The sequence below is a fragment of the Centropristis striata genome, chromosome 3 (assembly GCF_030273125.1).
Source record: "Centropristis striata isolate RG_2023a ecotype Rhode Island chromosome 3, C.striata_1.0, whole genome shotgun sequence".
Lineage (NCBI taxonomy): Eukaryota > Metazoa > Chordata > Actinopteri > Perciformes > Serranidae > Centropristis > Centropristis striata.
The window spans coordinates 13,005,915-13,140,099 of NC_081519.1; the positions used below are offsets into that span (position 1 = coordinate 13,005,915).

Sequence of the window (134,185 nt, forward strand, 5' to 3'; positions counted from 1 at the left end):
CTCCAGTTCTAGTCTTTTCACGCAACGGGACTCTCAACCCACGGCCTTCCCCTTGCCTCTGGCTGCACTCCACATGCTCGCCTGCACGCTTCTTTGTATGCGTGTCTGACTTTAAGTGCCGTACACCTGAACATGTGCATCCCAGACGTATGATAGCACTTGTGTGGTTCAAGTTATCCAAAAAATTGCCCATTAAAATCTTGCTCAGCATCGCTCCCTAGTGGAATGAGAGTTAAAGACTCCTCCTGTCTTTTTTAATCCCACTTTGCTGGGGAAGAGATCAGAAGAATTAATTAAGAATAGTATGATAATAAACCTTGATGTGTCATTTTAGCTCTTAAGGCGCTGAGGATTTGTGTGTCATTCATAACAACACATTCAGATGTTGTGTTTATTGGCTTAACAGGGATGTGTGATATCAGGACTTTGAACAAGCTAGAAAACAAAAGTGATACTTACAACCAACTAAACCAGGGGATGTTTATAAACAAATGTCAAACACAATGAGTAAGAAATAAAGATTTCATTAACCTATGAGTTGAGATGGAGATAATATCGCCATGGTGATTTTGGTCACCTCTTGAATAATTCATGAAAGAATGAATATGAGTCGGAACAGTCTGAATGAAATGGTTGCTGTGTGTGACAATAATGACCCCCGAGAGTTCAGCTGAGGGAGTAAAAATGTAAACTACATTCATACATGATATGACCTAAAACTGACACACATAAACCACCTCCTCCCCCGTCTCCCCCTGAATGCAGCCAGATTCTCACCTTCACTGCCTTAGCAACCATAAGCACACATCAAATGAACACAAACATAAACACACACACACACCATTGGATTGTGACTAAATAAATGCACAGCTGGGCTGTGAGGTTGCGTGCATGTCAGGCAAGGAAATGTACGATTCAATGGACTGTTTTATGTTTTAAAGAAAGATACAGGGACAGATAAACACACACACAAGCGCACGCACGCACACACACACACACACACACAAGCGCGCGCGCACACACACACACACACAGACGGAAAGCATCTGAATTCCTTCAGCGTGAACCACTCTCATCCTCTCTCATCCCCATCCCTTTTATGCTAAACGCTTCAAAACCACTCATAAACCAGCTGCTCAGGGGAAACGCTGGCAAGCGTCGGACGGTGAAAAACTACCCTATCCCGACTCACTCACAGCCTACCGACGACGGGACAACTCTCCTTCCGTTATTTATTTGCTGTCGGTTAACCGTGCTCCACACAGTCGCTGGTTCAGCACCAGCGTCCGTGTTTTCGGGACAGGCTAGAAGAAAGGGAAAGCCCTGCCGTTATCTCTCTCCCCCTCTATGCCTCCGTCCCTACATCGCCTCGTCTGAACCCCGAATAGCAAGACTCTGCCACCTCAAATAAAAACCCTTATTTCTCTCTTACCTTCCGGCTTGTTTTCGGCAGCCATTTCCCCTCCGCCGCGCGCCTCATCCCTCCTCCTCCTCCTCTTCCTCCTCCTCCTCCTCCTCGACTCGACCTAGTGGTGGTGGAGGTGGTGTTGGGGGGAGGGAGGGAAGGGGGGGGACCACGCGCGTGCACAGAGAGGACAGCTCAAGGAGGGGGGCGGGGCTGAGAAGAAGGGGTGGGGGGGGCGAGCCTGCCGCGTTCAGCGCCGTGATTGGTCCGTGGGGTGAGGATTGACAGCGGGGATCCGTGATGGTGACTCGCGGAGCTCTCCATCCCTCCGTTTGTTCCCGTTGGCCACGCCCCCTCCCGAAACGTTCACGCGCACTCTTCCTCGCTCTCTCTCCCCTCTCACGTCACTGAACGACGTCTGTATTCGAGGACACCTTGACAGCCTCCCACAGCATCATCATCATGCTCATCATCGTCTTCTCTCTCTCTCTCTCTCTCACACACACACACACACACACACAACGTAGGCCTACACACACATTACACACACGCACACACACAAACGTACAAATGCGCGCGCTCATTTCTCCACATGCAAATCTATTTGACAAAACGCGATGTAAGGTCGTGTCTCGCCATAAATTATGAACCCCTCTTGAATCTAAATGACAAGAACTGCCTGAAACAGAGAGTGGGATTTTAGATTTTTCGATGGTGCTGTCATCCGCTGTGGTGCTGAAGCTCGCGGTGCTGAAAGGACAGCTCCTAGCGCGCCTACACAGGCTGTGCGCACTCACTACCTGCTTTCTTTGAGCCGTGTTATTGAATTGAGGCGATGATAGGTCAGGGGGAAACTTATACAGGGTGAAATTAAACACATGCTTCCCCTTGTTGGCTATTTTGTCTCTAGCAGAAAATCGTTGTATCCTCGCTGCAATATTCCTACGCAAAGTTAAGTTTTAAACGAGCCTTTAACAATATTCTCACTAATGGGCTATTTGTCATTCTACCGTTTAATACTGGGTTATCCCATCTAAACAGTGAGGTTCAACCGGGACCATTATGTTCATGTTTCAAGCCCACACTGTCACTCTGTGCCTCGGGGCAGAATATCGCCTTTGCACCAAAGCCTTGTGTTTGACAGAGACGATCCTCTCCGTAGACACGCTTCACGGAAAACTAAGCTTTTGAATGGTTCGTTTTCAGCTACGTATGCTTTGCGTGGCCTCGAAGTGCAGAGGCACACAGGCTTGGCATCCGACAGAGTTCAATCAGGATGAATGACAATGAGGAACGTTTATAAGATACGTAGCCAAAAAAAGACTTAGTTTTAATTTAAACCTTCAAAATGTTGATAAACGTGCAAGAAAGTCGTCATTTAATATAAACAATAACAAAGCTATAGCCTATAATGCAAAACATTATGTTTGGCAGATACAAATTTCAAATACAAACTACATGACATATAGACCTATAAATTGCACACATCCAGAGAGATGTCTGCCATCTGTCGAATATAATGGAACTATATAGCAATACACTTGCTGTGCTTAAAGTGCAAACATATATATTTTATGAAAAGCTCAACAACAACGTTGCTTTCCAGAAATCATGACCAGGTTACTTAAAATAATCCACAGACCTTGTTGTGAACACTTTCATGCAGGAACTATACAAGAAAGAAAATAGTTCTTATGGTGAACTGTCCTTCTAAGTGTTATTTTAAGGCAATGCACTTTACCAAATGAGAATGGTCTAATGGTACAACTGATATCCACAAAATATTCTGTGCGCTATGCCATTGTAACTCTGAAATTGATGTGGAATTAGGTCTATTCAAAACAACAAAAAACTGCACATTTCATCCAAAAATAGAACTGAATATAATGTATATAAAACAATTCGTATATAGATTGGGCTCCCTAACAGTAACAGTAATATCAACTCCACCATTACTGGTTTACATACAATATTATGATATATATAGAGGGGTGGAAGATGTTTTGTAGAGATTCCACAAAACATAGGCTACTCCATTACATGTAAAAGTCCTGCATACAAAATGTAAAAGTATTATCAGGAAAATGTTTCACTCCTGTCATAATTCACTATGTTTCTGATCATTATTGATGTATTTACACGTGAGCAGCATTTTAACGTTCTAGCTGGTAATGGGGAAGGTCATTTCAATGTTATTCACCTCCAAAATACCACTCAAAGAGATGCAAAATGACCACAAAGAAACATAAAATGACTAAAAAGGCTAAAAATATAGAAACAAAACAGCTGTAAACTCTAAAGTTTGTGTCTTGCTAGGGAAGGTGGTGGGGAGTCTTGCATGTCCATGCCCCTACCTAAAGAGAGGCTTTAAGTGTGCCATTATTTAATTTGATAGGGTTTACATGTCCTATATTCCTAAATCAATTTATCTTTAATCAAACCTGGGGCCAGGTAACTAGCATCCCAGGAATAATGTACAAAATGTAGGAAGGGGGCCAGGCACAGAGCATTGATGGAGGCCCTGCAGCTCATTTTTGCCCAGGACCCTCAGATCTTTAGCAGGTAAAGGGGAAACACATACCAACACAACAGCTAACGTCATGTGGATAGCTGGTGATGAGCTGTTGGCTGTGTAATTTAGTGAATGGCAAATGAGTTGCTTCAAATACACCTGGTAAGAAAGGTATAAGGGAACAGTAATGCCATTGTAACATAAATTGTGATATCATTTTCTTACCAGTGAAGTTATTGAACTTGAAAATAGCCTAACTTTTCTGCTTAAGATAAGCTAGTCTTAGTCAGTCTTGTCAATAAACGGTGGTTGCTCAGGCAACCAGCAAAGAGAGCCGTTGTTTTGCCGTTGAATCAGACGACAGACTACTGATTCTTTTCAATGAGAAAGAAAGAAAGTAACCCTTTTTTATTTAATAACAAATAAAGTGCTTTACCTTCCTCTTGTATGGAGGTTTCACATCATTTTGGCGCTGACTTCAAACTCGGACACAACCAGAAGAGGGCGACAGAACAACTTCCGCTTTCAGTACGGCGGACCAATCAGCTTCCGGAACACTGGACGAGTGGGCGGGACCGCACCAAACGCAAACATGGCGGCGTCCTTAGACGATGATTTTGAGTTTGATAACCAGGACTACTACTCTCTACTCAACGTCAGGAGAGAGGTAAGGTCCATTCAGTTTTACAGTGAAGCCGAATGGTGGCGGACCTTTCGCCGTGACAGTCGGGTAAATGTTTATCGAGATACTGGTCTGCAGTCGGTGCATCCTCATCCAGTTGAATAACGGTCTTCCTCATCAGCACCATCCTCCTCATGGAGGGTTAGACCGGTTGGTGCTGCAGAGGCATGGAAAGCAGGATATTTCTACATCCACTTCACTAAAAATACAGCAAGTGTTTTCACGTTGAAGTGGGTGTTTGCAAAACTAAAATGCACCGATGAGCACCTTCAAATCTCGGATCTCAATGAACCACAAAGACCTGGGAGGCCTGACAAGGACATAACAGTCTAGACGTTCAACCAGACAACCTTAGTATCATTAGGTGGTTAATGTGGCAGATACCATAATCTAACAGGATCTACGCGGTCACACCTTTAATTCCTTGTCTAAGGTCAGTGGACTGGTAGCTGTTTTCCAGTTACTTGAAGCCCTAATGCAGCAGCGTTGTGTCAGCACTCAGCTGGAATAATGAGTTGATTCATTGATTATATCAACATTATCAAAATGAATCTGCATAATAGCTGGTTCCAGTTTCTCATCTACTTTAAAGAAGACATGTTATTTACATTTTCAAGTTCATACTTCTATGTTGGGTTCCTACTACAACATATTTACGTGCTTAAAAAAACATAACACTTATTTTTTTATACTGTATGACTGAACATACACCGTCTGTCTGAAAAGCTCTATTTTAGCACCTGTCTCTGTGAGCCCTCCCCTTAAAAAAATGCCCAGTCTGTGTCTTCCTTCTGTGACAAGCAGGGATAAATAAAAGGAGAAGTCAAGTGGTGTCACATCATTGGGGTACAACACTAAAACCAGTAACACCTGGTCTGCACTTACCACAAGGCTCAATATGTGGCGCATTAGCAATTTGAAGGCCTCACCTTTTCTGTATTCAATTATTTGGCAGATTAGTCAATAACCTGTCCTCTCTCTTGTCACAGGCTACATTGGAGGAACTAAAGGCGTCATATCGGAGGCTGTGCATGCTCTACCATCCTGACAAACATCGAGACCCAGAGCTGAAAAGTCAGGCTGAACAGCTTTTCAACCAGGTGCACCAGGCATATGAGGGTAAGGGTATACTCCAGTTAGAATTTAAACTTTTAGTTCAATATTCTTATTGGAAAAAAAAGTAGATGCAATTAATCAGGGCATGGAAACAGACAATATGCCATTAAAAGCATAAAAAAAACCCCCTCAAAAACACTTAACATTTATATAAACAGAACTGTAATTTATCTCTTCCCCCTCAGTGCTGAGCGATGCTCACTCCAGAGCCATCTATGACATCTTTGGAAAGAAAGGGTTGGAGGTGGAAGGCTGGGAGGTATGCATTGTAACAAACTTTTTGTGGTTTTGCTGTTACATTATACTATACGTACCCTACATTAACATATCTTCATTATGAATGCCTTATTGTGATGATTCTGTGTAGGTGGTGGAGAGGAAGAGAACTCCAGCAGAAATTCGAGAGGAGTACGAAAGGCTGCAGAGAGAAAGAGAAGAGAGGAGACTGCAGCAAAGAACTAACCCCAAGGTTTTCCAAGTCACAGCTAAACTACAAAAATCTGTCAACTTCACTACTTTCACTTCATTTCCTGTGTGGGCCACCACCTTTATGTTGATATTACTCAAAACATTGTGTAACACAACTCATTTTTAGTGTGGATGCTTCCCACATTCATTTCATCATGACTCTCACCCTTTTGCTTCTGACTTAATTAATTCTGTCAGTCTCTCCCCTTCACTCCCTCATTATTCAGGGGACCATCAGCGTGGGTGTGGATGCAACAGACCTGTTTGACCGCTATGATGAGGACTTTGAAGAGATGCCAGGAGGAGGATTTCCTCATATTGAAATTAACAAGATGCACATTTCCCAGTCCATAGAGGTGCAACAAAACACACAGTCACTTAGCATTTCCCTTCCACACAGCTATACCTGAGTCAAGATCACTGTTATATTCTCTGTTTTGTCACGCACAACTTTCCTGTCTTTCGTTAGGCTCCTTTGACAAACTCTGACACAGCCGTGCTTTCTGGTTCGCTCTCTACGCACAATGGAAACGGAGGGGGCAACATTAACATGACCGTACGAAGGGTTACGTCAGCCAAAGGCTGGGGAGAGGTACACACAGATCATGCACACAAACTACAAAGCGTGTGTGTTAAATGTTAGGAAGAGTGAATACAGATTTTCTCTGCATTCATCTGTGCAGGTGGAGTTGGGTGCAGGAGACATACTTGGACCTCTCATTGGATTAAAGGTGTTTCGTAACCTCACTCCACGGTGGTAAGGCCTGATTGCTTGATATAGGGGAATATAAAAAGGGCTATTAAATGACCAGCGTGTTGTTATTATGTTTTATTAGTATATAATCACTGTAAACTAAGAAGAGAGCGAGAGTAGCTCATGATCGCAAATATTGATTGAAGAAGTAACATATTAGATTTCTTAATTGTGGCCGTGTTCTCCTCTAACATATGAGTGTTATTCTCAGTCTCTTTTAATGTGCTCCCTTTTTCTCTCCTCTGTGTTCAGTTTCTTGACAGCCCAGTGCGGTCTGCAGTTCTCTCCTCGAGGATTGCGGCCGAGCTGTTCTCTGATGACAGCACGCCACCTGGACCAGAACACCATGGGTTATCTGCAGTGGCGCTGGGGGCCCAATAGCGCCATGACCACCAGCCTTGTCCGAGACACAAAGAGCAGCCACTTTACTCTCGCTCTGCAGGTACAAACAAACACAGATACACTGTGGCAAAGCAGGCTTAAACGGTACACAGCCACCTGCTCTCAACATGATTTCTCTCTTTGTACTGAATGCATGTTGTATTATTCTTGCTCTAACCCAACCCTTCCAGCTTGGTGTACCTCACTCCTACCTGATGATGAGCTACCAGTACAAGTTCCAGGATGAAGACCAGACCAAAGTGAAAGGCTCTGTGAAGTACGTCTGTCTGCTTATCCTGTCTCAAAGGACTTTCTTTTCTGTAAATCAGGTTTTTTTTACCAGGCAGGTGAAGAATTTCCTTGTCAAATCAACTTAACACTAGCTGAAAATATGGTTTCTCTGGCTGGTATTGAATTCTTCTTTATGTGACTAGACACATTTAACATGCTTTTTAAATTGTAAAATGATTAGGGACAGAGCACTGAAGGTGCGAGGACCCTATTGTAATTCGTCCATCTATTATTATTATTTTTCTTCAGAAAAGAAAAAGCCTTTAAATTATGGCGTCTCGCCATCTAACAAAGTGTGGCCACGGTACCAAATATGAAATTAGACTGCCACCACAGTGCTTCCTAGGGGCCGATCAATAAAACCTTAAAGGATTATCCTCAGGAGGGCATTGACAATAATTGTACCAAGTTTTGTATAATAATGCACAAACTATCCCTTTAATCCTCATACAGTGTCTGAAGGAGGACTCTTAACTGATATGTATAAGTTAGAAGAGGCAGGTAGCAATGGTGGAAAGTAACTATGTACATTTACTCAAGTACTGGACTTAAAGTACAATTGTGAGGTACTTTTATGTACATTTTATGTAACTTTATACTTCTACTCCACTACATTTTGAGACAAATATTGTACTTTTTACTCCTCTACATTTAGCTGACAGTTTTAATTACTTTTCAGGTCAAGATTGAAAATGAAAAACATGATACATTTAGAATTATTACCCATTTTTATAAATTAAACCACTTAAAAGTTTATTAGGTAGTTAAAATGAGCGGGGTGGAGACATTTCACAGTGTGGTATTAGTACTTTTACTGAAGTAAAGGATGTGAATGGTTCTTCCACCAACTTTTTTTAGTTACCTTTTTTTTTTTAGTTTTTTTTTTTTAACTTTTCAGGTCGAGTACTGCCCATGCGCCGCCCCGCGGCATACTGCGCATGCGCTGCACCGCGGTGTTCTGCGCATGCGCGGCCTTGCTGTTAACTGCGCATGCGCGGCCCCGCCGCTTATTGCGCATACGCGGCCCCGCGGTGTTCTGCGCATGTGCACCCAAGGTTTTATTGATCGGCCCCTAGGTGGCACTGTGGTGGCTGTCTAATTTCATATTTGGTACCGTGGCCACACTATAAAATTAAGGCAATGAAATTCATAGGGGTGGTATAGACTGGCCCCTGTAACGCACACACCCCAACACGCGTGTACTGCGAGAGCCCGTTCACTACTGCTTGCAGTCCTAGTTTTAAATGTTATTTTAAGAGCAAACTTTCAAGAAACGCAAAGTGCTTTCTAGAGCCAAGACAAATACAAGACCATTAAAGAAAACATAGTATTAAGAGAGCTGCAGGAGATAAAAAGTAGTGAGACAGCATTAAAAAAAAAAAATTCATAAGTACTTAAATAATTTTAACAATATACATATTTTATATATAAGCTGTAAAAAGAAAATTAAGCCATTTGCTACACATATTTGTTCTTTAAGCATAATTATCACTGGTTGTACTGGCTGTTTTATATATTTATTCTCAAGGACAACAGGGACAACGCACAACACAACTGTCCCAATGTTAGCCAAAATGCTAATTTTTAAATGTTTTCCCTCAACTTTGTGTTAAATTGGCCATTACATTTTGCTCTGTCTATCTTTATGGGTCTCTGTTCATTGTTGTGTTCCTCCCTTTCCAGGACGGGTTGGTTTGGTACTGTGGTGGAATATGGAGCAGAGAGGAAGATCAGCCGACACAGTGTCCTGTCAGCCACTGTCAGCATTGGGGTCCCTCAGGGAGTCACACTCAAGATCAAGTACTGGCCAACCCAAAATATGACATCACTTTCTCATGGATCCTTATCTCCCTGCATCATTATCTAATGTGTCTGTATATTTGTGTTTCCATGCAGGTTGGCACGTGCCAGTCAGACGTACCTGTTTCCAGTTCACCTAACAGATCAGCTGCTGCCCAGTGCTGTCTTCTACGCCACTGCGGGACCCCTGCTGATCTACATGGCCGTCCACAGACTGATCATCATCCCATATACACGAGCACAGAAAGAGGAGTCAGTACATCTCATGTCCAAAATTTGGCAGTGAATAGATCTTTCCTTACAGTTTACAAAATCCAGGTTTATTTTTCCCCTGTCACATTTTACTCACTGTGGCCTCGTTTTTCTCTGCAACATATAAGGTCTGCACCTCTTTGGAAACAGCAGAAACGTGGGAAGAAATAGGGACAACCCAAATATGTTTCATCTGCAGCACAACAGTTACTGACATAAATCATAAAGAAATAATAGATAACAAAAAATAGAATCTATATTTGGAAATTGTTTATTTTTGGCAAAGTTTTACACAAAATCTTCCTCTACCTCTAAGCTTAAATTTTGTTGAAAATGGCACATGATTCATTCAAGGACTATCAGAATTGGAATAACCGTTGATAATTTCAGTTTTTACAGTTTCTGGCTACGATGAATGGTGTAATTTTGATTATTTTTGTTATTTTTTAAAAATGGCCTTCTCGGGGTTCACAGGATTAAGCTTTGCCATTTTTAACACATTTATATTCACCATATATATTAGATACATTATATATACATATATACATATTGTATATATATTTTATTCAATAGTTTGAGTTTGAGTATGAAGCTTCATGTCCATTAGCTGGAGGGAACTACACAGCCCTGAGCTGGGCAGAAATGCAAAAGTTTGATTATGGGCATCCTTAATACTACCAGGGTGCTTTCTTTCACATTCTGGCACTGTCATCATAGAGAGCCTCCACAGTGAATCCCAGTGGGTGATTGTTGTTGTCTGCTTTGTGCTTCTCAGAGAGCTGGAGCTTCAGAGGAAGAGCTCAGCCACAGACATCGCCAAGAAGAAGCAAGAGGCAGAGTCCGCTGTGAGAACTCATACTTGCGTGCAAACACAGTTATTCATTGTGTGTGGGGGGATCATTGATCATTGTTTCTGGGTTCAGCTGTCCTCATCTCATCTGAAAACCTCTCTCCTATCCTATTCTATTTTGTTCTCCTCCACCCCTCCTCCTTCTTCTCTTTCTCCCTCGGCTCCTCTGCAGGTTCTGCTGATGCAGGAGTCTGTGAGGAGAATCATAGAAGCTGAAGAATCCAAGATGGGTGAGGGAACACACACACATACACACAGACGCTACGCCAGGGTGAGAAAGTGAGAACCCTTTTTCTGGTTTGCTGCCAAAAATTCCAAATGTGTAATTCAAACACATTACTCATGGTTGCGTTAACTGCGTGATATATTTTAGCTCCAGGATCCTGTTTTTCTAAGTCTGACTTTCATCATCGACCGCTGTGCAGCAAGTGATGATGATGTAGCTCATCTCCATGCTGCAATGTTTACATAGGTTAAGCTTGTAAGTCTGTGCACAGAACAGAGAGTGTACACTGGCGTAAATCAAGACTATAATTTCAGTTTGCTAATGGATTTCCTGTTATATTTGTGTAGAGGGTGCATGTGATTATTTGAAGAGGCACTCTATGTGATGAATTCACAGCAACTTCTAGATGCGCAGTCTAAGAAATGAAGGTATAAATCATTATGTAGTAATGATATCAAGATAAAACAGTAGCAATGCTGTTATTGCATTATCACAGTGTGACATAGCTGACAAAGGTTTTATGTTTTTAGCAGCGGCACTCCTCATGTCTGTCATATTCTTCATCCTCACTGCTGTCTGTTTGAAACTGGGCATCATATTTTATATATATAATGTACACACTCAAAGCTAAATGAAGCAGGAAGAAAAAAATGGAGTAAAAGTGTTTCTGGGTCTGTGTAATAATCACAGACAGATGATCTTTGGGTACTTCAGGTGCATTGCATGAGTGCAAACATGATCTCCAAAAATATAACATGCAAGTCTCCTTCAAAAACAAAAAAATGAAAATGCCTTTATTTTAAATGGCAAAATGTCACAACAATGATCTTGATGAAGACCTGTGTCAATGAACTAGATTAAATGAAACAGAGTTCCCACAGCTTCTTAAACATCAAATTCAAGGATGGCATAGTTTGAGACACAGATCAAGGTTAATTACATGACCAATGTATTTTTTTCAAGGAAGGTGGTGTGTGAAACTACAGGAGAGACAGTCAGACAGCTGAATTGAGCCTATTTGCTAACATCAAGTAAAAAATAAATAAATATGAAAAGAACTTCAGATTCAATTCAAAATTCAGAAATTCTAAACATTTTCAAGGTCAAACTTTCCCTTAACTCAATTTTATTTTTCATTTTGTGTACAAACAGAAAAATAAACTGTTCTGTTTCATCAAACATAGGCAGTTTGTGCACATTTGTTTTTATCTGATTTACACTGCCACTCACTTTGCACGTTCCCTTAAAGGGACAGTTCCACAAATCAATAATACATATTTTTTTTACTCTTACCTTACTAGAAAGGAAATAGTTCCTAGATGAAACTGCTCACAATAAGCTCTGTGGGTTGTCTTGAATATCTGAGTCATGATTTATGAAAAGAGACATTGATGTGAAGTTTTTCCTTTGTTTGCACATAGCAGATTGAGCTACGCAACCAAAGTGCCATCTAATTCCATTATATTCAAACAAAGGCTACTGTATAGACGATATCTACAACACCTGTCAACTCACACCAAAACAGTCTATATTAATAAATAGCACTGTAACATTGTCTCCCCACCTTACCAACACCTCACTCATCCATCCCTACTATAGTTAAACTTTCAAGGATTTCAAGGACCCGTGGGAGCCATGATGAAAGCACTGACCACTGACACTGTCTGTTCCTGTCTAGGTCTGATCATCCTGAATGCCTGGTACGGAAAGTTCGTGTCAGACACCAGCCAGAAGCAGGAGAAAGCAAAGGTCATCGATGTCACTGTGCCTCTGCAGTGCCTGGTCAAGGACTCCAAACTCATTCTCACCGAGGCCTCTAAGGTGTGTGTGTGTGTGTGTGTGTGTGTGTGTGTGTGTGTGTGTGTGTGTGTGTGTGTGTGTGTGTGTGTGTGTGTGTGTGTGTGTGTGTGTGTGTGTGTGTGTGTGTGTGTGTGTGTGTGTGTGTGTGTGTGTGTGTGTGTGTGTGTGTGTGTGTGTGTGCGCGCATTTCAGTGTGTCCATTTGATTATCCACAAATCTGCATGCATGCATATGCATCGTCTCTCTGTGTGCAGGCTGGGTTGCCAGGCTTCTTCGACCCCTGTGTAGGAGAGGAGAAGAGTCTCAAATTACTGTACCAGTTCAGAGGTGTCATGCACCAAGTCATCTCTGCAGACACTGAGTCACTACGGATACCCAAGCAATGTTAGTATGCAGCTTCTTTACTTGAAACCCAGTGTTTTCGTAATACAGCTGCACACGACTGCAGTTAAGCACACATCCAAGTTCAAATTATATTTATTTTGTCTTTTCAGCTCACAGAATTGAGTCCGAGTCCTAGGAGCCCAGCACTGATGTAGCACCAGAGGGCAAAATGCACATAAAACAGACTGTGTAAACAGAAGAACAAGAACGGAGAGGGGCACATCAACAATAAGTCTGTTTCTCTCCTCTGGTGCTCTTCTGTCATGGTAGTAGTGAATCTGTTTATCCTCCACTCCTCCCTCTCCTGTGGGCCGTCTCCGAGGTTCAGCAGAATACAGGAGTCAGCTCAGAGTTTCTACAAGGTGTTGCCCTTTGTGTCTCTAGTCTGCTACATCTGACAGGGCTGCTCGGATATCTGGCTGCTGCAGGAGATCAGACACTGGCCCTGAACATAGTTTTTTAGTTCTACACAGAGGGACTGATGTCAACGGTGAGCTAAAAGTGCACATGAATTTAAAGATGTTTCTTGACAGTTGACATGTCAAGTATATACAGATGAGCTGTGCTGTAACTTTACCCCACATATCATTGTTGTCTGTGTCCTGGATGTGTTTCATCCCAGTAGGTTTGAATCTAATAATGTCCCACTAACTCGTGCAAATGTTTAGAGTAACACTATGCAGGATCATGTCTCAGTGACCCTGAGGCTGGCCAGGACTGAGGATTAATTGCATTACTCATGTTTTTTGTCTACTTATTGAAATGACTCATCCTATTTTATCATGCCTTTTAGTGACATGTCTGCTGCTCAGGTGGAAACCGGTGCTCAAAACTTATATCCCTGAGGATATGGAAGTTGGAGGAGGGAAAGTGATGGAGATGCCCTTTGATAGTAGCGATCCAGCCGAGGAGAGACAAGCTTGAATTCCTCATACAGATTATTTTAATTATTCATGCTGGACTGCAATTTAAAGGCAGGAGTTCCTTCGATTTTATTTGCGTCAGTGTTTATTGATTGTTGCTGTGCAGTTGCAGCCTAAACAGAATTTCATGTGTGAGTGAAGGTTAGTACATCACTGGTGTACATGCAGCCCCTGATACCACTAACTCCTGGTATGGGTTTGAGATAGGAATTAAGATTATTTATGGTTGTGATGTAACAAGTAGAGGGCATAGGTCAAGACTTTCCCTCAGGTTGTGTTTGTTGTTGAAATGGTCACTGTGACTGGAGCTGACCTGAGCCATACAAAAACCATTCTACTGATAGCGGCACGTTTATTTGCACACCAGTCCTGTGCCATATATTTGATTTGAATTCATCTGTTAATGCCATGTCACTTGATATAGTTGATAACGTATAAGATTTCTAAAACCATGCTCGTCACTTGGCTGTCTTTTAGGTGATAATCAACACACTAACTTACCTCTACTGCAGCTATTTTCTTGTCAGAGTGGTGAGGTTGACACGAGGGGAATTTAATATCCTATGACGCACTTTATGTGTCGATAGAGCCCATTTCATTAGGTTGAAATAGTGACGTAGTATCTAAAAAAAATAGTCAGCTATCTCAAAATAATGAAGTAGTACAGTACAGGCCAAAAGTTTGGACACACCTTCTCATTCAATGTTTTTCCATTATTTTCATGACTATTGACATTGTAAATTCATCAAAACTATTAATGAACACATGTGGAATTATGTACTTAACAAAAAAGTGTGAAATAACTGAAAACATGTCTTATATTCTAGTAAGCAAAGGGTGGTGACTTTGAGGAATCTAAAATACAAGACATGTTTTCAGTTATTTCACACTTTTTTTGTTAAGTACATAATTCCATATGTGTTTATTCATAGTTTTGATGCCTTCAGTGAGAATCTACAATGTAAATAGTCATGAAAATAAAGAAAACGCATTGAATGAGATGGGTGTGTCCAAACTTTTGGCCTGTACTGTATATCGAAATGACAAACTTTCTCAAAAGAAAGACTTAATAATGACTTAGTATCTTAGCAATAAAAGAAAACTTTCCTCAAAAATAATATGTCACTATTTTAAGATACTCTATTTCATTACATTGGCAGAAATGGGCTTCCATAGATCGCTGTTGATGCACAGAACATGCTAAGTTTTAAATATCAAATGCACATTACAACTATGGTCTCCTGTTAGTGGATTGACACCTACCTAAAAGGGAAACTGGAGAGCGAATTAGTAAACTTTTCCAAACTTTGTCGAGAGACCCCATCACGGGCCATGAGGAATCCCTAAAACACTATAAAACCTCTACTGTAAGAGGTTGGTGGTAAACAGTGCTAAAATGGTATTTTATTGAATACAAAGGTAATATTTTGCACAAAATGTTAAGTATTTAAAATATAGGCTGGTTGTCCCTCTTATTAAAGCTGTACACTTCTACTGAACTTGAATTTACATCTAAGAAGTTATGACTCGTCTGGCTGACTTTATATGGTGCCCTCATTTGTTTTTTTACCCCATTGCTGTGATTGACCTGCAACTTGTGGGTAAGCAATGAGATGGATACGTTTTGGTATTTAGTTGGATGGATGCGTCTCTGAAGAGAAATCCACATTCCTATGTTGGGGTCACTATTACAGCAGCCATTTTGCACTGATTCCTTTTGTAGTATTTGTCTTCTCTCATTTGTTTTAAGTGATGTAAAATATTCTGACAGGTCAGCTGGTCACCTTTGCTCTTGTGCCACCATGAGGCCAACAGAGAGACTGCTCCCTGCTGTTACACTCCAGCCCATCACCCAAACTGACCCACATTAGTGTGTAAATATACTGTATGTTTGAGGAGCCTGTGTTCTCTGTCCTGTAAAGACTATAATAAATATGAAGCAATCGGATTTTTGTTTGATTTCAACAGCATTATAAATGGACCAGCCAGTTTGAAATAAATGAAATGTGATTTAAAGACAAAAGCGACAAGTTAAAATGGTAACTCTTTATTTACAATAGTTTACAATAGTTTCACAGAAACAGTTTGCACGACAGTACAGACAACGCTTTCTCAATAAGGGGATAGGGCAACCCAAGATCAGAATAAACGAGCTGTATCACAATGAGCATTGCTAACATTAATTACACTGATGTCTTAAAGACACAAGCTAAAATTAGAAATTTTCGCCTAAAGGTGTCTCTTCAGGTTCTCTTCAAGACATGAATTGTCCTGAGCAACAGCAAATTATTTTAGGTCTTGAATCGTCTGAAAAACATCACTGATGTTTTTTTTTTTTTGAAGATCTGGGTATGAACCAACATTTGTAAATGCCAGAAGACAAGAGTGCAGAGATGAGCTTAACCACTTTAAACTCTTAGAAAGTCTTTTGTTCTTTACATACCAAACATTCATTGTGTGTTCCCCAGTAAAGTCATTGATTCTGCATTGTAAAATCCCATTCTGGACTAATATAAAGGTTCTGAGTCTAAAATCTGTCACTACAGTATGGCTTTTATATAATCAGAAACGACAGCAGATGGCACATAAAACGAAGCTTAAAATCCAATTTCAAGCAGGTTTTAGGGAAAAAGTTCCCTAAAAAAAACATGTTTCTCCATTATACCTGCTGCATGTGGAGGTAACTGAATACTGCTGTGAAAACGTTAGTGAGAGGTGATAAGAGACCGAGATCTGTTCTTCTGATCTGACCCTTCAGAGACAAACAAAACAAACCCACCCGGTCCATGGTACTTTGCAGATATCAATTTCTCTATCTTACAAAAGACCAAAAACCATGGAACTTTGTTGAGCCATAGCGTGACATGCATTGCCAACTCTCACACAGTGTCGACCATTCAAGCAAACACACACTCACATGCATAATTTTAACTTGACAGAGTCGTTCGAACAACACTATTCCAGTAATAACAGCTTTTTCTTCTGTTGATACTTAAACAGGACGGCCATAGGAGTTCCCTTCTATAAATATACTTGTCTCTGAAATCTCTGTTATGAACATGAAACAGTTAAAAAGGAGATTAAATAACGGTTTGGAAAATAAAAGTATTTAGGAACAATACCACTGTTTGAATCCATCATAAAATGCAGCAAAACACTGACCAGAGGCAACAAAAAAACACCTTTAAACACCTGAAAACTCATCAGTCATCTGAATCTTGTCAGTTATCTGGCTTTTTTTTAAATCTGTGAAATAGCATGTTAATTATTATGAAAAAAAATATCAAGAACAACAGAATTCTGGTGAAATGAGAACATGGTTTAACCGTTTTGAAAAGCAACCTGTGTGAGAGCTTCATGTGTGGTAAAATAACATCTTGATTCAGAGTAGAAGCCGAGGCTGGAAGACAGTTTGTGAAGTAGACGGAGACGAACAAGCGCTTGGTTCAGCTGTAAGGGCTTCAAGCCTCAATGATATTCTTTCACAATGTCTTAAAAAAAAACAGAACAGCAAACAGATGAAGCAGATGCAGACTCTAGTTTCTTATCCTACATCTTTGTTCTATTGGATTATACCTCAGCTTAATACTATAGCACCATCTGAAGCAATTACCACAAGGCTTAACTTGTCTAATTTTTAACGGTTAACTGTGTAACATTAATAGAGGCATTTAAGATAAATCAAATCCAGTTTTAATCAGAAAGACATACCTGTCCCTATGACGGAAAGGTCATATGGATTCTTTTATTTTTTAAAAAGTGAGAAAAGTGCAAACTGTCTTTCCCACAAATCCCAGCATGCACCATAGTGGGTGGCAGTTGTGAGGGTTTTCTCTCTATATGGCAGTTCAAATGTTTCCAGTGTTCATGAGACACCAAGTCCCAACAGTAGAGGTTTGCTGCTATGCTAATGTCATCTACAGACAGACATCCATTCAGTGATTGCCTTACGCACAGAATCTGTAGGGAAGCAGGACCAAACCTTAGTAAATCTAAAATAGCACTCAAACTGTTTTCAAATGGGATAAGGTCTTGGGATAGGTCCATCAAAGTGTTTATAGAAAAATCTGGGTTCATGGCTGACCAGGGAGGACAGAGATTGAAGGGTTCAAGACCTGAATTCGGGGGGAAGGGTCAGTCCAGCAGGTGGAAGGGGGGAGCAGGAGTGGATCAGAGTTTAAGGATCAGCCTGGGGTCAGTCAAGCAGATGCTTGCGTGGGCCAACGCGCGAGCGGTGAGATCGGCGGGCGTCTGGGGTTCCGTCTGACTCTCGGCAGCTCTGGCACACATATGTCTCTGGCACGTGGCTCTTGCGGATCTTAGCGCACGACAAGTGGATCCAGGTGTTGCACTTGTTACACTCGATCATGGCCCGGCCCGCAAAAGGCTTCATGCAGAAACACGTCACCAAGTCCCATGAGTCGTCATCTGAGAAAACAGGAGATCGTGAAGCTTTGTCACTAGTCAAACAATGTACATGTAGCGGCAATGTATTATACATTTACCAAGCTTTGACTGACCCCTCATATTACATTACATGTACGCTAGTGTAATAATTACATTGTGCATAGTACAGCAACTACATTTATTCTAGTGCAACAACTACATTTATTCTAGTGCAACAACTACATTTATTCTAGTGCAACAATTGCATTTATTCCAGTGCAACAATTGCATTTAGTCTAGTGCAACAAATGTATTTATTCTAGTGCAACAATTACCTTTAATTAATTAATTTGGTCTTGTGCAATAAGTACTCTTATTTTGGGGGCAAAATTACTTTAGAGCTGTTTATTTCATTTATTATTTTAGAAGCCGTGTTGTCAGTGGTGGATGCTAATTTGTAGAAGTGTTTTGTGCCGTTTCCCTGTGTCTGTTTTTGCACTGAGGTGTAGCAACACAAATTTCACTGTGTTCTGTACAATGACAATAAAGACTTTCTAATCTAGTCTGATATGAAACCTTACCTGAGTCTACCATGATGTCCTCATCCTCTCCTGATCCATCTTCGTCTCTAAACACCACCTGTTTCCCCTGGCGGAACACTGTTCGGCTTCCTGGTAAGCCCTCCACCTTCTGTACCTTTACCACACCTTCGGCCATATCTTGACCGTCCCAGCTTCGACGCTCCTCCTTGGGCTCCTCCTTGCAGGAGGCTTGGCCAGGCAGACGCGGGGGGTGGAGGGGAATGCTGAGATCATCTTCAGGCTCTTCTTTGATCGTTCGGCCACCAAAGGAGTCGGGGTAGGGCAGCTCTGGGACTGCTGAGTGGGCCGGCTGAACTACGCTTTCCTCACCAACCAAATGCTCCCTCTCCTTTCTCCTTTTCTTCTTCTTCAGCTTGTCAGCTTTCCTGCGGTCGTCTGGGTGCAGGGTGGTAAGTGTGTGCTGCAAAAGAGAAAAAGGGGCATGTATGTTAAATAAGGACGAAGGTGGAACATGTGAGGCTAATAATGCGACATCAATTCAACTCACATCTTTCTTGCCGTGACTGGACAGTGGGGCTCCTGGCTGCGGACGTTTCCTGCTCCTGTCCTGGGGGACCTTGGGAGGGCGCTGGGGGCAGGAGGTTGGCGGTCCCGGGGTCCAGCCATCACTGTCAGCTGTGCTGCCTGTACTGTTGGGAGGACTGGAGCTACTGCGCAGTGGAGAGTCCTGGGACAATAAATGGGAGAACTAAGAGTCAGTGAGTGCAAACTCACATCCAGAGATAAAGCTGGTGATTAACAGATTCATCCACCCAACAATAAGACAATATCCTTTCATATTGCAGATTACCAATCAATAAATTGCATTTGTACCAAGGATTAGCATTATATACTGTACCAGTTTAAAGATGTGTCTGCAAATGAGGTGCACCTTCAGACTATATGGATTTGGCTGTCTGGTTATAATTTTAATTTGTATTTACTGAAAGAGAGTCACTGTCTCCTCAGGAACTCCAATGTGTAAAAATGCAACATGGTTGCAGTCACGTATCCAATGCCAATCAATGACCAGTTATCAGACTGCAGGCAATGCTAAAGTACTCTCATGACAGCTTGAATGTTGAGCTGCATTATTTAATATATTACATTTTTCAACTCTAATTCACACCTCTATGGGCTCTCATTCTGATGTGACAACAATTTAGCTGTATTTGATTTAGAAAGGAGATCTGGGGCATAAAACCATCAAGGAGTATCAACAAAACAAAGCTACACAGTAACAAAAAAACCACCTTCAAAAAACAACTACAACTTGAACAAAATGAGTCAGATTCTAAAACTATTTGTTGCAAATGGTGGGGAAGAGGAAGTAAATCTGTACAACATGAGTTTTGACAAAATAAATTGTTTTCATATTCATTAAAAAAGTTAAAACCCAGTTTGTTCTTGGTTTAAAACAAGGACTACATTGATAACTACATATTTGAAACAAAATCAGAGCTGGATGGCATTACCACAATCTATAATGAAGCTGTAAAGGTCATGAAAACTTTACCAGAATATCCCTGCCACCTAGAGGGTTGGGATTTTGGGAAAAATATGGTGTGTGTAACTACGGACAGTAAATCCGACTGTAAAAGCAGCCAAAACATAATAGGGCTTAAATGTTTTGGTGAGACACATGAGTATGAATTAATTGACAGTGAACTAGGGTTACTTGCCATACAATGAGGGGCTTAATTAATGAGATGACAAACAGCAGTGTAGGTGTAGGAGGACATGGAGCCTATGACGCCATAGGTTACATTAACAAAAGAGTCACAACTGAAATCTTGAAAAAAGTACTCCTACCATGTCAATGGTGAGGAAAACGTTAGTTCTTTGCAGAGGGCGTGTTGAAACTAAAATAAACAGTTGGGAGGCAGAGAAACTACAGAGACAAAAGAATCAGTTTAAGATAATCTCATTGACTGGCTACCTGCATCCTGTCCCCAAACAGATGATGTAATTCAATAAGAAAAAGAGAACTCAACGTCTCATATCCAAGTTACAGAGTAGACACAATTCATGATTGAGTAAAAAGATGAGATTTACCTTTCAGACATTATGCCAACAGTTTCACTAGAGATTTGCAGACAATGACATCCAACACAAAGTCTACCCTGCTCTGTTGACCACAATAGATATGCAAGATTTAGATTAAATGATTATGTCGATCAATAAATATCTGCTTTAACTTTCACACTACTTTTTTAAATGATTTTCCCTAGGGGCAAAAAGTCCATTCAAATTATATGCAAATGTTTTGTGTTACTTAAAAGATTACATCTGATGCATGCCTCCAGACAAACACCGCCTCAGGTACTCACCTCTTGGGGGTATGGGATGTAACCGGCATAGGCCAAGACGAAAGTGCAAAACTTGTTAAAATCCTCTACTGTCCTCCTCCTCCTGTATGGCGGACTGAAGCCCTGAAACACAGACATTGAGACATTAGCTGCATCTAACCTACACATCCCGACATGGCGTTGACTGACATTAGCGACAACTGATCGGATTCAGCACACTACCACAACGTTACCATGCAAACTGACAACCAGCTCAACGCGACGTGACAAAAATGAACGAAACTAAAAAATAACATGTTGACAAACGTGCTGAAGTTTGATTAATCGCACAGACACGTTTATCTTTGGAGTCATCAGTGAACCTTCCTCGCAACCCCCACTGATTAACTAACCAACTCAAAGCGACAGCTAATATTAGCTAGCTAGGTCGACTAGCAAATAAGTAACTAATGCTAATGCTAAGAAGCTAACTGCTGGCTGGTGTCGGTGGAGTTCAACTAGCAAAACAAAAATCATGATGCAATAAATAAATTCGACTTTAAAGCTGTGAAAGAGTTGCCGAGAGTCATAAAACCATCAGTGGTACAACTGTTAAGTGACGATAAAAGCAGATGGCGTGAATACGAAGCTTACCGAGCCATCGTTAATGTTAGCAATGATGAAGGAATGTTTTCTTTTCGATGAACCGTTAAGCTAGCTTCAGCGTCAACAATCTTACAAATTACCACCTGAAGTAAGGCTGAAGACTCACACTCACACACAAAGTTGACAATATGGACCGAGGTTGTTTGCATGCTTAGCGTGTGCAACTTATTCCTGCACTAATAGCTAACATTATAACAAAATTAGCGCAGCAGGCTAACGCTAACTAACCAGCAGCTGCTACACCGTGCTGTGCTGACAAGCTCGATCAAGTTGACGTTTTGCTAACGTCGCTAGCCATGTCTGCATACTACTCACTGTAAAACAGTTACATAAAACACTTACCTCCGACTGAAAGGCATGGGATGTCGATGGGTTTATGTCACCCATCTTTACCAAGTATCCGACCACTTGGCGTTTTGTTTAGATTAGACTACCAGGCTACTCGACGTGATGGTAAACACTGATGTTACCGAGCCTTTTCTAGACACCTAACGATGTAGCTTCAGCTAACGTCAACGTTACTTGTGCTAAAACTCGAAGCAACAGTGTTCACTCAGTTTGCCCTCCGCTCCAACATGGACTGGCGCCGAGAACCGTCCAACCATCTGCTCAGAGTAGTGAAACGTGTCTCCCGTGAATAGTAGACGGTAGCTACTACTGTATTTACACCGAGCTGTCTGGTCCGGTAATGTCTTCTGTTGCTCCAGTATCTGCTGGGGGAGCGGTTCACTTCGGCTGTCACCAGCTGCCTGCCTGCCCCCCTCCTCTTCTTCTCTGGCAACTAGTGGACCACAAATGGGGAATTACCGCCCTCTTTCGGTGTCTGGTTTATGTTGTAGTTCTTTAAAATCAAGACATGGAATAATGTTAACCCATAAGAACCCAGACCTAGAAGTCCTTAAACCTCTGAAGTCCAGGAGATTTTGGTTCAAATTTTTCAACTTCCTATGCATTCATTTCTGTCTCTGTTTAGCATCTTCCAGTCTGTCCTTACATCACATGCATTGCACCTTTTTCTCGACACAAACTTGGCTATCAGTCAGATTTTTCAATTTATTTTAATTAACAAAGTATAAAGCTGCCAGGAACCGAAAATACAAATAAAAGACACAGGTTTCTATGGAAATGGTTTTTTTTTTTTTTTTTTTTTTTTTTTTACCATTTATACACACAAAAACAGCAGAAAAAAATAATAAAACTACAAAACAGTCTATTTGCATGTCAATTAAATATAGTAATAGTTTTCATTGTAGAAAGAAAATTCACATTTTAAAAATGGTTTAGAAACATAAATGGCACACTGTGAAAGCTCCTATGATTGCACTTTCAACTGGCTTTCTCAGCTTGTCTACATATCATAATATAATAAAGTTGTTAGTGTAAATAAAACATGTATTTTCAATCAATAGATGGACTCCAGAGGGTTATAGGAAATTATGGGGGATATACCACAGACCAAGTGGACCACGTAGAACACATTTATGATGTTTTTAAAAAAAAAATACTACCCCTAAATGTCAAAGATCTGCAATGTGACATATATACAACATTGAGTTTATTGTATTTATGTTTACGATATTTGTTATTTTAAAATAAAAAACTAGACACATTTTCTGCTTACAGAGACACAAATTTGGCTTTTTCTTTGCATCTCATTTATCATTTATCAAACATTTAACAAAATTGTGACATTAATAGTGCTATTTAACAACAAATTATTTTTCAGATTTGTTTTTAAGTAACAAAATAATAATAAATCAACAATAAATAAAAACAAATAACCATTTGCCTTTTGTTTGCATCTCCATAACATATATCAAAATTGTGACTTTAATTTGTTCAGGAAATATGGTCAGAACAAGTTAAATGCGATACAGGACATCCTATTAATGGATTAGAATGGTTAAATGTGTTTAAACTTAGCATCGTAACAAAAAACTAGGACATTTCTAAAGAAATTTTGATTGTGTGCTTGCCTCTGGACCGTCATTCTCATGGCTTAAATCACCAGTTAAACAGGGACTCTGTCCTGAGTTCATAGACACCTCATACAAGTATCTAGGACAAACGGTTCATTAATTAGTTAAAAGGGGGCGTGGCTAATCAAAAGGAGTGGTGTAATTAATCAACAGTTAAACAGGGACTCCATGCCGAGTAATCTGACACCTTATACAAGTTTCTAGGACAAATGGTTAATTAGTTATGAAAGGGGCGTGGTTAAAGCATAAGGGGCGGGACTTATATTTTTATGTAGAACTGGTCAGTGATGAGCCATCAACATGCATGTCAAGTTTGAGGCAGATTGGACAATGTCTGGTCAAGTTATAAGGTCTCGTGTTTTATGAAAAAAACACCATGTCTGTAGCCTGGCTAACACCAGACAAATCTCAAATGAGGTTTGGTCTGGAAACCAACCGTTTAGAGCCTCTTAGCCAATCGTATCAGTTATACCAGATGACGTAGTACAGCGACAGAAATGGATGTTTGTTGTGTGTGTGTCTGTGAGAGAGTGTTGCTTGCTGCGTTGCTTCTCCAGTTCTCGCTTTCTGCAAGATTTATTTTCACGCTTTATTCCCCCTCATGTCATTCAGCCACACACATCCACTGATTTTATGGGCAATCAACAAGCTGCTGCGGGTCTCTCGGCGGCTCTGCTGTCCCCTGGCTCGTAGCCAGATCACCGGCGAGACCGCCGGCTCGTAGCGCCACTAGCGGCACTAATCACCGGCGCTACCGGTGACCTCGCTACGAGCCGGGGGACAGCGGAGCCGCCGAGAGACCTTTCGCCTTTCAACTTTCGCTCTAAACTATTTAAAACACCGTCTACAGCTAAAGAGAGTTTCGCGTCTGCAGCAGCCATGTTGGATCAGTAAGAAAACTACAAGCTTCCAAGTGCCGAGTAGTACGCGTCATCGTCTTGCCGTCCCTCCCCGCTCTGTGATTGGATCCCTAAAACAGGGCTAAGAAACTGCCCTGGTTGCCAGACCGCCTGGAGGTTCGAAATTAAATTAGAGCGCGCAAGGCAGTCTGGGTATACCCAGGCTACCATGTCTGTTAAGTTAGAGTCAACTGACAGTTTTCAGTTAGAATGGCCTTGGGGGGGGGGGAGGCTTTGGTAGCTAGCAAACAGGTGGCCAGGTGGAGTTGACTAATCAGAGCAGAGAAATCAACAGAATCAACTGCCGGTGTAGAATCTTCGGCAGTGGCAGTGACAGTGACAGCAGCCAGAGGTAGACAGACTGGAATTTCTGGCCTCGAACAGAAAGCATTTTTGGCAAAACCATAATACCTGTCATTGAGCCGACTTCACTTTGAGCATCCTGAGTTCTTCCTGAACGTCTACATATGTTTTTTGTGAAGAAAAATCAAGAAATAGCTTTGTTAGAGTGATCACAAAATCTTAAATAAAAGCACAGAGAAACGTATGACAGAAGCCTAATGCATTCACTTGTGAGGGAAAAAATGTACTCTGTTTTTTTCTGAAATAACAAGATTTTAAGACTGTCTCAGAATTCTGAGGAAAGTTTTAATGGAAAAAACAAAACAATTGTGCTCTTGTTTTCCTGAATTAATGAGCTTGTTTTATTAACTTAGAAATACAGAACCATTATTTTCAAGCAAAAAGTCTTTTTTTCTTTTTTTCCCCTCTAAAAACTTTTCTCAGAGTTCTGAGATAAATATTTCATTAATTCAGAAAAACAGGGCAAATGTTATTTTTTCTCCCCTAGAGTGAATGCATTATGCTTCCCGTACTTTCGACATAAAAAAACAACAACTTTCCAATTCATCAAAGGAATGTGAAAACAGCCAGTGTCAAACTGCCATTCTGCACAGTGGAGGGGTCAAACATCAAAATGAAGCAATAATAACATAACACATTTTTGAGAGCAGTAGGGCTATTAAAAAAACATCCGCTCAATCAACATAGTTTTCCTAGGATGAAATAAAAGCAAATAAAATCACCCAAACTCAGGGGGGAAATGTTGATTGATTGTTGACGGGGGGATCCTCAAAGGCACCTGCCTCCAAGAGAGCCCCAAGTTTACTGTACGCCTTTTAGTTTCCTGTACAATTTGATTAAACATTTAAGAACATGCAGCACTAAATTACTAGATGACATAAAATGATAGGGCCTTTTGCTTTATTATTATCTAGTTTTGAGGCTCTTTCATGTGATGGGTCCTGTGTCAAAATATAAAATTACATGGTGTATATAACTAAACACATTTGTATTTGATTTATTTGTATGAAGAAAAAATCTGCACAGAGAGGAAGAAGACGAGTGGGTCAATAGGGAGCCCATAGTTGTTTTTTCCCCCCAGTGATGTAAGAAAGCTTCAGACCATTTACTTAAAAGAACTAATACCACACTGTGAAAATACTCCACTACTCCCCCAAATTGGTTGGTACAAATTAATATCGGGGATGATGCTCCCAGGGTAATGTTCCAGTGAACAGTGATTTTTCACCATCAGCAGGCAAGTTTAACATCACCATCTCAAGATCATAGGTTAAACCACCTCAGCTCAGGTCCGACTCGCAATTATGCGACACACTTTGGGGTCATCCAGGTTATAAATATATTATTCATGTATTCTCTGGTAAGAGTCCATGGGGCACCACAGCCCATTATCATGGTCTTTAAGGGCTGAAGTTCCACTCTCCATCAATAATAAGTCCAAGAAGTCCTTCGGCCTGTTGTGTATATAAAAGCAATCTAATGGCTTTTTACTATGAGGAAGGCTAGTGTGACAATGTTATGTACATTTTTGCATGTAATATTTTCCATTCTCCTTCCCAGCATGCATGCAAAAGGGAATGTGAGCATGCTGCTTTGGAGATGTACACATGTTGAAGAGGAGGAGAAGGTGGAGGAGGTGGAGGAGGAGGAGAAGCAACATTGCAACTGGGTGAGGCCGCTGTATTGAATCTATAGAAGAACTGGTTGAGTTCATCAGCTCTTTCTGCATCACCCGCCACTGGCTGTCTTTCCTTTTTGTTCTAACCAGAGATGGTGTTGATTCCTCTCCACATTTCACGGATGTTGCTGTTCTGTAGATTTCTCTCCAATTTCTTCTTGTATTCCACCATTGCCATCTTTAGTCTCTTTTTCTCTGCCTTCTTCTCATTGAGAATTGTCTTTCAATCACTAGTAATCCAAGGTATGTTATTGTGGAAACAGTGTACAGTCCTTGTAGGTATGACTGTGTCTCTACAGAAGTTGATGTAATCAGTAAAACAGTCAACCTGTCTGTCAATGTCCATACTGTTCTCCTCTGTTTCCAGCAACACATTGCAGTTTGTACATTCAAAGCAGTCCTTTAGAGCCTCAGTAGCCTCTGGTGTCTGTTTCCTTACTGTGAGTGTAGTTGTAGGCTGCCTCCACACACAGGGTTTGTAACAAGTCTCCAGAAGAACTAAGTTGTGTTCTGATCTTCCAATTGGGGGCAAGGCAGTAGCTATGTAAGCTTCTTTGACATTACCATACAGCAAATCAAGGGTTTTATTTTCTCTGGTGGGACAATTAACAAACTGTGTAAATCCAGTCAGGTGGGAGGAGTGGGAAACATGATTGAAGTCTCCTGATATTATCAAGAATGCTTCTGGGTGATTAGTCTGTATCCTAGCAACGAGGTCATGTAGAACTTCACATGCAACTTCAGCAGTTGCCTTGGGTGGAATGCACACAAGTATTGTTATGATGTGACTGAACTCTCTTGGTACATAATATGGTCTCATACTAACTGCCAATAATTCAATGTCTGGACAGCACATTTTCTCTTTGACAGTAACATGTGCAGGGCTGCACCATCTCTGGTTCACAAATAAAGTCAAGTCCCCACCTTTTTTCTTGCCTGTAGCTTTACAATCTCTGTCTGATCTTATGAGAGTGAAGCCAAGTAGATCCACATTGGAGTCTGAGATGTTTTGATTCAACCACGTTGAACAAGAGACTACACTCACGGTATACTTTCTGAGTCTTCACCAATATCTCCAGTTCATCAGTGTTGTTGGGCAGAGAGTTGACATTTCCCATGATGACTGATGGCAGAAAAGGCTTATATCTCCATTTCCGAGCCGAAACTTTTGCACCAGCACGGCAACCACGAAAACACCTCTTCAACTCAGCTACAATAGGGTGATGGTGTTTCAATAAAAAAAGCTCCTCTCTTGAATAAACTCTTCTCTCCATAGAAGTATCCATTAAAAATATTATAAAAATACATAAAAACGTAGCCTAGCAAATTTGAGCAAAATCAGAGAGCTACCAAACTATGCTGCTCCATCAAGGTGTCTTCAAGAATACGTCCGCAAGAATACTATTTTTGTAAATATGTGCCTGCATTTGATTATAGCTGGGAAATTTTTACTTGAAAACACAATGGGACCAAAGGAGAAAGTCTTACCTACCCCTAGTTCAAATTTGATGGTGATACTTATATAATTAGTATTTTACACAGGTTTTTGTAAGATTATGCCCAGGCATTCTAAAAAAAGGACATTTTGGAGACCCTTGGTAACCATGTTGCCTTACCTTGGATAAAATGGCCATAACTGTTTAATGCTTCATACAGTCATACTTTTGGGCACTAATGAAAGGTGTCCATTTAGTTTAAGTGATGCATAGCCATTGTGGGGAAAACACATTTTTGGGCAAATTTTTCACTTTGAAACCAAACTGTATGCATAGAAAATAGTCCAGTAAAGTAAGTAGTAAGTAAATAGCTTCTACTACTGTTTTTTTTTCCAGAAGCAGGTTTATCCAGCCATGTCATCAAACTGCTACCTTCATCCTGTAATGTCTGCTTGATAAAATTCCTAATTCCAATCTTGCTATTATAGCCTATTAAGGTATTTACTCCCACATGAGCTGGTATCCTATACATCCATAGGGGGTACAACTCCACTCAGATGTTAATTGCTGAACGTCATGAGGAGGGCGCTCATGTAACAAATTGAATGCGAAGTGCTTAAATGTTGAAGAAGAAGAGTTTTCTACCGGAAGTCTCTTTTTTCATGTTCCGACTAATATCTCTTTATTGCGCGCATCATTCACGGCTGCCGAGTAGCAGTCAGACTTTAAATTATTTTTAATCTAGTAAAACACTAACATTAGTGTACAAGATGTCGAACACCAAACTACAGAATTTCCGGGGCTTTTTGACTGAGCGGTTTACGGCCGTTGCTGTGGAGATATTTGGAGAAATTGAGAGTATTGTGGAGGCGTACTACGAGGAAAACAAACGGCTGCGGAATGTACTGCACATGGTGCTCAACCCCGAGATAAAGTTACCCAAAATAGGTTTGTCACCTTTGGTTAACTTACGAATCATAACCGGCTTACGGTAGTTACCTCAATTCAACTTGAATTATTGACGTAAATTGCAGCAATGTGAGGTTTTGAGCCGGTCTGAAAATGAACTAGCTAGCTAAACGACAGGACGAAACGTAGACAGTTTAACCGTCTAAATTAGCATTTGTTGCTGTTTTCACGCACATACACGCAGTGTCTTTGCTCTGAAGGACTCTTTGCATGCTATCATTTGAGAAGAATATGGATTTCATGTAAGTTATATATCCACAGCAGTCTGTCCAATACGGTTCTCTCAATAACGCATACATCTGATGTAAGTGTTTAGTGAACATTTGATTTAGAAAATAGAATAGAATAGCCTTTATGTCATTATATAACAATGTAAAACGAAATTTGCAGTGCTGCTCCTCATTTGGTACCTTTGAGACAAAACTAGTGTAAATAAATCCATGAAAATATTCTTGAAGGCAATAATATACTAAAGGCAATATAACACACTAAAAAGGCAATGATTTAGGAATTAGGATATGTAAAGTAATTTAAAATATGTAAATTGCACAGTGGATTTAGAATAAATACAAGGACACAAGAGTTCCATGTATTCATATAGTCAAGTATGTAGGAGGATGTTTATTACAGGAGAACATATGCAAGAAGACTGGGATGATGTGGAACAGATGTATAATAGTGCCATTGCTATTGCACTGAGTACTGTATGTGTATGTTTAGCTTTGTGGGCTTTGTGCTGTGATCTTCAATACTTAATGTAACTTTACTAACAGATAATTATGCTTCATTTTACTTTTTGTGTGTGCTACTTACATAAAAAAAACTGCCAAGACATTAGGGAAAAAAGCATCAAGAAAAAATAACATCTCAAGTGTATGGGTGCATCCAAACCTTAGTGCTTTAAAATATATGGGCATGATCAAATAAAAAAGAGAAAATAGCAAAGCGACTAGAACTTTGTTTATTGTTGTATGAAAAGAATGACAGCTTCCAGGGTCCAGTACTGTGACTTTATACTTTCTATACTCAATTGGAGCATAGTTCTTAAGTATTGGTGTTTTCCTTTGCCCCCCACGATAGATGATATCCAAAACACAGGAGCAACTGCAGATGCCAGTGCTGAACAGCTGAGCGCAAGGGTGGACCTGGAAAGAGCAGAGCCTTTGCCTAAAAAACCGAAAGAAGAGCAAATTGATTATGACATATGTTGCGAAACAGAACAACAACAAGTGCAAGTGGAAGCGGAAACCTTTATTAGCCCAGACTGTGTGAAAAATGACCCAGAGGAAGAAGAAGACACAAGCATGCCCTGCATATCTGACTCATTCCATATTAAAGTGGTTGAGGTCAACCCCAACTCTTCTGGCACGCTCACAGCTGATGAAGAAGAGGACTGTTCTGCATCAGACTCAGACGCAGTCTCAGATTGCTCACAGTCATCAAGGAGTGACGAAAGCATGAGTGAAAGTGCAGAAGCTCAGACACATGATGCAAAGTCCATCCATCCATCGGTAAGATTGTTTGTTCATGGATAAATCTGATTGCAACAGGCTGGAGAAGCTTTGTGATGTAGTTAAAAAAAAAAGGCTAAATATCTGGATGATAAATGTCTTTAATCAGCGTGGGTCACAGGTCACAAAATGTTGCAACATTCTTGATTTATGAAGCACTTTTGTCACTGTATTTATTAACCGTTGTTCCTGCTGGAGTAGGACAATTTTCTAGAAAGCAGAAGTAAGTAGTTGTTGAGCTTTCATCAGAAACACAATTTACACCGATGTCCCTGACCGACTAAGGCACACCGACTAAGCGAGGTTTGGGGGTCTGTTCGGTGCATCTTGGTGCTGAAATGATTAACCCTCTCAACCTCAAGCAGTTTCAGGGTGGTTTAATTTGCTCCTGGCTGTCCCCTACGTCCGTGGGAACAGTACAGTCATGAATAGAAGGAGGGAGAACACAAAAATGTCTTGTGCAACAGTTGCACCTTCTTCTCTGCCCTGTGAAAACAGCCTGCAGTTCAGTCAAAGATTCAATAATAGTTGCAGATACCTAATTCTGTATAAATAGAGGTTTTTCCTCTCAAACTCTTGGCTGGTTTCGTTGTTGACTTAAATCAACCAAACTCTGACTCGATCAAATGAGACTGTTACAAATAGATGGCTTTATGTAGTTTGAAGGTTGGGAATCAACAGAGGCCCTAAAATAAAATCTTATCACAATACTTAAGATTTGAACAGTTTGCAATATGCTGGGAATTGTGATAAAATGCTATTGTTAAGTTATTGCCTTTTTTTCACCTGGACATCATTTACTCAAAGGAAAACTCTGCGAACATATGATTAAGCTAATAATGTTAAATTTTAATTTAAAATATGATCTTACTTTTTTGCAATAATAAAATAAGTATCCCTCCTGTTGCTAGTTTCTAGGTCTGAAGATTTACTGGAAATATTCAGGAAATTAATTATATAAAACCTGGGGAAACATACTGGTGCACTTAAGACTGCAATAGAATATTTAGTTTATATTGTCTCGTTTGTTTTGAAGCACGAAATAATGAGGTTTCCTTTTCTTGCTACAAAATAGAAGAAGCCAAAGTTGATCCTGCAGAAAACCATGCTAGAATTACCAAGGTAAGACTCTGAATGACTTATAATCATATTATTATTTATTATATAACTAATAGTATTATGCATATATTGCCTATTTTATCCATAACTGAAAGACAATAAAGTCTGTCTATAAATCTGTTTTAAACAGGATGGTGCCCCACCAATCTTTCCTTCCTGACCCAAATGAATTCCAGTCCTTTTTGGCCAGACTCACTGAAGCCTTCAAGGATTTTCCAGATGACAAGAAGCCTCTGATCACCAAAATGGGCCTCACAAAGAATGTAGATTTAGTGGATTGTGCTTTTGGTAAAGTCCCCAAAGGTTCCCCCTTGTCCTACCAGTGCCCTGTACCATCACAGCGGGATTTCAAGAAAAATGATGATGCTCCTCCTCGGCCACTGCTTCCCCTGGCCCATCACAAGCTGGAGCCAATGACGGGTATTCCTACCCTCAGCACCGAAGAGCTGGAACATATGAACGTCATGGCGATCTCCTGGGAGGCAGCACAAAGTCTGGAGGAGACGTCACGTGAAAGCAAGGAGTCAGTGGAGGAGCTACGGAATCTGCGCTTGACCGGTCATTTCAAGGAGATCTGCAAACTGAAACCAGGACGAAGCAACGCGGAGCACCTGATATTCAAGATAAAGAAGAGATTCATCAGGTGCAAGTCTGTACAGGTAGAGGAGGAACTGAAGGCCGGCGCACTCCGGGAGTACTGTAAGCATCTGTGTGTTAACTGGTCCCCCTGCGGTTTGGTCATCCATCCCAATGCTCCATGGCTGGGGGCCCTGCCTGACGGGTTGGTGTACGACCCCAACGAGACACCCAGTTACGGGCTGGTGCACGTCAAATGCATCGGTTTACGCAGCTTCACAGAGTGCCGCTTCCTGATCTGCCGGGACGGAGCTCTGCAGCTGAAGAAGACCCACTCTTCCTACTGGCACATCCAAGGAGAGATGATGGTGACGGGCACGGAGTGGTGCGACATGCTGGTGTTCTCGAGAGAAGACATGCTGGTTCAACGCATCTATCGAGACGCGACGATCATCAAGGCCATGAAGAAGAAGTTGGATGATTTCTTTTTCTATTACTACCTGCCGTGTCTGTTTTGAGCTGACGGCACAGCTTGAGCGTCGCCACACTGCTGTCATACACTACTTGCACCTGAATGTGATCAGACCACTAATGTTCTACTGGCGTTATTAGATATTAGGGCTGAATGATAAGGAGAAAAAAATCGTGTTGTGATTATCTTAACTGATACTACAGTTGCAATATTATTCATAATGTAGGAGGAAATTATAATTTCTGCAGCATTATTCTCATTGAAAAAATGCATTAAAATGTTAACGATGTGACCTTTACCACACAGATTGTAAAATACAATGTATAGCCTTGTGCATCTTGCAGCACCACAATACTTCATTAGGAATTGTATTTGAACACGTTTTGCCTACAACACATATTGCACCTCCTGCGATTTCTAATCAGTTGTTCAGCCCTGTTGAATATATACATCTTCTTATGGGTTTCCTTCAGTCTAATCTAAGAGGAAGATCTTGGTTTTTTTTTGTAAACATTCTGTTTTGTTATTGATTAATCTGCTGATTATTCTATTATTCATTTCTTCTACATATTTAAGAAAAGAAGTGAAACACGTCTACCTCATGCCCACGCTTACATAGATTATTTCTGACAATATTTTGTTTGCTATCATGCAAGAAATAACAAATGGCCTAATGCATATTTTAGAAGCGGCAACATGGGATTAAATCACATTTTCCCTGAAAAATTGCAAACATAATCAACAGATTGCAATTGAGTGTTGTTGTTTTTTTGCTCTGTTTTGTCAATTTTTGTTTTGTTTTTGTGTTTGTTTTTAACACATAAGCATTAAAGGTTCAAATGCTTAATCCAGTGGTGTTACTGTTGTTCTGAAATAGCATGACTTCAAGTCTTTGAATGTTCAAAAATAAAAATACATTAACCATATTAACTCTGTGTCATCTGAAATACTTTAGTAGTCTCAATCCAAATGTTCTGCTTGGTTCCTTTATACCTCTCAGCACCTCCAAAACAAAACAGAAAGTTTGTTTAGTCCATACAGCATATAAAACAAGCTATTTCTTTATATAACAATACATGTCACCATCAAACATGAAGGCTTGTTTGTGTCAAAGGGAAGTGCATAATAAGTATATTTGAAGGAAAAATATTAAAATGATTCATTATTTTTAAACATACAGGCCTGTGGAATAGAACCACAAATAAAGAACAGGTAAAGCCAATGTCAGTGCAATCGGGCAATCTGCAATATAATTACGCACCTAACACTTTAACACTTAAGCACTCTGCACTTTGATCAACCCTTTGATATAATAAACATAGCGTTTAACACTAGTGAAATACGTTTGGTCCCCTGACCCCTGACCCCTGGCCTGTATGTTCCATGATCCACTATACTTTTCATTGTTCTTGCTTCTCTTTTTCTTTTCTGTTCTATTGTGCTCAAGGACACGTTTTCTCTCCTCCTGCTCATTCTGGCAATGAAGGCCAGCTGCCAACTTGTTATCGATGTTTTATTGATTTTATTGTTATGGTTATGGTATTGACATCGACCTACCAAAGGGACTAAAGATGGAAATTAGCTGTTGGCTATAATCTTGCATATTTACATGTATATGTTCATTAATATGTATTGTCCCTGTTTTAAATAAATAAACTCAAACTCAAACTCAAAAACAAGGACCCCCGTGGAGGTTGACGTGTTTACTTTGACCTGTGCTCCTGTAGGGGGCGCTGTGGCCACCCACGATGTCAGGTAGCTGCAAGGTTTCTTTGGTCAGTACCAGATGACGTAGTGCAATGTTTTTTTTGTGTGCAGCTGGACAGAAATAAAGACAGCAATCCCGACTAGAAACGCTTTGTCATGTTTCACAATCAACTCGCGCGCGTGTGTGGCAGCGGTCATTAGTCAGCAGGACTCCCATAGCTCGTCACATTTTGTTCTCTCCGGCTCGTTTGCAGATTGACCGGATGCAGTTGTTTTGAAATTATCACCTCGCTGCTCGCGCTCAGACTCTCACTCGGTTCTCGTCTCTTCGGGCTCGTGTCTCTGCTTACCTAATCATTAGTTTTTTGTGTGAAAATGGCTTTCAATAAAACCTACATCAGTATCGGCTATGCCTCGTTTGGTTTGCTCATGGGCTTTTCTGCCTTTCTGGTGTGGAACATCGCGTTCAGACAGCCGTGGACTGCAGCAATGGGAGGACTGTCAGGTACAGTAAACACTGTAAATACCCTGTTTGTCCGCAACAGTCTGTTATTTATAGCGTGTGTTACAATTAACCACAGGTGTCCTGTCATGTGCACGTTTTTATGTGATCGCCAGTGACCCCCTCCTCAGTTCAGGCTGAAGGTGTCCTGCTTACTGATTGCAAAATGAGCCTCTATTTAGACTGAGATCACAGGTCAGAGCTGTGTTTGAAGGGCTGATGTCAACTGATAAACAGTGTCATGCAGTGAATTTAAATTATTATTATTATTTTTAATATCAAGGAAGTATATACTGCAGTGTTTTTAATGGAAATTATTTCAGCTTGTCATGTAAACAAGGCTCTACTTTTGATCTTTGAGGAATTTAAAGCCCACTTTAGGAGTAATAAAAGTATTCTATAGTGTTGTATTATAAAAACATGGGTCACACAATTTGTGATACATTGTGGCTGATTTTTTTGTTTTTTGCAACTTTTTATTGGGATTTTCAGAGTGAAACATTCAGTTGAGCAATGGGAAGGAAAATTTGAAGTACAACAAAATCTTAAAAATAGATGTAAAAAAACATATATTTTCATCCACATATGAGGACACAATTGTGGCAATGGTTGTAAAATGTTAAACAGAAAATATTTAAAGGACCATCAGTGTGTTGCTCATTTCACCCACATAAAAAACAGCCTATTTTTAATATTCATTTATTTATACAACTTTCGAAGAGTGTTGTAGTGTTTAAGAGTTCTGAATAATATTTTTTCCACTCAACCTTTCAATGAGCTGTTGGGTATCAATACTTTTAAGTATCTACTAGTTGATTTTTATATTTTGCTTAAATACATGGACACCACTGGTTACTTGGAAAACAAAAAAATGTGTAAAATTTAGGACAAATGTTTGGTATTATGGTAAGTCAATTTTAGGACTGAGTCTGGAGCCATTTCTGGTGCACTCTTCTCAGTGTGCTTCTGATTTTATTATGCAATGGTTAGTTAAGTTTTGTTGGATCTGACCTTTGAACTGCTGCTAAGGTTTACAAGTTCATATCTTTATAACCTCTGCACTCATCCGGTAACAGGATGTACCCAAGAACATGTTTCCAAAGATCGTCTGGGCTCTTTTGAAAGTGTCATCATTCTCTCACACAACTCAGATTAGTGACCTGCATTCATGAAGTCAAACCCATTCCCAAACACACTAGCACCAATAAGAAATATTGGTGGTAATAATAAATTTTTCTGGTCGTGGACACACTCCCTCATTCTGTATTATCATTTTACAAAAGGGAACTGGCTGCAACCTGTTCCATACCTGCTTTAATGATGCATGACATAATATTTTATAGCATACACACATCAACATGTCTACCATCTGAAGTACAAGCTGCTGTCAGTTCCTCCTGTTACATGATCGGACTCGGTTAGGATTGTTAGTTTGGTGAACTCTTACATGTGGCAGAGATTCAAAACACTGTTGCTGTTTAAAGAAAAAAAGGGGAACATGAAGACAGAAGTGTGTGATTCATTAACCCAGTGATTGGCAATGTGCTGTGTCATGATGTGTCTGAAAATGCACACTCACTCACAGTACCACCATAAGGTCAAGACCATACAAACTCAGCTCAACGGCTGTTACATATGAGCAGTTAACATCAGCTATATGTGCTGTCTTTAAAGATGCTTCTGCTTGTTGTAGCACATTGTGTACTTTACAAGCAAACCATTAGATTCAGATGCGGCCACTAGTTACCATTCATTTCTATAATGTATGAGACTTGCTTTCTTAGATTGAGTCATTAATCAGCAGAGCGTTTTTGAAAACATTTCTGCGTGCATTCAAGAAAACTATGAAGTGTTACTTGCTACTTATTATTTGGGTTTGTTATGAAAAAACAGAGTTCTAATGTTTAAAATATTCAGAACTTATAGGGTCTTAGCTTCGATGCCAAATTGGGCCAGGGGCTTAAAGTTGTAGGGCAATGTGCAGTGCAGGTTCTTGAATGCATCTTGCAGGGTTACGATGCTATCACATGAAAAAATATATTATATAAGCCATTATCACACACACACACACACACACACACACACACAGACTTATACCAATAACAATACCAGCCACACGCTGTCACAGCTGGTATCTAATAGGGCACTCTGAAAGAACAGACCTTTGCCATGGCTATACCCTATCTCACACACACAATGTTAACAAAACTGAAAAATAATTTGGGTATCTACCTGCGAATTTGATCACAGGTTCTTCCTTGGCCGTGCTACACCCTTCCACTACATCATGAAAATTGGACTTGTACTAGTTTTTCTATAATCCTGCTGACAAACAGACAAACGAACAAAAGGAACCAAAATCATAATCTTCTAAGTGAAGGTAACAATATAAAAAATTACAGTGAGACATGTAAATCAGTATAATCTGTAGTTTAGTGACTACCCAAACCCAAAACAAAACCAATCTGAATACTGCTAGCTGGGAGGAGAGAACAAGTGAGAACTGACATACCTTATATAGGAACCAGGAGTTTATTTTACTGTGGCCTATCCTCGTGACTCTCGGACTGCATCTTAAACAGAAACAGGAAAACTAGAACGGTGCGTGGAGTGTTGAAGGAGTGTCGTCGTTTACTTATTTATTTATTCTTTTGGCATTGCCTCTTGTAAAAAATGCATAAATGTGGCAGGATGAATTGAATATGTGATGAAGCTGTTAATATTTGTAATTTCATAACCTGCAATAAAGTAAAAAGTAAAAAAAACAGAAACAGGAAAAACTTGCAGTGGGAGTGGGAGCAGGGGTCATCACAGTGTGCTTAAGAAATCCTATATCAAGTTTCGTAGCTATTAGGTGAAAACAGAATGCTGTCTAAAAGGCGATTTAGTCTTGTGAAAGCTGACCCAGCAGTTGTGTTCGTCCCTCAGGTGTGCTGGCGCTTTGGACCCTGATCACTCACATCATGTACCTGCAGGACTACTGGAGGACCTGGCTGAAAGGCCTCAAGTTCTTCTTCTTTATGGGGGTCGTCTTCTCTCTGTTAGCAGTCGTGGCCTTCATCGCCTTCCTGTCTGTTGCCATCCACAAAAAGGAGTGTAAGTTCTTTATATCTCTCTCATGTCTCACATAATGAGGCGTGCTCTCTGTTCTTCACCTCACATGTTTATGTTCTGTGGTGTGGTATAATCAGGCCAGCTGCTGTTTGCCTTCACATTAAACACACAACCAACTGCCCCCAAGTGTAAATTTCGAATACTTATTTGAAAGTTTGGTGGAGGACGTCAGTGGCCTAAATATTTTTATATATTTACTGCTGCTTTTCAGCATTTTAGCATGCAATAATGTACATACTCACAATAAACAAAAGATGCTAAAAGATGCAGGACAAGACAAAATGAAATAATATTAACTGAGAGAAGCTGGATAACCTGATGAGTCAGATGAGGGTTGGAGGCAGAGTTTGGTGTCTGTTTCCACATCAAACTGACTCTTTTAGGTTTACTTCATGTGCAGATTTACTGCATTTCCCAGAATGCCTGAGGGGACTTGGTGGTAGAGTTCTTCGATTAAGAAAACGTTAGAAAGTGTTACTTGTCGTACACAAAATGCAACATGCAGTTCCTTCAGGCTACAAATAATGAAAAATTGCTACCTAGGTTTCATACTTTTGTGTCATTTTCAACCAAATGGTTTGGACCACATTATCAAACGTTGCAGCAAGTTTAGGGAAGAATGCTTTTATTCCTAAGTTTGACCTATAAAGCTGGAGTCAGAGATTTTGGAGAATGATTGTTGATATTTGAACTTAACACCCACACCAAACTAAACCCCTCCCCTCCCGCTCCCAATGCGTTTTCTCTTTACAGAGCCAGGACTGTGTATGAACCAGGTGTTTTAGAGCACAAAGAAACAGACAGCTAGAAAACCATGTGGAGATATTTGCTGAATTTGACAAAAAGTGTACACTTTTATAGCTTTCTGAATTGCAATTCTTTATATAAGAACAAGCCCAGGTTTTATTATGAGTGGCTCTTTCGGCTGAATGGGACAAAATCCCTGCACCCGTGTTCCAACACCAAGAGTGGAGGTTGTTCTAGCGGCAGATTAACGACCATGGTGTGTGTCTCTGCCTCCCACAGCGCTGACTGACCCTCGGAGTCTCTACCTGTCGTGTGTGTGGAGCTTCATGAGCCTCAAGTGGTCCTTCCTGCTCACCTTGTCCGCTCACCGCTACCGCAAAGAGTTCGCCGACATCAGCATCCTCAGTGACTTCTAAGGGCACTCGAACATCCCGCAGTGACTACACAGACTTTGGAGTACACTCGCTGTGCTGCCTTCTCAGCCTGAGAGTCCAAAGGTAATGGAGGACATTTGAAGAGGAACCAGAGGAGAGGCTGAAATACTTTGTGTTGTGGATAAACACCCTGATCCTGGTTGCTCCCTGGCCTTCTTGGCCCAAAACCTCCTCCTTCTCCTCCTTTTTTTATTATGTGTGCAGGGTTTGTTGCTGACTTGGCCACTTTACACACAAATCCGGCCCTATTTTATATGATCCCTGATAGATTTTACATTCTCACTTCCTCAGCACCCTGCTTAGTCATGCATCTGCACAACTTCTTCATGACGAAGTGAATCCAAAATATGGTAACGTTTTTCATGATTTAGTGAAGGGAATGGCTGTTCTACACACACACTCCTCAGTGGTAATTATCAGCTGCAGTTTCATGCTGCAGCCACTAGAGAACGCCATCCTTCCAGCAGTTAAACGCCATGTACAATATGTGTGCTTCACATCCCGACTTACATCCTCTATTTAATTTTTTCTGCTTCAGTGAATGATGAAGAATTGCACATACAGAAAGTCTGCACATCACGATGCATCAACCGTGTGGTGAACACATGATGTACATCCAAGCACCGCCTGAACACAGTGTCAGGGTCTTGCAGAGGGCAGGTCACCCAAAATCCTGCAGCTGAACGCTTTCATGTAATAAGCACCACATGTCCTGGTTTTGATGTATTTGTGGACCATGAAGGGGCATTTTTAATGTAAAGAATTATTTTTTTGTATAATTTTTTATCAACGTGACAAACGAAAGTAAGCATAAGTGTGAACACGGGCCTCAGTTACGGCTTTAATTCATGACTCAGTAGTGACACCACTAATGTGCATGCATGGTGCTTATATTGTCCCCATTTGAACCATTTATCACATTTATATTGTTGCTTAATGAGATTATTTTGCTGTATTTCCTTCATCTCTACATTATTACAATGTGCATTGTGTATCCACATGTATCACTTGTCTGAATGCAGGAGTGTGTGTTTGTATAAGAGCGTGTCAGAGTCATGTTAATAAAATATGTTTTTTGACATATTCTGTGCTTTGGTGTGTTTTGCAGGGAAATCTCAAAATAGACATATCTGGCTAATTACAGTTCCTCTTTTTTTGTGAGAAGGAATGTGGTTTTCTTCACACTTTCTGTTCCTCCAAAGAATTTGTTCCTGTGTGCTTTGCAAAGAAACTACAGCAGCAAAAATGCACTTTATTATTTTCCTACATGAGTCTTGTGACTTTCATGTAACATGAGAAAGTGTCACAGCGGCAGATTAAAGGTGCTGCACATCCTTCTTCCTACTAAACCCGGGTCAGGAGGGTCAGTGTTGGGCATTAGAGTGGGATTTGCGCCATGAGAGGAATGAACCACTTTTCCCACCCACCCACTCTAGCCACATTTTTTAAGAAGGAAAAAAAAAACCACCCCACAGCATTGAAATCGCAACAGTAAATGCAGGTCAATAAGCTGCACTTTGAAGTCAGGCAATTATTCCATCCATCCACATTTTTATTTTGCCCCTCAAAGGGAAAGTTTGGGGGGTGGGGGTGGAGAATTTTTAGTGTATGATTTTGTTGAACCAGCCGCCTGATAGAAGGACTTTGAAGTTGATGTGAAAAATATGTGACTGAAATATTACAGCGCTATCAGTGTTTGGTGCGTTCTAACTCATTAAGTTATTCATTTTCTGGGCCATATCTGCTGCAGAAATGCGTTCCTTCAATCCTGCAGGAAATAACTAATTCAAAGTGTAAAGGAAAGTGTTTTATTATTTACTAGAAGTATCAGTAACTTTGATCCTTAAAAAGCCACTATCATTATTTCACTCTGTTGCTTTCCTGCATCCTTCCCCTGTGTTTTAAGGACATTTTTTGTGGTACTTATATCTTAATTGCATTACACTGGTTTGTTTGTAAGCCCCCAGAGTCTCATTGCATCAAGGTAATTGCGATGTTGTGGTTAAATCACCATGGCAACATTTTTTATCTGGCCGTTATAAACTTCGACATTAAGAAACTGAAAAACAATCCGGCTCACTTTCCACTGAGCAAGCTGGGGGCTTTGGAACCAAATGCGTCCTATTAAGTTTATACACCAGCCTGTAAAACCTGTGTGTGTGTGTGTGTGTGTGTGTGTGTGTGTGTGTGTGGGTGTGTGGGTGTGTGTGTGTGTGTATGTGTTTGTGTGGTATGTAAAGAGAGGGAGGGGTCTCGTTTTATTCAATTATGGGACTCCTTTCTACCCAAATCAAGGAAGGAAGTTGTCTCAAGTGTTGACTGGCAGTCTGGCAGAGTGCGGTGGGACTGGAAACAAAAGTTTATACTTTCAAATAACACAACTATCCTAAACATCCTGTATAATTAGATAGTGCAGAGCAACAGCAGCTGAATCAAACTGTGTAACAAACAACCTACAGGGGAAATGATTCCTTTGTATTGCACACATGCACACCTTTTCAGCAGATGATGTCAGAAAAGGACTCAAACGCACTGCAGCTTTCTGAGCAGCTCCTCTCAGACATGTTTATGTATGTGTACTCGCTGACACATCAAAATGCACTAGATTTTACTTGTATTTCTTTTTTTATGCTTTTTAAACATTTTTTTCCTTCAACAGTGTATCTCAGCGGGAAATGCTTTACTTTGCTCTGCTCCACGACATGTATCTGACAAATTTAGATACTTTTCAGATTTTACAGACAAAACATGTGATCTGTGTTTTTAAGCTGTGACGCATTGATATAGAACAACACTGTATGAAAAGGGCTAAATTAGCTCCATCGTGACCAACTGCAAAATTCAAATATTGCTTACATTTAATATACACGGTCGCCCATGCAGTTGGAATAAAATATTTTTTACCTCTTTCCATGAAATGATTTTGACAATGTCATTTATTCTTGACAGATAAAGTGTATATCTTCTCAAAACTGTATTAATTAATCTCTTCCAAACGTATCACAATGAAAATGAAACCATAATTAACAGAGGATTGTGTCGGAAAACAAAATGATTCTAACTTTATGGGCGGTTATTATGGTATAATAACCATGACAATGACAGCTGTTCAGCATAACAAGCACTTTCAGTACTTTCATCACATTTTATGCTAATACTTTTGTACTTTTACTTAAGTAAAACATTTTAAATGCAGGACTTTTACTTGTAACAGAGTTTTCCTACACCATGTTGCTACTTTTACTTAAATATCATTATTTAATATATCCCGATGATAAACTGCAAACACAGTGCAGATTCTGCATTCACATTTTTTTCTGAAGCAGAATCTTTACTTGTCTAGCAATATTTTCATCCTTAAAAGTTTAGCTGCTTTTAAATATTTGTTTAGATTCTGTTTTGGGTATTTGCAGTTTCATTGGCAGTGGTGGGAGAAGTTTACTCAAGTAAAACTTGCAATATTAAATCAGCAGCAGCAGCATCAAAACTTTTACTTAAGTAAAAGTACTAAGAGTTAGCACCAATATACACTGTTGCTCATACAGTTTGAATAAACTATTGTTTGCCTCTTTCCATGAAATGATTGCGACAATATGATTTATTCTTGACAGATCAAGAAGTGTATATCTTCTCAAAACTGTATTAATCAATCCCTTCCAAACATATCACAATGAAAATGAAACCACATTACCAATGAACAGAGGATGATGTCTGAAAACCAAATCATTCCAACTTCATGGGCGACCGTGTGCACCAAGTATCATAAGTAAAAGTCCTCATTAAGCAGAATGGCTAATTTAAGAATTATATGCAGTATATTATATTACTGGAGTGTAATTAGAGATACATTAATGTGCTCATCGCTTTAAAATGAGCTACATCTAACCAGCTGCAACATTAATGACTCTATATACTGCTGAGTAGTTAACCTATTATAATATATCATCATTTATTAGTTGATTTAAAATGTGTACTTTAAGTAAATAAAGGTGTTAGATAAATGCAGTGGAGTAAAATGTACAAATTTACCTCTGAGATGTAGTGGAGTACCACTGTAAAGTAGCATAAAACAAGTACTAAATTAGTTGAGTAAATGTACTTTGTTACATTCCACCACTGATCATCAGTTAATCAAACGCAGTGATGAAAGAGGTGTTGAGATATATTACTGAAATAGCAATAACACAAAATCTTCATCATTAAAGTACTGCACTCATTATTTTTACTTCAGTGGAAGTACATGTGTATCAGCAACAAAATGCATTAAAAGTATCAAAAGTACTTGCCAGGTGTCAGTAAGTATATTACTTGATCATTATTACTGATGCATAAGCAGCATTTTAATGTTGGCGTTCATGTTCTACTGGGAAGTTTAATTTATAAAATATTTTATAGGTTTATCATATGTGTTGAGTGTAAGATTTCCATTTTTAGAGTCGTAACTATAATTTTCTAACAAACATAGTAGGGTAGACCCCTCAGTTCTAGTGGGGTAGAGGTTCAAAGTAGCATAAAATGGAAATTCAAGTAAAGTAAAAGTACCTCCAAATTGTACTTGAGTAAAAGTACTTAGTTACTTACCGCTGGTGAAAAAGGGTGAGCGGGGATTCAGTCTAATGTCTGTGATGCGTGCTGGCTAACAGTTCCATTGTGAAATATGAACATTGGTATTAATGACACAAAAAAATGAAGCATTTGATCTAAAAAAAGAAGCGTCAGGAGGAAAAACACTAAATGAAAAGCAAACATCTTGAATTGGTCGAGAACCAGATGGCCTCTTTGACATTAAGAAGCCGCTTTGGCATTTTTAGAAGGCAGTCCCAGAATGATTTCCGAGGAACTTCCGCAAAAGCGAGGTACAAAGCCCACAGATATTTAAGCAATATCCATAGCAATTTACTGTTTTATTTACAAACTGAAACATATGTTTCTAGACCTTTGCAGCCCCCCTCCCCTCCAGTCTCTCCTTATTACCGCTCTGATTTACTCATGCAGAATTTCTCCCACACTATCTGCTTTTTCCTTTCCTTTTTGTTCGTCTCTATACTATCTTTATCATCTTCTATCATCAGTCATTCAGACTCTCCCTGCAGACCATGCCCTACCTTTACACTCAGCTATTGTGTTTTTCCTCCTCTGACTCTGTGTTTTGTGTGTGCGATGCTGTCTTTGCCTCTGGGACCACTGCAAGCTCGCATCTGAAACATTTTAGAGAGACACATATTTGCTGTTTTAGAGCACAAAGGGATATGCCATGGCAGAGGCTGTTTGAAGTGGCTTCACAGGGGGAACCAGAACCAGAGCGAGGGATTTGAGAAACCATAAAGAAACGTTAGCGCAATGTAACTTTGGTGAATTCATCTAATCTAATGGAAGTGGGGATTGATTCAATGTGAAGGCGCGCCCCTTTGATGCTGGCCCTGTTGATGTTTCTAATGCAATAGCTCTGTTGTAGAAACGCAGCATTCCTCTCCACCTTGCAGACAGTTGCTGCACTGTGAGTTTGACAGGAGTGGATGCGTGATAGAGGCCTAATCCCAGAGATCCCAGGTTGACACCACTTCCAGTAACCAGTATTTGAAGTGTGGGATTGGAGGCAGCAGCGTTTGACGCCCCGACAGGATCCTTATCTGAAGACATTATGTTCAAACTGATTTGTGGGCTGAGTTTTTCCGTTTTTGTACAAGGAGCTGAGTTTGTTGAGAGTCCAAAAGGTGTTTCAGTTCCCTCTTACTGTGAAGATATTCTGAGTTACTGCAGCGGAGACAGAAGAAAAGAAGATCCTGAGAGAATCTGATCTACATTTACCTACTGGTGCTTTGGATTTCCTTTTCTATCCGTTAGTGGATTGATGTGAAAATATAGCTTTTATATTGTGACTGAGCCTCATCACATTACTTTTATGCTGTCAGCGTTCAGGTGCACAAATTTTGTAAAAAATTCATGGATTATTATCAATGGACCCCTGGACACAGGCATGAATGAGGCCCAACCACGTCTCCTACACAGGAGCAGGAAACACAGCTTTCTGTTTGGTGAATTTTTTTCTTTTTGTGTCTCTTTGTGATCATTTTGTGTGTGATGTTTTGTGTCTCTGTGTTCATTTGTGTCTCTCTGTAGTAACTGTGTGTCTATTTGTGGTCATTTTGTGCTGTTTTTGGTTGTTTTGTATCTCTCTGTGATCATTTTGCATCTCTTCATGGCACGACTCCCTTCGAGCGACATTTTTCAGGTGAAGGTCAGGGAGGCCCCTGACACTTTGGGCCCCTGGAGTTGTGCAATAATGCATCCATGTACAAAACAGTCTTGTGGCTCTTGAAGTTCACCCTTGAACAGGATTTTCCAGCCCGAGCCGCCACATGGTCAGCTCTGATCTGCTGACTCACCGGGACTCTTATTAGTGTTTACAAAGAAAGTGAACCTAAAACACTGAATTTGTATCGCTGACTCAGCAGTGGAAATGACTTTCATGTGACTATTTTCTATATATAGTGCTCGATCGCATCAGCGTCTTTCTGCTCGGCTGTTCACAGTCAGCGTTATTTAAAAAAATAACCTTTTTTTCCTCCAGTGTCTTGTGTAACAGTTTTGGGAAATTCATAGGTATATTCCTTTAAATCCACACAGAAGTTACTGGCCAGCTGTTTTGTGTTGCACCTGTATCACACTGTCACATGCACATGGAGATCATATGACCTGCTGCTGTTACACATATGGATGTGATGCAACCCTCACACTCACACACATGCACAAAGTTTCATGCCATATCTATGTTTTTGTGCGAAACACTGACTATCTCCATAAAGAAACATACCTTTTTAAAAAAAAAAAATTAAAGACCGTTTTTAAAGGCTTTATATGTTACACGGCCGCCCATAAAGTTGAAATAATTTTGCTTTCAGACACAATCCTCTGTTAATTGTTGTTTTATTTTCATTGTGATATGTTTGGAGAGATTGATCAATAAAGTTTAGAGAAGATATTTACACTTTATCTGTCAGGAATAAATCACACCGTCACAATCATTTCATGGAAAGCGGTAAAAAATATTTTATTCCAACTTTATGGGTGACCGTGTATTTCCAAGTACTAAATAACAGAGAAATGCCTTATAGAATTGTTATAAGCCTTTAATACTGACCACTTTTGGGCTGCTAGGTTGTGACTGAACCATATGACACTTACTTGACAAAGAGCTTTTATTACCTATTTATAAGGGGCTTTATTATCAAAGGGAATTTTTTTTTTAGTATATGACAAATTTGTTCTTATAAATGGATTGTAATTTGATTTTTAAAGCTTTTGCGCCCTTTAAAAGGAGTGCGTTCTCAGAAAGTGGAACTGAAGTTTGTCTCAGTTACACACAGTGGATGTCTGGTTGTAACCATCATGCACTGCTTCTTCCCTGGATGTCCCAGAATAAGCAACACAAGACTTTATATCCAGCCTGACCTGCTGCTCAGCGTAAACTCAGCCCAGCATGCCGTATCCCCAGCTCAGCTGTGAGCTCCACTGGGACTGTTTGTAATGCGCCGTGGACGAACCCCAGCACTTAAACACTGTAATCAGAGCCAGAGCAGGATATTGGGTAAATTACACATGAAAGCAGGGACATTTGAAGGAAGCTTGAGCACTAAATATTATGATAAATTACAGTCTAATACGAGAAGATAAGTCACAGCGAAACAAGAATAATACAGGCTTGCACGCAGTGTGGGAAGGAAGTGTTTTTAATGCACAGTTGCACTTTTATATTTGAAAAACACACATGTAAAAGGTATCCATAAACATCTGATAAAACACATTAAATGCCCATTTATTTGCTGTTCTGGAGCTTTCAATTGTATCACATGATCTTCATCTTCATCAGCAGATGGAAGTGCCAGTTCTTTCCGTGCCATTTAAAGCCCCTAAAACCTATTATACAACTTATATGTATCTATCAACAACATTAAACATTCATGAGTAAACAAGCAACAATCGAATAAAAGATTTGACGAAGTGGATGTGGTTTTGATCATATTTGATTGACAGATGTCCGGCAGCATGAGTGCGTGAGAAACAGATTTAGACCTGGGTTGTTTTGCCCTTTAAAGGTCCTAATTTGTAAAAAGTGAGATGTTTAAATATGGATATTTCAAATGTAGATCAATTTCAAAATCAAATTTATATCATTGCTAATAAAATGATTGAATAGGAAAACTTTCCAGGAGCCCACTGGAGTGCACAAACTCTAGTTCAATCACTGAATATCTAATATTTTGTAATCTCGATTAACATATTGTTGTGTCCTTGTGGGCACATTCTTACAAATAAACTGGATTTATCATTCGAAATCTTTGACTTGGTGGAATAGTTTGGAATTCTGGGAAATGCTCATATTGGCATTCTTGCCTAGAGTTGGTTTGGATAGATAACACGCTCACATTTGTATGGTAAACACGAAACTTCAGCCAGTAGCTGGTAAGTTTAGCTTAGCTTAGCACAAAGACTGTAAACAAGGGGAAACAGCTAGCCTGGCTAAAAGTAACAAAATCCACCCAGGATTCAAAAATGTGTTAATTATTGGTCTTTAGAGGTCCTTATAGGCTGCTTTTATACCTTGAGATACAGCTAGGCTAGCAATTTCCCTCTGTTTCCAGTCTCTATGCTGGGCTGCTGAATCCAGCTTCATATTTAACTCACAGACATGAGAATGATATCAATCTTCAACATCAATTATTATTATTATTGATGCATTTATGTAAGCAGCATTTTAACTATCTCAAGGTAGGGTTCTCTTTAACTACTTAATATACTTTTATTAGGTTTGTTTTATAAAATAAAAAAGTGTAATCATTTTAAATTGATCATGTATCAGAATCAGAATCATCTTTATTGGCCAGGTACGTGTGCACATAATGGAATTCGTCTGGTTTGTCTCTCTTCCTCTCATACAAAAATACAGCAATACAAATATTAATACACGTTAAAAATAGCAAACATTTTTTTATTCAAGTTAAATCTTCACCTGAAAATTAACTAAAGCAGGCAGCTAAATGTAGTGGAGTAAAAAGTACAATAGCTGCCTCTAAACTAAGTGGAGTAGAAGTATAAAGTTACATAAAATGAAAATACTCAAGTAAAGTACCTCAAATTTGTACTTGAGTACAGTAATTGAGTAAAACCCAGGATCAGAAACAGTGAATAAGTAATTAGTGAGCTTTAAAGGTTCTAGTTGTCTACCTCAGGAGAGAGCCAGGCTAGCTGTTTCCCTATTTATGCTAAGCTAAGCTAACTGGCTGCTGAATCCAGCTTCATATTTAGCGCACAGACATCAGAATGATATCATCTAGCTAAAAAAGTGAATAATTGTATTTCCAAATATGTTGAACTATTTGTTTAATCAATCTGGTCTAAAGGCAGGTGATGATTCTGTGTTCACTGATGCTCAAACTTTGAGCCTTTAACCCCCCTCCACTCCACCCAGTCCCGTCACCACCATCCCCCACATACCGTGCACCTTCACCCCTTCAGTCCCCCTCCCTCCCTCCCACCCCACCCCGCTCCTCCCGAACCTCTCTAAGTGGATACCCCACAGGAAGGGCTTCTCCAGGGGGGAAATGGGTCCCAGATGTCTGCCTTTGTGCCACTATAGGCTCCTCGGGAGGGATGGAGCCGTGGACGGGTGGGTAAGGGGTGGAGGAGGGTGCAGTGTGCTGTGTGCAAACATCAATAATGGCAGCCAGGAGGGTGAAGAAACTCCAGGGGTGAAGGTGAGGAGGAATTTAATGATTAGTTCCTTTTGTCGAGCCATCGTGGATTTCCAAACACATCATTTATGATCGGTCACAGTGCCGTGCTCCTACCAGCTGAGCACGTCACCGCAGCGCCTCGGCCTTTTGGTGTGTGACGGTAATTGAATTGACTGCATTACGAACTTAAAGAAACTTTTTTTTTCCCCCCAAGAACTTCAAAAGTTCCAACATGGCCGCTCCGCAGTGCAGTATTTCAACCAGGACCAAACCATATGTTGTAGAGACAGAAACAGACAATACTTTGGTCTTCTTTGATATCCAAGCCCCCCTGTGTGTGTAAGCCTATATATACTGATATATATTGATATGTGTATGATCTATTTTCAGCTCTAGAAAGGGTTAATTACGACCCCTGTGGAAATAAAACGAAGACGAGAGCAGGGCCTGAGTGTTTAGTGAAACATTATGTCAAGACTCTGACAAGGAAATGAAATGTGCAACATCAATCAGCCTATGAGGACAGAGATCAAACGAGCCTCCACACTCCTGCATCTGGTTCTGTTTGGACAGCCTCACTTTTTTCCCCCGTCTCCTTCTCCTTTCTTCTCCTTTTCTTTTCCCCTTTTCTTATTCTTCTCCCATTCTCTCTCTTTTTTTCTCCTCTCTTCTGTTCTTCTACGTGCCACGACATTCCTGTAGGCCTGCTCGCTTCGTTAGCTCATTTTTTCCATGATGGTGGCACGGAGCCACGCTTTCGCTAAAGGTAAGCGGCAGCTCCCGAGATTAGCCTGAGCAACAATGACTTTCCTGTCCCTGCACTGTCTCCACCAGAGCTCCCAATAAGCCCCAGTTCTAATACCAGTTAATCCTGGAGTTGACTTGGCCTGTTATGTAAATACAACCTCATAGAATTCACTGTCTCTGTCCATGGCCTTGCTTTGAAGGCCAGATGACTTTCTTTTTTTTCTTCCAAGTTGATTGAACCCAACTGGGATCAAGCTACTTTCCGTTCAGCGTCCCTCTCTGAATGAAATGTAAACCAGTGCAATCACGAGGCTCATCAAAGATCTTCTGAACTGCGCTCTGCACACACGGTCCTTCAAACGCCGTAGCAATCACACCCAAATTGTCGGCTAGAAGCTGTCAAGCAGCGTGTCAAGAATGAAATGAGGTTTAGTTACAACTTGGGAAACTTTTGTTACTAAATACAAGTTTTGGGGTGTCTTGTTTCCGTGGAAAGGTGTCATTTACACTGGGGACATGTCCTCACCACTTTTTGAAGTGGCCGATTTTGTCCCCATCACTTTTTTAAAACCAGAACTTGTTAAAAAATGTCCTGAAAAATAGCATGCACCAAGAAATGTTAACCAACAATGAGTGACTTAGTACAACCCAATTCCAAAGAAGTTAGGACGCTTAGTGTTTGTCTAGAATTCTTGATACAGTTTTCAAATAAATATATGTCAAAAAAATCTTATTGCATTCTGTTTTATTATGTATACACAACATCCCAACTTTTTGGAGTCAGGGTTGTAGATGTGATATTGGCATTGTTTGACAGACCTGGTGTTGCAGCTGTGGATGTAATGCATGGAAGACATCCTCTGGATGTCATCATCGTCTTGCATTTCCTGCTGAGTATTTTCATATTGTGGACTAGGAAAAGTAGCCTAGGCACATCATTCCCAGAGACTGGGCCATGACCCACATGTGGGCTGCAGCAGGACATTTTATTTGGGTCGTCAAAGAAATGTACAGAATTTCTTCCATAGTGCAGCACTAAAAAGCAAGCTGGCCCATATATAACATCAGCAAGGTGTAAGTAAAATGATCTCTAATGAGATTAGAAGTGAAATAGATCTTATCTTAAACTGTTTGATACCAATAGCTGCACTCAAAAACAAGCCTGCTTGTTCTGATAAAAAAAGAGCATTTCAAAACACTTTTAACAAGAAACATGTTTTTATATGATGGTTCTGAATGTTTGTATTGTTCTAATAATGGTGCTTAGGCTATAACATTAAATCTAACATGAAAGGTTTGCATGCATGACGAAAGGGGAAAAACGAGAGCATGTTAGTCAGGAGTCTTCAAGGGACAGTTCTCCTCAAAATCAAAAATCCTTTATTTTCTCTTATCTGAATGATCAGGAAATTCGGTAATGATCTGGTGGATGGTCTGTCATTTTTAAAAAAGTGAATCCCTAGGAAAAACCTTTTGATACGCCATTATGCAATTATTTTCTCTTTTTGTCCCACTGATTGACTAAAATTGTCAAGATTGATAATTTTTTTTATTTTCATTTTTGATCTGAGGCCTTATTTCCCTAACACTTTTCAACACAAAGTGACACCCTTGTATCTTTGTCTTTATAGAACATCTCTGGGTGCTGATTGAATTTTGGGAACATCAAAGATGCTTGTAAAAAAAATGTTCGGAGGTGTTGAAATATAAAGGCTACCATTAGCATGCTGTCATCAAAAAGTACCAAATTTCTGCAGCCTAGAGCAGCGGAAAACTCCCCACAAGATTTCTCTGCAGTGATGCACTCATGAGTCACTCAAGTTCTGACGCATGAAGGTATAAACGGACACAATGTTGGGAAACTGATTTGGATTCAAAGGTAGGTTTGCACAACATTTAGTCATTTGTTGAAATTGTTCTGCAAATATTGGGCTGACATTTAGCCAGAGCTCCGTCCTGTCATTCTCCCAAGAAGACCTGCTGTCTGCTGTGTCATGACTGCCGACGTGTAGAAAATGTGTTTAAGTGGCTGCAGACCCAGATGGGTTTGTGGTGTGGAGGTGGAACATGTGTCGGCTCTGCCCCGAGGCCATGGATGGCACAATTAGGTGCTCTCTCACCTCTGCAGATCGAGGTCACTGGGCCACTGAGGTCAGGGGTTATTCAGGGTCCTGTCTGTGCTGCCTTCCCAACCCAAGGTAGAGCAGCTGACGTCACTATTCAAAACCAAGCACTGGTGTGACCGGTGCCTTTAGAAGTTTTCAGCAGTTCAGTGTACATCAGTGTGTACAGAGACAATGATACGTCAGAAAAAAGGCTCATCTTGTGAGATTTTTTCCAGAATGCGTGCTTGCACAACCTCATATTTTCTCTCAGATCTACTTAAAGCTGCTGCGGACAAAACAGATTCATGAAAAATCCTTTCTTTGGTTTGCAGGACTTTACTGTCTGTCATGGCAAAATGTATAATTTGTGCCATTTATAAACATAAATTCCATATCATAAAGTGCATTATTGAACCTATAAATCCTCCTTCAGTCTTTTAATCTGCAGTATTTTCATTGACTCGGGCCGCATTGTGACCTGTGGCTTTAACGGATTTGTTTTTATAGTTTCTGGTTATCAACTTGATAAAAACCATGGCGCAGAAATGTTAGTGTGAACTCATGTTAAAGGAAAAATTCAATGCACATGATTGATGGCTTTAATGTTGTAGGAAAATAGCTGTTGATAATATGTGTTCATAAAAATACAATATAATAAGCATTCAATGCTAAAGTTTACATTTATTGTTTGAAATAAAAGGTTTAGATTTATTATTAATGAGTTGATGAACGAGAATGCAGACACGAGGGTGCATGTGGACTGACGCTCCAGCCCCAAATCTGGAATCCATAAAGCCTCAGACATCCCTGCAACATTAGACTCAGCGCTTCTTATTGGCTGAGGGCTCCACTTACCCCTTTCCTCTACCGCCCGCCCAGCTAACGCACACTTCCTGCTTCTCTGCCTGGCTCAGGCTGAGCCACGCCCTCTGGAAGTCCGCTCAGCCAAAGAGAACTGCCCGCAGGCCCCGAGTTAGCGTTGGGGTATAAAAGAGGCGGAGGTGGACCTGCCTGTCAGATGGTTTGTTGTTGTTCTGTCTGCCAGGTTGAGAGGGGAATGTGAAAGTGAGAAGTTTAACAAGGTAACCAGGAAACAGGACAGCCAGAGCGACGTCCAATCCGATGGAGCTTCTTTGACAAGAGAGAAGACTTTTGTTACACAAGCTCAAGTTTGTTGAGAAAAGAGCATCACAGCGTCTTGTCTTCGGTCGGGGTGGACAGTACGATGAGAGAAGAGGTGTCCTGCACCAACTCCCCCGAAGGAGGTCTGGGGGCCAGCGAGGAGGAACTGGAAAGAGCATCGAAGAAGAGCCTCCAAGCAGGAAATCGAAAACGTTCCCCTTACCCCAAGAAGGACAGCCTGGGTCAGGCGGAGGAGAGCAGCACCGGCAGCCCCACCAGCCTGCTGCCGTCCGGTCCCAAGAAGGTGAAGAAAAGCCCCACAACGGTGGTGTCGTTGGCGCCCACGTCGCTGGGCCCCAGGCTGGACCAGCCATTCGAGGACCTCCACTCTCAGCGCGTCATTGCCAACGTGCGGGAGCGCCAACGCACTCAGTCGCTGAACGACGCCTTTGCTTCTCTACGCAAAATCATCCCCACGCTACCTTCAGACAAACTGAGCAAGATCCAGATCCTGAAGCTGGCCTCGCGCTACATCGACTTCCTCTACCAGGTGCTGCAGAGCGACGAGATGGACGCCAAGCTGGCCAGCTGCAACTACCTGGCTCACGAAAGACTGAGCTACGCCTTCTCCGTCTGGAGGATGGAGGGGGCCTGGGCCATGTCCACCAGCCACTAGGACCCCATCCAACTTTTCTCCTAAACCCTCTCGTGTCCACATCTCCACCCCACCGCCTGTGTCTCTGTTTGCACCCATTTCCTGACCTCTGAATTCTTCCCCTCCTGGTCTGATCTTAACCTTTTCATCTCAAACCTTTGCAACATTCCTGCTCCGTCTGTGTGCTCCATAACGGTTCACTCCATCTCTACACCAATGTTAACATCCAGAGTTGGAGCTTTGTTCCCCTCCATTGTTTCCACCTCCACTGCTCTCCCTTGTCTGTCCTACAGTTTAGTCCAGTGCAACAAGACGCTCCACTGCAGCCCCTCAGGTATGCACAAAATATACAAACACACACAGAAATCATACAAACACCAACATGCACGTGTGTACACTCACTTCTGTGTTCACCATGTCCTCTGCACACATATCCTGGTATTTATTTCAAGGTTTAAAATCCTCTCATGAGTGTTTTAGTGCTTTATCTGGAGTCGATCAGCTTAACAAATAATTGCCGCAAATGCACTCCACAAACTAAGTACACAGCCTCACAGGGAAAACAAATGTAAGTGCTGGTCAAAACCAAATAAAAAACAAAGACGAGACAAAAACGGTTCTAAACTTTTATTTTAAAACTTATTATGAGACATGCAACATGAATTAATCACAGATTTATTCAGAATTTAAAGCGAAGTTGTTCTATGAAGCACTTTTATGAATGAGCATAAATTGAGATATTTATAAATAAATAATGAAATGTTAATGGTGTCATAGTCTGTTAAAATTATTAAATTACAACTCAACACAAACTGATCGGGCCTCTGTTTACATTACTACAAACACACCATGAACTTTTCTTATTTTAAAATTTACTGGTTATGCAAATTTACAAAAATTGTTCTCCAACGAATATATTAATATTTTGAAAAAAGATCAGCTGAGATATATTATAATACAAATGATGTATCTAATTCTGATGTTTCAGTGTGAATATGTTTAGTTCAAATTTAAACTTAATCCATTATCTTCAATTGTAATTCAAAAAAGATCACTAATCATTAAAACTGAGATACTTATTTTATTCATTTTTACTGATTTTGTAAAGTGTAATATGCTATTAATTATTGGCTAAATTTAGTTGTTCATTGATGCAGAAAACTGATTTAGTTTATAAATATGTAACCTCAAATTGCATTAAAAAATCAAGGTGTTTGTTGTGTTTCTGCAAAATATTTTGTAATTTCTGTTGCAACAAGAGATTTTTACTATTGAATAAAAAATGCAGTAATTAAAAAATAAAAAGCAGGTATAGACTCTTAAAAATAAAATTGCAATACAAAATGATTCACATGAAATTAGAAAAATTGAAAAAATGAAGAAATGTGATAAAACGCGTATATTCTTTTAAAAATTAGATAAAGTATCAACATTTTTGTATAAAACAAATCAAATGTCTATACATTTTGTCCAAACACCAACCACAACATCACAACTAATAACAGAACTTAACATAAAACATAATGCAATGTTTCAAAGAAAGCATTTTAAGCACTTGCTTGTTTCACTTTATTGACTAAAACTGAACCAAGAGCACATTATCGTCCTCGTAATCTAAACTCTGCAGTGTTTGACAGACCTCTGATGTATTTAAGACAAATGTTTTCCTCCAGAATCTGTAGGATCGACTTCACACAGCGTCTGTTTTTTTTCAACCATTTTAACAGACACCAGATTCCTGCTCAGGTACAGCATGAAAGGAGGGAAAGAAAAGGGAGAGTGAGGGAGGAGAAATAAGTGGAGGCACATCTCTCTCTCTCTCTCTCTCTCTCTCTCTCTCTCTCTCTCTCTCTCCCCTGCAGCCTTGCCCTCTCTCCTCAGGATCTTGTATCGTGCAATCAGGCCCCGCCGGGGCCCAGACAAGCAGGAACCTTTAGATTGGAAACAGTTGTGAGGTATTAGGAAGGTGTGTGTACCAGGGTTAGGGTCAGGCACACGGGGCCTGTGTGCGTGTGTCTGTGTGTGTGTGTGTGTGTGTGTGTGTGTGTCAGCGCATGTTCATGTGTAATGGTGTGTGTTTGGAGTGAGGTTTAATTACCTTCGTGTGTGTGTGTGTGTGTGTGTGTGTGTGTTTGTGTGTGTGTGTGAACACATCTGCAGATTGGTAAACAGGAATACACTCGCAGATGTTGTTTCGGGGATTTTATCTCTCCACATCTCCTGGTTTTAGTTTTGTAAGAATTTCATTTTCTGGAGAAAAAAGGCAGCCAGGAAGTCCTTCAAAATAAAATGACAGCATTGAAGATAAGCACTTAAATGGAAAAAGAGCAAGAAGCAGAGACCATGATGACATCAGCTGGATGACAGGTCAAAGTAAACACTTTTCAAACGGATCTTTGAACAGACATATAAATGAATACATACACGTAGATCCAAGGTGCAAAATTAACTTTTTTTCCACCGACCAAATAGTGAGTGAATCCTCAATAGATTTCCATCTATAGATTTTGGGCAGGTGAATAAAGCAAACCTTCCAGCCACTTGCATATTTTATGTGTATTTATATTGTGGATGGTGGTCATTTTGTATCCTGCTTACAGCATTTGCACAGTTACACCTTGCAAACCTTCCCTGTGCAAAATTCACAAATACTACAAGCTGTACTGCACAGGCTGCATTTATACAGTACATTATACTATCCAGACACACACATGAAGGCGCCAGCCATGTGCACGCTGCAGGTGTTCCTCTCCGCGTTATTATTAAACCTCCAGTGGCCTCAGCAGCAGACGTCAAGGGCTCCACTCAGCGCTGCGGATGGAATGCCAAGGCCCCTGCACGTGTTAGCGGAGCGTCCTTGAACGCAACGCGGTAGTTATTACCTACCACTTTGCTTGCTCTGCCTGTTATCATCAGCTCTGCAGGGGCCCGCCACAGAAAGGGCAAAAAAATTCTAGGCCCTGAAACTCTGACCTGAACATCTAAGTTTAGGGAAGATGATGAGGATAGAAAGAGTGCGAGGAGCATCAAAGACAAGAGTGTGCATGCATACGTGTGTGTGTGGGGGGTGAAATTTAAAACAGTGTGCATACATGCATTAAATATCAGTGTAACACTCCTAAAGATAAATACCCACAGCACATCCAAAGTATCAAAGAAGTCATCCAAATATTGAAGTTGCAGCCTTTTTAAAAAATTATTATTTAAGTTTTCTGAAAGATTAAAAATCCTGCTTTTCTTAATCCACATCTCCTCTATGGTAGGTGAAATATAGGGGGTGGACAAAATAATTGGAACACTTGACAATATATCAAAGTATATAATGTTCCATGTGAAGTGATTTAAGGTTGCTGTTCATCTGGTTGTTCATTCATGAAGGTGTTTCTGTAATTTTGTCCACCTAACAGTTTTAATTTAAAGGAAAAATAGATAATTGGTTTGATTTGCATCTGTACTTTTCAAGAAAAGTGCAAGTACCCCTGTTATTTGTGTTGGAGAAACTTTAATATTTTCCTTGAGAGTCTATGTCGTGCACACGCACACACGAATATGAACACACAGCGGACAGATTTGTACATTTTGATGAGGGTGTCTGGCTCAGGACGAGACTTTCAGAATGAGAGGATTGTTCTGTTTGAGTTGGAAAAAACAATACTCTCTCCTTTTGTTTATACTATAATCAAATTGCCTGTCACTGCTCTTTCCTCTGCCGGAACCCCTGGCTCTGCTGCGTCCGTGTGTGAGTGTGTGTGTTTTACAGTTTGGACTGACCAGCTGTTGGATGCTCTGCTGTGCATATTAAATCACTGACTTTCACTGATCTGGGACCAGATGTAAGGTCCTGCGTTTCAAAAAATCTCATCCAGAAGTTGTGGCTTCTGATAGTCATCTTTATTTTTAGAGAGTTGAACTGTGAGCCGAGCGCAGGTGGGAGGGTTGTGTGTGTGTGTGTGTGTGTGTGTGTGTGTGTGTGTGTGTGTGTGTGTGTGTGTGCATTTAACTGCTGCATGCATATGTGCTTGTGCAGTTGCATGTGTGTTGGACTTGCTCAGACAGCTGCAGGACTAGAGAGCCTTGGAGAAATGACTTCTGGTTTGACACGTGGACAGGCAACAAAACGCCACATAAGTCGCGTTCAAAATACATCAGATCTGTAAAGAAATTCACTGTAACAGAAAGAGTTATGCGTAATTTGAAATAAGAGCTTTAATAGCGTAAAAAAAGTGCAAAATTAAAAATAAAAAAAGTTAAAAAGCACCATAAAATCTTCAACAATTGTTTCATGTGAATCTATTGTGTAATCTAAATCTGGTGGAAGAGTGGCGGACTCACCACCAATAAAAACTACAACATAGAAAGGTAATTACTGCATGTAAATTAAGTGAAAAAAAAACAACTTACAATGACCACTAAAATCTCAAGAATTGTAACTTTAAATATTGTATAAAAAGACAGCTAAATGTGAGTTTTAAAAATAAACTTTAGAGAAAATAATAAAAAAGCAAATGTGAACAGCCAGACAGAGGTTTCCCCACACTTTGTTTCATTACATGACAGAGAAAAGCCTTTGTCAATTTACACATTCACACTTTTATGGCAGAATTAAAGTCATGTGATGGGCTGATACCCACAAACATTCGTCAAACTCTGTCTCACTGACTTCTTCTTCTTCTCTCTGTGTGTCTTTCTTGAAGCATGGAAAGGCACACTGTAATTAGGGTGAACTGAGATCGCTCCAGATGAAATGTTTGCTTGTTAAAACAAGAGAGGAGAAATTAAAGGAGCTGTAGGGATTTTTCCACTTTCCACTAAACAGAAGTGTTTGTTTGTTTGGACACATTTTATAACCTCAACGTTAAGTTCTCTTTTGCACGACTTTGTTTCAGAAATGTCTTCTTATCTTCAAAGTGTTACAGTGCTAACTCATCTCTGTGTTTCTCATCTCTGCAGAAAACCGACAAATGGAAAATTTTCTACACTCAAAGCAGAAATGTGCTCCAGCCTCGCAGAACAACCCCCCGTTTTTTAATCTTAAAAAAAAAACACTTTTTCTTTTTCTCTGGACACGTGCTTGACTCATGACACTGAGATGTATTCCTGCAGCTTGACTCTAACAGTTCTGTGTTTCTGAAACACCGGTGAGGAGACGCGACAGTCAAGCGCTGAACATTTTGAATGATGAAAACAAAAACAAACAAACAAACAAACAAACAGCTGGCCTGCGTTGACAATGAAACAAAATGGCTGCTGGTTCGAGTGCCTTGGGTAACACCGTGATAACCATCATCCACTCTTCGCATCGGATGACTCACTGCCAGACAGACATTAAGATGACTAATGATAATGGCACAGTGATGGTTAGAGGGCGGTCACAGCCAATGAATGTTTACAGCTAAAATGCTAATAAGCTAATCGCTCTGGCTCTCAAAGCCCAGTCTTGTGGGAAAAAGAGGAGCATGAGGAATCTGACGCAGATCTTCTACTCTGTTGTGCTGTAGTAACTGGATTGCTTTCTGTGTATTTTGGAGGTTTTAAAGTATACCTGTTTGTGAATTAGGTGTATGCACACTGTATTACTTAAACTCTGCTCTTGCATTAGCCTTGGCTTTAATAAAAAAAAAATGCCCATGGGAAAATGTCTTAAACCACTGATCACAGTTCAACCACTATTCCACTTGTTTATTTTCAGTTTCATCGGAGGAAGTTGTATTTCAAAATGCAAGACAATCTGATTAAGACTTCTTTTTCCTGCCGCTTTAAGAAATATCTCTGCAAACTCGCTGCTTTTTCACTGAATAATGCAAAAAAAAAAAAGTAGAAAGTTCCTTGTGAAATGCGTCAAAGTGATAAAGTGAGTATTAGAGCTTTCGTTTGAAAACATAAGTAGTCTAATTACTGTTTCATGATGTTTGTTTTGTATTGTTTTGCATTTGCTTTTTATAATCTTTATTGTGTCAGCTCCTGTGGACAATAAAACTTTTGTTAATGTTGTATATGAGTGTAATATTTTGATAATCAAAGAAATAATGCAATGTGCTTGTAGTAACTCAGATGTGAGAGGAAGCTGTGGTGGATTTGATAAAAGAAATGTAACATTAAAGTTAAAATGAGCATGCCGTTAGAAATAAATGAACAATTATTCAAATGTATATAATTTACCTTTATTAAGGATTTTTTTGGGGAAACAAAAATAGTAGAAAAGACAAACACGTCATTATGTACACTGTACAGAAACAGAGTCAGTTCAGAGAGAAAATATTTAAGATCCAGTTTGTTAAGGCTACCTTCACACTGGCTGGTCAGTATGATACTTCAAGGCACACTGGCTGATAATTTGGTCTCTAAGTACGCACTGGGTTCATTTTTGAGATCAAAATACAAAAATAAGTCATTTGTATGAATTAAGACAAAAGATAAGACATTAGATATGTCAAGTCACTGTCATAAATGTTCTCCTAAAACTACGTAAAGCTACACTCGGGCTGTCTTGCATGATATGGAGCTGAAACTCACCGTCTCATTTCTTTTCACATTTTCATCACATAAAAAAAAAAAAAAAGGTTTGACAGGTTTCGAGTTGCAAACGCAACATAAAGAAAGAAAGAAAAGCAAACATACAGCACTTAAAAAAAGGAATAATCCATAGCACCGTCAAAATTGTGTTAGACATGCAAAGAGCACTTCAAAGACACAGAATCTGAATGTATAAATAGGGTTTTTTTTGTTGAAAAAATGAATTTGTTTATATGTCCGTCATGTGCTTTTGGTGCTGTTCAACTGTTTGGATAGAAAAAAGAAACATTCACAAACTCTTCAAAGTCTTTGAAGTTCTTTAAGCCATGCCAGTCCAGGGACGGCACATTGTTCTCATAAACTTTGGTTGCGCTTAACCTGTGTCCAATTGCACTGTGTGGAGATTCAGCTCTGTCAGTATCACTGCTGCGTCCTGATTGCTAAAATGTCGTTTGGTCCTTGCCGCTGACACTAAACACAACACTGCTACGTCAATAATGAACGGAGGACACATCAGTTTGTCCATGTTATGAAAGAAATAAAAGGTTAAAATGAATTTACAGCAGGAATGCTCATCCACAGGTAGAAACGCTGGTCCATTTAAACTTCTCCCATCCTGAGGGAAATGTAAGTGCACTTTAAGGGTGGGATCTTCATTACGTCTTTGGATGGGTCTCATCCAAAATGTGATCTGCTTCGTCACATATACAATCATATCTGAGTGGTCATGGGTAATTTGTGTCTTTGCTGACGTGTAAAGAGTCTCCCCGATATTGAAACTCCACTGACTGAAGGTATTAGCTCTTTAATGTGACTAATGCCACCGGTAAACTACAGTATGTCTACACTTTTAAGATGCATTTCATCAAAGGCCGATGTGTCTTCTTTTATCTGCCGGGGAGCCGCAAAAATAACTGCAGCCATCTATGCTGCATATGCTCGCCCGACAGGCCAAAAAAGAAAAAAAAAGGACTTAAGAAAATATGTGGACATACAAAACAATATGAAACATATGTATCTCAGACTTCACTGTAGCTTCACTCTTACTGGATTCTTAAACAACAACAACAACAAAAAAACCCGCTGACATTCAAAATGTGTGCCACGGGTCAAATGAATGAAACTGAAAACATGAACAAACAAGACGTTTGATTGTCAACATGGCCGCCGTGGCTGCGTCTCCTCTGTCTTGTCACATCACAGAACGGTGCAGTGCAAAAACCGATCAGAAGATCCTGATCTTTTTCCTTCATTGGATGTTTGTCGCATTCAGACAAATGACATCATCATAGTGGGACGCGGAGGAGGATGTGTCTGCTCTCCTTCACCGGCACGTCCTGCGGGGACGACTCCTTCCGCTCTGAGTGAATGGCTCCGGGTGACCCTTGACCCCGCCTTCAAGGTTACAACAGTGCGAGGGTTCTCTCGCAGGTCTTGTGGGAGTCATTTACAAGGTGAATGTTTGAACTCGCAGAGCTGTGCTTTGTCAAGTGTGTATATGTGCTACGTCATGCTCCCAATGCTACTAAAGTGTAAAGATCCTTCATTAACCTGCCTCTGGTTGTCTTTCTGTTAAGCTTTTCCTCATTTCACGGAAAGATGTCTTCTTCAGGAACGGCGTCGTGAGAAAATGAATGTAGTCAGTGTGTGTTTGAGTGGTCAGACTGCAGCCAGTAGTTTTGCAGGTGGAGGAGTTTTTGTGAGGCGATGAGTACAGTGGTCAAACTGAGGAGGACATATGCTTCCAGTGAAAGTCCAAATGCATAGATCTGTGTGTGTGTGTGTGTGTGTGTGTGTGTTTCCATGGTTGAAGGCAGCTGTCAGGAGACTGTTTCCTCAGAGGGAATCACCTTTCTCTGTCAGTTTTTCTGTCTGTTTCCTTAATGAGCAAAAGAAAGAGAAAGATTGTTAGGACACATAAAGTTCAGTAAAGTTGCTAAAGCAGAAGATAATAAACACGACGGCGTCCCTTACTTGTCAGAGGTGACAGCTCCCATCGACAGCGAGGCGATGGCGCTGACGGCCTCGCTGTCCGAGTCTCGTCTCAGCCTCCGTCTCTGCGCCTGCAGGTAGGACAGATCCACTGTGGCAGCCGAATCCTTCACACTCTGCCAGTACTCACCTGCAGGAAACGAGAAGATGAAAAAAGAGAGAGAGGAGGGGAAGAGAGAAAGATTAATGGCCTCAGTCGTCAGTATTCCAGTGTTGTTTTCATTCAGAATGTTTTCCTTGAGGGGAAGCGCCTGCACTACATTATTAAAAAGCAGTACTATGTGTTTGATCCACCAGTTGTAGCTGTTTGATCTGAATATAAGCACTGACTGTCGTATAAACAGCCCCGTGGTCTAAATATCCATGTTGATAATTTCAGAAATGTAAACTCAAATTCAGTGTGTTCTCTCAGGGTCTTTGGGCTTGTGACACACAGTGGAAGTACAATCAATCAGTGTTTGCAAATGTGTTCGTCTGTGAGCGTGTGTGTGTTCTGGCTGTGCATGCAACTTGCATATATTTCACCCCGGGCCTAAATTATGGGCTTAACATTCTTGTGGCTTTGCAAATATTTTTAATTAATCTAATTTGGTTGGGATAACATTTGTGTGCAATCAGGAGGGGATGTTGCGAAGGTCGTGTGCCAGAGAAGTGTTTGAAGATAATTGGAGCCAGGGCGGCTGTGTGTGTGTGTGTGTGTGTCTGTCTGTGTGTGGGACGGCTGGAGGGAAGGATGGGAGACAGGGATGTAGAGGAGGAGAGGTGGCCAGAGAGCAGGAGGAATGAGGAGACAGAAGGAGGAGAGTGTGAAGTGGAGATGTATAAAGACCAAAATGTTTGAGTATCCAAATGCAGAAAAAGATGCTGAAAAGCTCTTAGAAATAGAAACTGGACTATTTTCCTCTAATTTCAGTTGATGGAATCCAAAAACTAAAAAAGTTGATTGTGAATTAAATTGAATTAAATTTTTAAAATAACTTTTTTTTTTTTTTTACCAAGCGAGAAGAGTTAGTTCTGTACTGAAGAGTTCAAAGCTGTATTTATATTGCTGACATCAAAATCTTTTATTTTCCATGTCCATTTATTCTGTTCAAACACAGCATTTCTGCACAGTTGCAGATAAAGATTAACCTACGCTAATTTTATTAGTATTATACGATTGTTTCTGACTCGTGTGATCCCAACATTTCCAATAACTCCAGAACGTTGTAAAGTCCAAAAGTCCAAATTGATTGAAAACAGATAGATGTAATCATTTCCAACATTCACAACATGTTTTTATCAAACAAAATATTCTGCTTCAATCCATATTTGTTGGCTTTTAGCCTTTCAAAAACAAAATTTTTTACTATGGTCCAAAAGCATTTTGCTCTCCTGCTTGCTGGACATAAAAGGAGACATGCACCTGTATTAACGGAGTGGTCGAGCAGCAGCCGAACAAATATATTTATACAACCCAATAAAAAAGACTAACTCATTTTTTTAAAGTTGCAGAAGCAAAGTTGCAGAGCAGAAGTTTTTACGTTTCTTTGGACACCTGCAACAGTAACGGGTGTATTTCTTTGAGCTCATCTTCAACTAAAGCATGTACAGTGCCAACACCATGGGGCAATAGCAGCTTCACTTACAATCAGTTGATAGATATACAAAAAGTGTATGTTGAGTTTGCTTGTCAAGTGAAGCAGCTTATGACTGTCCTTGGAGAGAGCGAAAAAGCCAGATAACGGTGGTGAGAGTGACAGAGAGAAATTGCGCAGGTTAGACAAAAAAGATGGCAATCAGATCCTGTATTTGCCCTCATCCTCCTAGACAGGTATGTCATATGTCCCTTTATTTATGAAATACACTGTGAGATGTGGTTATATATAGATAAATGTACTTGTAAGTATTTGTGGCTAAGACTTTTAAAAGTTTACTTTGTTTCCCCATCATCATATTGCAGTTATTAATCTTATAAAGCCATAAATAGAAATATCGCCTCATCACTATGCATCCTGCAAACAGCTGTTTTAAACTTCTTATTTTTAAAAACTAGTATTAAAAATGAATGCATATTTTTATCATTTGTTTTTCCAAAACAAATACTTGCACTAGGAAACAAGACCACTTTTGTCCACAGGGGCCGCCAAAACACGAAATGAAAAGTTTGCTTCAAACTGTCCTTCTGCCCGCTCAATCTGCACTCTGACAGTTTTTTCCATATACTGCCCAGCAGTCAGCTCAAAGCGTATTTGATTAGCCTGCTGGTCAGGTTGTGAGTCTCATATTAATGTGTCAGACAAGTGTCAAGTGTCAAGTCTGGAATTAATTTAACAACGATTTGCAGGTAGCGGGTTGGTTCCAGGTTTGCAAAACTGCTGGAAACATGCAGGAATCTGACAAATATGTAAAATGTTTTTAATACTATTGTGTTTGTTTTTGCAGAAAACACTGTATATATTTTCAAAGTGCTTTAAACCCTCTGAATGACATGCGGCTGAGGGCCCTGGATGCTACAGGATGTGTCGCGTTGAGTTCTCACCCTGAACCTGGATGACTCTCTGCAGAGAGTGGACAGCATTTTCACAAGGCTTTTGGTCCAACACAGACTGGGACAGAGGCTCCACCTGGGACACAACAGAGTGAGCGGTTAGAGGATAGAACGGACTGTGTATCTGTACAGAAACACATGTACTGCAGGTACACACACATCTCACCTCCATGCCCAGCAGGGCGCTGACGCAGGCTTCAGATGCATCACAGATCGCCTTGAGGTCATGCCCCCCCTCCAGAGCCAGGACCACCCGACCCCCAGCCAGTGACATCAGCTGACGGGTCAGAAAGCCAAAACCTGGTAGAGAACAACACACACACACACACACACACACACACAGAGACACACAGATAATGTCAGATAATGACTGATGGATTTGAAGGATTCCTTCAGTGCCGGTGAAAGTTTGTGCAATTTTTCATCCCAGCTTCAAACTCATAAAGTTGCTGTGAATGTCTACATGCTGGTGTCTCCCATTAGTGCCCCCTGTCTTGTACCATTAACTTCTATGGAGACCAGCACTCCTCAATTAAACATCTACATTTAAGAAATCTACATTTTATGTAAATATAAAGAGTAGTTCTTGAAAATTATTATCAAATCAATGCACTAACAAACTTTAATTTCTTTGGAAGTTTAGGTCTTTTTTTGGTTTGTTTAGATTAAAACTGCATTACACAATGCTTCTCACCTGATGTTAATGTTGACATCAATACTGAAGCCTATTGTCCTGCTTTCATAACAAGGCATAATAATATGCAAACAACATTATACTAACTCTACACAACGTAAAAAATAAAAACAATTATCAATAATTAGTATTTTATTGTTGTTTATTGTACAGAGGCCAATCAGTGATATCACTGGGAATCAGCAATGGAGAACACAGGCTGGGTCAATTTAAGGGGTACCCTATATAAAAAATATTAAAATACAACATTTTTAGAATAGGCAAAAATTACACATTTGTACTGTATGAGAAAAATTGCATGTTTTTGCACAGGAACTGCATAGGATTAACATAAAGTGGGCATGTCTCATTCAGATATTGTAGGTGAGAGGTCAAGGGATCCCTGTGAAAATGGGCCAAGTCAGTTTAGCCCCCTAAACAGCAAGATGACATGATGGTAACAATGGATTCCATATTACTTGTAGTTTTATATGATGCCAGTGTATTCACTGTAGCGTTAAAACTGAGCTTTTCACTACAGTCTCTGAAAGAGGGCCAGAGGGGGTCCAGGCTTAATAATACAGGGGCACTGTCCTTCCTTAGAACCATCACTGTTTCAGACCGCACTCAGTGTGATAGTAACACTGATTCCTTTAAATCAGGACTAAAAACACTATTTTTTACTGCAGCGTACTCTGAACTTTAACACTTATCTGCTCTACTCTACTGCCCTTACTTTTTAACTACACAATGTTTGTCTTGTGCTTTTTATTATTTTATCTCTTTTTTTATCCTGCTGTATCTTATTTTATCCTATTTCTATTTTTATTTCTATTTCCCTATTTTAATTGACTGTTTTTATTGTTTTCAATTGTGTCTTGCTGTTTTTAATGTGTATGTAAAGCACTTTGAATTACCTTGTGTTGAATTGTGCTATACAAATAAACTTGCCTTGCCTTGCCTATGTCCACGTCTGTGTGTAAGAATATGTGAATGTGTGCTGGATGTAAATGAGGGGTTGATTGAGGCTTACACTTGGCTGTGACCTTGTAACCTCCCAGTGATGACACATGTCCTTCGACTGCATCAAAGCCAGAAGACACCAGCACAACATCAGGGGAAAACTCGTGGGCAATGGGCATCACCACGGATCTGAGGAGGAAGAGAAGAAACAACACACTGTGAACAAAATACTGTGTTGTGTGTTACATTTATTCAAGCCCTCTGGCCTTGCTGAAATTACATAGTACATTTAACAAATCCAGTCTTCAACAGGTGTTCATAGTTTGTGAAAAAGGAGAACTTGGAAGAGTGAATACAATGTAATTATGTGAGAGGAAGTAATTGAGGGATCGATTCAACATCAGAATAGACCGAAATAGATGAGTTATTTTAATAAACAGGATTCTAAGTTACTGGTAAAGTAAAAAAACACACCAAACTGTAATCACTGCATAGTTTGGATGATTGATTTGCGACTGGAACACTTGTACGATGAAATACTTTTTTTCTGGATTGTTAACTGCAATCATTTACTTCATTGAAAACTCCATCCATTTAAAAATGGTGAAAGATAAATGATCTAAGGCCATGTTCCAAGTGCTTGATCTCTGTTCTCGATCCACTCCGAGTAAGTGGCCAACACTAGAAGGTGGGGTAGCTCCCAGGTGTGAATGTGTGCAACTGTTTAAATGTGAAGCAGAGCACTGCTGACGAAAAAAAAAGCGTTACGCAAACCTTTCCCAGATATATAAAGATTAAAGTAAAGCAAATTTAGGCATGAGGCAGGGACTGAAAAGTTTCTGTTATTTTGCGAGTGACACAAGCAGATAAAAATGAGACCCTTGACATATCTGGACTGAGACGCCCACATACTGTATGCTCTACTCAGGGGAGACCACTTTCCTCGCCTCTATGCTCTCCTCCTCACTTCCTCTCGTCTCCTGCTGCCAGTTATTTAGCAAAAGCGCACGGCCCATGCCGCGTTTGATTCTCTCTCCCTCACTCTCTCTCTCTCTCCCTCTCTCTCCCTCTCTCTCTCAGCGGCAGTTCAAAGGCGTTTGTGTGCGTCTGGTTCCTATTAGGAGCTCGTCCCTCTTCTCACGTCACTGACAGCCAGCCATCTGGGATCCATTGGGTCTAATTACGCCGCCTTTGGATTCCCTAACAATGCACCCCCCACTTCTTCTCCTCTCTTCTGCTCTCCTCTCTTCCATAGTTTGTCATTTGTCAGTAGCCACCTAGAAATGCACATGAAAATATGTGCATGCATACATACATACAGTACATGCCATGCACAGGCCAGAAGACATACACTCTTCCTTTGAAACTGGACATTACGTGTGTGTGCTGTGCTACCGGTGATTAGACTGACCTTAAATTCTGTCCACCTTAGTAATCCTGCACACGCACACACACACACACACACACACTACGTCATGATACTTAATCTCAACGCAGCTGAGCTTTCTCTTGATTGTACCAGAGTCCCACCGCCACTCTCGACCACAATATTTCCCCTGTCACTAACACACACCCAAAAACAGAAACACACATCATCAACAACCGCTAGTTTTCTGTTCCATCCTGAAGAGAAACACACAGTCTGGAACATCCCGTCATATAAATCATGTATTCAAATTGAATTACAGGACTGGCACCAGACTAGATGCTTAATTGCATAAACATGAATTCATGATGCATAAAATTTTTCTCTATATAGTGTGTTATGAATTTATTTGCACCAGTTAATTCACAGAATGGAGGCAAAACACTAAAGATGTACAAACTCCCTCCTGCTCCTCTTTATGTATCTTGCTTCTTAAAAATCTTGCTTAAGTTTTGCAAATCAAAGTTACATTTTGTACAATTGTTGTGGAATCTTTTGCCGTAATTATATAATTGGCAGTGGCAGTAAATATGGGGTTGCTTTGGCCGGATATGCACCCCGGACATCACAGCTACATGGAATGTGCCTCAAACCACTGGACCACCAGGACACTTTTTCTCCACAGAGCTTTGATACAGGGCAAAGTTTCTGAGGGTAACACACAATACGGTACAGTACTACAGTGTGGTTAACTGAGGAAGTTTTACACATGAAAACACTTGCTATTTCCCAAACTGGATGAAAAATACCAAAACCAGACGCCTGCTCAGGAAAAGACCAGTTGTTTCTTAATTAGCATCCAGAGCTCCAGTAAACAGTGGACTTAGTGTTTCCGAGCTTGCCTATTGGCTCTATGGATTTTTACCAGTATGGGTTAGCTCATTAGCATCTTTCCTTCGACGAGGGGCCCACCCACTGTGTCTGCTGCATACAAAACCATGTAGAGCTCACATAATGTTTAGTCATCTGGTGGCGAGCCAGTGTTGCTGACAGAGTTGTTACAGTGTGAAACAGAACCAAAGTGTATTCATTCAGGAAAATATCTTGAATGAAATGAAAATTGTGGTGAGAGCAAAGGTGAGTTTCACTAGCACATCACTGTACAGATTTAGTTTTGGCTTAACGATCAAATGGAAAGTTGTGGCTTATGTCACTGCAGCCACAGACAAAATAATGGCTTATTGTGTGTCCTTCTGGCACACACAAACTTTTCATTCTCATTGATAAAAAACACTTTACTGCTCCTCATGAAAATAATATGCTTTCTGTCTTTTCTTGATCTGGCTATTTCCTGCCAGTCCGTCACTGACTACGTTTACATGCACACATATATTCCACTATTATTCTAAAAATCACAATATTCTGGATTTGATGCAGGTGTAATATGTAAATGCAGTATGTATACAGCATATTCCATTTGGATATTCTGATTCAAACCTTATTCTGTTTGTGGCATTTTCTGATTAAGACATTTGGAATAAGCTGATATTATTCAAGTTTGAGAGGCACTTATGGTGTCTTAATTGTTTTGTTTTTTTCAACCGCACTTTGCAACACACAGCCTCTTCCCTGGATACAGGCAGTTCTGTGCGTTGCAACGTTGCTATGGTTGTTGTATACAAAGCAACTAGCCAGAAGTTTGCAAGGCTGGACGGAGCTGCATTGTCAAAAGAAAAGCCCTCATTTCTGATCTGAAGGTGAAACACACCTACTTTAAAACATTATGAAAGACCTGGATGTCAACAGGTCTTTTTCAAGGTCCATTTAGGAAGGTGGTTGAAGGAATGAAAGAGAGATACTGTGTTTGCATGGTAGAAAAAGTCTTTGCTCGGCTGCCTGTAAACAGGACAATTTGTTAAATATTCATTTTCATTAGCCATGTAAACAGCTTAGTGAGAATATTTTTTTTATATAAGGGCAAAAATTATTATTTTGTGTAGAAATGTAGTCACTGTGTATCTGGTGCTTAGATAGAGTAGCTTACCAACATCACAGTGCTTCACTGTCAGTATACTAGAGGTGATGTGAATGAGGTCTTTGACAATGATGAAATTCATTTGACTGAAAGCAGTGGCCGAAACTAAAACATATAATAGCCTATAAGGTAGGGAAACATAACTAAAAATATGAAATCTAGGTTTTGTTTTTGTAAATGATTGACAGACAGTGACGTATGCAAGTATTTGTTTCTAATAGAAACAGATGGAGGTCATTTTTACCTGAATGCAGCCAGGTACTCTGCATCCCCCATGGGAGGGTTCAAACCCCCTGTCCATCCTACATTCACATTGAAGCCCTCTCCTGCACCTGCACCAACCTGGATGGAGGGAGAGAGAGAGAGGCAGAGAGAGGAAGAGAAAGAAAGAGAGAGAGACAGAGAGAGAGAGAGAGAGAGAGAGAGAGAGAGAGAGAGAGAGAGAGAGAGAGAGAGAGAGAGAGAGAGAGAGAGAGGCAAAGTTAATGAGTCCCAGTGAAAGTTGAGAAACTGCGTGACGATGACAGATTTGTGTCAAATGTTCACAAAATAAGCACGGCTGTTCCAAAACCTTGCATTGCAGCAATCGAGGACTGAATCTCTTTAAGACAACACCAGGGAGTGATTATGATTCCTAAATGAAAGACGGATGGCCATTAATTCAACACCCCTGTCCCTCCATTTTGATTTTGATACAATTTGTCAAATGGCCTTATAAATCACTCTGAGCCACAACAGAGCTACACCCGTTTATGATTCCCAAGTTTTACGCTATAGCTATAATGGAAAAAAATGTCACATTTGGAAATTGCCGCCTGATCTGGTTGTTCTATTTTTATTTTTTATCTATTTTTTAAAGATTATTTTTTGGGCATTTTTACTGCTTTATTTGATAGAGACAGATAGAAAGGGGGAGACAGAGGGGAAGACATGCAGCAAAGGGACCTCAGGCCGGATTCGAACCCGGATCCGCTGCAGCAAGCACACAGCCATGTGGTAAGCACTCTACCAGTGTGAGCCACCGGGACGCCCCTGTTCTATTTTAAAAAAAATATGATATATATTATTATTTAAAATGTATTATTATTTTATATAATCTGAATGACTGTATATTATATGCTCTGCATTTTGAAATTTAGTAGGTTTGGTATGCATAACATGTCAAATAAGACATATATGGTACTCTACTCTACTCAACTCATTTACATTTTATGACGTACTGTAAATGATTTTTGTGGATTTTATTTGCTGAATTGAGATTGACATGTATTCCCAGAATGCCAGGCAGAGGTTCGATGGAGGTTCTCTCAGTTTGACCTCACATATTTGGGGCAGAAAGTGAACTGAGGCCCGGGTCTTGGAAAGGAGGTTGAAAGATTCCTGCCTTTCTCTTTGTAGTCCTGCTAGCAGCCATTTAGCTGTTCTGAAAGCCCTTCACCATCAGTCAATGTGTCAGTTTGAGGGCAGAATGAAGAGGCTGATTGACATGCTCTTGGCAACAAGGCGTGGTAATTTCCTTTGTGTTTGTGTGTGTGTGTGTGCGTGTATAAATGTGTGTGTATGGGTGTGAGAGGATGTTTGAAAGAATGCTGATGAGCATCGCAGTGCGTCTGTCTCCATTCTTCTCTCAGTGGACGGGATGTTCACAGGGCAAACTAAAAACACATGAGGCCTCCTGTTCTTTGCCAACTGGTAATGTACCCGCATGCACACGCACGTGCACACAGATACACACACATAGCAGCGTGCACACACACACACAAACACACAATTCCTGCTATTGCTCCAAGTCTCTTGCACTCCTCTCTGTCCTCTTTCTCTCTTTCATGTTTCAAGAGTTGCTGGACTGGATTAGGCCGTCGCTGGTTTCTGTGTGGTACTCGGCACTCTCTGTTATGGCTATGACATCACACCCCTACCCCATGGTGTGTTATATACCTACACGGGGGACAGCGAGACTCCAGAGGTTTACCACACAGCTCAACAGAGGTTGAGGGGCCACTTAAGGCAAAGCCACATCCAAGCCGGCAGAGCGTTTTATGTAGCGTCCCTCATCGGGGGATTTTATGGGAAAACATTGACTATTTTATCCTCATTATTGTGGGGGAGGATGGGAGAGTAAGAGGAGGGGCTGTGGGGGGAACGAATGGGTTGCGAATGCCACCGTGGGTTGGGGTCAATTCGTCTGACTGTGGATAGTCATCACACTTGGTTTCTGGTAAGACCGCAGGCAGAATTCATAGGCATCTCAATTTCCTGTATGCAAACATAGGCATGCAATTCGACTGTACACATCCTGTTGTAAAGTTCTTACACCCAAAGCCCTGAAGTTTCTGGAATAAACTGAAACTAAGGAAATAAACCTACAGCAGATACACAAAATCAAAGTTGATGGATTTCATGGCGAGTTCACTGGATAAACACAATTGCAGAATTTGGAAATTTTATGTTGAATTAATCAAAAAGCTGCAAAAATGACATTAGACAGAAGTGAACACGCTAACATAAGTTATTTATGTTACACTGGAAATAACATTGCAGAAATTATAAAAAAATGCCGACAGACATTTTCAGATTACACTCAAAGACGAGGAATTTGCGTTCAGGTTTATATTGTATGCAGCTAAAATTACACTATCACTTTGCTAAGATTCATGTGGAAAAAAATATGTTTGATCTAACCCTGACAGCTCCAACTGACCCGAGGCCCAATCATAGAAAAGATCTTTTAATCCCAAACTCCTGTACACACTGCAAGATAACATATCCATACAAACCAGACCCTGCAGTGCTGACTCTGCAATCCGTCATCACGACCAAATTGAGGTTGTAACTGGAGCTTTAAATCATGTAGATTATTCTGGGATTTATTGTTACAATCATTCTTCTGTTTTGACAAGTATGTGCTAAACACAAGGTCCTTGAGCTCCTTAATGTCCCACTTGAATCACAAAATAACTAAATATTTCTATGCCAACCTTTCTATCGTCACATGGGTGGTATTATTATAAAATCTGTATTGTCAGATCATCTATTCTACAAAGTGCACCTGTGTTGCGGGTGTAAATGTTTCTCATGTGTTGTTCTTTTGTTCTGTTGTCTTCACAAGAATCTAGGTGCATGCAAAGACACAAAAACACACACAAACACCGAGCCATCGCCATGACAACACAAACACAGCAGAAAAACACAACACTGTTGTGAAAGACTACCTACCTCGCTGGGATGTCCACTACCAGGGAAGAAGTTGCCATCATCATAGCGATGTAGAGAGATGTACAGCACATTTGGGTCATTATAGAAGGCTTCCTGGGTGCCATTACCATGATGGACATCCTGGACAATGATTGGATGAGAGTTTAGGAAGCTGCTGAGGGCTGAATCAGGTATTTCACACATAATAAAAACCTTGGTGGATTCACATATTTGTTCAGAACACATCACAGAAGAAAACTTTATTGTCTATTATCTTATTTTGATATATGCCCCAAAATGCAGAGCAGGGTCTGTAAAACCTGCAAGGTTTTTCTCTGCCAATGGCAATGTGTTTCAGTCTTTAAAGTTTTTTGCTAAAGCAGGTAGTAATTAGTGTTTGATGCAGTAATATGTCAGAGAGCACGGTGTGTGTAAAGACATGGTACAGGCTCGTATACACACATATGGTGAACAGAGACGACCACCTGGCTGCGGATCAATATCTACACGTGTGTGTGTGTGGGTGTGTGTTCATATAACTTTATGTGTCTCTGTGTCTGCTCTAAGCAAACGTGACAGTTCAAATCTCACATGGAGACCAGAGATAACGGTGCTCTAATTAAATAAATGATTAATAGGAGTGCTACTGTAGAGGGGCCGCTCTGCTTCTGGGACCTTGTTTGTGTTCACGATATATTTGTGTGCCAGTGCATGTGTGTTTTTTTTCGGCTGTTTATTCCAGTCCATGTGGGGACCAGTGATGCGGTGGGTTCTTACCCAGTCCACGATGAGGATCTTGCTGACGTTGAGTTTGTGCTGGAGCTGTTTGGCAGCAATAGCCACAGAGTTGAAGAAACAGAAGCCCCTGTGGACAAACAGACAGGAAGAAAGCCAGCCACATGTTTAATCTGGACATCTTCAGCAAATTAATATCACTAGTGAAGTGCCCGTTCAAAAACATGCCTGTTCAGAATGGGCCCAATGCTTGGCCTCTGTTATTGCTGCTTGCAGCTTTCTTGAGAAACGTTCATCCAAACAATTTCACATTCAACACTGCGCTTCCTTGGGTCTTGAGCAGGACACCTGCCACGGCATAGTTGTGTCCTGGAGAAAAACTAGGGTGTATGCATCATTTGCTAACAACTAGCTATTTCGGACCAGGCTTTTTCCATGAACAAAAGCATTCATTCCCGAAAGACACATCACTAATGCATGAAATGTTTAAATTTGCTATGATGTTACATCTCCAGTCTCTCTGGTCTCTCTTCATCTGTTTTTGAATGCACTGTAGCGACATGTAACAATTAATAGGGCTCCTGACTCAAAACAGTACACAGTGAATACTTAAGGGACTGCTAAGATCTTATTCAGGCGGCCAGCCCAAATCTCTTTTTTAGCATATCTTGATTGTATCCAGATTGATTGAATGTAGCCAAATTAATTTGTCCAGTATATATCAAGATCACTTGCACTTGACAGTGCACTTCCTTGGGGCTCTGCAATTGTGTGAAGTTTAACTGATGAATGGTTGTTGAGAAAATCGATGGACAGTCAGACAGAGACTGCTTTCCTTTTTGTTCGTTAAAATCACCATAGGGACCTTAGGAACCTCTAGGACATGTCTTCAGTTATCTGCCGTCATGTGGTGGCTATTCAGTCCAGGTTGTGACAATCACTGCATGACTCTAATGTGCAAGTCATAGAGGAAAGCTCCTGCGAGGCAAACAGTTACTGCAAATATTGGAGAAATGGGGATGTTTCATTTCAAGTTGTTTTGTGTTTCATCTTCCATTGCTGACAAACAAAAATGGATTTTTATATTAGAACATTATGCTGAGTCTAAAAACCTTGTACTGCCGAGAAATGCAGAACCCACACATTTTGTGACAAACAGAAAAACAAGCTTATCATGAAATTCACTTCACATTCCAAATGATAATAGTGTGAATTGCTGGCGGTATGTGTGAGATGATTTCAGAGAAATGAACTCACAACTTGGCGCAGCATTTCCCTCAACACTCGCTGTCTACAGTAAAGGTATGCAAAAAAAAGTGTTGATGTATGAAAAACAATGGAGGAATGTTAGAAGTGGCAGTGTCAGCACGGGTCGTAAACTATGAGTGCCTTTGTGTGTGTGTGTGTGTGTGTGTGTGGACGGTATATCATATACGCTGTCCAAATCTGCTCATCAACAAAAGTCATTATCATCCCATAAATAACCAGTGACAAGCACTGCTGAGCGCACACAGTCCCAGCTGAATGTGGTTACTTGGCTAATGCCTCCTATCAAAGACTGAAACAAATCTGTGCACGACACACACACACACACACACACACACACACATGCACGATTTCTTTTGAGGTGCTTTGCTCTGTGTCTTGAAAGTTTAAAAGAAACTGAGCGGAGGAGGTAGACTGCCTCGGGCATCAGTCAGGTAGCACACATCACACAAACTCACACTCACACACATTAAGACAGAGAGACATAGGCTCTCTCTCTCTTTCTCTCTCCCTCTTTCTTGCTCAGAAGTGTAGCTGATCTGTAATAAATCCTTTGAAACACTTTGTAGCGACCTCCTGGCTCCTGGTATGTGTGTGTATTTGTGTGTGTGTGTGTGTGTGTGTGTGTGTGTGTGTGTGCATGCGTGCTGCTGTACTTACAGAGGGGATGAGTGGTTTGCATGGTGTCCAGGAGGCCTCACCACTGCAAAGCCATTCTGTTGGAGGAACACAAATTTTTTTAACACCTTTCTGCTCTCAGGGGTCAACTACAAATCTTTAAGCTTTTACCTTTCTAAAGTGTGAACTGTTCTACTATGTTCATTGCAAACAACAGCTATCTACAGTAGTATGGTTCCTAAAGCTTTACTCTAGTGAATAAAACAGTTGTTTATCCTGCAACCTGTTTCACTGCAGCTCTGAAATACCTAAAAAACACATGGCATGGCATTTGCTAATAAGGTATTTGGTAACAAAGAAACACCTTCAGCTCTCCTTGGGCCACCTTCAGTGCCAGGTCTGTGACACATCCTGCAGCAATGCGGGAAGCTACTGATGTGTGAAGTTCATTCCAGATTGTATCAATGTCAACCTGTCAGTACAAAAGTGATAAGACAAAAGTCAGTTTAAAAGTCAGAAATAGATTGCTAATGCAGAAATAAAACAATATAAAAACTATTGTTTTGTAGCCTCAGTATCTTGGCCACCGCTGTCTTGCTTCTTGGGAGTGTCTTTTAGTACAACCAAACGCTGAACAAGCGACCAAAATCTTTCAGTTAATCAAAACTCTAAGATAAAAACACTGAAAATACCCAAACTGGACACCATGGTAGCGACCTGTCAATCACAAGGGAGCCACGGCCTAGTATACCCTACTTTATCCTCTATTTAACTCTAAATGGGAAAAAAATGTATAAAAAACAACATTGTTGTATTAGAAAATACTTGAAACTTTCAACTGAGACCATAAACTAATGACACAAATGTGAGAAGTAGAGTCATCTTGTCATTGAAAATTGGACTTCTTTTTGCAACCAGTGGAGCTGCCTCCTGCTGGCCATTAGAAAGAATGCAGGTATAAGGCATTGGCATGTTTAGTTGTTACTGATTCAGTACTAAAACAGCATTTATTGAAATTCAGACCAGGTTGCTGAATTTTACAGTCCTAGAAATCATCAGCAGGTTGTATATTAAGAATAATTATTCATGCTACTGCCCTGTGATACTCACATCGACGATAAGCCTTATTGTGATTGTTTTGTTTTGCACCTGTATTATACAGTATCTTGTTGTAGTGTGATTATTCTGAAAATTAATAAACACACTTGTTTAAAAAAAAAAAGAATAATTATTCATATTATGCAGTGAATTATTGTGTATTGAAGAAGAAAGTGTGACGGTTGACCTTTAGCTTCTTTGGTTACTGCTGCAACTGCTGAAATACTTTTTTCACATTTACTTTCTCTTTACTGCATCTATTCTGTCTATAAACCCCATCTTGTGTTTTTCAATGTTAATCCATGCAGTGGAACAATGAAATTAGAGGAATTTCTTTTATCACAGACTTTGCCATCTTGTTCCAATCTTCACCAGAGCAGCCAAGGTCCGGATATCCAGGCAGATCAGTCGTCTTATCAACTAACACCCAGCCCCCTTTCTCTCCTCTCCTCTCCTCTCTTCTCCTCTCCTACTCCCTTATCTTCCCCCTTTATACTCATTGTGTTTCAGAACAGCTTTTCAAGGGCATTTTTATCAGTTTCACCACATGAGAGGAGACAACGTCTTCATTTTATATTCTCTTCAGTCTCCCATACTTTATTGTTAAATGTACCATATTCTGTACCCTTACCTTCAAAATTCATCTTATTTTTCTTCTGCTGTGTTTTTTCCCCCTGTTTTCCCACAACCAATCCCTCTAAATAAAATCCAGTTGCACTGGCACGCACCCTTCTCAAGTCTCTATGTGTTCCCTCTTTCTTTCCTTCTTCCTCTCTCTCTCTCTTCCAAATCTCACCTTTGTACAGCCTTTGGTTTCTGATTGGGTTTCAAAGTTATCTTAGCCAAAAACAATAGCATTAGCAATTTGTAGTATTATTAGTTTAATTGTGTAATGAGGCCTAATCAGCCATGTAATGTTTGCTGTACGCAATTAGATAAGTGGAAAGATTCCCACATGACTTGTGTTTGTAAAGGGGTCTACGATGTGTGTGCGGGTGTGGGCGAGTGTGGCACTCACCCCAACTCCTCCACATGGTAACATCACAAACATCCGTTGAGATAAGATTCCTGCAGAAGATACGTTCTGTCATTTAACTGTTATGAATGTTTATATTATGATGATGATGATGATGATGATGATGATGATTACAGTGTGATTACTTTTCATCATTATTATTAATATTACCAGCCAGCTTGCGGTTGTCCAGCTTGAGGCGGTTGAGCGGGTTGGTGCCGAACAGAAGCACATGTTTCTCTGAATGGACTGATTGCAGCTCTTCTAGAGTCGCCTTCCTACTGCGGATACGCTACATGCACACACACACATATAAATACAACATATAAAACTGCTCCTGGAAGTATAGATCTGCAAGTATGTGTAGTGAGTGTGTACGTCATACCTCACACTGATTCCTGAGACCTCTCTCATGCAGTCTGGACCAGATGCTCTGGACCCTCCCAGCATGCTCAGGGTGCCGGCTGTTGTCCCCACAGGTACACTGGTGCTTCTGCATTTGAGCATCATAAACCAGACCTAGATACAAACAAACACAAACACACATCAAAAACTTTTCCCTTCTTTTATGTCTAATTATACAATTGTACATGAATTGTACAAAACATATGCCACAAGATAATGAGATTTATGGATTCCCTTCACTTTTTCCCGATCAAAAAATGCACCCCTCACCTGTGGTGAAGCGTAGCTTGACGTCTGCAGGAGGGCTGGACAGCGACAGGGAAGGCATGGTTGTAGGTGGATGTGGAGGAGGAGGCAAGGAAGTGGAGGCTGGGGAGGACTGTGTCCGAACCAGAGGCTGATGATGCCAAATTAGGGCAGGCGCACCCGGGGGTTCCAGCTGGAGACCTGATCTAAGGATCACCTGCCTCTGTGGTTCCCAGGGCAGTGGGTGAAGGGGCGAATGGGGAATGAAGGAGCATTTAACAGCAGCAGTGCATGGCAAACACTAACTGGAGAAAACTTCTGCATACTCATGAGTTGAAAGCCTCTCTCCAGTACATTGAAACTACTCATTATTTGGTCAATTTAATATTGCTTGTCTAGAACAAGCAACTGATAAAGAAAATGCAGCACTGCCAAGCATGCTTCTACAATACTGAAACTCCCGCTTTATATATTTATATTCATTTATTATATTTATAAATAAAGCAACAGCGCCCCCTTATGTCAAGAGCATGCAGCAAAAAATGTAATCAATGCACATAAGCCATAGGGATGCAAATTGTGAACAATGTATTTCTTTGTTTGTCATTCATCAAAGGAAAAAGTAAATACTTCTAGACATCATTCCCCTGGAAAGTTCTGCATGTGTGTGAAGAGTTTCTATCAGTACCTGACTGAGTGAATGTGAGGGCTCGATCAAGCTGTCCCGCGAGGAGGTAGTGGACTCTGTGTCATAAACCGAGTCTGTGCTGGCAGTGCTCTGTCTCCTGCAATAGCTGTCCTCACACATAGAACCCGGTTCTGAATCACACACGGACCCGGGTCCCGAACCTGATTCTGAGCCAATCTCCTCCAGGTCCATGTCCTCCGATGGGATCTGTGTCAGACGAGGCTTCTCAATGCACTTGCTTGTAAGCTAATATAAGGTATAGGTTTTACATTGTTAACATGTCTTAAGGTTGCTTATGCTCTCTTTAACATTTAATTGTGTTCAACTAATAATAACAAATTATTTTGTTAGGTAAATCCATGCACAAGACTCCACAGAATAAACCACACAAAGATCTACCATTGTCAGTAATAGTTCATTTATTTGTATGCAACATGCTTTTGTCCATGCTTGCCTCTACTCACCTTGCTCAGGTGTGGAATCTGCTTGAACCTTTCCAGTCCGCTCTTGTGGTATTGCTGGGACAGCTGGTGCTGGATGTGTAAGTGACGGTTGGCATGCAGACTGAGGGGTGAGTGGCTGTAGGGTGGAGGCTCTGAGCGTGTTCGCTCCAGGGGTCTGTGAGAGGCCAAGGTAACTATGCCTTCCCTTCTGGTGTGGGAGGACAGGTGAGGCTGCTGCTGCTGCTGCTGCTGCAGAGGAATGGAGCTCAAACCATGAACTGCAGAGAGAAGGAGAGAGAGGAACAGGTTAAAAGTATCAAATTTAATTCAGAGCAGACAGAACAAGAGGAGGCAGCGGGTTATCGTTACATGTGGAGGAGAGAAAAAAAAAAGAAAGGTGCAAAGGATGGAAATAAACATAAAAAAAAAAGGGACAGTAAGCAACTTATATCACAGCATCACTTCATTGAAGGAGGATTCTACGGACTATGTGAAACAACGATGGGAAAAAGAGTTGAACATTGTGATTACAGAGGACATGTGGCTGAACGCCTGGGAGACTCAGTCATCCTCCACCAACTCCTGGTCTTGGAGAGACTTTTGTTGGAAAAACTTAATTCGTTTTTTTATAACTCCCAAGCAGAAGTCAAAACACACTGGTACACAACTGGCCTGCTGCAGAGAATGTGGAGAGGTATTTGTTGATCATGCTCATGTTTTTTGGACTTGCCCCTCCATTCAGTTCTTCTGGAGGGATGTGGCAAAAATTATTTCAAAAGTTTTATGTTTTAATATGAATATATTATTTACAACTCTTTATCTTGGGAATTTGCCAGATGGGCTGAGCAAAGCTGATATGCACCTACTTAAGGTCTTGCTGGCTGCAAGTAAAAAGGCCATCACAAAATGTTGGCTCCAGAAAAATGCCCCCACTATAGACTCCTTCGTTAATATTGTAAATCAATTACATGTATTAGAGCAAATTACTTACTCAGTCAGACTTTAGATCAGAGGATTTAGGGGAAAAACGATGGCAGAAATGGCAAGCCTATTTGGCTAATGAGTGAGACTGTATGCGTGTATTGGGTATTATACTACTGTCTTCTGGATTTTACTGATCACCCCGGGACCTTGAATATGGGTAATTGTTCAGTGTTTTGTATTTGTCTTTTGTTCTACTTTCCTGTACTGAAAAATGAAAACGATCTATAAATAAAGAGTTTAAAAAAAAAAAAACAGGGACAGAAAAAAGATAACCTGAATGGAGAGGAGGAACGTAAAATGGAAAGAGAAATATTGGATGTAAGGGAAAGAAAGGATAGGGATTAGAAAACCTGAATTGTGGCATTACATATAAATAAGTTTTTTTTTACATGTTCAAAATAATAATATAAAGGAAAATATGCCTTGATGATAACGTTTGAATTTACAGCATATTTCTTTACACATCATCATCAAGTGTCAGTAGAGGGCGCCCGTGTGCTGTTTATATTATAACATTGAGGCAAAAGAAATGTAGCACAAGACAGTAGACCTCAATGTTCCTTCAGTTTTTAATTTAAAATAATTAGACCATTTCCACCGACATTTTGTCTTATTTTAGCAGCTGGAGCGCAAGACTTACTTAAAAACAGATCCGTGAACTCGCATACCTGAGGGGTATGCAATTGTTATTGATGTTACTCACTTTACCTGCACTTCTCTGTTGTAGAAGTGTTGACTAGTAGTTATTTTATAGGCTTTTTGTTGTGACTTGCAATAAAAAATAAAGGAAAAGGTGAAACTTCTGGTGAAAGGTGAAACTTCTTCAGAAAATAAAAATAAGCGTAAATCATTTTGGTACTGCTTCTTTTACAAGAAGCTTCCCTTCCCTTTTACAGGGAAGCAATTGAACAAACCACAAATGGAAATAAAGAACTGAGGATAGTTATAGATTGCCCAAACAAAGTGAAAAGTTTCCTGGATGAATAACTACCTGATTACAGAAAGCAAAATAGAAGCTTTCACTTCATCACTCTCCCCACCAGTTCCTGTGAGCCCACATTGCATTTGACGTCAGGAAACAGGTCTGAGGTAAGTCTTTGGGGGTTGGTGGGATGTCACATTTCATTACTAAACCATCCTAGCTTGAAATGTAATTTTCTATCCTTCACATTGTCCAAATTTCTTTTAGCTTGTTTATTTTTAAGAAACAACACAAATCCTTCTTTGAAAATTGTCTGCCTTGAATTACTTTTTTTTTTTAAATGCACTCAAATATGCCCTCAAATATCCTCTGTGCCACCTTATCCGGAATGTGTCTTGTACTCTAATAATAACAATAAGAATTGATAGGATTGATATAGCGCTTTAAAAGATACTCAAAAACCCTTAACATGAAATGGATGAACTAATGCAAAATAAAGAAACAGAATTTAGAGTTTATGACAGCTCAAGTTGTAAGAGACAGTGGGAGTCAGATATTGTAGGATTTCTTGAAAAGGTGGGTTCTTACCTTGCCACATAATTTCCTATATATCACACATTTATAGACACAAGGCTGCTGAAAGCTGTCTTTGCCCCCTCTATTCATACACCAATTGAAAAGGACCTTGTGTATTGTGCCACAGTTCTAGGCTTTGTCACGGACAAAACTGACCTCGGCAGGACCCCTAATTTATGTATTAAAAAAAATTGTTGATGGCAGAGGTCAGAGGACACAGACGAGTTCTAGCAGATAGATAGGATCTATCCCATGAAAACACAAGGGCAGCTCTGAAGGCAAAGGGGGGTCCAACCCTGTACACCTTAGGTGTACCTAATTAAGTGGCCAATAAGTACAGTACAGGCCAAAAGTTTGGACACACCTTCTCATTCAATGCGTTTCCTTTATTTTCATGACTATTGACATTGTAAATTCATCAAAACTATTAATGAACACATGTGGAATTATGTACTTAACAAAAAAGTGTGAAATAACTGAAACATGTCTTATATTCTAGTAAGCAAAGGGTGGTTGCTTTGAGGAATCTAAAATACAAGACATGTTTTCAGTTATTTCACACTTTTTTTGTTAAGTACATAATTCCATATGTTTTCATTCATAGTTTTGATGCCTTCAGTGAGAATCTACAATGTAAATAGTCATGAAAATAAAGAAAAACGCATTGAATGAGAAGGTGTGTGTCCAAACTTTTGGCCTGTACTGTATATGTTTATATTGAGGTATTTCTGTTTCTGCTGTATAACACATTTACAGCATCACAACTCACGGGAGACAAGTTGCGAGTGCACCAGTCCTGTGTGTGGTTCCAGTATGAGCACGGGCTGCAGGTGCTGACCCAGGGCTGAAGTGCCTCCTTCCAGAGGCAGGTAGACCGGATGCAGAGCAGATACTGCCAGTGGCCTGGCTACTCGCAGGTCAGCCTGTGGAGAGAGGCAAGATGATTAGAAACTGCACTGCAAAAAAAAGAAAAGTTGGGTGAACTCAAAATTTCAAGGCAACAAACTTCGATAAAATTTTAAGTTGGACAATTAAACTAAATATTTTAAGTTTTGTTTTTGAGTTTGCTCAACTCTGAATATCTCTGGCACGATTGTAACGCCGATATGAATGTCAGCTAATGTTGTGACCACAATTTTGAGTTAGCATTGATACGCTAATGGCTACTCTTGTAGCTGTAACCATAGATGGCTGTAACAAGCAGCGCCACTAGCATCAGTTAGCCGCTAGGTTTCGCTAATGTACAAATTTCACAACAAAGAAATAAGAGTTAGCAGAACTATTGTCCCTTGTTTTGAACCCCAACTTAAAGATATAAGTAACAACAACTCACCAACTTGTTTTTGATCAGACAACTGGCTTCCTTTGTTGTGCTAACTTACATTATTGCCCTAAATGTCAGTAATTTATATTTCCAAGTTTTACCAAATTAAATCACTGTTTTAGGCCAAAAAAAGTTGGCTTTTTTGCAGTGTGGAGAACTGGAGATGTTGCTAGGAATTAGGGGAGCCGTTTTCATGGTTGCAGTTTAACACAAATTAGCAAAATTTGAGAATTAGAGCATAAGGTAAGGTCTGTTTGCAGTTCAGAAAAAGACTCTTCTACAAACATGTTAACATCTCCATCAAGTGAATAAACCACCACATGACTGATTCACAAGATATGAAAGCACCACAGAGATCAAGAGGGAAGTGAAAGCCTGAATACACCACATGTTTCTATAAGTGTTCAAGTGTGCAAACACAATTTTAGACAGAGACACAGTCTACACATAAATCCATATCATTGATGTATATCAATGTGATATCTCATTTCTTTTGTTATGAACTAAAACACTTATATATATATATATACATTATAATTTTGAAGGGAGCCCTACAAGGTGTTGTTGCTTACCTGTGCAGGAAGTCCAGCAGTGATGTTGGGCATGGCAGTGGGGTTGGGAGGCAAGGTGAAATGGGCCAACAACCTCTGTGCCTGAATAGGACAGATATAGACAGATATATACATTATAGAGATTATATGCACATACAAAAAAATCACATCATCCAACATAAACACACCAAAACAAAAATGTACATAATATAGTACATGTTTAATTCTCTTTAGTGCCATGTATTCACTTTCAAACAGATAATACATTCTGGTTCTATTAAAATGGTTATTATACAAGACTTTTTACTAACTCTACCATTGATTTAAATTAATGTTATTGTCAATTTTTTTTATTTTTTTTTTATTTTAACAATATGTTAATGCTAGTCAAAACTTTGCTTTAGTAATGTTTGGTGGAGATTTGTCCCCTAACAGACACAGTTGTGGGGATGCTGACAGAGGTTGTTTGAAGAGAATTTATATCAATATTTCAATTAGAAGAGGAGTGATCAAGTGACATTTGTATAATGGGCTGTCTGACCTTCTCAGGTTTCCATTTTTAAAGCATTGGGCACCACTACTTTTCTGCATTGAACGCCTATTAATATTCAACACTTGGTGACTGTCCTTAGAGCAGAGGTAAAATCACAAAACCAGGACTATACCTTTTCAATGTAAAAAAAAAGAGCAAAAGGTCTTCTTGTAAACATACAAATAAATCCATCATAGTATGATAAAACAGATGTGCATGAGGTTGAACAATTCTTGTTCCTTGATCCCTTACCCGAGCACTCATTACATGCTAATAAAAAAAAGGTAAAAAAAGTATGCTTAATGGCTAGAATATGAAAAAAAAAAAGAAGGGCTCACCTCTTGAGCCAGTGGGAGGTGCCCATTATCTGAATGGAGGCTGTCATTGGGTGAGCTGCACCCAGATGCTGGGTTGCTACTGCTGCTGGGGGAGGAGTCTGGGTGACAGAATTGAGACACGTCCGTCAACTCATTACAGCCATCAATAACACATGTATTTCATACGGCACCAAAAGATGCACATGTCATACTGGAAAATTAACAACACTGTGTCAGTACAGTGTGTGTTGTAATAACATATAAAAAGTAGGGGTGTGACGATACACTCAGCTCACGAGACGAGACAAGACACGATATTGGGTTCACGAGAACGAGACGAGACGAGATTTTAAGAAAACTACAATGACACAATATATGACTGGACCAATAGACTTTTATTTAACCGGCTTGCACATGCATTTTGAAATGTTTTAATATCACTCGTTACATGCACGATGTAAGCATGAGCTTTTAATAAACGTCTTCTTTCACAAATTGAAACTAAAACTAAAATTTATCAAAGTTAAAATAAAAGCCTGCGGCCACTCTTCCCCTTTAGGGGGAAGAGTGGCCGCTGGGAAAGTCTCAGGCCACGCCCTCTCAAATGTCCGCTCACTCTGCGTGTCTCCATTACAAAAAAGGCCTCCAGAGGGATTTATGAGACTCCGGAGGTGACGTTTGGTTTTCCATTGTTGCATAATCGATTAGCGACAGTTTCGACCGTGATCACATAAGCGATAGAAAACTCTGGAGAAGCAACTGTGGCTGCCCTCGCTAACTGTGCACAACATCAGCAGCTGATCAAGCATGGCTATTTATGCGCAGCATCCCCCTGATCATAAACATAGTGATCTTGAATTAACCGGCATTGCTAACTGTGCGCAGTGTCCGGTGCTTGTTGTAAACAAACAGAGATCGCTAAGTGAACACCTCCTGCAGCAGCAGCACATACACACTGTACTGCTACAGAGCTAACTGCTAGCCTATTAGCAAATTGCAGACTCCGGCTCTGCAGCTGGGAGAGACTGCTGCAGGAGGACTGTGCTGCTTCGATTCCTTACTCTTCTTAACGAGCCGCCGGCCCCTGCGATGTCATTCTGGCTGCTTCCCCTCCTTCTCCTCCTCTTCTTCTTTTCCTTTCACTGCCCCCACAGGTCACAAATAGAAGTTTGGATAGCTCACAAATCCCGCGAGACAGATTTTAACGCAACGAGAAATATCGTCGAGTTTAATCTCGCGAGATCTCGTGGCACGAGATCTCGTCACACCCCTAATGAAAAGGTAACAGATATACAGTAGAAATTGCTTATCAAATCACTGACATGAAGTAGCTAAAAGAGCAGTACAAATAAAACAGAAGATCATGAGAGTGTTTCAGCTATATATAAATACTCTACCATGAGTTTCTGTCCTGTGCTTGACTGCGGGAGGTGCACTGATCTTACGCTGCAGTGGATTTGGCCTTGTACTGATGAGCTTCTTTAACTTCCACTTCAGAGTGGGCTCAGAGACTGCACACACACAAATAAACAGAAATGAATACCTGAAAAAGCGCACACACACGAACATACTTGACCCAAAGATCTAATGTAACTGTAATATACCTTTCAAACAAATAACTTAAAGATAAACAGACTGATGGCATACATATAAGTTAAAGCAATGTGCAGCATAGCTGAACCAAGCAAATACCTCAGCCCTGGTCAATAGCATAAAAAGTCCCATGTTTGCATTGGTCAGACTCCAATGAGCCCAAACAAAACAATCAATCAGTGGCTGGCTCATGGCAGATAAAAGGCAGCTTTGTGTTGTCGTTGTGCCAAAAAAAGCACTGGAGGGTGTGTGTGTGTGTGTGTGTGTGTGTGTGTGTGTGTGTGGGTGTGTGTGTGTGTGTGTGTGTGTGTGTGTGTGCGTGTGCGTGTGCGTGTGTGTGTGTGTGTGTGTGCTGGCACTTAAGGGTTCTAGGGCAACGCAAATAAATAATGTTCCAGTACTCGCAGAGATGTGCAGGAACACAGAACCACTCCCACTTTCATTCACATGGAGAGGGAAACCTGCCCTGGACTCTCACGCGGTTCATTTTACAAATACTTGTAATTCTTTAAAGTTATGTAACTCCTTTGGTCTTTGTGTCTCGCTATTGTCTTTATGACTGTTCGGTCTCTCTCTGGCCCTGCAGGCCTGGTGCTTAATGAGTTTCCCTCGTCTCACTGGAAATGACACTCCTGTGTACATTCAGTCTCTCCCTCACTTTTTCATTCTCTAGTCCAGAATATGTAACGTAATGACAGTTTGCTGAGACACTGAAAAGTATCACACTGAACAAAATATCCCACTGAGCCATGCAGTCAGATGACTTTTGAGGGAGAACTCAAATTACACAGAGCAAACCGCAACAAAACAGACCTGAAATGGAAAATCACCAGTGACCTTCACAGCTTTAACCTCAGGGTGGGAACCCTCATCAAAGACACAAGCAACCAGCGGTATCTCACCTGTCCTACGCAGGGCGAGGTCTTTCCGCTGGTCACAGGCTGTAGGCTGAGACTTTGGGGACATGTCAGGAACTGGCAGCCTAAATAACCAAAGTATCGGTTAGACTGCTTCATTCATGAATGAAGAGATTTGTTCTATTTTCATTTCATTTAACTTTGATCAACCCCAGAAAAGGAAGAGGGCTTCCTTACAACAAGAAAATGCAAGTCATAATTTTGTGAAAACTATGCTGTGTATGTAGCTCATACAGTCCGAGTTCTACTTTGGAAAATGATTGATCTGTTTGTTTCTCTCTCTCACCTGTATCCTGGTGCGGGACTGTTGTGGTTGGGAGTGACCCTGTCATGGGTGGGCTGGCTCTTCATAATAATGTGTTCCCGAAGTTTCTGCTTTACCAGAGGACTGGCTACAGCACCTAGAAGTCAATAAATGATAGTTAGATATACAGTCAACAGTGGGATTATAAACTAATAATAACAACATGTTTTCACAAAGAAATGTGACTAGTTTTCTCCACAAATTACTGTAAATTACTGTACTGTAGTACCAATAAGAAGTCAGAAAACTTCTTAAATAGGATCCAGGATATTTGTCAGTCTCCTCTGAGCTCGCTTCATTTCACTTCATAAAAACTAAAAACAGCTCAGTGTTTCCTGAACAAGTGTGTTTGTTTGACTTTGGTTTGATATGACTACAAATTTCCTTGGAATCTAAGAATACATCACAGCACTGTTGGAAATCCCCTTCCTTTTTCATTGAAACATACAGTGTGCTATGACTCAGATGAACAGCACGTCAACAGCCAATATGGCCTTTCAGAGAACCTACTAATACACATTACAGTAAGGAGAAATACATAACATGTCATACTCACTCTGCTCATTTTTATTCTTTCGTATCAGCTGTTGGAGCTCTTCTCTTTTCTCCTGCTCCATCTCTCTTGGCCTTTGTTCAGTGTTATACTGAGAGAAAAAAAGTAAAGAGATATCAACACTGACCAGTCTAGTGTTCTGTGCATGTGAGATTTGCACAAAAAGGACAAACATTGCTACTGCCACATCTCAAAATAACAGAAAATTGCATATTAAAATAAAGAAAAATAGTACTAGAGGTGCAGCACAAACGCTTGATCCATGACCAGCATTGATCAGAATCTAATGCTGAGAAGGTGGTCTGTTTACAGTAACCTGACCTACATCTTACTATAGAAGTGATTTAAACCTAGATCCTTTCTAATGGCCAGCAGGGGGTGACTCTACTGACTGAAATAGAATTATGTTTGTATAGAAGTCTATGAGAAAATTCCCTTGGTTCTGACTAGACTTACTGTATTATCTCAGCAAATATATTTCAAATGAGTTCCCGTTCTTAATCACTAATTTGGTGGATATGTGGCAATAGCGTCTGGTTTGTTCTTGTGGTCGATGTCTACCCTCATCCAAATAAAATGCTGATGTGGGGATACATGTTGGAAAGATGTGGTAAGACTAGACATATGTCAACATTTCATGAACAGTCAGAATACTGAATGCTGATGATTCAGACATATTATGGTGCTTATTCTCAGTCACTTAAACTGGACTTAACTGGCTTTGAAAGTTTTGTCCTCCTGACTCACGCATCTGTCCTTACCTGCAAGTGCTGCTGGGAAAACTGGGAGCAATGCTGAGAGGTGAGGGGTCCCAGGAAGAAGGGAGGGTGGGGGGCCAGCATGGCCGAATCTAGGCCTGGATGTAGGAACCTCTGGGTCACACTTAGGTCCATGGACTGCTCCCCATGTATGGATAATGAAACCTGATTGCTGATGATCACATCCACTACAGGAGAAGAGAGAGAGAGAGAGAGAGAGAGAGAGAGAGAGAGAGAGAGAGAGAGAGAGAGATTTAAAATTTTCTTCTTTTTTTTGCTGGGACAGTTAGATTGTATAAATCTTTCTTTTATTGTTATTAGTTTTTCTTTTCATTTAAAATGAATAACAGAATGATAATAATTTAATTTAAATATTGCTTTCCTTATCTCGTTATCTTTTTTTCTGATATTTGCTTTGGCAATATATACATTGTTACGTCATGCCAATAAAGCCAATTGAATTGAATTGAAATTGAATTGAATTGAGAGAGAGAGAAAATAAGACATCAATTAGTTGAAGAGTATCACTGTTTATGCTTTTGAGTGTCAATGTGTAGCGAGGGTTGTTGGTAGTATGTCACTTTCCTTATATGAAGCTATATTTCAATGTCCCTCATGCTGGGTTAATATATAACATCACTGTAGATTAGGTATATCAAAAGTAGTCTCAGATGTGTTAACACAAAGTGAAGCATGTTTTTCCACAGATAGCCACATACAAATTCCTAGAACAATCCAAGAGCAGTTTACTGTTTGTGTTTTACATAAACACGATCAAGAGCACACTCATAAGTCTATGCCCAGATGTGTACTTGAACATTCACCAGTCATATTTCATTTCATTCAAGCCTTCCTGCCTCAAGGGAGCTGGCCATTGTCCAACACTGCATTCAGAAAAGCATAAGAGAGGGGTGTTCGTGTGTGTTGGGGTTGGAGGGGCACAAAAGAAAGAAAGAATGACGGAAACAGGGTGGGGAGTTGGTTTTGAACATTGTGTAGTCAAAGCATTTGGGTCAGGTACATCAATCTGTCATCTCTCTTCCAGGTTTTACAAAAATCAAAGAAATAAAAAAGCTAAGTTTAGCATGAGTGAGAGAATTCAACCAAGCTTCAGTGTCCTAACAAAAGACAGATGTCTTTTTATAGGTGCAGGGGAGTGTGAAAAGGTTTTGATCCATGTATGCAATTCAAAGGCCACTGTAAATATGATATAGCAACTTTAGTTTTCACCTCAAATGATTTTACTGTGCATGGCACAATATGGGCCTGATGCTATGACATATAAAATATAAAAGGAAGCTGATGATAACTGGTAGTGAGGAAACATCAGCCTCAAGGTTTTCTTGAGTTTTGTGATACACCAGAACAACAAGATAAAAACATATGCAAGCTCACATATAACATGACACTGTTTTCACGTGTCAATGCGACTGACACCTGAAACCAATAAACATGCTGAGGAATGTTTCGGTACCAATACAAAAGCTTAAACAGATACAGTATGGAAGGAGACACCTTGCTCCCTCTGGGGTAGAGGGACAGTGGGAGTGAGGGAGGGAGATGGAAATTTACTGAACCCGTATGCCTGAATGACTGCAACCCAAAATATTACTCAACATTACTCACAAAATTCCTGCAAGTGGACGTTTCTTTACCGGCATACCCTGCTGAACTATGATACAAGCTGTGCACAGCACTGTAACGCAGGGACAACTTTGCAATATACTACCTCTCCCATCTCAGTATTTTAGAAAAGCATACTTGAATTCGAATTATTCACTTGTTTGTTGAGTTATCGAAATAACAGATTGCATTATCAAACCAACTACAGTGATAAGGCACACTGAAAAAAAGGCAGAGTTCAAAATGCCAAACTAACAGATAAAGATAAGTAATTGTGGTTCTAGAGTTAAACATGCAGCGTTTTGAGGGCTTGGTCTTAAGTGTTTACTAACTGAATTAACATGAGGCACTGGCAACACTTCCATAAATGACAGTTACACAGCATCTTTAGATCTAATGATAGCAGTGTGGCTAAAAAATGTCTCAAAACAAACTTTTATAGGTTGCACACAATGTCCAACTGAACATCCCTCCTGCAGGAGCCATACAGTAAGCCAGATAGACCCAGGCAACGTTTGGAACTAACTCCCAACAGCAAGACTGACTCAGAAAGAAGTAATCATGTCTGTGAAGGCGTTTCGGGGTTGACAGAATTCCTCTTAAGAAGAAAACACTCCCACGCTCTTATTACTGCAGGTCAAGTGAGACTTACAGTAGAACATGAAGAAACAAGCAGGGCGTTAATATGACCACTACTATTTACAGTAAAAGATTATATTGTACAGTTTAAGCTAAGTTTCAGATCTGTTGTGCTACATGATAATCAAATGCAGAGTTAATTTATTCAGTTTATATGGGGATAGGCATGCATGTTTTCTGTATGTGTGCAACAGAGAAAAACAGAAATATAGTTAGTGTGAAAACTTAACTTTTCATGCATTAATATAAGTACAGCTTATAGAGACAGGAAACACAGGAATATAAGAATCCTGCAAAAATGATGACTGTGATTTGCATGCTTCTTGCAGCACTGGAATCTTACCTTTCCAGGTAAATAAAGGAAGCCATGACTTGTCAGACAAAACTTAATCTCTGAAATATTTGAACCTGTCTTACTCTCAGCTGGTTCATGTCTGTGTGACAATATGTCAGTGTTCAAGTTGTCAGTGCTTGTTTTTTTAAGCTTTGGTTTTTACTGTAATTACAAAAAGTTAAATATGCAACAGGAAATACCCGTTGCAGCAGAACAGTATGTACATATTACCAGAAGAATGTCTGAGTGTTTTCAAAGGAAATCAGACAATAGGTGGAGCAGCGGGACTGTGGTGTTAGTGGCGGTGGGGACTCAAATAATCTGCATACACTCTCTCTCTTTCTGTCTCACACACAGACAGACAAATGCACACATACACACAGACAGACAGACAGACAGACAGACACACGCATGCACACACATGCGCACGCACGCACACGCTCCTGCGCGCACACACACACAAACACACACACACACACACACACACACACACACACACACACACACACACACACACACACAGGATTACTAAACAACTCAGCTCCCCTGAGAGAAAGGAAATGATCAGGAAGTCAGCCCTACTTCGCATCTAAACAGAAAAGAAACACCTGTGGTATATTTTTACCGTGAAAATACAGCAAAGACTGCAGGCTGCAGCAACCATACATATCTGAACTCACTTTAAACAATAAATGTCCTCCTAGAGACTCATGATTGACACTGACTGAATAATACATATTCAGTATCCTTCTATAATTGTATAAGAAAGGCCACTCTTCCACACAAATGTGTTTGGCTGACTGTTTGTACTGACACTATAGTTGACACTTTAGGCAGACTTGCAGCATGACTCATGTCATTGGACACAAAACCAGCTTTGTCACTGCATGATGCATTCAAAGAGCCAACCAAACAAGTCAAGGTTTCTTCCAACGTTACCCTGAAAGTTTAAAAATCTGCTGATTACTTCCTATCACCTTCCAAAGAGTGAAGAAGACATTTGCAGTTTGTTTTTAGAATCACATAACAAATGAGTAGTGGAATGGTGCAGCTATTTTTAGTCAGAATTGTATATATCAACTGTAGTCTAAAAATGCAACATACATATTTCAAATCTAAAAAGGAAAGACTATTTATATGATAAAATCTTGAAGGTTTTAAAAATAAGAAAGAACTGCATCTAGATAAGATCTGTGTGCGTGCTTTTGTCACTCTCATTTCAGCGTTGTGGTGCTAAAAATAGACAGGAGACAAACTTCTGGTTTCTGTAATAGCATATTCGTTTCACAACCATCATCCTCTTTCTGTGGGCCTTCTGCACACTAGTGCAACACACTATCACACTAACACACACATGCACACACCTGCACACATGCATAGGCTTTAGTGGTGCATGCATGCACACATACACGGACACACACTCTCACAGAAACAGTGACTTCCTGTTTCTAAAGTTAGTCTGCACCATAACATCCTCTTGGTTCATTTAGGCAAGCAGAAGCAGCTATTTTGGTTGAATGGCTTCACTGGCTCATTTCTGTAGAGTTACAGATGTCCTTCAGCTGTATTTTTATCCACACTGTGGCCCTAAAATGTGCTTTGTTTATTGTTAGAGTGAACTCCCCAATGGTATTGGATGGAGTTATGTCTAGAGGACACACATCAGGTTAAGTGCTAGCTATTTGTATACATAAACACTGGCAGCAGGCTTGAGGTTTATGCCTAGTTACATGAGCAACAAAGCAGAAAGTTCAGCGTTCAGATAAAAATGTTACATGAACTAAAAAAAAAAAGATTGTTTCTAGTAATATAACAAGCATGCTAACTTGTGATGAGTGTAAATTCATTATGTCATGAAAGGGACTCCACCATGTTGACCAACTTCACCAGTTCCTGCAGCCCACCACCTATCACTCTGTCCCTTCCTCCGTTCCTCCCCCGTCCTCACGTTTAGAGGAATCCACAGCTGTTGGGGACATTCTGTCCCTCTGCTTCCGAGCAGCTGGAGTATCAATCTCCGTATGTGTGCATCCATATGTGTGTGTGTGTTTGTGTGTATGTGTGTGTATCCGTCCTATACGCGCCAAGATATTAATAGCCTGCAGTTGTTTCTTGTGAGTGTACACAGCAGGTCTTTGTGTTTGCGTAAGTCGGATCTGCTTGTGCGACAGTTGAGGGTGCATGTATGTGTATCAGCGCATCAGTGCTGGCGTGTGTTGGTGCCAATGTATTAATAGTGCCCATTTGTTTCTTTTGAAGGAGCACTGTGGCTCTTTGTGCAGGTTTCAGTATATGTATCCATGCTGGTTTATTTTTAGTGTCACCTGTCAGTAAACACTTGTGTTATTGTGTGTAATCATGCAAGTGCACATGTGCTTTAGGACACTGAGTTGCACTGCTGTTTCTCAACATATTAATAGCATCACACCACTTGTTTTTTTAGTGTGGGGACTTTGTGTGTGCCTATAAGTGTATTAATAGCATTCCCAATTGCCCACACATGCTTCTGTATGTGTATGGCGTGTGTGCAAGTGGCTGTCAATAACTTCAGCCTTGTGTGTATCACCCCTATTGCAAATGGGTGTGGATAGAGGGAATCCCAGTAATGTAATGTAATATTGTTGGCATTATATGACCAAAAAAAATCTGTTTTAGGTTTACATTACATGAATTTACTACCTATTGTTGGTATCCTGAAAATCTTTAACTTTTTTCTATTATTATGGAAAATATTTCATACATTAATTGATGCATTATTTTGTAATAGTTTTGCTATAAAGTGTTAAAAAAATGTCAACCACAATTTCCAAGAGCCCAACGCAATTAAATGTCTAACACTCTGAAACCAAAAGTTATTTATTTTACCATAAGACAAAATTAAGAAAAGCAGGGAATCCTGACATTTAGGAAAGCAGAACTATTCAGTGTTCTGGATTTTTACGTGAAAAATCACTCAAACAAACTCATCAGTTTTTAGAGGTTTGGCATTTTATTTACCATTGCAATACAACTCTAGTCTGCACATCTCATTTCCTTCCTTTTCCTTGAGGTTGATTAAGTAACAATCTAAAGTAATATGCCATCACATAGGCCATACATTCTTATAATTGACTGTCAACAGGATAATAGCACAAGCAAATATGTGATCCCTTGATCGTCTTTTCTTTCTTTCTCTCGGAGTCATCTGTACATTTTTGTGATTTCCATGCCACTCTTTTCAACAAGGGTCAGAGGTCAGAGAGATATAAGACTTCTCTTGATGTCGTGTCCCTGAGGCGGCACGGGGGAAAAAAATGAGGAGTCGCCAGCTCACTGTAGAGTTGTGTGAATATGAGTGTCAAAAGCTAGCATGCTCTTTAGTATGATTCTCCAGCTTGATTTCTCACAGCCAAAACAGACTGACAATTGTTGAAACAGTTTCATTTTTTCTCCTGTGGGTTCCAAAGGGTCATCTTTTTCGGAGGGGGAAAACACAGCTAAATTTGGCCCAGGGAGCTGTCATAAGGTTGGCATGAGACAGAAACTCAGAAAATCTTGGCAAAGAACACACACATTATGTGTTACTGCTAAATTCATTGACACCGATACTAATATGACAGGTGTTCATTGTTCATAACAGAGTGGTGACACAGTGTATAAGTGCTAATACACGCCCTCATTCAGACATACCACACACAAATTATCACCTTAACATTGCCCTCGATTATGCAAATTAAGACATGAGCCACCATTTGACCCGACGGGAACTCCAGCTGACTTCCTTTAGATATACTTCAAAAGAAACAGTGACTGATTCAGGTCAGTGGTCTGTGCATCTCATCTCCACCTACAGACATCCACCCCTGCTCTATGATCCGGCCATTACCAGATGTTACCGGAGTGAATGTAATCTTTACACACCAACACACGCACACAAATACTGCCTTATATTTGTTTGTTGTACATGCAATAACCCAACTCCTGGCATTGTCACTAGCACTTATTGATGCACTAATAGCTCTTATTGCTCTATACCTTGATTGTTTGTTTTTATTCTCCCTGTAAGTCGCTTTGGATAAAAACGTCTGCTAAATGACTAAATGTAAATAAGGGTGATTTGACTGAGAAAACAGGTCCTCATGCCCACTTCCTACTATAAATCACCCATGTGTCTATAGTTTACTGTGTATCATAATATGTTATTGCACACTAGGTTAGAAGACTGTGTACACAGAAGGGTTTCTTTGTTTTAAATACACCCTGCAGTCAGTAAGAATAAGGTTAAGGTCATCTTACCCTGCTTTTACTGCTACTTTGCTTGAACTTTGTTGATTTCCCTAATACTCTTACCCCTTCTCTCTCTCTCTCTCTCTCTCTCTCTCTCTCTCTCTCACACACACACACACACACACACACACACACACACAATCGCATGATACACAAGCAGAGCAATGGTCCTGTTGCTCTGTTTTTGAGGAGCAGCTTGTATCAGTAGTCAGCTGAGTTGATCTTAAATCAGGAACAGGAAATGTGATCTGGGGCTCTGGCCGGTCCAGAACACTGTCCCTATTGTCAGTGCACTGCTGTGGCTAACACTGGGAAACACTGGGTACTTTTAAAGGTTATCTGTCCTGGGAAAAGGTTGATATTCACTTTCACAACTAGCCAGCAGCACAAAGGTATACCCAAAATGGATATGATGGATGTGAATAGATGATGGCCCAATCACTAAATATGACTTTGTCTTTGTTGTGTTTTTAATTAAAAATACAAAAGCCTAACTGGGGTCAGTAAAGGAGCCTCTACAACAAGTTTTTCTATTAGTGTTAGTTTAACTACTCATCATAGACATTAGAAATAGGTGATTCATCTACTAGTGGTTAAAGATCCATGCAACATGCACCTGGATAACTAAGTGCAAATCCTCTGAACTTTTACTAGCCTCAGTTTATTAAGTTGGAGCCATTAAAGACAGAATGTGTGTCCCATCTACAGCTGCAACGAATAATTGAATAATTTTTGATTATTTAATTATTTAAGTAATGTTTTAAGAAATAAAACCAAACATTTTTTGACTCTTCATTGGACAAAATACGATTTTAGGGCATTAAATTGGGCTTCATCAAATTGTCTCTGGAATTTCTCACTATTAAAAACAATAAAAATTACTTGGTGATGAAAATAATCTTCATGGCAGCCCAAGCCCAAACCTGTTCTCAACATGATCATCCAATCTATGTAATCATCTAAGATTCCATATTTTGGGTTCATTGAAACTTACTGAATAAATTATATTTCAAGACTTTTGTTTTAGCCTTCTTTTAAGGAAACTAAAAAAGAAAAGGAAACCAAAAAAGTAGCACCACTCCCCACCTGCTTCTCTACAGTACAGTATGTGTTAAACCACACGGTGAATTGAGTGCTCAAAAAAGGCTCTAAATAAACATGATCATCTTCTGTTTTTTAAATAGCTGTGACATTCTAATAGAAGGTTACCCACAATGCAAAGTGAAACCCAGCTTCATACCTCAACAGCAAGTCAAAACAACACTGACTGCCAACAACCACATTGCAGTGTAACTAAATTATATAAAATGCAAGCATTACCTAACAACTAGTTAGGCCAGAGTGTGACTTGCAGCTGATGCCAGCTGTAAAAGCACAGAGGCGACTTATGTTGACATCAAAATTTCTTGGTGTAGGAGAATATAAAAACCCCACAGACAGAGAGACAAACAGAATTTCCACATCCCCAGTGTTAAGTGGGAATATGTAGCCTTTTGTCTAAGATGATGGTGGTAAAGTTTCACTTGAACCTGCAGCTATATGAGGCCTATTCAATGTTTATAACTGTGACAAAGCCAAACCCACAGGCTGTCACAACTTTTGGAGCAAAAGGGCCTTTGTGAAAAACAGTTTCAGTAAGATGACACCAATCACGTAGCATAAAGGGCTGGTTATTATGATTAGTCTTCATTCAGTGATACCCTTCTGTAAACACACACACATGCTTGGATACAGGACTTTTTGCATGCTGTAAAGACAACCATGCATGCACACGGGTAGACATTTCAAAGCAGTAATGATTACTGCTGGGTATCTGAGATGATGAGAGGAAAAACTGAGGATAGATCTAAAAGAAAACAGAAAGGCGGCAGAGTGTAGGTCGTGTCGATTCCTCTGGCATGGGCCACATGAAACTAATGTAACTGTATCCCTGCAACAGCACTGAGGCTATGACCTCATCCCGTCCAGAGAGGGAACCTGGACACATGAGAACATTACTCTACGCATGGCTGCCTTGTGTGTGTATGTGTGTGTGTTTTTATTTTTGAGGGACTGAAGGGGCTTGGGTGAGATTTAACCATTTTTATGACTTCTGTCATAATACAGCATGCACACTCACACACAACACTGCTGCCCCCCCCCACGGTCCATCAAACAACCGAACACTTGTTGCCTAGTAGTGAATGAGTCAAACTTTTCAATGACGTTATGGGTAGAAATACATCCAGTAGGAAATTCTACACGAGCACACACAATGAGGCCTTAATACCATAATTACAAATTATTTGCCCTATTTATCAACTTAAAATAGTCATGCTGCCTGTCAGATTAGGTAATTACCAGGGCACCTTGAGTTACACACAATTAGTTCAGGCAGGTAATGAGCTAATAATTTATTCAGACTGCAGCATCTGACTCATGGCATGTAACATTACACTTATTCTGATTTTGGAAATCATTGTAGCCATATTTAAAACACCAGTAGTGCATTTCTTAAAGGAACACTCCACCGTTTTTTCACATTAAAACATGTTATTCGGTCAAGTAAGACGAGTTGATACAGACCTCTTGCGTCTCAATGCGTGCACTCAATCGCCCTGGCGTGCGGCGCCACTTGGCTAGCACTTAGCTTAGCCCCGTTCATTCATTAGGATCCAAACAGATGGACAGTTAGAAGCGACCAAACTCCTCCACAGCTACACGAGTAGTTAAACGACCAAGTATGGCGACACAAAATAAAACGTGGCGCTTTTCTAAGCGGATAAAAAGGATAACTATAATGTATGGCGGAATAGCACTTGGGAGCACTTCGACTCGGCGCAGTAATATCATCACTCCTGAGGGGAGAAGATTTTTCAGGAGTGATGATATTACTGCGCCGAGTCGAAGTGCTCCCAAGTGCTATTCCGCCATACATTATAGTTATCCTTTTTATCCGCTTAGAAAAGCGCCACGTTTTATTTTGTGTCGCCATACTTGGTCGTTAAACTACTCGTGTAGCTGTATTTAAATAGGGAAAACATGGAGGAGTTTGGTCGCTTCTAACTGTCCATCTGTTTGGATCCTAATGAATGAACGGGGCTAAGCTAAGTGCTAGCCAAGTGGTGCCGCACGCCAGGGCGATTGAGTGCACGCATTGAGACCGAGACGCAAGAGGTCTGTATCAACTCGTCTTACTTGACCGAATAACATGTTTTAATGTGAAAAAACGGTGGAGTGTTCCTTTAAAATGAAAGAAGAAAACACATAACTGCAAATGAAAATCAGTCAGGTGAGCTTTTACACCTGTGTTTATGGTAGATAACGTTAGCTGATGTTTAGTGCACATTTCACCACAAAACAAGGTAAACAACACTGTTTAAGTTCAAGTATGTTAGGTGACATGCATTCTTGTACACAAGAAAGCAGCGAAGAAGCAGTGGAGATACATTTTTAATTAAGTTATAGCCTTTAAAAAGAAGGTTTAAGTTAACAGTGTTCGCAGCATAACATCACTTCAGCAAATAACGTTAAGTCTCCTACCGTTTGGAGGTGAAGTTCAAAAGCGTCGTATTTCCAACTTCATGCGACTCCGGAGGGTTTGACAGCCGGTTTTAATGTAGAAACTGCAAATCAGAAAAAAGAAAACACGGATAAAAACTCCGTCCGACAATCTGTCCTTGTCATTTCGGGTCTTTTTTATTTTTTTATTTTTTTTTAACTTAAATGGTCGTTATTGTGTCGGTAAGCTGACACGCGCCGCTGTCAGAGCTGTATACACAGAGAGAGCTCAGTCCGCGACTTAAGTCTGTCCGTGATTATGTAAGAAAAACAAAGTCACCGTCACCGAGAGCTGCCCGACACTTGTCTGTCTTTTCTTCTCACTGACTGTCGATGGTGAAACTGGTGATAAAACCTGCTGGGTGTCTCACTTTCATCCGCGTTTGTGCTGCTGGTGTGAGGGCTCCATCTGCTGAACTCAGCTGGGTAAGGATGCTCCGTGTGTGTGTGTGTGTGTGTGTGTGTTCTTGTACTTCCTACAAAGTGAGGACCGGAACACGTTTTTAAACAACAGAGTGAGGACATTTTTGCAAAGTGAGGACATTTCGGCCGGTCCTCACTTCTTTAAAGGCTTTTTTTGAGATTTCAGACTTTGTTTTAAGTGTAAAGGTTACAATTAGGTTCATGTTAGGGTTAGGGTTGGGCATTTAGTGGTGATGGTGAAGGTTAGATTAAGAGTCAGGGTAAGGGGCTAGGGAACAAGGTTATTATAGTTAACGATAACGGAACAAATTAACGAAAATTGGAATTGAAAAAACTTTTCGCTAACTGAAAATAAAATAAAAATGAGAGTTTTTAATAAAATGATAACTGATACTGTATCATGCGGTTACAAAACTGACTAAAACTAACTAAAATTATAGTGAAAATGTCCTTCGTTTTCGTCATTGTCAACTTTTTCCATACAAAATGAAGATGGATAAGGCAAAGGAAATAAAGGCAAAATTTACAGTGACCTCTTTTAATCTCCCACCCAACAAAAACCCCATTACAAAAACTAAAACTAATAAAAACTAAACTAAAAGTAAAGCATTTAAAAAAAAAATACTAAACTAAAACTAGCAAACTCACTCTAAAAACTAATTAAAACGAACTGAAATTGAAACCAAAAATTCACAACGAAATTAAAACTAAAACTAATGAAAAATCCAAAACAATTTTAACCTTGCTAGGGAATTCACTATTCCAATGAGGGTCCTCCCCTGTGTGTGTGTGTGTGTGTGTGTGTGTACTTTTACAACACTGTACGTAAGTACACATTTTAGATACTCGTAGTACTTTATGTGAGTATCTGCATTTTATGCCAGTTCTACTTTTGTATTTTTTTCCCCAACAATATATTTAATAGATGCATCAATAACAAACAAATGAGTGCCTCGCCTACATAAACATAAATCCAAGAACATTCGTATTAATAATAATAATAATAATAATAATAATAATAATAATAATAATAATAATATAATTATATATATATATATATATATATGTACATACATACATACATATATATTGAAGTATTCAGGGAGTGGCCATTCCCTTCTTCATGATCTAATAAACCCATGCCTTTAAAGAAAAATATAAATGGTCTGGCAATTTTTTCTAACATAAAGCTGAAATAAAATTGTTTTTTTTTTACCTTTTTCCATGAGATGATTGTGACAATGTGAATTATTTTTGATGGATAAAGTGTATATCTTCTCAAAACTTTATTAATCAATCTCTTCCAAACATATCACAATGGAAATGAAACCACAATTAACAGAGGATTGTGTCTGACAACAAAATTATTCCAACTTTATGGGCGACTGTGTATGGTACACTGAAAGTAGGTTTATAAGCATTTGTTTAATTTTTCCAAAACACTGCAATTGATCTTTTGGCATGCAGAAACCACATATCTATTATGTTTTGTTCACTTTTGGCATACTTATGGGTGATTGTCTTCTGTGATAATCTTTTCTATTGCTGTTTATGTCCTTCCTGAAAGATTATACCTTGCCCCATTGCCAAACATGATATTGTACTTTTTAGCGGTCATCTACATTTATTTAATAAAGACGGGCTCAGACTACAGAAGTTTTACAGTCCTAACAGATAAGAAATCAGGTTGTATCACACACAGATAATCTCTAATCTCAAACATGCACGCACAACAAGCTTTGAAAATAACAGCACATCACACGCTGTAGGATATTATTAAGATTATCATCCCAGAGGAGGTACCATCTCACATGATCTCACAGGGAAGCTGATGTAAACAAATGGGAAATTAAGTGATGCAACAAAATGCTTTTGTATGCCTCTGCCAACCAGCAAAGTTTCACTTTACATCCATATCTATCCACATCCAAGGAGCCATGACATAAAACAATGCTTCAAATATGGACAGGACAAAAGTGGATGATTCACACACACCTTCAACCCAGCAGGTAAGTAGATCTATACAGTCACCACAGTTTCAAGGTGGGCGGCCAAGATTATCTCACCTAATCAGTATTTTTTTTGCAAAAAAAATATGATTGCACAGTGGACTGCATCACTTCATTATATCATCCTACCAACATGGTCTCACAGAAATCCGTGAAATAGCCACGGATTCCGCTTAACTCAAAATCCGTGAAATAGCCACGGAATCGCTCAAATTTCCATGAAACTGACACGGATTTCGCTACAATGCAAGTTAATGACAGTCATATCCCGTGGCTATTCCAACATACAAAGTGATCATGTACATTCACTGAGTGAATATTTAGAAAATAAAACATATATTTCTCGCTAGAAATGTGATCAAAATCCATTTTTATGCAGAAACTAAGTCAAAATATTGATTTTTCACTAAAAATGAGAGAACTGTCCGCCATGTTTTTTGTTCTGACCGCTGGGACCTTCAAAGTCACGTGACTTGGAACAAACCAATAGCCACGGGACATGACTGTCATTAACTTGCATTGTAGCGAAACCCGTGTCAGTTTCACGGAAATTTGAGCGATTCCGTGGCTATTCCACGGATTTTGAGTTAAGTGAAATCCGTGGCTATTTCACGGATTTCTGTGAGACCAGGTTGGTAGGATGATATTATGAAGTGATGCTGTTTCATATCCAAAGGCCAAGTCCACTGTGCAATCATATTTTTTATCCTACTATGATTAGAAAATTAATTGTTGAGTTATGGCCGAAAACCCATTCTGTGAAGTCACAGTGATCTTGACCTTTGATGAGACAAAATGTTCACAAGAATGGGACAGATCATTGTACAGTGAACTTGACCTTTGACCTCTAAAATGCAGTCATTTATCCCCTCTTTTAGACTTTTGTTCGCCAAATCTGTTTATTGACACAGTGTTTTCATTCTATCCACAAACTGAATACACATCATGAATTCAGTTAGCTAATTATCTAGATACTGATGATATGACATCAATTGGTCTACTGCAGGAGAAGACATACAAAGTTTCTCACAATAAAGAGCATAATAAAGAGGATGTAGAGTAAGACAAAGGACCAAGTTATACACTTCATGTTATAACCCCCGTCATTCCTGCTATGTTGTTCATGGTAAATAACTATCCTGTGCAGACAGATGATGAGTTTAACTTCTAGGAAATTGCTTTTGGCTGAAGGCCAAGTCTTACAGCAAATAAATCTTTAAGCGTTGTGTATTTTTAGGGCACTTTTATGGCATCAGGATACTTTAAGGGAAGTGGTGAGCCCAGAACAGAAACAAACTGGCCAGAAATATAAATATGACCATCAAAATCATTGCAAAACCACAGAACCAAACATATTTCAAATACATCTGCATTCATCATGCCAGATGTAAGGCCTTGGATAGAATATAATTCCTTACATCGTCTTTGTGCAGCATGGTGCTGCAGAGGCTTCGTGACAGAAAGTAAAAAGTCTTTCATTCAATAAGTCCAAGATTGATTGAGTTCCTGAGTTGCAGCTAATTTAACATTCATGATGTTCTGTGCAAACATATGTTTTACTGCACTCTATATGTGCCTTTTTCCTGATATTCCTGTATTTTTATTTTGGGATCTGACCACTATGTGAAGGCAAATTTTCACATCTGTGGACACTAAAGTTCTATTCTATCTGGGATGCACAAACACACACACACACACACACACACACACACACACACACACACACACACACACACACACACACACACCAAATTTACTCTTAAGTTAGACAGTGCTGCCCTTTCTCACATGTCCTCTGCCAAACTGAACCCTCACTGTCTTCTACTCCTGCTTGTGGCCAAATCCAAACTCTGCCAAACTGCCAAAAAGGTCAACATCATTCGATCCATGAAGATAAACCAATCAGGAACAAACCAGCTAGTAAAGCTTGGCTGATCTTTTATTCCATGTGACCCAAGCCTGTCCTGGTCAATAACTCTGCTTTTGTTCAGTGAAATTGTGTACCTAAGGGGGAAATCATGCCCTGAATTTAAAAAAATTGTATCAACAAAACTCAGTCAGATTTCAACAACAGTATGTCTTTTTCCTTGCGCTCTTGGCAGGACTTAACAGTCCATTCCCCAGTCACGGGGTGGACTGTGGCCTGAACCATTTGAGATACGTACAAACAAATTGAATTTCATAGCAGATCTTCCATTTTGAACAGCACATGCTTAAAGACAGAGCTTCTTCTATTTGCAGATCTAGAGATTGTCGGGACACTGTTGCAGTTACATTTTTGAAGCAGTTTCAGTTTAAATATTTTTTTTTTTTTATGGCCATTACAAATAATTCATAGGCCATTATCAACACGTCATTATTCGTGCCAATCTCCGAAACCATCGCTGTAACCTATGGCACATTTTTAAATTACACACTGAAATGATACACGCAGGAGCTGGTAGCAGAAAGTAAAGACCAGTTTTGAGATGTAACAAAAGAAAACACAAGTTATACAGTAAATTGTGACTTCCCAAGGCTCCAAAGTTGAATGCTGTACTTTGATGTTAGGGATACAGTATGTATCGACATCTGTACATATTCAAAGTTCCTGATAGCCCATTATGAAATGGAATACAATAAGGCTGAACAATTCTGAAAGAATATCTCATTGTGATTGTTTTTGACTGATATTGCAACTGTGATTTAATTTGCAAAAGTAGAGAGAATGATCATTTTGACGTCAGTATTCTCTTAATAATGAAAAAGATTTTTTTTTCTGAAGTGTGTAGAATATGATGTGTAGGCCATATCTGCAGCACCACAATATTTATCTATTCATTGAAATACTGAAAATTGCACTCATCCATATGAGATTTAGATGAAATGTAATTTTTGAGCCTAGAAAAGTCTTGATTACATTTTGCTACATAATATGATAACGTTTCCATTATAAGCCGTCATGGAAAACAGACATACACTTTGCAAAAATGTTGAAAAAGAAAGAGAAAGAAAGAACTAACATTTGCGTTTCTGTTTCTGTTATTGTCAGATATCATTTTAGCCTTCTTATCTTTTCCCATCACATGATTGCTACTCTGTCTCTGCCATCATAAAGGCAGTACCACTGCTGGCTAGTAAGCATTTGAAAAAAGTGTTTAGATCCCTTACTTAAGTAAAAGTACTAATTCCACACTGTGAAATTACTCCACAACAAGTAAAAGTCCTGCATTCAAAACTTACTTAAAGTATCAAAAGAAAAAGAACATGTTATGCAGAATGGTCCAACTCAGATTGTTCTATATATTCTAAACATATGATTGGATTATTATTTTTGATGCATTTGTATAAGCAGCATTGTACTGTCATCCAGGCAGGGCTAATTTTAATATACTATTATGTGGTTTAATTTATAATCATGCATAATCATTTTAAATTGATCATACTTTTTCATGCTATATCTTGACCTGAAAAGTAACTAAAGCTGGCAGCTAAATGTAGTGGAGTAACAATATTTGTACAATATTAGTGAAATAGAAGTATAAAGTTACACTGTAAACAATTGTCTTGTAAATTAACAGTAAAATACTGGCAGCAGGGTTGCCAGCATTCTACTGTTAATTTTACAGTTCATCTACTGTTATTTACTTTACAGCATGGTACTGTGATAAAACCACATACTGAATTACAGTAAAATCCTGCATTTCATTGATTTTTACAGTAGACTAAAACACAGTATAGTGCTGAAGTAGTTGCAATATTGTTGCAGTATACAATGCAGTCATTTTTTGTGAATAGATCATATTAATGTCTGAAAGCCAATTACTACGAATTAAGCGCTGTTACAAATATTGCCCAGGATGCATTGTTTTCTACAGTATAATACCTTTTTAATGAAAAACAGTATGTTACTGTCACAATTTGGCTGTTTTCTTACAGCAATCTGTTACAGTGTACATAAAATGGAAATGCTTTAGTAAAGTTCAAGTACTTCAAATATGTACTTAAGTACAGAACTTGAGTAAATGTACTTAGTTACATTCCACCACTGGTAGTGAGTGAGTGCTTGTATCTGTGTGTGAGCATGTGGGCCTGACTGGATCACAGAGACAGGGACAGTCATTAGACCCCATCAGTAAAAACGTCCCCACCTTACAGTGCAATGAGAGTATTAGCGAGATGCTGTGGAAAAGTCCTCCTCTAAATCATGTCACCAGATGCTCATAGAGATGCAATTTTATAGACAATCCCACAGAGGACTTTAAAAACTGAAAGCCAGAGCAATAAAGAAGGGAAAAGACACATATGGCATACATGGGTAGGACTCCAAGGTGGAGTTTTGTGGCCAGTAGGGCTCACTCCTCTTCCAGTCACAGGAAGCCAGTCGGAATGAGAGGAATGCAGTCAGGCAATACGGTGATGGAGGGAGCAGCAGTTGCAGGGCAGATTGCCAAAAAAGAGTGAAAGAAAAGGAGGGAGTCAGGGAGAAGATAGGGAGAGTGAGAAAGTGATTAGAGAGTGGAGAGGGCTGGAGCGTGAAAAATTAAGATGCACAATCAGGCATGCCTCCAGAGCTGCGCAGCCACGTTCAAATACCAAAACAAATACCCAGCAACGGCTGTTGTTGCTGCCTGCAAGCGTAATTGTTTGCTGTGATATTGACGGTTTGATGTGGATAATGTGCATGATATTGGAGGAGTCACTGACGGAAATGCCACAGTACATTATTGTGGCCAGTGGAATGTTTGGAGTTATCAGTCAAACAGATTTCCTGGTATCGGGTGGAGGCTGGGGGTCCACATCAAGAATTTGTTTTTGACTATGCAGGGGGTCATCCTACCTTCAGACACACACACAGATACATGTAGCCACACATACAGTTCTCTCTATCTCTGTTTGATTTTTTTTTTCATTCCATTGTTTTGGTTTTACTGCAACTTTATTGTACTAATTCAGTTTTGCTGCTCTCATATACCCTGTTTCCAGCAGCAGGGAGATTTTTAAACAAAATAGTTCTGATATATCTACTGTACACTGTGTGGCTAGCACTAAACAGAAGACAAGACTCGCTGGTGAACATTACTAGCTAAAGAGCCAAATCCAAAATGAGGTGGTAACAAGTAACAAGTAACAGATCATTGCCGTCTTGTGTACGCAAAAGAAAAAAGCTCCGGTATGTATGTAAAACAGTGGTTACGAAGTACTTGAACACTGCGGTGACTCTAAAGCCTTTCCATTCCCAACAAGAAAGCAAAAGTCAACCCACAGAGGGGATGAAGAGCACTAAGCACTCGTCTAGTTTCTCTGGAAACTGACTGTGATGCTGGAAAGTGTTGCTTTATGACGCCTTCACACTCCTGTGTGTGCACGTGTGTAAAAGGTCAAAATGTAAATGTTCAGAACAGTGTGTGTCTCTTTCAACAGTGTGTTGAAAAGGTGTGTGACATGTCTGTACTAGTCAAAGAAAACAAATCTGAGGATTACACTGGAGCTACTGTGAAGTTAATGCTCATTCTAATGTCTGTTATTATTAGACCAGTAAATAACTTTTATTGAGTGAAATGTCCCAAAAAATATGAGAGAAACAACAATTTTCTAAAGTCCTTGTGCCAATAAATAGAATAGGATGTGGAATGTTGAACAGGCAACAACTTATTATTATTATTATTTATTACTATTAACTTGATGTTTCATGCTAAAAAGGGTTTCCATCTCTGTATAGTGATCTCTGAAACCATCAACTGTAATTAAATCGCATGACAAAATCTTTCTGACAGCTTTTCCCTGTACAATTAAGCTTCCCCATGGCAGTTACATCTCAATTAGAGCAGATTCATGAAGCAAAAATATTTCTCCACAAGAGGGTGGTGTTCAAACAAATGCCTGCATCCATTGTTTGTTACCTAAATACAAACAACAGAGGAGTGTTCAGGTGAAAGAGATGGATGTGGACTTACTATCAGCCCTGTGTTAGTATCATGATAAGTATCTCAAGTTCGTTCCTTATCCCTTTGCAGTGCTCACTTGACTTCAGCTGGCAGCCTCTGCCGTGATGAAGAACCCTCTGAAGACCAGAGCGGACTTAATGAAGGGTGATCTGCTTTGGATTGCCATACTTTTACTGTACAGCCAAGTTACTGTACTGTCCTTCAGCAATTCGGAAAATGTGATGGAACAGTTACAAATCCAAGTTATTTTGGTATTTGAAAACAAAGATGTTTTTAAGCTTCTTCTCTAAGTCACTAGAGAAACTTGCTTAAAGTAATGACTAAATCATCTTAAAATAGTGGATTACAAGGACTTACTTTCTCTTGAAATATTGAGTTTAAAAGAACGTAAAACTTTACCATGTTTCATTATCGTTTGAGAATGCTTGTCATTCTTTTGTGATACTAAATCATTATTTTCTCATTATAATGACTTACAGGATCTTTTTTTCATCACAAGTTTGCAGCTTTGTTTTCTTCTTTTACTTGCGGGAATGGGCTTTCAATAGTAACCTTCTCAAAAAGTAATTATTGGTGTAAGTTTCCAAGTTTTGTAATTAAAGTTTCTAAATAATAATGACTTCTTTAAGAAATACACTACCGGTCAAAAGTTTTAGAACACCCCAATTTTTCAAGTTTTTTATTGCAATTCAAGGGTTTGAAAGGGTACGAAGGTAAGTGGTGAACTGCCAGAGGTAAATAAAAAAAGGTAAGCTTAACCAAAACTGAAAAATAATGTACATTTCAGAATGATACAAGTAGGCCTTTTTCAGGGAACGAGAAATGGGTTAACAACTTAACTCTATGGAGTCTTGGGCTATTTTGTCCATTTTTGAATTCTTTTCATGTCTTTGTAAGTCATTTTGTGTCATTTTGTGTCTTTTTTTTGCCATTTTGTGTCTTGTTTTGTCTTTTTGTGTCTTTTTTTGGTCATTTTGTGTCTTTTTTTAGTCCTTTAGTCCAACATAAAATGTGATTTTGAATCTTTTTTTTAACTTTCAAAACACTATCATGCTCAATAAAGAGTTTTAAATGTTGCAAATGTGCATTAATTTCAGAGTACACTGAGACATTAAACTGCATCATTTTCAATTAAATTCTGGAAAAGTTGGTGTGTTCTAAAACTTTTGACCAGTAGTGTATATGAAAATATTTAGAGAAGGATTGAATACTGTACACAAGACAAATGTTACATCTTTTAAACTCATTGTGACCAATCCTTCTGTGCCTTCAGTCGACACCCACGCTTGATTGAGTGACTGGAGAGAGGGAGAGTTACGTCTCTGAGGGCCACTTCCAGCTGACTGTGGCCTCTTAACCTGCTGCCCCTCGACCTTCACAAACCAAACAAAGCCAGGGTCTGAAGATTTATCACAGTGGCAGAAATATAGTTTGGCCCCTTGGACTGGCATTACACTTTGCACAAGAGATGCCTTTGTTATCTCAGGTTAAAATTAAATATGGCTTCAGTTTTCAATATGTTTATTTTGTTGAATAATTAATTAATTGTTTGGTCAAGAAAAATGGCAAAAACAAGTTACTACAAGTCTCCAGAATGGCCTTTAAATGTCTTATTTTGTTCGACCAGTAGTCCAAAATTAGGGTTAGGGTCAGTTTAAGAAGAATAAATTTACATCTGAAGGCTTTAACTAGTCTACTTTTTATTAAAGGTTTTCACATTCTTGCTTAAAAATGCATGAAAATGAAACAATTACCACAATTATTGCCCATTGTTTTCTGTCAATCAACTAATCAAAAAATGGAATAACCATTTCTGCTCTTATTCTTCGTTAAATCCATGATCCATACTGTATGACACAAGGTGATCTTTGCTGATAACCTCATTTTGAAGGATTTAGTTTTAATGAGACTAATTTCACTTTCACTTGGAATTTGAGACATATTTAAAGTATTAATTGGACTATCTAATAAACTGAGGCATGGCTGAATGATCATGTTAAAATAGTGAATTCCTAGAATTTATTTATTTAGTCATTATATATCAGACTGGACAGCGTGTAATCTATTATTGAACTCCCCAAACAGTAATTTGTGTCCATCAATGCAGGGAAATGGCCAAATAAACCATGAATGTCATCATTATACCCCATTATTTTTCACAGAGAACAGAGAGGACTTACAGTCTGATTTATAGACCAACAAACCACGTAGACAAGTCTCTAAAAATGGAGCTGCACGGGAGAGTAAAAATAGAGCGAAAGTTTAGTGTTTTGGGTGAGAAAGGCTGAGGCCAGCATTTCATGTTATGCAGCAAGATTTATGCACAAAAACAAGGGTGAAAGAGGTGAAAAGCTGCAGCAGAATCTACTGACTTTGTAGTGACTTTCTAACCATGTCTAATAGAATAGTAGAAGAATAATAGAATGTTTTAAGAAATGTATGTATGCACAAGCAACATTTGACATCTCAATTTCTTTTCTTTTTTTTTTCTGCAATTATGCAGTACAGAAGACAGTTGTGGCAGCAATTTCATTAACTTTCACTGCGTCCACCAAACATCTTTCTGTACAAACTCACTCTCATCTCTCGCCTCCCTTAGCACTGCAATAAGGGACTGTTGTTGTGTGTCTCCTCCAGTCTTTGCACTCTAATACTTTTCGTGGACGGACTAGCTCTCCAGGGTGGGTGGATCTGTTTCCAATTTTCTCCCCTTCCCTGTCCTGAGAAACGACACTTCCAAAACCAAACAAATAAAACCAAAAAAATGAGGTACAGTCATTTGTTTTGCTGTTGCTCACCACAAAGCTCTTCTTGCACATTTTATACGTCCATGTCATTTTGAAGTATTTGTCTAGCCCCTACACTTAATGCAGAACAATCCCAAGCTTCTCACAGCTGAAGCCAAGCACAGCTGACCATCTGCCGGTAGTAACAGCGAGACTGAATTAAGGCAACGACAAGAATCTTCTGTTTGGGCAAAACTGTGTTCACATCTGCAGAACATCCAATACAGCTCAAATTCACACATAATTGTCCCACAATTTTTTTTCCTGGTTATACAAAGCCACTGGAGGACAGATTTTTACTGTTACACGCTCTTTATCAGATAGATGTATTATGTACAAACATCACCTACTAGTTTTGTGTGCTGACATCCAGTGAGAGTCCACAGCAGTCCAGAGGCAGCAGCGGTCACACAGGCTGGGAGGCTCGGGGAGAAGATAGATCCTGGTCTGACAGAGAGGGGAGTGGTGCTGCAGTGCTGGAGCCGGGCTGTTCACTGACAGAGGGAGTCACAGTCAACTGCTTGACACAACGGGCTGCCTCTGACTTTACTGTGTCCTGCACTTCCTCTCATGTGAGCTCTCTCTCTCTCTCTCTCTCTCTCTCTCGCTCTCTCACACACACACACACTCCCCCCAGTTCTGTGTTTCAGAGAAGACACAGTTGCTCTGTCCTATCAGCCCCCTGTAACTTTTTGTCAGTGCTGCCCCTGCACCAGAAGCTCCGGGGGTTGAGGGAGGGAGGGAGGGGGGTTGTGTGTATCTTTGTGTGTACGTGTGTGTGTTTGTGTGTGCCGAGGAGAAAGAGAGAGCGACAGATTGTGTAGTCACTCGTGTCTGTCAGACAATAGCAGGAAGTGTTGCTTTAGGATGCACAAAGTACACAGGACCGAAATAAGAAAGTTGCATCAAGCATTAAAAGTTTTCAAGACATATTACAGTTACTGTGCTTGATAAAGTGAGCCCAATAACACTGTTAACAAAAATCTACAAAGCAAGTTTGTTGTTGGTGTGTCTCAATGTCCTTTTTGGATTTGACACCGTATCATTAAGTTCATACAGATAGTTTTGAAGCAAGAAATGTGTGTTGGTTGAATGAAGTTGGCTCTAGAGTAGCTTTTAGTCGTTCAAAGGAGGTGTAAATGTGACAACCACAAAGCTAATTTAGTAGTTCTCCATTTTTGCTTCTATACTTGAGAGACAAACTTAAAATTAGAACACAAGAAATGCAGTATTTACTAAATATGTTGTATTTTGTTTTGAACCAGTTATCCAAAGGCAATCTACTTCATCCCAGCACTTACAGTCAGTCTGAGAGACATTAACAAGTACTCAGAATGACTCAGAATGTTTGTTATATCAGAGGGTAGAATTCAGAAGTCTTAACTCATTGTTTCATTGTGATCATATCTCTGTGAACATAACCTACCTTTATGATTCTTCAATGATTTAATGTGAGAAACAAGCACAGGTTCTAACTTCATGATATAAACGCACATACTTTCTTTCTGGTAAATATAAATTTCCCCGGAAATAACTCCGGAAAAGACGAGTTAGAGCGTGTGGTTTTCTCACCACTGAGCTCTGTGACGAGCCGGAGATTCATTCATATAAAACTACAACATCAGGGTGCTCAAACAGGCTGAACCTGTGATTAGTACTTTTAGATGCAACATAACATAACATTAAGTCATTGGATAGTTATGGAGCACATGCATTCAGTGTGTGTAATCTGGTCAGTCAACAGAAAACATAATTTTCTCTACACTACTGTAATGTATTTGCCAATCTTGAAAACAACCCCATGAATACATAATGGTCAATGTGCTAATATGATGAAATTTTTGAAAAGATTCATCATCGATTTAGCTACCAGTTATTGTTTCAATGAATCCCTAATTATGCCCCATTTCAACTTGGGCCCATTACAGTCCAAGGTCAAATGTCTTTCTTTATCCAACCAACAGTCCAAAACCACAGACTGTGTAACCACAAGTAGCCACACCCTGCTTTATCATCTATTTCACTCTCACAACAAGGTCTGTGGATTATCTTGAGTAACCAGGTCATGATTTCTGGAAAGAGACATCGCTGGTTTCATTTTTAAAATGTGTTTCTTTGGCGCTTTGAGCAGTGAAAGCTGAGTGCCATCTAGTTATATTCAAGAGAAGACAGATGTCTCTACAGCTGAGATCTAGATTGCTAAAATAATGAATAAAAAGTGTATCTTTTTGGGTGAACTTTCCCTTAAAAAAACATACTGAAACATTTAAAACTAAAAATGAATTTACATACCATGATTCTGATCCATTCCAAAATGTTATGAGTTCATCCTTGGCCCATGCTAATCCCTTCCACCAAGTTTCATGAAAATCCGGCCAGTGGTTCTTGAGGAATCCTGCTGACAAACAGACAAACCAAACATAACCTCACTTTTGGAGGCTTTTGAAAGCTTTAGTACATTTGTATAACTTTCTGGTAATACAATCTAGATCTGATATAATAATTAGTCAGATCTTCAAATAGTGTTTGTTTTTTTGCAATTAATATCAAACATATGAGTCTCCTAAACGTACAATGATCAATATCATTAACAGGATTTATTTTACTCTTAATGAATCAGCTTTCATCTGACCCACCACCAACCTTTCAGCAGACATAGCAATGCCACAGACATAACAAATCAGTAGCAGGCAGCAAACTGCAGCTCCACTAACACACATTAGTCCTGTTAAATTTAATTAACCTGCGTTGATTTTAGGGAGTGTATGCTCTGTGTTTTCCTCCGTCTGTGCAAGTGAAATGCAGCTGAAAAGGTCGACAACCCTCCTGACCTCAACTGCTGTGTGGTCTGGCTCCCTCCACTACTGCACTAGCAGCTATGGATTAGCTCGCTGCTCCAAGTGTAACTTCATCCTTTGGGAAAACATACTGACCAAAGGAAACTCATGTTTGGAGGCTTTGACCCTTTGTCCTCAGGGCAACTGAGAGGGAATCTGAGGTTAGCTTGCCTTAGTCTCAGTTTCTCCTTAAACAAATCTTGAAGGATTGTGATGTGCACATTTCAGATCTACATACTTAGAAGCAACAGATGAGTGTTTGCTTTTATTTTTGTCAAATAAACTGCAGGGGCTGTATGATCTACCTCAGTAGAACAATACCAAAGCATGTCATGAATTTAAGGAAATACTTTTGTCTGTGTTTAAACATTTAATTTCCACGTATTTAACTTCTCAGAATTTCCACTGAGTCACAATGAGATCATCTAATATACATAAAAGAAATAGTCTACATGAGATGAACCCACTTTTTAGGTCTCTTGGACACGATTTCCTCACAATCTGGTGTAATCAGTGCCCAACCACTCACAAGCCTCGGGTTGAGTTGATAGACTTCGCTAACCTGTTCTTTTTGGAGAAAAGAGAGGAAAAGGAGAAAGAAAGACGTCATCACTGATAAGAAGCAGGTTAGGAGTCCTTGAGGAATACAATGGGATCTGCATCATCTGGAAACGTGAGGTGCAACCAGGCCGTTAAAAGTCCCAAAAGATTAGCGTGAGGCGGAGCAGTGGGAAAGGGGGGGGGGGGGGGGGGGGGGGGGGGGGTTATCTGCCAGAGCAGTCGAGACAGATCATAAGAAGAGGAAAATGCTGGAAATGTCTTATCAGCATGCCAGTGACCATCTTTTTTCCCATTATGTGTTACAACTTATTTATATTTGTAACAAAATGTTCTGCTTTGTCAACAGTGTTTCAAAACTTTTGTTGTTCTTTCAGAGTTACGTCAAAAGAATTCTTTCCCTCATGTTTGTCTCAGTTCTGGGTATCATTTGGATTGTTAAATGTAAATTTAAAAAAAATAGTGCACATTCAATATCTGGATTTTGGGGACCAATGAAAAAATACTTTATTTTTGGTAGACATGTGATTCAAGTCTTTTCATTCAAGTCCCATGTATGTCCAAAGTATAGTTAAGGCAAATCAGGTCCCAAGTCAAGTCACAACATAAAACATAATTATTCAACTGACAATGGCCATTTAATGTGGTGGTTTTTATTTCTTTCTTAGGTGTTAAGATAAAAACACTAAATCTGAGGGAAATTATCTTGCTGCATGGACAGATAATTTGACTTCTTAAGATTTCTTAAATTAAGATATAAATAAGGAATTAACTCTTAAAACAAGATAAATTATCTTACACTTCTAAAAAAGAAAGAAACAAATAATTTGCAGTGCACTCTGCTCAGGCCAGTTCATCGCTGCTTGCAGCTATAATTTATCTTGTTTTAAGAGTTATTTCTTATTTTAAGCGTACAACATGCTTATTTCTAGATTTAATAATCTTAATTTAAGAAATCTTGTCAAGTAAAATTATCTGTCCATGCAGCAAGATCATTTCCCTGAGATTTAGTGTTTTTATCTTGTTTTTAGACACACCTTTTTTGCAATGTGTTTCTTTCTTATATAGTTTATGGGAACAGTGGAAGTCTGTAGCTAAAATGATGCAATATCAGGGCTATACTTAGTATTTGGTTAGTCTTTTATGAGATTTGTTGACAATAAGAAAAATACAGACTTCCTTGAAATAAACAACATTACAAATCTGGCAAGACAGTTGACTTTCGGTTTAAAAATAGTGTTGAGGTCTAGTACCACACCAACAAACAAAATAACTCAACTAGGCTGTTGTCTAGACCACAAAGGTTGACATCTGATACGTAGGCCGTGATGACCTCTTTAAGAAAAAAAGCCACAAACTGTGTCAAATGTGCTCCCGCACTTCCAAGAATGCTGGCTGTTGTGCACATTGCCTGAGTAGCGAGCTGAGCCGTCTCTCACAGGAAGGGGGAGTTTCCTGAAAGGTCACGGTTGTTCCAGCAGACCAAACACTGGCTAATTGCTTTGTTGTTTGTCGGGTCGGTGCCTGTTTTTGTGTTGCACTTTTCCTTTGTTTGGCATTCCCAAGTATATTACCTGAGCCTGTGGCCGAAAGATGTGGAGGATGCAGAGGGAAGTTTGAAGAGTGGGAGACAAAGGAGGGGGAGGTTGAAAGTATGAAGGCAGCGGTTGCACGGTGGATGCCGTGATTAGGCCGTGATGGAGCCCCCCGTCTCTCCAGCTAAAAATAGCAGGAGTAGGAAGGTGCTTATGGGACCGGAGGGGCCAGGCCGAGTAGGGACCACAGTAATTGGTGAGAGGCAAACAGCTGGGGGAGTGTGTCTGTGTGTGTGTGTGTGTGTGTGTGAGGGGGCTCCATGCAGCTGTACTCTGTCTTTCAGGCTCTAGATCCCTCTCAAAATGTTACATTGCCTCTTTTACTCTCTTTCTCTCTCTCTTTCTCTCTCTCTCTCTCTCTCTCACACACACAAACACACACTCTCACACACACACACACACACACACACACACACACACACACACACACACAGCAGGAAGGAGAGTAATGGGTCCCTGACAGCCCTAAAGAATGAAAGAATGTGCAACATGAGGCAAGGGAACAGCTGTATAGAGGGGGGAAACATGAGGGTGGGAGGGGGTGCAGTTGATTCACAGAAGAGGGGTGGGCCGCAGAAAAGATGATGAATAAATGGGGGGGAAACTTTTTTGAGAGTTACAGTATGCGGAGAGGGGTGGATGTTTCTGGAAGAGGAATCAACAAATTTATCGGTTTATGTCAAATGTTGGTCTAAATCAACCCCAGAACGTCCTGGCTGGGACCAAGGGCCCAGCAGATGTTTTGCTCAGCTGTTGCAGCAGAAACGCTCCGCTGTTGGGTGGATGTGCCTCTGATTAAGGGGGCTCTCTGTAATGAAACATCCTTGGGAACTGAATGAACAAGACCAATGCAAGGACAACAGACTGCAGCTCCCTTATGTGTGTGTGTGTGTGTGGGGGAGGTAGTGGAAATAACATGAAGTCACCCTGGCTAAGAAGGTGACTGGCCATTCAGTTTTGGCTCTGTGTTACATCTTTATATTTTAAAGTTGGAAAACTGGCTTGATGTCAGTGTGTTCATTTGCTTCATACTTATCCACATGAATTTACACCTCAACACTTTTTACGAGCCGCTAACCACCTATTTGAGGGCAGAAGTGGCCAAGATATACATCTGTACGTTATGTTTCTGTGTCTTTTTCGCTGTCTGTATTTTTATGCTAGAAAGCATCTGCTTGTGGTTTATTGTGCCACTCCCATTTTTCAGAAGACGAGCTACATTTTTTTTCGGTGTATTCACAGCGAGGGAAGAGAAAAATAGCATATGAAAAAAGAAAAAGAAATACAGCACGGCAAAACCACAAACGATCATGAGATACAGCCAGAAGACCACAGTGCCACATATGTAATGTAGATACAAACATGCACAATCATGCATTGAACACAGGGACACATGCAAACACACAACACACATGTACACCATACAAGCCTCAGATTTAGTCATCAGTCAACATACATTTTTATTCTCTCTCCTTTTTATTCTCTCCAGAAATGTTTGATACATGTTGTTTAATACTTTTATGCATCTGGATCACATTTACAAACTTTGCTTCGAGAGTTTTCACTTCTGAGGCATTACTTCTTGTGAAATCCCCTCCTCGCATTCGACTGAAAATACCGCCGTCGTCGTGGTTCTAGACGACACTTATCGCAACATCGAGAGTGTTTGTTGGTGTGTGTAGGAGATCAAGGTTGTGCAGGGGCTACATGTCGCCATGCACCTGTGTGCTGGAGGAGATGTGGCCCCCCCCATCACCACAACACACACACACACACACACACACACACACACACACACACCACACAAATACACATTGGCCACCTGTCTCTTGTCAGTCTTGTAACCTAAATACTTACTTTGACAAACTCATTCTCATTACAATTGTATCACCACTGCATGTCAAATATCAGACTTATTTAAGTTTAATATCTGCACTAAAAGAGATTTTATTCAAGAATGGGCTTAAAATACCTTTTTGCCAAGATGAGATCAGTTTGTGATGTACAAATTAACAATGCATGGTTTTAAGCAACCTATCCTCATATAACCGTCTGTACGATGATATGATATTTCACAATTTTATGCATGTTATCCTACAAGAGTTCAAAAACGCAAGAGATCACTGTAGCCGTGCAACAACCTGACTCTGACATGGTTTGTTACACAGAACCATCTGAGAAGCCGTCAGTGGAAACTGTTTGGAAACCACATAGCTGGCAGCTGATCGGATGACCCATCAGTCAGTCACCTCTTTCGTCTTGTCACAAACACGTAATAGCTCCTCACAGGATGCTGGTTGGAAATCACGAAACTTGGAGCCTGATGAGATGGATTTGCGTGACGTATCGTTAGTTAAGTATGTGCTTGAATACAGACACGAATGGGGGTCTCCTGGCTAAAAGTCATGTGTTTATTTGACCCATTCAACCAACCTGACCTCCTCCCTACAAGGACATTATCAGTTAATTTATACTACATTACTGGACTTCCTCCTTTGCAGCAGCCCTTCATGTCCTGGCTCACCTCGCAATCACTTCAGATAGACATGAATTATAGTGCACACTTAAACCATGATACTACTATCTGAGAGCATTTCAGTGGGGAAGTACTTTTTGGACTTTTCTGCACTCATCAGCTAAGTTTTGGACTATCTTTTTAGTTTTGGTCACAGCAGACAGCTGTTTCATCAAGAAAAAAACCCCAAAACCCCACTGTACTCTACCTGTCATGCACCAAACAGCAGGTGAAGAAGATTGAGCATTCATCAGCTAAAGAGCCAGATATTTACCTCACGAGTTGGTGGAGACTAAATGAATCATGTCATGTTGCTCTGAATCAGTTGTGTCAATTTGCAGCTGTTTGTAAAAGAATATCAACTTGATGGTGGTAATGCGTCAGTGTTATGTTAATAACTTATTTATGGCCAAAAAATAATTTGTTACTGGTTTTGGAATTTTTAAAAATGGCTATTTTGTAGATAAAATATCTAAAAGACACACACACACACACACACACACACACACACACACACACACACACACACACACACACACACACACACACACACAGACACACACACACACACACACAGACACACACACACACACACACACACACACACACACACACACACACACACAGACACACACACACACACACACACACACATACACACACACACACACACACACACACACACACTGTGGTGTGGAACAATAAATGATAGAAAAAAAGTAAGACTGACATTAAAACTGAATGAAATCCTTCACTCTGCATGTGTGGGGAGAATTTTAAGACTTTAGAAAACAGTGAAGAAAAGATCAGGATAGAGGATAAAGTAAGAGAATAAGATACTTTCTCCCTCCTCTGTTGACGTCCCCCAGATATGTTTTTTTTCTGTTTCTCAGTTGTATGTAGGCCAGGGTGACCACAGGGCTGATGAGGAGGTCGACAGGTGTCCCCCGGCCTCCAGCTGTGATCAGAAACACTCTGTGGTTTTTACTGAGAAAATGCCTCGCTGCAAAGGCGTGAACACAAAGCTAGGAGAGCTGCTTGCTTTACCCACACGCTCAAACTAAATCTGACAATGCACACACTCACATGATACACACATCCACGCCACAGATGAACACACACAACCATCACACCACACATACACAGCAGAGCAAAATTACCCCTTGGGCTGGTTTGCACGGCCACTGTCCCACTGCAGAAAAACCCATGACAGACACACTTCTACACCTAGAAGCACAATTTATTACAAAACTTATGCTCTTGTTTATTCACAGCGCGGTTCATCTGACATGTGGCATGTTTCTGTGCTCTACATGTGTCTGCTTGTCTCAGTGAAGCCTGAGATGTTAAATGTTCAGGAAACCACAGAGACACTCTGCTCGATACACCACACAATGACATTTTAAGTCATATTCCCACACACACACACACACACACACACACACACACACACACACAGAGATAATGAGCACATCAGGTGGTTACCTTTCTCTTTCGCACTTACCATGAAAATGCTAACACCCTGATCTTTAGCAAGTAACATATTTCTAATGTTCACCATCTCAGTTAGCTAATTAGCATGCTAGCATCTGCTCATTAGCACTAAACGTAAACTACAGTTGAGACTGATGGGAATGTCACTTGTTTCATTGATATTGTGTCCCAAACAAGCGGCATCCTAAAAAATCTGAAAAGTGAAGCCAACAAAGAAGTGCCTCAAACCTGCAGTCTTTCTATTGGCCAGCAGGGGGTGACTCCACTGGTTGCAAGAAGAAGTCTGAAAAATGACCCTAATTCTCACTTGATTTATTACCTCAGTAAACATTTTCCTAATGAGAGTCTTCTTCAAAACTGCATGAAGTTTGTGTGTAAATAATGGTCCCATTTAGAGTAAAATAGACGATAAAGCATTTCAGTAGTATTTATCTTCTTGGGCTATAAAGTACACAACATGTAAAAACTGATCAAGTAAAGACTAGTACATTTTATTTATATATGCCAAATTTATCTCAAAGGGCGTTACAGGATACCATACAACACTTCTTATGGTTGGATATGGAAAAACTCCCCAACAATGCGAAAGATGTGGTATATTTAGAGCAGGCAAAAAAACAAGGGGAAACTGGATGATTCATTCTTGTTAGGATTAATTCTGTGCAGTTTGGATATGGGGATTTACTGTAAGATCTGACTGGCTTTAAACACTTATTGTATAGGTGAGATCTGTTTAAATGTCATGCCGTACATCAGAAGAGAAAACTGTGTGAACCATGAAGCTGCTGAACTTCGTTGCAATTTCAAAAGATTCTTACTGTCACTTGTTCTCAGTTTCATATTTTCACACTAAAAACTTTCACTTCTTCTGTAAACATCACAGAAGTGTGAGACTTGCTGTGGTGTTCAGACTACATAACAACTCATTCTGGTACTACAGGGACTATTGTCAACCTATGTTTTCCATGAATTGTCAAGAAGATGATCAAATAAAAGGTGATTCTGTCCATCCATTTCCATACTGAAACCTCTCTGAGGCTGTTTTTCACTCATGAAGGATTTTATCTAAACTGGTAATCAGGTCGTTGATTTTGTGCAGATCAGAGTAAATCCTTTTTCCGACCATTACTTATCTAGAAATGTTCTACTGTGCATGCAGAGTTTTTTTTATTTTTTTATCGCAATGTCCTACTTCTGATCCTCACAGACATTTAAGTCTGGTGCAGCGAGTCTAATACAATTGCAGTGGAGCATCTCGGGCTTTAAATACCTCGCTAAGGGGCACACTGGTAGGCGTTCACTGTCGGATTTCTCCAGAATGAAACTAGTGACCTTTCCTTTGTACGCAACTTTACTTCTGCTTTAGGATTTCTGCTGAAAAACACAATAAAACGACTTTGAAGTCCAACATGCCAAAAAATAGTGATACTTTAAACCAAATAGAGCAAAATTCTCCCTAGATTCATGCCTTTCAACAGCCTTCACAGTAAGATGGATTGCTTGCTGAGCTGCACAACAGCATAAAAACTATTACAGACACCCAGAACACAGTTATCAGTATTTTTTTACCTTTATAAAAATATATATTTAACTTATGAATATGTCAGTGAATAGAATCCGTGTTTATTGAGCAGGACTTAGAAATAAATCATCACTTCTTCCAACTTTCCACCTAAACTCCATGTATAATGAAATCAGGGCCATTATAGAAACCACATGACTGAAGTGGCTATAATGTGAATAAACACAGTGGCATGCTGTGTGTGTGTGTGTGTGTGTGTGTGTGTGTGTGTGTGTGTGTGTGCGCGCGCATTGCACTGAGAGTATAAATATAGAGCACGGGAAAACACGAGGAAATGTTTGGCTGTTAATGCAACTCTGCAGCCATTATTTTCCAAAGAGAACACTTCCTCACACACACACACACACACACACACACACACACACACACACACACACACACACACACACACACACACACACACACACACACACACACACACACACACACACACACACACTTCCCTTTGCCTGGAAAGTAAGGAGGGAGCAAGAACAGCAAAAAAAAAGTAAAGAATAAAAAAAAGCCAAGATGTTTTTCTTTCCTCTTTGAAACAATGCCCAGCTCAGAGATAACTTGTTTTTAGTTTAATTAACATATTTTTGTTTAAAACTTTATAAAGTGTGATCTTCCTTATGTTTCACATAAATCACCCAGCTTTCTAATAATAAACACTGTGATTATTCGCACTGCAGCCATTGCATTGAGTCTGTCCTTGCATGCAACGCTACAGTTAACAGCAAAGGAGGGACTTGTGCCTCTGAGTGCTACATCTCAGAATCTCTCATAAAATGCAGGTTTATTGATGTTCTGTATGTATGTATTTTCTCTCTGTCTCCACCTTCAGCTGCGTGAGAGCAGAGAATGTTATTTTGCCCCATGGAGGGCCTGAGAGCGGAGAAACATCCACAGGCCATGCATGCGTTCCTCACATTCTGAACCCAAACCACATGGCGGGTTTAACCTTAATGATATTTGGATGACTTGAATAAAGGGCATCCAACATCCAATCTAGATAAGTGGGCACAGAATCAGTACAAAAAAAGGAAAAAAAGGGTCCTCTCTCTTTCGCCCTGCAGGCTTTCACACACACGGACATTCAGTGCATAGCATGAGCTTCACATTACTGATCCTGCTGCTTTGTCTTCTCATTGTGACTGACTGTTTAGTTTGAAATAAAACTCTGTCTCTGTCTCACACACAGACATACAAGAGATATGCACACAGAAAACAACACGCCCTTGTTATTACTGGAAAGTCACAACTGACATCCCCCTGCAGGCGGCTGTGTGCCAACTCAACAGTCATACCCCAAGCTGGGGCGCAAAAATAAAACACTCCTTATTATGCCAGGGGCATTCTTACTAAAACATACAGTTACATTTCATACAGAGGTCGCAGCGCTGCTCATATCTACTCAGGTACTGCAGTTCAGTAAAAGTTTGAGGTACTTTTCTTGAGAATTTTCCATTTAATGCTGTTTTATTCTTCAGTATCAACTATTCTAATATAACTTTGCTGCATTTTGGAGGCAAATATTGTACTTTTACTCCATTACATTTATCTAAATGAATTATACAAAATGTATAAAGAGATAAATACATAAAAAAGGAGAGGTCAACTAATAAGTGAATATTATTGTCTCTTAAGCTACCAGCAGTATATGAAGTAGTTAAAATTAGCTCCAGCTTTAACCGACCACAGCATTAAAATGATGAACACATTCATGCATGAATAATTGTAATCCATAATATAATATTTACAATTCTGAAACAGCACATTCTGCAAAATAAGTAATTTTACTTTTGGTACTTGATGCTTATTACTTTTATTGCTATTGCTAGTGCCTTTACTTTTATTTGAGTAGATTGAGACGATTTTGATTGCAGGACTTTTACTTGTAATGGAGTATTTTACAAAGTGATTTTTAGTATTTTTAATAATAATTCACCCCCAAAATGACACTTTTGTAGATACTTATTTAACCTGTGTTACCTTGAATTCATCAAGTAAATGTAGTTTTCCTCACATACCTTAATGGTGAACAAAGACTCCAAAGAAACCCTTGATAGATAAATAAATAAATAAATAAATAAATAGATAGATAAATAAATAAATAAATAAATGGAGGCTCCATTTTCATGTAGTATGTAGTTTGATAGCTGTCTTAACCATCACTTCACAATCACATGCCTTTTCACTAAAACCTTTTTTTTTTTTTTAAATGGGAAGTACTGAGCACATGAATGGACAAATGAGATTGGGATAATGCTGCATAAGAAATGCTGCAAATCCAAAGTTTTCCTCAATAATTCAAAGTAACACATGGTGAGTTATTGATATACAAATTATCATTTTGGGGATGAAGTATTATCACTGGTCTATCAGTCTGCACATGTGCAGTATCAGTCTCTGATAATAAGAAGGCACCACCCGTTAGTATTTTTAACGTCATAGACAGAAATAAATCGGTTGAAGGACCACGCTATTGTGCTTTTGCACTTGCGTCACTGCAGTGTCTGGACGTCTTTATCTGCTACTCGTGACTTGACTGCCTCACCCAAAAACTGAAACGAAGTCACGTAAGCCATTCCAAGAAACTGTCCTGGTGCGACCCTGGTCACTAACTGCACAGTCTGGTATACAGACAGCCAGAGGTTGAACTACATTTTGAGTTTATACTTTGTATTTAATCACAGGTTTGATCACATTATGTAGAATGTGATTGTACTTCAGAGAAAAAATGCATTCTTAAGTAATTTTGAAATGGCCAAATAACCTGTGACCCAAACATTGTCCTATTATCACCTTTTGGAGTTATTTGGCATGTAGCATGTAATGTGTCAGCCAATAGTTACCCATTTCCACATTTGGCAGACATGAAGCGACATTTGCATTTATTTTGTTATGCATTTTGTGAGGTCAATATAATTTACCCTTGTTGTCTGGAACTAGTACCATTTTGAGAAACCAGATTCTAAATTAACCTCCGTGGACATTTCTTGACCTCAATAAGTCCCTGTTCATCTCACTATCCATGTCTGCAATAACATCCATTTACAAGCTTAAAGTCTAGTATTTTAAGGCTTTTGGATCTGCTTTACTGATACTGCTCATCTTTTTCAGTATTGTTTGCTTGTATTGTCAACTACTTTGTTGCTTCACATGGCGCTTTTTTAGACATCAGCAGACTAATTTGCCTGACCTTCACAAGTCAGGCAACAGTGGAAAGATTTCACAGTGGAAGAAACCTTTTATTTTTTTTTTATAATTAAAGTATTTATTTAATTTTTAATTTTTCAACATATAATACAAACACTTACAAACAACCGAGACGGACACCAAAAACAGACAGGAATAAAAATAGAAGAAACCTTTTAGTTTCTTGACAAGTTGTTCCTGGGACAGATAGTGCTGGTTACTTTGGGTAGAATTATGGCATATCAGGCTGTTTAGCTGTTAAAACTTTTACTGCCGTTTGGTGCTAAGCAGGTAGTGTCCAGTGGGATTGAAGAGCTTTTCACTGAAAGCAGTTGCCTGCCACGGCTGGAAACAGAGCTAATGACATCAAAACAGTAAATTTGCAGGCCGGAAAAAAACAAAATGAATGAGATTAAAGATGCTAAAATGCCCTGTAGGGCTGAAGGGAACTCAGACTTTCCCTTTCACAAATACACGATCATCTGACCCGTTGTTTATAAAAATAAAATTGATTAGTGCAGCTTTAAAGGGCATGGAAATAAATATATTCCTTCAGCAATAAGCCGACATCTGAAGGAAAAGGTTTCAATCAGCAGAAAGAAAACTGTGAGACTTGAATGTTTGTACAGACTTGTTTTATCACTCGACCTGTATATTAGTATACGCTTCAGTATATTAAATGTGCTCATAATGAGTGCAAATCAGTGCTATTTGAAAAAAAATAATAACGTGAATGCACCCTGGCCTGTTTCCTCATAGAACTGCTCCACATGTGGACGTTTTCTAAAACTTTACTGCTGCTGGTTCACCTTTACACACCTGAATGATGTATGGGACCTCTACTTGTGTGGAATGCTTATTATCTATGGAAGGTAATGTACAGCCAGAAATACATCCCCTGTGGAAAAGTACATGGTGTACAGTTTCTTGTGTCCCTGCTTTGAGATAAAGCAGCCAGAAAGCCCTCACCTAAGGGATTTTGCTGCAACCAGAGCCTCTCTTTTCCTTCATCTAACCTCGTGCACAGGCGCAACGGCTCAGCAGACCGCACGAGCGCAACCTTATCAGCAGGCAAAACAAGTGCCTCTGCTCCGTACCAGGGCTGACAATTAACTGTCGCGCAATGACTGGATTTCTCTGATAACCTTTTATTTGTTCCTCCTGCACACTCCAACACTCGTGCAATCTCGCTGCATACGCGACCAGCCAGAGCGATGTGAGCTGAGGTGATCTCAAATCTCTTCCGACGTATTGTACATATGTCAGATATATCTTCACAGCAGCCTGCTGTGTGTGTGTGTGTTCTGCAGCACACACGCCACAGCTTTGTGGTGAGGATGTCCAGTAAGACCTCAATGATTTTAACGTTTTCTGGTTTCTGGTTGTCAATGTTGAATCAGAGAGGTCATAGGGTCAATGTGGGTGTACCAATGTGACAGTCTGTACAGGCACATGTATTGAGAGACAGCGCCCTCCGGTGGTCAAATGAAAGCATTATTTTAAGTTTTCAAACGTGGAAAACAGAGAATGAATGCAGACCTTTACTTATCACAGAGGTATTAGTATAGGTATTATGGTTGTTAGAGCCATTTTGTACGTTGTAGAGAAGCTGATAAATAATTCAGATTTGTATTTCATAAGTTTATAGTTCTTTATTGAGGTTGTAGGAATGCCCATTGGTTCGTAGGAATTGCACTCTTCTTATTGGCTGAGATGTGTGTAACGTCATAATTGCTTACTTTGCTTTAATTAGGATTATGGAGACGAGGAGAGCACACTAGTTTTTGACCGTGCTCATAATTATTATTATTTTTTGGATTGCTGCAGTTTATTGTTTGTAATGCTCAAAGGAAAGGTTTTCAATAAACCATAAGAAAGAAACTGTGGGATTTTTTCGGCTTAAGACACACGTCAGCTACATCCTCACGCTCCATAATTGAAGTGTGTGTTTCAAGTAAAACTAGACGGAGCCACAATGGTATTGCTGGTTTCATTTTGTCACAGTAAAATATTTGTGTACTTTTTCCACCACTGCATGAAGGTTAGGGCGCTGGTCATTTAATGTTCCTCTCATTTTCTGTTTTTTAGTTGTCAAATAAAAGGTGTAAAATGCCTCCCATAATACTTACAAAAAGGTCATAGGATGTACTTGTATAAACATACACTCACCGGGCACTGCATTCGGTGAAGTATGTCCTAATAAAGCGGTGGTCTGGTCTTCTGCAGCTGTAGCCCATCTGCTTCAAGGTTGGACGTGTTGTGTGTTCAGAGATGGTCTTCTGCAGACCTTGGTTGTAATCAGTGGTTATTTGAGAGCCGCTCACTGGATACTTTCTCTTTTTCGGATCATCCTCTGTAAACTCTAAAGACGGTTGTGTGTTAAAATCCCATTTATATCAGTAGTTTGTATAAAACTCAGAGCAACCAACAACCATGCTACATTCCAAATAACTTAAATCACCTTTCTTCCCCATTGTGATGCTCTCTTTGAACTTCAGCAGGTTGTCTTCACCACGTCTACATGTCTAAATGTAAACATGCTGCCATGTGATTGGCTGGTTGAATTATTGTGTTAATGAGCAGTTGAACAGGTGTACCTAATAAAGTAGCGGTAGTGGTAACTGTATAATATTCATGTCTCAGTTTTGAGAATGAAAGGCTCTGATGTTCTCAGTTTTACCATGTAATTTTTTAATGTATTTTTTTATTTTACTTTGCATATAGTGTATATAATATGCACACTACACTATAGTAGATCAGCCATCTTGAACTAAAGAATTTCCTTTGGGACAAAATAATATCTTTTATTGCGTTGCTTTGAAAACACTGTGCACATGTTCAGGTGTGGGTCTCTAGTGGGAGCCAAACTCTTTCTGACATTTCAGCTCAATGATCTAAAAGAGATTCAGAAAGTGTTGCCATGGCTCTACCCAGTCTGCATAACAAAACTGAATCTGCATGCTGCAGCACACTATCATGATGCCCTTACAACTGGAAATGTGGGTGTACTTGGAAATGTCCCTGTGTTTACTGCGAGCATTAATTTCCTCTTACAAAATGCAGTAAGTAGCAGTTCAAAGACAAGGAGCAGCATTTATTTATTCTAAATTGTTCATAATTAAACTGATCAACTGCCATGTGATGACAACGGACGACAAACAGATCACACAGAAGCCCACTGCTATGTACAACTGTTTATTTTTGATTTGCAAAACATCTGACAAAAATAACGTTACATAAACACCAATTTATAATAGAAAAAAGAAGATCTTTGAAAAAAAAAGAGACAAAAGATAAATTGCAATTACATTAGAATTTAGGTGACTTATTTTTGATAATTGGAGCCATATCATGCTGACCTACACAGGCAGTTTATGGCTAATAGATTCACCAATATGCACGTGTTACAAACATTACATTAAGTGCTTTTGTTGGTTCAGGCATTTTAATTGAATGTGGCATGATTTGGGTTCACAATGCAGGGTGAGAATTCAATGCCAAATTCAAATACACTCCTTATAGAAGATCAATACACATGGCTGACTAAGTACTAAGTAAAAGGGCCGATCTCACACTCAGGCTACCTTCTCATTCGAATTAAGCTGGGGAACATCTGAAGCCAGCTTCATTAACACCCTCCCCTGCATTAAAAGGGACACGTTATGGCACACAGCTCAGGGTAGATGTGACCATGGCGACATTGTTCCGCAGTATTCACTGATCAATAAAAATTATTTCATTCAGTGTTTACCTGAAGCAGTTTGACATACAAAATAAACTTGGTTTAAAGTCACCACAGTGAGTAGTTGCTCTGTTAATATGATACTACGATCTGAAAGGATTTGTTTTCCCCAATGAGCAACACTAAGTTGTGTTTCAGAAGACACGATCGCCCACTGAGGCTCGTCGCACCGCGGTGGTGCTGACGTTTTGGACGACGCCTGAATTATGTGGTGTCAATAACAACCTTGTGATGCTTGAGATAAAAGCAGCATTGCATGGATTCTGAGGATTTCACTTCTCCTAATTCCCCTTGTTAGAACAAACATCGGCAGGGAATGACGAAGGTGCGGGAGCAGACTTTAGGACAGAAGGAGAGCTGAAGACACAGAGATGGTAAGGAGAATATGACGGGGGTATAAGAGGGACAGGAGGAAGGATGGTGTACTACAGAGGAAAGATCATGCTAATGGTACCAAATGGAGCGCAAAAACACCTCCCGCTTCTCCAACTGCCACAAAGTCTTTCAGGTTGTTCCTTCTTCTATTACAACTGCATTTACTTCACAAAGTTCTCTGTTTCTGTTTGCCCTTATGATCTATATAAAAAGAGGTGGGGGGGGGGGGCGGGGGGGGGAATCGATGCAACATAGTACTGCAATATTCCATTGGTACACGGACGCCAACATCGATATTTTATTAAATAAATTATTAATATTTAAAATTTTAAAAAATCAAACTTTTTGGTACATTAATAATAAAATCAATTGTTTTTTTTTTCATTCCACTCAACAGTGCTAAGTAAAGAGGTTTTTACTTTTTAATTCCCCAGTTGCTGAAGGGGCTTCATAACTTTTTTGTACAAGTTGCATTGTTGAAAATCACTGTACAGTAGCCCATACATGACCGCATTCAGTTAAAGGTATAGCTTGGATTTTGTTTAAGTGCGCTTGCATGAGGCATTTATATCTAGTCAGTGTGTTAACTGCAGTAGATGGCTGTCTGCATGTCCCAGAGAAACAGGCAAGGGTACAGAAGCTTAGCAAAGTACTGCTGTGGACGAGGACAACGGCAAAATGTATTTTAGCAAACCTAAATCGGTATCTGTTTAAGTGTATGCTGATTTTTGGATATTTTCCGCATGTAGCTGTTGTGAAAACCACTTGACTCCATTGACAAAAACATCAATTTAATCTCACATAACATGGGAGTTGCTGGTCTACCGCTACCTTGATTGGTTGATTTGATTGCGTTATTGTGTTTGAATTATAGTGTTTTTAAGGGTTAGTTCCAATTCTGAAGTAACACAATAACAAACTAATCAATCGAGGCATCGGTAGACCAGCAACTCCTGTGTTCTGCGAGGTAAAATTACTGTTTTTGTCAATGGCTAATTTCATTGTAATGGTACTTGTTACTCTGATCAATGACAATAAAGGGACTTCTGAATCTGAAATCTGAACATTCAGTTCTCCTTGTGTACAAAGAGCTGGTGGTCTGGTGGCAAGATACAGCAGTAAAAATATTATCAGTACAGCCTTCAAAGAACAGCCTGTTAAAATATGTTTAGCTGCTGCCCCGTCCACAGAACTACATCAATTAGCTTCAGAGTTTGGACTCCTGTCTGCTCCTCTAAACTAGGAGTGTGCCATCCACCACCTACTGTCGAAAATAAACTGACGATGAATAAGTGCCTCATAGAACCTTACTTTAAAAAAATGCAAATGATCCTTTAAGTTGGACTATGTAGACTGTAATACAAATAGTTCAGTTTGTCAGGTGAATGCAACATTATGAAATGTTTTGTGATCTTCTTGGTCAGTTTATCTGCTTTACAATCCCATTTTACTACAAAAGAATGAAGTGAGATAAACAGACGGGAAACTTTATCTCATTAGGTAAAAGCAGTGTTGACAAAGTTTTTTTTGTCCTTCCTTTGGGGACACAATATGCAGTTTAAAGAAAGCTAATAAAACAAAATATATTGCATTATATATATTCAATACGCAGCACATTGCAAAATGTATTTTGGGGGCCTCTGGTGATTCCCAGACATAATTAATCGTATCTGTTCCTGAAAATTACCAAAATATCCAAAGGAAAAAGTTACAGAGAAGGATGTCTTTCTTGGAGTAAATGCAGCCTCACCCTAGCCAGTCTGAATCCTGTTGGTCAGAGTGCAGGCACTATATTAAAAAACACTCCTGGTATTTTGTGCGTTAAAAAAAAAAAGGCAATGCTAAGTCTGAGAAGAAAAAAAACTGTACAAAAACAAACAAACTATGAATGACTTCATTAGCTGGACTCTCCCAAATGTGTGAGATATCTCTGAGGTAATCATTGAAGTATGACTCATTAGACAGCAATAAATACCAACATGAATACAAATATTACAAAAGTAAAAACAGAGGCAAATGCTTAATGCTAAAGCAAAATCTGAGCTAAAAGAGGTAGGTTTTTTAGGTAGATTATGGTGTACATCCATTGTGGACACTCCTTTTTGTAAGAACTAAATTAAGTTGATTCCATTACAATCCCTGTCCTTATGGGAGGAAAAAAAAAAGACTTGAAAGCCTTTGCACGGGAGGTGGCCAACTGTTCTATGAATGATATCATACATGTTTTTACAGACAGGATTTGTAATGGCAACAGTTATACAAAAAACTTAAAAAATGTCTACTAACATGATAAACTGTAAAGCTTGCTGGTGATAGTGTACCATGAGTTGTATATTGCAGGCGTTGTTACTGTGTTCTTTTGCCAATCTTGAGGAAATCTTGCCAAAGATGGAGCCATCTAATTGTGGTGGATTTCCACTGACGTATGGTTTTCAAGTTCCAGTATTTTTCAACAACCCCAATGCAGAGTTAAAAACTTACGGATTCTGAGCAGCCTTCCATGGTGAAACCAAACAGGAAACTTTGGGGATGCAACATATTCAGATTTACTGTATTTGCATGTTATGTACAATGTGTTGGGTGGGGAATTAAAAACATTTAATCAGATAATAAAAAGGGAAAAAAGGGGTTTCAGGTCTTATGATTAAACCTAAAGTAAGAATTCCCCTGGCACAGTGTGGTACTGACTGAAATCTACTTGCTTAATAATATACGGTGCATCCACAAGTCACTTCCTGTTTGGTTTTCAAGTCCCAAGAGCAACTCCTCTTTTACCCTGTTCTTATGTGGAGGGAACCTTTCTCCCCGTGGCACTTACAATGTTCACCTAACCTCCCGCTGTATTAAACATACACAAATCAACACTGCATCTCTATCTCAAAAACAATATAGAACTAAATCAAACCCATAACTACATACAGAAGTATGTATTCAGAGAAAAATCAACATGGAGACTTTTCAAAAACTTCAAAAGTCAGTGTTCAGTAACCAAGCACATCATACCCCTCATCAAACTGATATACTATACATATGAGTGGTACTGCCTAAAGACACTCAATCCTCAACTCCTTAAAGTTCAATCACGGTAGGAAGATTTGTGGGGCACATGGAATTATATATATATATATTTATATACACACACTACATAATCCCAATGATTTTCAAGAAGACCAAAACTCAATATGATTACGTGAATAATACGCAAACAACCAAAAACAATTTTTACTATCTCTGCTATGCAGATTATCTCTGCAGACTGTCACAGTGACTGATGAAGAGTTGGAATTAGGACTGTACCGAAGTTTTATTTTTACATTAGAAGCTTCGATTGAGGTTTTTCGACTGAAGCTTCGGATAGCTATCCTCAGATTTTATGATGCCATCACCCTAAAAAAATAATAATTTCCCCCGCTATTGTGGTAAAATAAATGTAAATTATGGCGCTGTTGGATTGCAACTTGTTGCCCTGTTAATTCAGATGCATGCCTCCATTTGTGGGAAGCAGGCAGGAGAGCAACAGTTTTTTGACCCCAGTGAAAATGTTGTTTTCTAAAAAGGCTAAATGCCAACAAATGAAGCTGAAAATTTCTCCAAATACAAAGATGTTTTGAATCAAATTTTGACCTTTTGGAGTTAACAACGCTCTGGAGTTATTGGAAATGTTTCAGTAGAATTAGATGGTGACTGCAAAGAGTTGTTTCCATCAGTATAATACTAATTATATAAGTGTAGCCTTACTATAATTGCAACTGAGGTTTAACAGAATGAATAGATGTTTCAACAAAAAAAAGTTGAATGTTGGTTTAAAATTTAAACATTAACATTATATTAGAAGCTTTGAACTATTCGGTACAGCCCTAGTTGGAATAAAGCCTCAGTGAGAATGGGTTTTAAAATCCTACGGAAGGTTAACAAACCATGTGGGCTGGACAAATTAAAGCAACAACTGTCACAACGTCCAACTCAAAGACAAACACATGCTCTCTCCCACCATCTTCCTCTAAACTCACAGAGTAACTGTGGTCTGCTCTGACACAGGAGGCCCATACGGCCAATCACGGGATTCGTTTTAATTCACGTCTTCTGTCACACAGCAAATAGAAGACAAAAAAAAAAAGAAGTATAAACTTGTGTCATCTCTGCAAATGACTTCTTTTAAGCCAAGATGCTTTAGTGAAATCAAATGAACTTCTTTGGGGAGCTGTCTTGATATAAAACAAACATGTCATCTCATATAATTTTACCATAATCCCACATGCAGCAAGCCATACATTACTGGCCACTAAACCTAAGCGCTTAAATTCTCTTGGCAGTTTGGTTTACAAGCCATTAGATGCTGTCTGATGAAGCTTAAGCCAAAGATTGACAGCAAAGAGAAAGCATATGAGTTCCTATCATATACAAGCTTATCTTCCAAGAGCCATGGGTAAATAGCATATGAGTTTAGAAGATTATATAATGAGGATACCCAAGGCTCTGGAGTCATCGTTTCGATGCACTGTAATGTATCAGGTGTATAACTAGCTTAGTGATCTATATGGCTTATATTAGAGAGCAGCACGTTATGTTTAGCATGTCCTCTTTCGGAAACATTAACCTTGGAAATTAGGCAAATACATCAACCCACCACTAAACAGAAAATTTGACTGAGTCTCACACACACGCAATCAATCCCTGTTTAAGCCATTTCTAACCCATTCTTACCAGAAAAACATGATCAAAAGAGCATAGTGTCTCAGAACAAAGTGATAATGAATCAAAAAAAGGGTCAATATTGTATTTGCATATATACTTCTGAGAAAATTAGCCTTTGAGAAATATCTATGTAGCCCTATGTACAGCGGCGGACATATTTTATACATATATATATTTATACCTGGTATTTACACAATGCAGCCACTAGAGGGCTGCGCAGCATACATCATCAAACAGGAGGGCCCGGCTGAAGAGGTGCGCTACAACAACACGACAGCCAGGCCCTCCGACATTCTAGAAAATCCACTTCCCTGTCAGAAACGAAAGGGTGTGTGATATCTGGGGAGGTCTGAAGCAGCTTCCCAAGCTCTCCGCCTGCCGAGCTCACTGTTTACTGAGGAGGAACAATTCATGGAATTGCTTTTAAAGGTGAAATGACGTATAAAACAAACAAAAACAAACATCCATTGCAATTACATCAGTATATATGCCAATTCCAAGTATGGTATGCAGCTATATATTAACAAGACAGGCCCCTTGCTTTGGCCTCGATTTACTATTCCAGTTAGATTTGGCATCTTAGCCCTTTAAAATCTGTGATAATATAGATACTGTATCAATACATAGGCTTGAGTAAAAGGTGGTATAACAGTGCTTAGGGTTACATGTGGTAGTAATTAACTATTTACAGGGAAACAAACAATTAAACTAAAGAGAAGAATAATGAAAAAACAATTTTAAAAGAGTAACGAGCCGTAATGCAGGCTCGCTTTGATTGACAGTTAGCAGTGTAAAAGTAGCTAACACATTTTAGTGGCTAATTCTCACCTCAAAACCAGGCACCCCAAAGTCCTATCAAAACCGCACTAAATTAGAGACTATGCTCTGTACTCTGCAGTATAAACCTACATTATGACAGTTTCCTTCATAGGTTGTGAGGCTAGACCGACAACTTGCTCGCATGTCGAGTTGCTGCATGCACGAAACGAGCCATGAAGCAGCAAGGTTATTTTTAGGTCCTGGAAGCTTTTTTTTTTTAAGAAAGTAGTTGACCATACCTTTGGTGAAAGGCGAAAGGCATGTGTTTGAATTGTATACACAGTCATATACATAACGCTGCCTTAGAGAGAAGCAGATGGATAAACAAAAAGTTGAAACATCAAACGATTAAAGTAATGTGCAGGCACTGCTTTTGCACCGATGAACTGAAACGTCATTCGTACTGTATCTAAATTGTTCTGTGTAAAAGTTACTGTTTCACATAGGTGATGTAAAACAAAGAGGTAGCTCAACTGAATGGCTAAATGAATAACTGAGTA

The 134,185-nt window shown here is 39.8% G+C and overlaps 7 protein-coding genes across 9 annotated transcripts in view; 4 read left to right on the forward strand and 3 right to left on the reverse strand.

Annotated features, from left to right (window-relative positions):
* The window catches only part of LOC131968233 (calmodulin-binding transcription activator 1-like), a 60,369-nt gene extending 58,891 nt beyond the window's left edge, over positions 1–1,478 (reverse strand). The window contains exon 1 of the mRNA XM_059329025.1: positions 1,433–1,478. Within this exon, the coding sequence (XP_059185008.1) occupies positions 1,433–1,457 (25 nt within the window). The 5' untranslated portion in view covers positions 1,458–1,478. The remainder of the gene's footprint in view (positions 1–1,432) is intronic.
* A 2,845-nt stretch (positions 1,479–4,323) lies between these two features.
* On the forward strand, positions 4,324–13,671 carry LOC131968518 (dnaJ homolog subfamily C member 11-like). Its single transcript, XM_059329435.1, has 16 exons — positions 4,324–4,584; positions 5,589–5,718; positions 5,901–5,974; positions 6,083–6,184; positions 6,411–6,539; positions 6,653–6,775; positions 6,867–6,940; positions 7,190–7,379; positions 7,510–7,595; positions 9,293–9,409; positions 9,506–9,661; positions 10,437–10,506; positions 10,684–10,741; positions 12,416–12,558; positions 12,792–12,921; positions 13,032–13,671. The coding sequence occupies exons 1-16, from the start codon at positions 4,510–4,512 to the stop codon at positions 13,055–13,057; spliced, it is 1,683 nt and encodes a 560-aa protein (XP_059185418.1). The 5' UTR covers positions 4,324–4,509; the 3' UTR covers positions 13,058–13,671.
* Positions 13,672–15,875: 2,204 nt separating this feature from the next.
* phf13 (PHD finger protein 13) lies at positions 15,876–22,491 on the reverse strand. The gene is made up of 5 exons (XM_059329752.1): positions 22,108–22,491; positions 21,142–21,243; positions 19,320–19,499; positions 18,812–19,232; positions 15,876–18,272 (listed from the first exon to the last, which is right to left on the reverse strand). Exons 1-5 carry the CDS (start codon positions 22,150–22,152, stop codon positions 18,040–18,042), a joined length of 981 nt encoding a protein of 326 aa, XP_059185735.1. The 5' UTR covers positions 22,153–22,491; the 3' UTR covers positions 15,876–18,039.
* A 6,271-nt stretch (positions 22,492–28,762) lies between these two features.
* Positions 28,763–33,693, forward strand: LOC131968486 (uncharacterized). Of its 3 annotated transcripts, none has more exons than XM_059329392.1 (4): positions 28,763–29,068; positions 30,170–30,600; positions 31,676–31,722; positions 31,850–33,693. In XM_059329392.1, exons 1-4 carry the CDS (start codon positions 28,891–28,893, stop codon positions 32,811–32,813), a joined length of 1,620 nt encoding a protein of 539 aa, XP_059185375.1. In that variant the 5' UTR covers positions 28,763–28,890; the 3' UTR covers positions 32,814–33,693. The 3 variants fall into 3 exon arrangements, with proteins under 3 accessions (XP_059185375.1, XP_059185377.1, XP_059185378.1); XM_059329394.1 differs by having other exon boundaries at positions 31,679–31,722; XM_059329395.1 differs by having other exon boundaries at positions 28,955–29,331.
* An 865-nt stretch (positions 33,694–34,558) lies between these two features.
* slc48a1b (solute carrier family 48 member 1b) lies at positions 34,559–40,354 on the forward strand. Its single transcript, XM_059329396.1, has 3 exons — positions 34,559–34,979; positions 37,905–38,072; positions 39,117–40,354. The coding sequence occupies exons 1-3, from the start codon at positions 34,850–34,852 to the stop codon at positions 39,251–39,253; spliced, it is 435 nt and encodes a 144-aa protein (XP_059185379.1). The 5' UTR covers positions 34,559–34,849; the 3' UTR covers positions 39,254–40,354.
* A 12,728-nt stretch (positions 40,355–53,082) lies between these two features.
* On the forward strand, positions 53,083–53,689 carry LOC131968794 (twist-related protein 2-like). The gene has a single exon (XM_059329819.1). The coding sequence runs from the start codon at positions 53,083–53,085 to the stop codon at positions 53,653–53,655; it is 573 nt and encodes a 190-aa protein (XP_059185802.1). The 3' UTR covers positions 53,656–53,689.
* Positions 53,690–59,770: 6,081 nt separating this feature from the next.
* Positions 59,771–110,777, reverse strand: LOC131969017 (histone deacetylase 7-like). The gene is made up of 26 exons (XM_059330128.1): positions 110,644–110,777; positions 99,131–99,213; positions 88,750–88,934; positions 87,992–88,079; positions 87,418–87,532; positions 87,117–87,196; positions 86,019–86,132; positions 84,643–84,740; positions 83,794–83,874; positions 82,667–82,820; positions 79,437–79,693; positions 78,973–79,179; positions 78,309–78,507; positions 78,019–78,152; positions 77,805–77,925; positions 77,637–77,686; positions 75,885–75,992; positions 75,563–75,618; positions 73,679–73,766; positions 72,923–73,042; positions 69,951–70,048; positions 66,376–66,494; positions 64,836–64,969; positions 64,661–64,745; positions 62,122–62,269; positions 59,771–62,026 (listed from the first exon to the last, which is right to left on the reverse strand). The coding sequence occupies exons 3-26, from the start codon at positions 88,879–88,881 to the stop codon at positions 61,984–61,986; spliced, it is 2,829 nt and encodes a 942-aa protein (XP_059186111.1). The 5' UTR covers positions 88,882–88,934; positions 99,131–99,213; positions 110,644–110,777; the 3' UTR covers positions 59,771–61,983.
* Between the last annotated feature and the right edge of the window lie 23,408 nt (positions 110,778–134,185).

Coding starts and splice junctions, on each gene's coding strand:
- phf13 (XM_059329752.1), bottom strand. CDS start 22,152: ATGGGTGACATAAACCCATCGACATCCCATGCCTTTCAGTCGGAG. Junction 19,233..19,319: donor CCAGTCACGGCAAGAAAGAT/GTGAGTTGAATT, acceptor TCTCTTTTGCAG/CACACACTTACCACCCTGCA. Junction 18,273..18,811: donor GGACATCATGGTAGACTCAG/GTAAGGTTTCAT, acceptor CTGTTTTCTCAG/ATGACGACTCATGGGACTTG.
- LOC131969017 (XM_059330128.1), bottom strand. CDS start 88,881: ATGGACCTAAGTGTGACCCAGAGGTTCCTACATCCAGGCCTAGATTCG. Junction 86,133..87,116: donor CCTCGCCCTGCGTAGGACAG/GTGAGATACCGC, acceptor GTGTGTGTGCAG/TCTCTGAGCCCACTCTGAAG. Junction 78,508..78,972: donor CCTCACATTCACTCAGTCAG/GTACTGATAGAA, acceptor TGGGAACCACAG/AGGCAGGTGATCCTTAGATC.
- LOC131968518 (XM_059329435.1), top strand. CDS start 4,510: ATGGCGGCGTCCTTAGACGATGATTTTGAGTTTGATAACCAGGACTAC. Junction 6,941..7,189: donor CGTAACCTCACTCCACGGTG/GTAAGGCCTGAT, acceptor CTCTGTGTTCAG/TTTCTTGACAGCCCAGTGCG. Junction 12,559..12,791: donor TTCTCACCGAGGCCTCTAAG/GTGTGTGTGTGT, acceptor CTCTGTGTGCAG/GCTGGGTTGCCAGGCTTCTT.
- LOC131968486 (XM_059329392.1), top strand. CDS start 28,891: ATGTCGAACACCAAACTACAGAATTTCCGGGGCTTTTTGACTGAGCGG. Junction 30,601..31,675: donor CAAAGTCCATCCATCCATCG/GTAAGATTGTTT, acceptor GCTACAAAATAG/AAGAAGCCAAAGTTGATCCT. Junction 31,723..31,849: donor ACCATGCTAGAATTACCAAG/GTAAGACTCTGA, acceptor TGTTTTAAACAG/GATGGTGCCCCACCAATCTT.
- LOC131968794 (XM_059329819.1), top strand. CDS start 53,083: ATGAGAGAAGAGGTGTCCTGCACCAACTCCCCCGAAGGAGGTCTGGGG.
- slc48a1b (XM_059329396.1), top strand. CDS start 34,850: ATGGCTTTCAATAAAACCTACATCAGTATCGGCTATGCCTCGTTTGGT. Junction 34,980..37,904: donor AGCAATGGGAGGACTGTCAG/GTACAGTAAACA, acceptor TTCGTCCCTCAG/GTGTGCTGGCGCTTTGGACC. Junction 38,073..39,116: donor TGCCATCCACAAAAAGGAGT/GTAAGTTCTTTA, acceptor TGCCTCCCACAG/CGCTGACTGACCCTCGGAGT.